At 28.9% G+C, this 121896-nt stretch overlaps 6 protein-coding genes, 1 long non-coding RNA gene and 1 other non-coding gene across 13 annotated transcripts; 5 read left to right on the forward strand and 3 right to left on the reverse strand.

Annotated features, from left to right (window-relative positions):
- Positions 1–13990: 13990 nt before the first annotated feature.
- LOC107166662 (uncharacterized) lies at positions 13991–20631 on the forward strand. The gene is made up of 4 exons (XM_015515421.2): positions 13991–14174; positions 15615–15989; positions 17654–17980; positions 19391–20631. The coding sequence occupies exons 1-4, from the start codon at positions 14123–14125 to the stop codon at positions 19858–19860; spliced, it is 1224 nt and encodes a 407-aa protein (XP_015370907.1). The 5' UTR covers positions 13991–14122; the 3' UTR covers positions 19861–20631.
- Positions 20632–49496: 28865 nt separating this feature from the next.
- Positions 49497–49619, forward strand: LOC149058695 (U5 spliceosomal RNA). The gene has a single exon (XR_016190655.1). It is a non-coding gene; the product is annotated as a U5 spliceosomal RNA (small nuclear RNA).
- A 5529-nt stretch (positions 49620–55148) lies between these two features.
- On the reverse strand, positions 55149–62073 carry LOC149058696 (uncharacterized). The gene is made up of 3 exons (XR_016190287.1): positions 61646–62073; positions 55708–56271; positions 55149–55267 (listed from the first exon to the last, which is right to left on the reverse strand). It is a non-coding gene; the product is annotated as an uncharacterized LOC149058696 (long non-coding RNA).
- Positions 58396–67814, forward strand: LOC107166667 (thiamine pyrophosphokinase 1). 4 transcript variants are annotated; one of them, XM_015515430.2, is made up of 5 exons: positions 58396–58412; positions 62775–62921; positions 63004–63234; positions 63312–63605; positions 67351–67814. In XM_015515430.2, exons 2-5 carry the CDS (start codon positions 62786–62788, stop codon positions 67479–67481), a joined length of 792 nt encoding a protein of 263 aa, XP_015370916.2. In that variant the 5' UTR covers positions 58396–58412; positions 62775–62785; the 3' UTR covers positions 67482–67814. The 4 variants fall into 4 exon arrangements, with proteins under 4 accessions (XP_015370916.2, XP_015370913.2, XP_015370915.2 ...); XM_015515427.2 differs by lacking the exon at positions 58396–58412 and adding an exon at positions 62309–62587; XM_015515429.2 differs by lacking the exon at positions 58396–58412 and adding an exon at positions 62310–62705.
- A 4915-nt stretch (positions 67815–72729) lies between these two features.
- On the forward strand, positions 72730–76610 carry LOC107166666 (talin-B-like). The gene is made up of 2 exons (XM_015515426.2): positions 72730–75756; positions 75815–76610. The coding sequence occupies exons 1-2, from the start codon at positions 73044–73046 to the stop codon at positions 76039–76041; spliced, it is 2940 nt and encodes a 979-aa protein (XP_015370912.1). The 5' UTR covers positions 72730–73043; the 3' UTR covers positions 76042–76610.
- Positions 76611–77979: 1369 nt separating this feature from the next.
- Positions 77980–116740, forward strand: LOC107166664 (actin-histidine N-methyltransferase-like). Its single transcript, XM_089221442.1, has 9 exons — positions 77980–78423; positions 78495–78818; positions 78892–79089; positions 79375–79439; positions 80001–80059; positions 106632–106749; positions 110312–110639; positions 112285–112445; positions 116465–116740. The coding sequence occupies exons 1-9, from the start codon at positions 78309–78311 to the stop codon at positions 116579–116581; spliced, it is 1485 nt and encodes a 494-aa protein (XP_089077568.1). The 5' UTR covers positions 77980–78308; the 3' UTR covers positions 116582–116740.
- On the reverse strand, positions 81123–100978 carry LOC107166663 (uncharacterized). Its single transcript, XM_015515422.2, has 3 exons — positions 100661–100978; positions 83549–83690; positions 81123–83472 (listed from the first exon to the last, which is right to left on the reverse strand). The coding sequence occupies exons 2-3, from the start codon at positions 83684–83686 to the stop codon at positions 81226–81228; spliced, it is 2385 nt and encodes a 794-aa protein (XP_015370908.2). The 5' UTR covers positions 83687–83690; positions 100661–100978; the 3' UTR covers positions 81123–81225.
- Positions 116741–117642: 902 nt separating the features above from the next.
- Positions 117643–121677, reverse strand: LOC107166661 (uncharacterized). 3 transcript variants are annotated; one of them, XM_015515419.2, is made up of 6 exons: positions 121377–121677; positions 121153–121307; positions 120469–120760; positions 120265–120341; positions 119099–119359; positions 117643–119031 (listed from the first exon to the last, which is right to left on the reverse strand). In XM_015515419.2, the coding sequence occupies exons 3-6, from the start codon at positions 120725–120727 to the stop codon at positions 117895–117897; spliced, it is 1734 nt and encodes a 577-aa protein (XP_015370905.2). In that variant the 5' UTR covers positions 120728–120760; positions 121153–121307; positions 121377–121677; the 3' UTR covers positions 117643–117894. The 3 variants fall into 3 exon arrangements, with proteins under 3 accessions (XP_015370905.2, XP_089077567.1, XP_015370906.2); XM_089221441.1 differs by having other exon boundaries at positions 121230–121307; positions 121377–121676; XM_015515420.2 differs by lacking the exon at positions 121153–121307.
- Positions 121678–121896: the final 219 nt, after the last annotated feature.

The following is a 121896-nucleotide window of genomic DNA, read 5'->3' on the forward strand; positions in this document are numbered from 1 at the left end:
AGCTCATATAGGTCATAAATACATTATTTTTAAATATGTTTAGGACATTAAAATCAGCGAACTATAATGTTTAATATTCGATTTCACTTTTTTGGCATGTACCTTCACTTTCCAGCAAAACGAAATAATTATAATTTGGTGAGAATTATAAAATAATAATTAATATATAATATAATAATATAATAATTAATATATAATATAATAATATAATATAGGTAATATAATATAATATAATATAATAATATAAAATATAATAATAATTAATAATTAATAAAAAAAAAAACAATTTTCGTTTCCGACAAAATTATAACAAAATTACCAGGTTTTTTAAATGTTTTACCAATATCATATTAATCGATTTCAAATCTATGAATTCAAAATCAAAACATTTATTTTATTTTATTATAGAGGCCCGTATAAATGGTGTACACAAATTTCGTCACACTGATGCATATTGTCAGGTAATAAAATTTTTTTTTTGTTTTTAAAGGTTCTTTGCAGCGGTGTATTTACAAGTAGAAGGGGTCTTGAGCACAGGTATTATGTCGTGACTGCGAAATATTTTATCATGCAACATAAAAAATTACGTAGATGGATTTAATATTCAGCTTTGAGTAAAAAATTACCAAACCTGGCTATGAATCAGATTGAAATAATTTTTTCAAGAATATTTAAATAATAACTAATAAACTCTTTTTACCTTGACTGAGATATGTTCGATGAACTTAAGTTTAAGTTTAAAAAAAACTATAACATTGGTAGCTCATTCTTATCACGATACCATTTTTATGTGAAAAATAATCCTGTTTTAGTTAATATTATTAACTTCAAATTAACATTATTTTAATCATTGAACAATATTTACGTGACGACGGTAAACTTATCAAGCTGTAATAGTATTATCCGCAGCTGGTGAGTATTAAGACCAAACTACAAAAGTATTTTAAAAATATCATTGTATACATTATTATTATTATAGAAGATGGTAAAACTTATTAGTTTTAAGCATCAAATAAAATATTATTTTTAGCGGAAACAAAAATCAAACCTTTTTTAAATTTGGCGGAAACGACATGATAAAAGAAGCGGAAACGAATGGTTTTTTTTCGCGGAAACAAATAGGATCACAACTTTTCAGCAGTCAACCTTAACTCGTTAAAAATAACGTCCCAATGTCGTTTTTAATAGGTATTTTTATTAAATAATTAGGTATTTTTTTATATAAATGTACCAGATAGGTAAATGGGGTATACGAATAATTCGTATAAAAGGTGTACGAATGGCTAATTAACCATAATATTTACTGTTTTTTATTGCGTAACATTAAAGGTTAACGTTAGCGATAATAATATGTTAAAATCTGCACTGCACAAGCCTGCAGTTCAATAATAAACAAAAAAACAAGTTTGCAAATTGCCACTTACAAGTTATACAAGTTAGTATAATATGGTATAATATGTGAAAACAAACAAATCAAATTTATTTTTGTCTCATTAGATTATACATAATTTGTTGTATTATAGATGCATGGTTACCTTACACCATCGACCTTAACTCAACAATAACAACGATTTACTATAATATTACTAATGATTCACCGATTACAACGATACTATTATAATAAGAGTAAAATACGATTATTGATTAACAACTAAAGCGTTAATTTGATGGCTGTACCATCAATAACTTCCTTCATGTGTATAGTTATATTTCAATACTATATATGTGGTACATTAAATCCGCAACAGACGTTTCAGCATACACAATAATAATATAAATAAAAATCGATTATCGAGGAACCATAATGAATAACCGCGAATATAATTTTTCGCATAGTTCTTACATTTGAATTCGAAGATTCGTGCGCCTATAGATTGTTTTTCTACTACCTTTCCATTCTTTTTTGTAGATGCCATTAGAGATCGGATGATTTCGCATAAAATGTATTTTATATTATCGCACCCACGAGAATCTGGCTATTTTTTCGGCCGATACGCGTTTATTAAACCTTTAAAAATAATAATTATCGTAAACAATAAGAGTCGTGTGATGTTTTTGTTTAGACGTAATAATATTATATATAGGTACGCAAGCAGTTTGGGACGGTATTTGCGGTTGTTATTATGGTAGAAATAGTTAACTATTTTTCTCACCTTCGAATAACAAAACCGACGGTTCGTAATACCTTTATACATTACCTATATCTATATAGAATATATATTCTATATTCTATATAGTTCTATATGGACTATGAAGGTAGTATAGGTATTATAAAATATATGTGTACGTTGGACTGTGTTTCGCAAAAACGTGTTAGAATTACGTAATGATAGAATGTTTGGAAAACACTCAAATTTTACTTATTTTCAATTTCTCACGCGGCATGTAATATTTTCGTCCCGTCGTACAAATCACCTCGAGCGACGAGCGACTTTCAATATATCACCCTATAAAACATCAGAACACAATGTGATATTATTATATGTGTACGATCTCCACGCCGTGGTCAAACATATACGGCAATAAATTATTTGTCGTCAAGACGAAATAATAATATTTTGAGTGTGGTCTTCGGCAAAACGCTGCGACTGCAGGTGTATTGTATATCTATACAAACCACTATAATATAATATATTTTTAATTTAAACTATACAATATATGAGGTGTGTGTATTCTATATATATATACGTTTAAAAAAACCTATCACTATTATTTATAATTTGTGTTAGTATACACCAAATATATTATGGTGTTCAGAAACACAATACAATAAAATAACAGATCGTTAAACTAATGGGGCAACATTAGAGATGTAAATCGATAAAAATACTGACCTAATTGTATACCTGCATATTGTATTGATGATATAGTGATTAGTGTAAATAAAACCTTTTTATATTAAAATTATTAACATTCTATCACTTCAATTATTCTTAAAACGATGGACCTTTTCATACTATAATAACGTATTTGTTTAATAGTTTGCTTACAATATTAATAGCTGTTATTTAAATGGGTTTTAAAACTAGCATGCGCATGTCTTAGCGATGTATATAGAACACTTTAGTATTTTACCTTTCAACAAACCGACAATAATGTCGGTATAAATGTATCGTGGTTATTAGCGGACTTAAATAATAATAATAACAATAGCTGGAATGAATTGGTATTATTAAAATTGGAATTTTGAATACATTTATATTTTCAACAATAAATACTTTTATTTCGGCAAAAAATTATGATCGTGGCAAACATACAGCAGCTGTTTCTTTTTTGTATCATTATAACATTTTAATTACATTTTTAAGTAATCGCCACTTTATTTACTCTTCGGTCTCTCTGACCTCGCATATATCATATTACATTATTGTTTATTATGATTGAAGTTTTTGAACATTTTATATGTTAGACGTTTGCCTTTAAAAATGTGTTATTGAAATATTTTTTTTATTATTCCACAAACATTAAAACAGTATTATTAAAAATATTTATGCATGACTAATCTAAACTAGTTTTTTTTTTTTATCTAAAACCATGTATTTGTATATCTGTTTTATTTAAAGAGGACGACATTGGAATTTAAAAAAACTAATATCTTAATTATAACGCCTTATCTATAGATTTCTCCTCCGAAATCAAAAAATTATAATTCAGTTAATCAGTTTTATCTTAATCTTAAGCATAACAATACGATTTAATTAATATCATATTATCTCAGAATTGTTCACATAATTCAATTTTATTATAATAAATGCCTAATGACTAATCCATATTTTCTGAAAACTTTTTAATCGATAGCCGTTACATGAGAAATAAGTAATAAGCACTAATAAATTATTAGTGCTTATTTAAATTACTATTTAAATTATTAGTAATAATAATTAAGAAATTTAATAGAAGGTGCGTAAAACGGTAATACACCACGACTGCGGTGTTACGCGAAAAGGACGCAAAAAGAGAATCATCCTTTTTATCTAGGCTCTTATTTTTTATTATTTTCAACTCTCCTTTAAATAGTACGTACACAAAATTAAAATGTTTTTAATTGATAAATTATTTAATTTTACCAAAAGCCAAACAATATTTTTATTTAATATAGTAATATGTTATTGTAATATTGTTTGTTCAAAATCATAAGGATAGTACATTTGTAACATTTGAATACTATCTTAAGGTTATAACGTTGTATTTACTTTTTAGTGCAACTCTTGTATAATAAATATTATACGTCATAGGATGAATCATAATATGTCTATATGGCTTGTGATAGCTGATTATTCATATTGAATTAAATCACAAATAAAAACCATACATTTTGATCAATCTAATCGATTGGTATACATATTTATGTATATAAAACATTTAATTGAGCGTAATTATATATATAATATGTGTGTGTGTACAATTTGCTTTCCGATAAACTAAAAATAAAAATAGAAGGATAATATATAGAGAAATAATTGTAAAAATACATACCTAACACAAATTACACAATACAGACGCATATTATGTTATATTAATATGTAGCTTGAGCGAGAAGACTGTATAGAGGTTTTTCATACGATAATTAATATTATTATTTAGAAAGACTATAGGTATGGACCGTGAAGTCGAAATGTAGTGTGATTTCGAGAGAGGTTATAGCCCAAAGAAGAAAGACATGAATAAAAAAACGCATTGAAATAGAAAGGGGACGTCGACGACGATACAATTTTATACTTAAGTATCGTGCGTAGGTAATATAGGTACAGATGCTCAGCTGTCGAGTATTATTGCACCGAACGATCTGTATAGATATCTCAAAAGCGAGAGAAGTAGTTTATATATACAGTTTAGATTCGTGCATATTATAGTATATTATATTATATTATCATATAGATACATACGCCTGCCTGCCGGCAGTCCACCGCCGTGTGACATGTATATACCTTATACAATTCGATGCATAGCAACGTTATAATAATATGTAGGTATAATATGTGTATTGTATAATGTCTGCGCTGAACAACCATTATGATGATTATTGTACACGCCACATTATTATAGTATTGTATTATTGGAAAAGCCATGATCGGCGACCTACCCATCTACGTTATTATATTGTGTGTTATATAGTAAGGTTGGGACACCGCACTAATTGAGTAGTTGTCGTTATGTTCCCGTGCAGTTGACGTGGACCTTTCGAAAGGCAAATCGTCGGTGTCATATTATAATAATTTATATTTTTAGTATAAATATAGTGCGTGCGTCGGTTGTGCGACGACGGTGTTTCGAATCGTGCGTAATATGTAATGCACGTATACACGGTGATAGGTAAGCGGCCCAAACGTCTGGGTGGGAATTTCGCGGAAATCGCATATACTTAATAATATTGTACATGATTGCACATTACGTACGTATATATATACATACGAGCGTGTATAATATATTAATATCTAATACAATGTTTGAGTTTATGTGTGTGTGTGTGTTTAGGATCGCTTTGAAGACTTAACGAGCGCCGAACGGTCGTTCCGCGTAAGTACGCAATATTCAACATTTCAACATAATTATTATTATTATTCGTTACCGACCGTTGTTACAATACATATATAAATTCTTAATATTATATGTATTATAATAATTCAAGTAAAATTTCATGTTTTCGGAAATTTGTAGTTAATAACAATAATAACTCTTACGTCGTTCAATCGTATGACTTGCGAAGCCGTTCATCGTTTTGTTGGGAACGCAACTTTAGTCAACGAGTTTCCCACGAGCATGACGGTGTATGTAATATTACGACGATGCACGGCAATATCTATATAATATCTAAATATATGTGATTATTTTTCAACTCAATGTATATCGTATTATGTATGTATAATATATATAATATAATATAATATATATATAATATATATATATAATATCCAAAGATTTGATACATTTTTTGCAGATGAATGAAAAAAAATACAAAAATGTTAATATTAGACCAAAGTATACGTCATATATAATATATTATACAATGCATAGACGCAGGGTCGCTTGTAAATTTGAATTTTGTCATCATAATATTATTACGTACAACCACGATCGTCGGTCAGGTTTGACATTAAAAACAGAATATAAGACGTGCGTATAATGGGCAGGCCTCGAAATTGAAATGTTCAAAACGAAAATGGGAATGTCGAAATACACGAATTTAAAAACATGTAGTCTATATAAATGTGTTCAAATTTCCCCAAAAGTGTTATTATAACATCGCCCCTTCCGGCCATCCCAATTCATAAGTTTGACTTATGTACGAAAAAAATGTGCTGCAGTACCAGTACGTAAACAATTGTACCTGTCAAAATGAGAACAAAAATAGCAGGTAGGTATAGTATAATATGTGTTAATTCCAAATGTATAAAATTTATTTACATTACAATTAAATAATTATATATACCTATATATACGTATATTATGTAGGTGTGTAAACATATACTATAATAGATGATAAGAATCGTGTTTGACAGCGAATGAAGACACCACGATGAGGCGATTCCTATTATCCTTCTGAATGTGTGCAGATTCGATTATTATTCTCAAATTTTGTAATGTCCGGATACAGCGGATGCACCTTTTATGAAACCGTCAATGGTATTTTTTGGTACCAGTTTCCTTTTAATTGTGTTTCTATATATTATAGTGTAACAAACTGATATATTATACCCGGTTCGGTATTCAAAGTTCGCTGACAAATACACAGACCTGTGCGGGAGTTTACGTACGATGCGCATGTGACTATAATAATATGTGGGATTCACAACCACCCGCTTGTATACAGAGACTGCTAGCTATTTCTGCAGGTGTGATGTTTCCAACACACAATGTTATACATCTGTGTCTCGATTAAATGTGTCTCAATTATTGTTTCCGACGGTTTGTCTGCACGAGATGTATTTTGACTAACCATCACCACTGTGCTTTGTATAGATGCTACAATGCGATTGCCCCCAAAACTGACCTGGACATTATAATAATATTATTGAAAAACACTCGAAATGCATTTTTAACTACACGCTTATACATAAAAATCGCAGATAATATTTATATATTTAATACATTAAAACCGTGAAAATTATAAATTCTGTTCAATGAATATTAATATATTATATATTAGTTAGGTATAGACAAGTACCGAAGTATATTTAAAAATGCTTATAAAACTCATGAATTAATAAAATGAAATATTTAAAAGTAGTATAGATTAAAATAATTTTCAAGTTTAATGCAGTTATATTCGATGTATATTTTTCATGTTAGATGTGCAGTACTTATACATATGTATGCAGTACTATTATATACTTTTTACACACGATGTTTTTTTTTTACCAATTATTCAACTATATACACATTAAAAATGTTTAATTAGTACCTGCTATGTGTAATTGGGTAATAAAATTGGACGTATAAATATATAATAGACAATATATAGTAAATTCAAGTTAAAAGAAGTTAGCGGATCTCATCTAACAACATATAAACGTTAGTACTAGAATTTCAACATTTTTTTCAACTATTTTCATGCCTTTTATTCACGAGTTCATTGGCTTTGAAAAATAAGCTTTAATTTGATTTGCATTGACTTAAGACCGAGTTCTGTTTTAAAACAACTATATATTTAATAACACGTGATGTTAAAGTCCACAGTACTCGAAAAGTGTATAATATAAAAAGAGGGGGGATTTTTAACCGTTTTCACTTAAGCTATTAGCACGGGAAAACACAATGATGACGCGCTCTGCAGCATTTAATATTTACCGGTAGTAGCAGTTGACCTGCGGGGCTAAACAAAACTTGTCCACCTGACCAGGCTCACAGTCACTCGTTCCTACCAAGTGCATTATACATTTATGTTATTATGCATATTATATTAGGTAGATACGTCCTGTTTGTTTTGAAACTACGATTTATATTTTATATTAGTACAACGATGATATAATATTGTGTACCAATAAACAAGCGTGCAGATGTTATTATATAATCTAATATTATAATGTCTAAACTCCATATATTTTTCTGTACTCATAAGGTACGTATTGTTGTTTCGTATATTTTATCAAATACAGAACTGTGAACCACGCGTACTTGTACGATATCCCGATGTATAAATGATAAGAATAGTGATTGATGAATCATGATTCATCATACCCTAAAATATTGTGTTATTTATTTTATTAGATCATCGCTTATGAATTATGATTATTGTTTTTTTCCGTACTAAGGTGGGCGGTGGCCAAGGGCGCAGTTTAAAATAATCGCGCTAGGGGCGCAATTTTTATTTCATATAAATACTAAAAATGTATTATTAATTTAAAACATTGGTTGCCAAGGGTGCACATAAAGCTAGTTACGGCACTGATGATGTATACTTGCTGTGAAACGCTATACGTCGATATTATAGTAATATCATAGACATCATTCTTTGGGATTCAAATACCACAACAGAAGCGTACCAACATATTATAATATATGATATATACGAGAAGCACTAAATCCTACCACTTCTTGGCTCCTATAAAATTCGAGTGCTCTTCCCTCGAGAACAATATTCTGTCGATGATTTAAAATAAATAATACATTAATACGTAGTGAGGAACAAGAAACGTGAAAGCCGCGGACTTGTAGAGATTTAGAAAATCGCCCTGCCACGATAGCGATGGAAACAGCGAAAACAACTCTGTTTGGTGTCTAGTGTTCGGTTGTAGTATATATATAGAAAAAACTTTCGGCCGGCACAGCCTTTTATACACATACACATTATACAGTAGTATTCTGAGTGAGTGCGTGTGTGCAACTGACGACGTCATTGTTGTGTGTGTGTGTGTGTGTGTGTGTGTGTGTACACGAGTGGCAGTCATTGTTGGCGTATATTATATTATATACACAGCGCGTCGTCAATAGAGGTTAGGCCATTGTGCGGCGGCGATTACGTATAGGCCAAATCCTTATGCTTTTCGCGCACATTCGGTCCTGTAGTTTTCCCATTGTGATGCGTCCAAGGGATTTTCCGCCGACGCATTGTGCAGTTCGTGTACGGGTGTAAATTATGAAAATTTGCAACTATCCCGCAAATAATATAATGTATATCAGAAAAAATACATATATACATAATATAAGCACGAGACTTTGAGAGGATATTGTAGGAGCACATATGAATGCAATATAATATATATATATATATATACACACACACGTCCATTCTATGTGCCCGGAATCGAACCATCGTGCTTCGAGCTATATTACTATACGTCTATACGCACGTCGATAACGGGTATAAATGTATAATATGATTTAAATTATACAATATAAAGGTTGTAAACTGGGTTTTATATGCTATAAATTCGAACTGAAAATGATGAGAGTACACTTGACTTAAATACCACCGTTATTAGTATATAGTCTTATATAATATTATATTTTATATACTATTATATTAGGTATTATATTGCGCATGTATTAAAAATATTATTTATAATCATCGTTTTTTTTTTAAAACAACTTTCTAGTTCCCATAAAAAAATCTCATCGAAAATTCCTAAGAACGCCTTTAAATATATGCGAATAGTAGTTATATTGACTGCATTGAAAACCAAATTTTATCTATTTCAAATTTCCCTCGACGAGTATTAATAATAATAATAATAATAATAATATATAGGTAGTTTGAAAAGCCGTAGGATATTATATGTATATGTTATAGACATTATACATACAGTCTCAATCAGTGAGCTTTGACGGTTCATCTCATACAATTATAGATATGCATCATGCAAGCCGTTTGATCTCTGCAGTTAGAAACAAAACTCATTCACATGTAGTTTTCCGAGCTAGCGAAAATCCCAAGACTGGGGACACACACACATCGCTCTATTACAGTTGTGAATCGTAAACATGTGTAAATATGTAGGGGGTATAAATAAACTGCTCCAGAATTTCGTACTTTTATACCAATCGACAATAATAATCGATATCGACTGGAGTAACCTCTCTTAACTGAAGAGAAAGGTAACTGACTCCGCCTTGGCTAAACCCATCTTACACACGTCACACGGCTACATCTTGGCAAAGGAAGAAAAATCATAATTATTGTGAAACTGAACTCTTAGTGAACGACATAATTACAAAATGATGCTTCCAGATCCAACACGTATAAACGAACTCAGCAGCCTTAACATATCCAACACCTGAGATGCAGAACTTGGTCCTGAAGCGAACACCAAAATTTAAAATTCTTAAACAAAACCAAATTTTGTAATTTAATTTAACGAAAAAAAAATACATATAACTATAATTCGGTATATGGTTATGGTATGGTATGGTATGAAATGGTAATTTGTTACCGTTGAACGTTGGTAATTAAGAACAACAAAAAGAATAATTATTATCAATATATCTGAGTTTTTCGAAATTTCTGCACAAACAATATAATATACCTACAACGGCTACAACTGCTACAACCTTCTCGTTCCAATGACATCCTGACATCGTTCGCCGAAGTATTAAACTGCATCATGCAGTCCGGTCGCCGGTCGGCTAATTATAATATCATTTTCGTACAACAACCGTAATTGGATAACACGACGTATAATATGCATATGCATTATGCATACGTGTAGGTACCTATATATATATTATGTGTAACGACTACCGATAATACCTACGATCTATACGTATATAATAATAATAATTAATAACCGCGTAGGTATATACAAACGAGGACGTGTCATTAGTGCGCATAGTGCAGCGCAAAGGGGTCAACGGAATTATGTACCTCTAACAAAGTCGTGATAAATAAAACGTAGATCAAGAACCTACATGACCAACGTGACAATGTAGTGATAACATATTAATATGGATCTCAGAATCTGTGATACGTGCGTCCATATAATATGTATATAATTATTTTACAGGTACCTACTCGAACAATATTTTTGTGCAAAGGTCGGAATTTGTAATGGAAAGAAAAGAGTTTAAGACGAGCTGTCGTCGTGCCTTGATATTTCCCATTAGCTTTTGTATTTTCAACCCCTCCTATACTATAATTTTTCTCATGAAATACTATACCCCTTTATTATAGTCACCTATGTATTGTAATTAATTAATAGACGTATATTTTATTTTATTAAATTTACGGATATGTAGCTATTTAAAACAATATATTATGATTTATGTGGTATTATGATAAAAAAAATTAAAATAATGTTCAAACGAAGTAAAACAAATCTGTCAATAGTTTTTGTTGAACCACTATCATAATTATGAATTATGAACGATGTTTTCAATTTACAATTATATCATATAAACATCGCGTAAAGAATATATAATGTATATATATTATATTAAATATATAATATTATACAAAATAATGCTACACATAATTAAAAAAAATTACTATACTCTAAACATATTTAGAAGATTTATCTTAAAAAGAAAAGTGTAAAGTCCAAAGTTATAGAACTATAACACAGTTGTGGCGAATATAAATATTCGAAATCCTAAGTAATATATCAAAAACAAACATTTGAACTTCTTCGTTTATAATTTGTTTTTATAGCAGTCTACATGTTGCTTTCGTATTGTTTATTTGTAAGAAATAATGTTTTATCTGAATCCATAGACCATTTATCAGATAAGACTTATATTATTATAATTTGAAACACTGCAACAGCAATAAACAAAACGGCCCCCATTTGGTCATTTTATCATTTCGCATTTAAAATCTGAAGAAAAAACGGATTTGGCACGGTTTTAATTGAAAATCAAATCAATGATCTTAATACATGCCGATTAAATAAGACATAGCTACAACACCTATACATAATAATATATATTATATACAATAAATAGTCATGTGTTGTGCATTATAGCACGAGTATTACACTTTATTCACGATTCAACATTGCTCGCCGCTCGACGTCGATTCAATCAATACCGACTAATGTGTGCAATTAATTAAATAAATTGTATATTTTAATAATCGATGCGGTGATGTAATATATTGTTTCTCGTCTTATTATTTTTAAGCAATCAAATTAAAAACGACAAGAAAATGTGATTAGTCGTTTGAGTTTTGTACGATCAATATTTAATACTATACATATATAATATAATATACAACTATTATTTTTGTTATTATTATGTGGTAAAGTATTGAAACAGACGAAAAATAATATGAAATGTTTACAGCTCCATCATTGTCGACCTTGGCTTAGGCTAAAGATATCCATTTCCAGGGTGACATTAACCATATCGTATCGCCGAGTATTTTCGATACTTCTCGTATAGTATGTACAATTTTTCTCTCCTCTGCCGTTAAATATATACATATACATATTCCCTCCCTCCCCACCAACCCACCCTTTCTACCATTCACCCCCGCCGTCAAATCACAATACTATATAGCTCGCTGTCACACTTGACTCATCGCCTACCTGCCATCCTCTCGACATAATATGTTATACCTATATATATAGTCCGTGTGTTATACAAGGTCGATGGTTAATGATGTTAGATTATCATTTACACGCACTACCGTGTTACACACTCACACACACAGCCCAGACTGGTCTCTGATATGGTTTTCGAAGAATGATGTTTTCAACGAAAACATGGGAGCTAAGCCGACAAAAACAATACACAATATACGCGATACGAAATTAATATTATAATGTAACAAAACAAAAAAAAAATCAGGCGTCGTTGTCCGATACTGTGCGACGGCGGCGCGTGTCAAAATAATAATAATATTTTACGCTATTATATATATGTACCATGTACACTATACATTTACCTACACGTCCACGTTTCTATATAAATATATATATTTCCATATTGATGTATAATCGAAGAGAAGACGCCAACGGTTTATCATCATCACCATCGTAGACAGGTAGACATAATATACGACGCGCGACGTTAACCAAGCATCAGCAGAAGTCAAAACGATGATGATAATATTACAACTAAAATATATCAAAGTATCGTCGCTTTAAATGGTCCGAAACGAAAACTGAAAACTTTAACGGTGGTACACGACATTCGTCAAATGAGCGCTCGTCCTAGAGCAACGGAAAAACCCGTTACCGGCGTAACGAGCCGAAAGTTATGTCCTGTAAAGAAAATGTTCGAAATGTTTTTGCACACAAACTGATTTATAAAAAGATGACTAAGACATGGTAATTAATATACCTATTACTAAACTATAAGTATACATCGATGGACACACTGTACCACGCATCCGCAATACCCTCACCCACTACCTATATAGATATTTCTATCAAAAATGTCCATGTACTTACCCAACCACTACGTACACCTCTATCTACATTCTACATATTATTGTAAATTTTGTATGTGTTTACAATGCCCGAATGCTTTTCTTTTTTGCATAATATTATTTTGGTAGTTTAAGTTCACGATCGAATGTCAAGATAAACGTTTACACATTACAAAAATATGCGATTTTTGAATAACGATAACTACTATGGTCTTAAAACTAAAAATATGATAGTCGGCATTAATTACTAAAAATATTAAGGTAATACAGAAAAAATAAATAATACTGGCGTGCTGGACAATCAAATCGTCAAATGGCGTACAGTACCTGCATGTGTATTCTAAATTAGGAATATATAATAATTATTAAAAGCGGTGTAAAGGACCAACATGATTTTATATGGTTAATCTTTTGGTATCTATAAAGCCCCACCACAGGATTTGGTCGAGTTATGAATATATCTTGCGAATAATATTCGTATAACATATATAGAGGTATATGAAACAGGACGGACGTGTATACTACCTATATATTCGCGACCGGTGATCGACCAATAGAAACGGTGGACGGCGATAGTCCTCCCCCCCCCTCAACAAACGTTGTCCGGTGCCGCGTCGATGTGGTCCTCGAGTAGCGCGTGGACACCACGACATCGTCAATCGTCAGTCTTACAGGACACGTCGCCGACGCTAAGACACTAAGACAGTCAAACGCCGTCACACCCGCCGGACACCTCCGAACCAACGACATCTCAACGGACTTCGATTGTTTTCATTATAACGACAACGATATCAGCTGCAATACACACTTACGATCATGGAAATGAATTTTGGAACACTGTTGGACTTGGACCGCGGTCAACACGACGGTAAGCATATCGAAATTTATTATTATTATTATATCAATATCGTAGAGCTTTATAAACAATTTTGGATTTTTTTTTTTTTTTTGCAAAAAATTAAAGCACCTTCCCGAGTATAACTGGGTGGCGTATTTGAATAGCTAATGTAGTCGATCTTGATCTACATGCATGATGATTTAACAATAAATAGTTAATTAATAAATTGTATTATTATAATATATAATCAGTGTCGGATTTAGCATCATGAAAAATAGGCAGCCGCAAAACTGTTGAGGGTGGACATTTTTTATTAAAATTATTTTTTTTATTATTGTATGTGTTGGCATGTTTTTTTTTAAACGTTTTCGCCAATAATATTTGTTTATTATAGTACCTATAGTATTGATAATTTTTTTCGTAATTATAGAACGGTTTATATAGTATAAACTTTAACAATAATAGTTATTATTCAGTGTTTTTTTTTCATACGTATGTTATGTAGTTAAAAAATATAGACCTAAAAATAAATACTCGTGGATATAAAAACAATTACTTATGGTCAAAGGTGTAAATCAGTCTCTGTTTATATTATTATTGTTGTTCCATAATGCTAATACCTACTTTGTCACTGTTTTTTTATGATATATACGTGCGTAGAAAATCTGTCCGTGAACATATTCAATTTTCTGACCAAAAACGTATTTCAGAACTTTCTTTACACGGTGCTATTTCTTGCCATTCTATCTATGATATTAGTAAATTTTTGATTGTCAACAATTCATTTGATACGCGTTACATGAATCTAACTGGCAAAATAAATTCACCAGAGAAATTATACAATTACAAATTACTTATCAACGAAATTTCAAAAAGTTATAGTAATATACGAAAATACGAAAAACGTGGAGGGTAGTAAAAACCAATTTTTAATGATAAAAAAATAAGTTCGATTTAAATTAAGGATAAATATTTAACGATTATATTAAAATATTTATAAATTATTTTAAACTCAAAAACTACGACCCTTTAACAAAGTACCACCTAGCCCCCTAGCCCCCTTAAATTCGCGTCTCTCTGTAGGATGAGGTCCCAACTGATGTGAAGCGGACTAGCTTCCAGGTAGATGTAGGTATGTATAGACTCGTTAGCGTACCACCTCTCCTAATCGACGATATCGTCTGTCCCCCTACTTCCCTGGGCATCCGTGATTGGCATCGCACATTAAAATATTATAATAAGTTATAGAAGTAATAATAATAATAATAATAACAATAATAATAATAACACAATCATTATCGCCGTCGTACCCAAACGATCTTAATAATTCGCGTACGATTGCATTATTTTCTATCGGCAATAATGACGATGATAAAGAGTAATGATGATAATAATAATATAACGCTCGCACGTGAATTTTTGAGATAAATATCGAGCTAAATTTAAATGGGATTTCGTGTGCTTATCCAGACTTGGAGCCCACCTCCATCGCCACCGCGTCGTCGGTCACCGTGATCGTGTCGAGCAGCAACAACAACAGCAGCAACAGCAGCAGTAGCGGCAGCTGTCGCAGTACTCCGTCAAGCTTTCCGCCGGTCACCGACTACCACCATCAGCACCGCCGCTTGCAGCACGTTCAGCCCGTCGTCGGCCACCTACACGACCACGACGACCGCCTTGACGGCGTGGACATGCACGCGACCCAATTATCCTCGTCGGCCGTCAACGGATACGACACCATGATGATCGCTGGTTACAACAACTATTGCAGCAGCAGCGCCTCCGTGTACGACCCGTACAACAACGGTTACACGCAGACGTTCGCCTCGCTGCCGCCGTACGACGGTAAGTGTTGTTGTGTAACTTGACCTCACCTAAGTATACATTTTTCCGCTACGGCGAACGACAAACCCGACTCCCAACTCGCGTCACGTAAACCTTAAACGTGGTCGTAGGTACCTCCTACCTTTAGGCCCGTGGTTATCGTCCACCATCATCGCGACATCATTAAAATACATATACATCGTGCGCGCGCGCATGGCTTTTTCGGGAGTTAGGTTTTTTCATATTTTAAATACCACCCACGTTCGCCTGCCGTAATCTGGTAACTCGCGCGAATTACAAATTGTTCAAAGGCCGCGACGATCTGTTCGTAATGGCGTACGATTTGGTCCTTTTTGTTTTGTCGTACGTACAATACGCATACAATAAGCCATTGTCGTCGTTTACATTCAAAAACATTACAATAATAATATGACAGCCGTTATCGACTGATTCCACCTAACCTAAAACCCTAACCGAGCCTATCGCCAACATCTCAAACGCGCGGTAGTTTTATTTTAATATTTAATTTCGACATACCTATACGTGTTTCATAGAAATCGTAGTATTTCTATTATCATTTCGTTGAATATTATCGAACACTTTTAACAGTTTTTATTTATAATGATTATTATAAATAATATGATATTTTTTTTCAAACCTACAATATTAATACACGTGTTTACGTAAGATTCACGGTCAATGACCGGCATTTACCTACGCGTAAATCGAATCCTAAATACGGGACCGAAATAACATGTATATAAATACCTGCGAATGGCATTGAATCGATTTGTATATTTATATATTAAAAATAATAACGAGCGGTCCTATAATTATTGTACAATACCTACAACAATATGGTTGTCAACAAGTTGGACGGTTCGAATTCGTCCGTGTATGAGGTCCGCAGTTTTCGTTTGTATTATTATACATTTATACACATACCTAACCTACTCTATCACTTGGGGGTAGGGGGGAATACTATTGGATTCGTGTAATCTCACAATTGTTTCTGTCCGGCGCTGTTCAAATTTTGATATTGAAATATTTGCGTTTCCCGCTATACTTGTGTACAGAATTAATATTATTGTTTTAATTAATTACTCTAACCAATAATAATCCCACCACTGAAGATACCGTCGCTGAATGGTCGCTTCTAACATGTCTGCATGCCCATAACAATAAATAAACAATAAAAAATATATAAATAATAATACTGTGGTCAAAGCACGAACAATATTATACTAGATCTAATCCTTCCACCAGTTCTTCTGATTATCCGTTGAATGTTTTTGCATAATGAGGAAGCTGTAATAATACATTTTTAATATTTGAAAATTATTATGCACAATTTATGACATTTAGAGGATTAATTATTTTTATTTTTAAGTCATACGCCGTTGTCTTGTGATAAATTCGAATCAATATTTTATAATTCAGATCACCATTTACCGGAAAAATAGATAATGACAAATTATTATTGTAATATTATATCTGTTGATGATAATATCGCATGGCGTTTAGTGGTTAAAATTGTCGATTTGTCGATTTGTCTACCATTCCATAGTGATTTTAGCGGTGTAGAAGTATAAAATTATAATTCGAGTAGCCGCGCGCTTGTTAATTAGTATTGTAACAATCGACAATAATAATCGCATAATATTAATATTCATGTCTTTCGGCAGACATTCGAAACTCTGCTCCACTGTTGCCTCTTCTGCACTCACAGCAGCACATGCCACAACAACACAATCCAGTGTTACACGGCAACGATGAGATGCAGACCGCCGCCGCGGTAAACGTGCAGCGCAAAAGGGAGAAGCAAAAGCGTCAGCGGACCGCTTACTCGAGCGAGCAGCTGATGCACCTCGAAGAGTCGTTTACGGCCAACCAGTACTTGAACAGGGCCAGGCGCATTGATCTGGCTCGGACGCTGCGACTCACGGAAAGACAGATCAAGATTTGGTTTCAAAACAGGCGCATGAAAGAGAAGAAGTCCAAGAGGGATTCCGGTTAGTATTTTGTTGTATAATCGCTTTCTGTGTGTATTGGGGGGGGGGGGGTAGCTAACCCGGTAAAATGTACAAAAGTCGTTGTATAAATCACGTGATAAGACGTTTCTTGCTCCTTACACTTTTTTAGGAGCGAATACTGAAAGCGCGTCCACTCTCCGCCCCTGGTGCAAAAAGCCACGATTGTCCGCGCGTCTCACATTTAAATAATTATGTCGAGATAAACTCGTCAATCATCACATTTTCTTGAGTCAATAATAATTATAAATAAAACTAATAATAATAATAGCTCGGGTTGGGTTGTTTTCTACACTTCCACGTGTTTAGAAATAAGTCTGGTTGCGAGCTAAATGTGCGATAGAATTCTGAGAAGATCCGCCCGCGTGACGGCTATAGACACTGGTGTCTGGTACATCTAATTATAACGACAGTATACATCTAAAATATATCGTATTGCACGTGCTGCCTTCCCGTGTAATTAAGGTATATATATAATATTATATTTTCAAATTCGTGTATGAAATAATAATACAAGAATATTGACAATGATTTATTTCCGTTTTTCGTTCGCGAAATATTTGTTTTCTAACTGTTTGTCCGATAATCTAACACTACGTTTAATGTGTCCCAGGACGTAGTGACTAGCCAGCGTGCCAGCGTCTTAAAAATAACATACTCAAGTTACGTGAAAAACCATTTAAATGAAAGGTCAACTCTAATTTAATTTCTTAGGGGAAATTAATTTTTTTCTAATAAATTTTGACCTACTTGGTGTACCTACTTATTGCATAAAGGAATATTTGTGAGATTAATATTTTGATGAAATTCATATTTTATCTGCCAGATTTTCAAATCACCGAACCGGAACAAAGTTTTCTTTTACACATTAAGACGTGTTTTAACATAAAATGGTATGCCATCTATTATGAGAGATATACAACGAAATAACATAATAATTTGTTGTACCGATTAGATAAAATATGTAATTATTTTACTTTCAATACTAATATATAATAATTTTAGGGGCATCTTGAAGTTTTATCATTTAAATTGTTTATGTTCCTGTTATTCGTCGTAATTTTAAAATCCTCAATAATTATTGTTTTATTTTATTGAATATTTTAAATTAAAAGTTATTTTCTCGCCATATCTCTAATAACCGGGACATTCGGAAAGCCTAATTATTCTTATGATCGTGTGTGGTGTTTAATAATACAGTGCGATTACTGCGATTCTTACTTTCTTAATATACTTTTGTCGTACCTGCTGACTGGAATGACTTGGTCGTCGACACGCCAATAACGTCGCTCAATCTAACTCATCGTGTCCAGACCTGCGCATTCTATACCTATAGACTATACAGTGTGATATTTTTAATAATATAATAATTTCATTTTCTCGTCCCTGCAGGCCAAGTAGAATCTACTAGCGGTGGAGTGACGACCATGACGCCGGCGGCCTTGGCTGCAATCAGCGGTCCGCCGCCCGCGCCTGTGGTGCCGGTAACCGTGGCCAACTGCGGTTACGGCGCCGGTCATTACTCGGACAACGGCTGCTCGCCGCCGATCGCAAACATGGCGATGAAGTACAGTCCGTCGAGCACGTACTCGACACCGTCGCCGCCCATCATCCAGGCCCGTCGTCATCAGCTCGCCGAACATCAGCGCCCGGGACCGTCCACCACGATGCACCACTATTCGTCGTACGGGCCCAACATGTACAACGGAAACTCTTGCGCGATGCCGCCGCACCCGCCCACGTACGAGGAAACCGTCAACGGGCAGCATCAGTCTGTGCCAATGCCGCCGCAAGTACACTTGCACTGGTATCCGACCTCGGTTATAGCGTCGCACGACTCGGCCACTGACGGGTTGCAGTAACTCGAAGTCTTGATGATGACGGGTGATAGTGAAGAGTACAGGGAGGAGCGGGCCCGCCTCGTGCTTCCGATGCGATCTTAATCCGGGATCGAATCGGAAGTTCGACGGGTCTTACGAATCCGGGGGGTTTTTTTTTCTAAACTTTTTATTATTTTCATTTCTTTTGTTTTCATTTTATTATCTTAATTATCAGTATTGGCCGTCTGGACGACGAGACACGCTCGTGGTTTTTAAATATTATGTCATTACTTGGGAAATGACTATTTTATTTTTTCATCATTATTATTAGTTACTATTTTTTCTCCATTACAATTATACTTTATACATATATTATATACTACGGGATATGCCTATATACTCTTACGTGAAAATATCTAAAAAAAAATACTCGATATAATATCCTTACTCACTATTGTTATTCTAAAAAGACGACTAATGGTCTTGACTTAACCATCAACGTTCATATTATATTATATTATCATTAGTCATTACACTATTTGCACTATTATTCAATGCACACTCGCATACTCGCACGATATCACACACAACTATATAATATTGTAATCTTCGAAATAAAATAGAAAAATGAAAAAATAACTAACATTATTATATATAAATATATATATATACTCATCATAAGATACAACTTTATTATATTTATATTTTTATTATAGCCCAGACTGTTTTAGTGTACTAATATTATCAATTTTAGTACTTTACATAAAATTGTTAATCACCGAATTAATACCATCTTATTATTAAATAGGTATATATTGTTTTATTATTATTAATAATATTAATTATATCATTATCTTGTAAAAAGAAAAGTCCAAATATTTTTTATTATTATTATTTTTATTTAATTAGTATTTCTACAACCACACACACGAGTTATGGATTTTATTAAAATTAGATTATATTGGTAGATAACGCGTGAAAAACGTTTCATTTAAGTTATTATTTCCGATGCGTTTTTTGTTTTATAAAAATTTGGCATTCACATCGAAAGTATTGTATTGTAATTTTACTTTGTTTTGTTAACAACAATCTTACTTTTATACTTTTTTACTGTGTAAAGCGTTATTACGATGTCGTGCGTATACATTATACACTCGTCAACGTTTTATAAAAGCAAAAATTATGTTAAAAAAATTATAATAATTTTATATTTATTAGGTAAATTATTCGAATGTTGTACAAATAAATTTAATACTGTAATATTAGTAAATTAGCTATATTATTATAATCATACACTTTAGTGTTGGCTATCTCTAACAATATAGTAGAAAACATATACTCGTCGTGTATCATTATTTTAATTCCTACATGTATTTAAGACTCATTATAAAATTATGTCTGTAATAATTAACTTTGTAAATGTATATATTCAAACAATATTATAAAAGCTTACACGTTTACATGAGTTGATTATTTTAATTTATTTTGTTTTTTTGTGGCTTAAGATTTGTCTATCTTTGATAATACCAACAATTCATCGTTCCAGAGAACGAATACGAGTAATAGCGGTGTATAATTATTTATATTTTATAATGGTTATAATATTATATATACATTATATGTATATATTGAATAGTGGTGAAATATTTAAACTTTTGAAAGTCATTCTATGACTTAAAATGTTAAAATAATGTTTCTACGTTGTTTCACTATATTATTACAAATATCACTGTTTTATTATGTTTAAATCGTCTGGCTAAACTACATTGTTAAATATTTTGGTTTTTAGGGTATTTTCCATTTATTACACATTTATTTTAGACTTAAAAGGTATTTATTTTTTACAGTCATAAAGGCAAACTGCAAAATGTTATCTAAACAAAAAATTATGTTTTAGATTTAGGTTTTAAAACAACACTATTCACATAGGCGGCACTTGGTAGAAACTTATGTGGGTGCAAACGTTTATGGTAATAACATTCACAAATCCATAGGAATGTTGCCGCCCCCTACCCCCTAATATATAATAATTGCTACAACAAATGTAGTTAGAAAAAAATGTCTTTATTAATAACTATTAATTAAGTCTCTGACACTCTCTGTATTTTAAATATGTACATGAATATGTAAAAATATTATTAAAAAACAACTTTTTATTTTGACATAAACAATATGATCTTTTTTGAACCATATCGGTATTTAGTGACGAATTAGCTTCCTGCATTATTTAATAAATTATTATCATATTATTATTATTATTATTTTAACATTTAATCACGGACTAAGATTTTAGTCCGTACAATTAATTGAGTAATCAGATATAAAATATTAAAATGATCCATGATTATTTTTTATTATCAAAATTACATTATATCAGTATAATTGTTAACAATAAAATAATCAAAATATTTTTTACTGTTGTGATTGTGTGTGTGTGGGTGAAAAATGATACTTTTGCCACCCCAGAAAAATTGTGGGTGCAACTGCACCCTCATGCCCCCCCTTAGATGCCGCCTATGACTATTCGTGTTGTGTTTGGTGTAAATCGTAAATGAATGAGAGGATTATTTTGAGTACCTAATATCATAATCCTTAATGAAAAAAAAAATGTTTAAGAATTTGTGATGATTATTGATTTTTCTTGTTAAAGTATTAACTATTTTTTGCTGTTCGATTGTTATAGTAATATATAGTGTATACAATATACATTGTAATCATTGTATACTGTATAATAATATTATGTACATATTATGTACAGTACCACCTTCTTTGAATTTTCAAATTATACGAAAATGTTTTGTTCTTTGAAAAATGATAAGACAAAGTTAATGAATGTTAAATTTTCTATTTTACTTGGCAGTGGGTGGAGACAATTTCTTTTATAACTTTTATATTAAATTTAAATACGATTGCGGTGGCATGAAAAATTGTCCTTCCGGCACAGTATTAACTACATATAGACATTATTGAAATTGAATATTGAGTGTATAAAATGAAAAATACATTACAGATCGTGTTTGTCGACGACTGTCTCCTTGCAGATAGGCGTTATATATTTAAAGGCGTCTTCCACGACATCAGTACGAACCAAGTTAATAAATACATGTTGATAAATACTTACCTAATGATAATTCTGCATTTTTTGGTCTTCGTTGATCCAAATAGAATATAAAATGCTCCTCTCGCCCATTTTTGCATATCCTATTATTCTAATCATCATGAATTTACCCCTGCAGTAACGTCCTTAGCTTGGTCGTAGTTTTAATTGATGAATTTCAAAATATTATAGATTTATTCAAATTAAAATATGAATTTTTTCAATTTGTAAATGAAATTAATAAAACGCGTAAAAACATCACGAAATACTACGTGTTATTTTGGCGTCATATTATCTATACTTTATTACGGTATAAATTAATTTTAATAGTTCAATATACAGACAATTACAGTGGCACTTTGGCCGAGCTTCTATTACCGTCGTGGCTTCCGACAAAATATTATAGTTTTATACCGTGGTTGCTGCAGTACCGCATCGACCGACTAACACTGTATAAGTTCAATAGATTGGAATGGAACCTCCGGCCACCCAAATTTTAGTCCGCCATATTGAAAGAGCTCAATGAGTTTTCCAGAAAAAAATTAATCTATTCTGTGGATCATATACTGATCCATCGATCAGTCTTCAAACAACGGTCGCTGTTGAACTTATTCTCCACGATCCATCGCGTAATTTCACATTTGATTCTCAATCGAACCATTTTGCTCATCGCCGACAACGAGTGCATCGTAATGTTTGATTATTATTTAAATTTCATTGTATGCAGTTCGACGGAAATTTCGGCAAAACAAGTCTTGAGCGAGCCGCCATCACCATCAACCGGTCCGACGAAAAGCGTCGCATGTTTTCTGAGAATATTATGTGCCTGGCGGCGGGTTAAGGTGAGCCGTACACAACACCTATAGCTGTAAATTAAAGAGGTGATATTATTTTAGCAGTAAACATTAATTACCTCTAAAAATTTCTTTTGAAAATATTTTGTTTACATAATTTGTATTTATTACAAAACAATATTTTCAGTCGATTAGTGTTTAAAAGAATGTATCAAATCAAATAATCAAGCAGCTAAGCTATGAATATTATTTACTATTTAGGATTGATTAACATATTCTCAGACATGTATATTTATTTATCTTGGGTTCATTGGCTCGAAGGGTTCTAAGTCTCCTAGCCACCTCCCCTAAAGTTGCCTGACAAATATAAGAAATAATAACTTTTTTAAGGTTAAGAATTATCTTTCATAGGCAAGGAGAAGTTCAGGAAAAAATCTAGGAAGTCATTAATTTGATTGAATCACACAAATATATATATCTTATACATTTTAAAATATTTTGTACATTAACACATTACATAAATACCGAATCTTGGACTTGCGTGAATTGTTAAATAATAATTTATAGATTATATAGTGCATATAAATAATATTTATAACGTTAATTAAAATTAAAATAAATGAAAAGCTAAAAGTATTACTTAAGTTTTAACTAGGCCTTGTTTTTATAATCTATTTAAGTATTGATTTATTATAAATGTCCAAAATGCATAGGCACCCAAAGTCCATTGCCCCCTGACATTTTTTATTTTTTTTATTTTTTTATTTTTTTTTCAAATCCTAACATTGCCCAACCCTCTCTAGAAATATTTTTGCGAGCGTTTATTCCAAGATTCAAGTAATTTGTTAAATTATCAAATCTAAACGCCTCGCCATTTAATAGTTGGTTACCTATATTATTAACAATAATAAATTTCCCGAAATCGAATACAATATTTGAGCAATCAATATTGATATATATATCAATAATATAATATGTAACCAGACTTAATCTGGAAAAAAATGTTCAATGTTCATCGAAAATCTCAAAATCCTTGTGTGAGCATTTCTTTAAAATTCAAATGTTGTATGATTCTTTCTTAGTGCAACCCTACATAGTGTACCATTAGAAATCCATATCTATTGCTATCATAATAAAGTTTAAGTTCAATGCGATCTGCCAGTCGGTTAGAACATGTTTTATTATAGATAGATAGTATACTTTTAATTAGTTATTCTTTATATCATCGCTATTAAATACAAACTCCATATATTATATTATAATTACTTACATTTTTTAAATGAATTTAATCAGGTACCAATTGTATAATTAAACTATAATAGATTAATACGTGTGTAATATGATCAGGGGGAGCTTAATGCCTCGCTAATCACCCTGCAAGATCCATCACGGCTCCCTCGTAATTTTAAGTAGTTTATAAGTAGAAGAAAAATAAGTGGGTTAAATATTAATCTATTATTATAATTATTTGGCCATGTGCAATAAAACAATGTTTTTTTTTTTAAATTGCGACCCCTTTATTTTTGAATTTGAGTTACAATATTTCTTTGAACAACCAATTTATATAATTTTTTCTATCAAAAAAAAAAAAGAGTGATAAAGAGTAGGTATATGTTAAAAATGATACAAAATTACATAATTAGTTCGCGACAAAAATTCCTAGCAATACAAAATATATAAAACTTATAGTGCAAACAATAATAAAAATGCAATGTTTTTTTATTGCAATTCATATGATCTATTCATATATTTTTTTTTATCAAATAATAGAATATAGTTTATAGAATTTCAATCAGAAAAAATGTTTAAACGATTATAACCTAAATAATTATACTATACAGTTACTAATTGATTATTTTATAACAAACAAAAACCTGATCATTTATCATATGATAATAATTTTATGGTAACCAGTTTTTTTTATTTGTGATATCTAATAAGGACATTGAAATTGAGTTTCCCCCACTTTAAAAATATCCCGAGTTGCAAATATATAATATCTACGTCGATATATAGATTTGTTATACAATTTAAGTACTATAACCTCGGTAAAAATATAAAACAATATATCAATATTGAGCACTTAACATAATGTAGTTTAACTAAGTTCTATACTATAGTCTGTTTACTGGTATTTGCCGCCATTTATATATTCATGCGCCTCTGAAAAGTTGCCACTGATATAGAATTAATAATACTAGGATTTCAGTGCCTTATTTGTTTTCTTTTTATCTTTGACCCACCTGAAAAATTGACAAAACACATTTAAGCAGAATCATTTTTATTTTTATGTTTTTGATTTATTTTAGAATTACCTAATAAAAAAAGATAGAGAAAAATATTTATTTATGTCACATATTGGTCTAACAGAAGGAACAAGTAGGTACTGCACAGACACTCTCTTAACCGTGAATAATACCTGTACATACCCTATCTATTCAATTCTACAGTAGTTGTAGTCGAAAATACATATAATTTTTGGGAGGACGCGTTCAAATGTATACCTATTAATATTATCTACCTATAAATATTTTAATGTACTAATGTTTAGTAATCGTTGTTTTTTCTTTTTGTAATATAATATAAAAGTCACTGCATTAATATGATTTATTTTTAAATTATATTTAATATTAATCTTTGGTACCTACCTATTTAATTATAAAAATATTTATTTACTATTTAATATATTAAACCCAATGAAAAACATTAAAATGAATTAAACTACAATATACACAATGTATATTAGCTATAGGTAGGTATAATGCGAGCGTAATGTAATTAAATGTTCCTATAGGTCAATAATTATCAGTGATACTTAATTACACATTAACACTAATTACATTATTAAAATTATATTTTAGTAATCGACGAACTGAATATATATTTATTTATTAAAAATGAAATGTACTTAACGATTTTTACAATATACAGGTATATATGTATTATGTATAGTACAATAGTACTAAACATTAAGTGTCACATAGCATAGAAAATTAATCTACCAGACGAAATTTTCGTCAAAAATTTTTGATTTTTTTCTGCATTATTAACATTACAAAATATAAAAGATATTGAACTAATTTACATTAAGAGCAATTAAAATTTCATTTTTGATAAAATACAATTAAAACTTATTTACTTACCTGACAGTAAAGTTACAACAGTTGTCAGTTGGCTTGTTGGCTAGTTCAATAGCTATTCTCTATAGCGACTAATATAATAGTCAAAAGACGCATCGTGCCTATATTCATATAATTTCATCTTGTTTTTCATTGTAAATTAAAATATAACACATTGACTTGAATAGGTTCCTTATGTATATTATATAAAATAAATGTTCTTATATGATATTGTCAAACTTGCAGAGTTGATAAAAATTTGTAAGCAAACTTACTTGTCCACATTGACCATTTGTCATGGATAACTTGGAAAATTTATTGCAAGGTTCACGATAAAAAATTAAGACATCCTCTTTATCAGCCAACGAAATGCTCTGCGAATAACATAGTATAATATACTTTTTATTGATAATGTGAAAAGTATAAAGAATAAGATACACATTATTCTCCAACTCTACAATATCAATGGACTGCTTGTCCTACATTATTGTTAACTCACGACGACTATTTTAGCAAAAAGGAAGTGATGGGCAATATCACTAACTATACGTGTAGCAATATCCTCTCACCGCTTTTGTTGTTGGTTTACAGGTGTGCGTAAACTTATTGAATTATAGAATAGCCACCCTCGCAGGATCTCTTTTAGAATGCCACGAGTTCCGACCTGCACGTTTAATACCAAAAACGCTGCACTAATATATAATACAAAGGATATTTTTGGTGTTTAGAATATCATTGTTCATTTTATTATACGTATATATACTACACGTATGATGTATACATTGGCCTTAACGAGTAATAATGTTATGATATTAGTTATTATAATGCACCCTTAATTCTTTTATCATTTAATAATACATTTATTGAAATTCCTGTTTTCAAAATTTGTTAAGTAGACCTTTTATATTAAAGTATATTAACTATACACATTTATATTATGCTATTGTTGCTAAGATTCGTTCCTCGGTTGTTTTTTGTTACTGTCTTAGTGACACCGATATACACTATTCCTTGTGCTTTTGATTTTGTCTAAGCAATACCTAAGTTCTATACTTGATACTGGTCCCCAAATAGAATATTTTATAGCTTTTATAGCTCTTGCTTCTTAATTTTGTTATGAGAATGCAGACTAAAGACTTTATTCAGTTAAGTATAGGTATACCCATATCTGTTTAAATGTTGGGCATTTTAATTAAAAACACAAGACCTTGTTCATTTGGTTCTTGAATATGGAGTTGTCTGCAGTGATTTCAATATTGCTAATAATTATAACATCTATTAAAAGAATTCGGGAACATTTTAACATAATATACTTAACAAGTTGACTGCCTTTTCACCTTTTGCATCATATATTTTATACGTAAAACTTTAAATTATTATCATTAATATTTGACTTATATTTGACAATTTCATCTAAGTATCATTATCATATATTATATATAGTACCTACTAACAATTTTTCGAGATAATTGATATATTTTTATCTACAGAATTTCTCATGATGCCAGAAAAAAATGAAATGAGTAATATATACATGATACTTAGCCTGGATTCAAATAACTGCTGCAGATTGCACATAAAATGATATTCAATGCGTCAGTGGCAAGTTCAGTAAAGTTATTGGGGCAGTAAACTTTTTTAATTACGCACTACATGATTATGCCACAGATGCTATTTGTTTGGTCCATCTTCTCTAAGGGTTGTGAAGTAGTAAAATTGATTCATATCTGCCCTATCAGTGTTTTTTTTTATGTCCAGCGAGTCTTTATAATACTGGTGATGTCAAACGCCAATGCCGACCCAATTTTTTGATGAATTTAAATGAACATAGTTAAAGAAATAGTTATATAGGTAATATGTTTTTGGTAAATTTACTTTTTACATTATTGCACTTATGTAGTCGTGTATTAAAGGTTTATTCGGTATATATTAATAAAATATTATTCAGTATTATACAGCATACATATATACGTTATATTAATTATTATTTATAGATAGGTATTTTACTCATTATTTTACATTATTTATATATAAATTAAATTGTCGTTAAACATCATATATATTGTCGTCGTATTTACGTTATAATAGATCATACATGTATAGTTTATATTCGCATATATCAAAAAATATCTAATGACTACTTAAACATTTTTTTTTACAAGTACCTATATTATAATATAATAGATATAAGATAAATTAAAATGTGTTACCTACGTATATATATTTTTTAGCATGCGTTATATGCGTTAAAATATATGAATATTAGGTACCTATAAATTATATACATGCTCGTATATAATCCCACTGCAAGATTACTGGGAATAAAAAGTACCTACTAGAAAATATTATTTACAATATATATGAGCATAGAGTGTTAGTATAATAATCGGACGAGATGCAGCAGTTACGCGAGTTTTCGTCGGAAATATCTATCTGCCCGTCGGTCGATCGGTTGCTCCGCCTCCAGTCCATTTCCTGTTTGCGTTTCCGGTTGAATCCAACATACATATCGTTAACGCACGATCGTTATAATAATAATAATAGTAATAATAATATGTGAGAGTAAATTAATAATATATATAATGCATGGTATATGTAGTATTATATCACATAATGTTACTCGACCCCTCGAAGACCTGAAGAGGCTGTGGCGCAGATTGGGTTCCGTTTGACGTGAAAGCCCACCGCGAGCTTGTGGATTACGTGCCCGTGCCGCGAGTAATATAGCTATTAGTGTATGATTATCTTTCTCTCTCTCTGTGGTTAGAACATTAAGGACTTAAGCCCCTCACGAGTGTGTGTACTTATCTTAACCGCTTGTTTATAATATATAATATTGCATATTATTATAGAATATGATCACGGTCGCCATCCTGCAGCGACGTCGTAAATAATATTCATTTTAGCCGATTTTCTTTGAGTTTTTTACACTTAAAACAATAACATAAAAATAATAGCTATAATTATGTCAAGACAAATTAGATACGTTATCATCACAGTTTTTTGATACGCATCCTCTGCTTTTTAATTCACCCATATAGTAGTTAATACTTCTGGCTGTCAATCATACATATATACATATTAAATAATCTAGAAATAAATCAACCAATCTGGAATTGAGAACTACGAAATGGGCTGGAGGTGAAGGAGATGCGCATACTGAAAAATAAACTATATTACTGTGATGATATACCCATCTATTTTGTCATGTACTCATGTATTATATACTTATACCTATAAATCAGTGTATGATGTACAGTATACATATATTTACCAAATCGACCTAAATATAACTTAAACTGCTATTCCACCAGTGGTCTAACTGGAGCCTGAGGGGGGGGGGGGGTATAACCCACAATATGTTTTCAAAAGTCAAATTTGAAAATTATTTTTTTTTTTAAATATATAATAAACTATATAATTATTACAATCCATTGTTATAGCTAGTCTGTCGAAAAAAAAGTAAATTGCAATTCGGTAAACCTAAACATAATATAATGGATTGTTAGTAAATATTTGAACCTCAAGACACCGATTGCATTGTAGTTGGTTATAATATACAATAAGTTTTTCTAAAATAAAATATTACCTATTATTGTATAATATACATTGTATCATATAACTATGTGTATATTATACACAGAAATATAATAATTTACTAAAACGTCTAAAACCGTATAATTAATAACTATACATTAGTAGGTAGATATAATATTATATACGTATATGTATATATTAAGTCGAACCTATTGGTCTATCTGTACCTACAATTTAAGAGAATATTTGCTAATTGACATTATACAAACGACCCGTAATTATATCCGAGTACAGATATACGACACTATGGAAATCGTTTTTTTTTCGAATTATCTTAAATAAACTTAGTTTCTTTAATAATCTTTTAATTTGAAAATTAAGGGTAATAATTCTATCAATTTTCGTTCGTTCGTAAATTGGTTTTTGAAATAGTTAAATTTTTAAGTGAGTTATGAGAATTTTTAAATTTCACTATTTTATACTCTCAAAAACTTGCTGAAAAATTTCACTATCATACAAAAACCAGTGCACAAAGATACAAAGATAGATAATGTTATTTCCATTAAGCTCGTAAATTTATAATTGGTGAACTCACTCAATATTTTAAAAACAAACGCAGCTAAACTTGAACTGCGCTGAGCGTATACGCGTATACGCTATTTATAAATATATACTATATTGCACACTCTAAGACGCGGAACAACTGTGTGTGCAGTATTAAATTGAATTATATTGCCAAACACTCTAACACGGCTACACCATTACATTGTATGTCTATATGACATCGTATATCTAGGTATTGTAATAATATACGGTACATATCTGCAGTACATGTCACACTATCTATGCGAATTGGAAATAAAATAACCACACACGACACACTGTGTCAATTTAACGAACTGGCCAAATGTCTATAATACATATACACACGTCATAACACTCATAACCATATTACCTAGGTAATTTATTTAATAATGTACTTTATCATGAATTGGTGCTGGCGTATTTTGTTAGAAAGTCAGTCTGAAATACTCGACTGCGGACTATACAGTATAATATTTTATGCGTTCAAATTTACATCCCGAGTATCATAAAACCAAGTCAGTTTACACGAGAACATAAAAACCCTCCCAAAGGGCAATCAGTGGTGGTTAAACAATAACATTAAGCTCTTTATTGTTAGACCATCTATTTTGTGACCATTGGAAACGAGACGGTCTTTACAATATGGTCTTAATAAAAACTAAAAAGTGGCATTATTATGTCATTAAATGTAAGTACATACCTAATATACGATACAACAATGTACATCACATACGTCGAATAATTCACTAATGTGTATAAACTGATTTTATTATTCTCTGCTATATGTATTAGTATATTATACAGTATTTAATAAAAAATATTTTTACGTTTAAAAAACATATATTTTATTGTATTTTAAGTACGGAAAATATTATTTAAAATACAAGCGTACAAAATAACCTAAATAATGTTTTTATATAGTATCATTCTTTTTTGCAAATCATATATTAGGTATATAATATAAATTAATTGTAGGTATATATACATAATAAGCAGTATGTAAACTAGGTACCTAGGTATACAAATTTTTGATATGTAAATGTATAATAATATTTTTATAAACATTTTTAACTTCTTAGTAATAGCTCAATTCTGCAGAAAATTATTTTTAAATAAAATGTTTTTATTATATACTTATTTAGAATATCACACAATTGACCACGTTATTTTATAAATCGATTACTTGTATTTTTAAACGAGCATACATAATCTAAGTACCATAATTAATCCACATTGTTATAAAACTAAGAGCATATCAAGCATATCATTATATACTTGAAATATTGGATATATTAATACAATATCATAATGATAAATTACATTTTTTTTTCAAATATCTAAAAATTAACCTGAGAATTATTATGATCCTACTTCACAATCCTTGGCTGTTTTTATTTTTTTGATATTTATTTTGTGTTGTTTTTTTAACGTTAAGAAGGTCTCTGAAAATATAATAAAAAAGATGTTTAACATTCTAAAAATGTAATTTGTACAATTCAAATAACGTATAATTCACATAAATGAAAATAGTTAACCCTGGCCTTTAAATTAATAAGATTATCTAAATATTCTGTACTAGCAGAAACAGTATTTAATTGTATTTTACGTAAATATTTTTCTATTTGATGACTTAATTTGCGAGAAATTGAAAAATTAGAAAATATATTTAATATGTTAAAAAAAGTTGTGAATTCTTAAAATGTGATAGTAAATACTAACAATTTTTTTAATTTTCACGATCTAGTGATCACTAATCATAAAAGTCAGATTTTAAGCATCTGCATGTAAAGTAGGTACATACATACATCCTATTAAAATAACAATTTATAGTAATAACTCTCATTACTAATACTGTGAGTAAAATAATTATAGTACCTACCTAGTCCGCTATATAGTTAATACCTAAAGAAACAACCATCAATGCATAAATATTTTTATTAATTTACTTGAAATTGCATATCTGATATAATACCTATGTCCTATATAAATAAAAAGTACCTATATACTAAACTCAGAACTCCTAACTAGTATAGTCACACACACCACACAAAATATATAAATGTATAGGTATTGTTGTCAGTCGTATATATTTGTGATCGTTCATTTCGTTTGTTCAAATATAAAAAAAAAACAATATTGTGCTTTATGCACTATTGCACCAATATACAAATTTTCATATTATGTATAGATATATATATATTATATACAAACATATTATCATGGTTAAGCAAGTTCAGTATGTCGTTTACCCGCGCGTATAAGTCATGCACAAAAAAATAAAAGCTAGAAAATCAAAATTCCAAGAAAAAAAACATGGTCGGGGGGTGAGTGATTGGCGTGTGTGAGAAAAGGTGTTGATAACAGGTGGGACGAGAGTATAGAATCCGATTTCGCTAGTAACTGCTGTAGAACTGACGATGGCGTCAGCTGCAGCAGATATATATGTATTAGGTATACATAATATACGAGGAAAACTGTAGGAGCTATAGACGCGGTTATCGCGATTCGTGAGACAGATTTCCTATTCCAATTCTCGTCAGCGGGGACGTTATTTTTATTTGCCAAACAAAAAACGTGTACAATAACCTAGTATGCCCGCATGTTGTACATGTAATCTCTAAATATGATACCATAGGTTCAAGATGGGAGGCATTTGTATCCATGTCAGCCATAACAAAATCAGGCATGAGACATAAAGTTATATTTTGATATTTTCTGTATAATAATATAATATATTACCTAATATGTAGTAGGAATAAATATTGAAGCTTCTCCCAAAACAGCTAAAAAAATTTACTCTGTGTAGTGTGTACCAGGTACCTATATAATATGTATTATAGTATTATACGATACAATAGTTTGACGATTTAAGTACTTATAAACCTTATAGTGATTAAAAAATTATAAGAATACAAAGGTATAATTTTTTTTTATTAGCATTTGAAGTTCAAATATTGACAAAAATTCGTCAAAACCATGAATATTTTTTTTTTGGGTCTGTCATCACGTTTTAGGGAAGTAAAAGTGTTTTGATTTTTGACTTCAGTACCTTATTCGATCAGAAAGTGATTCTAGTTGGAACTTTAGGGGTCAAAACTAAAAAAAATTTTCTAAATAATCGGGATAAACAAACTAAAAATTAAGGGAAAAATGGGACATTTTACGCACAATCGATTTTCGACATAATCGATTTTGATTTTTGATGTAACTTTAAAACAAATGACCATTGATACATGAAATTTTCACCAAATGTTTATATACCTAATTGAATTATATTCACCACGAAATTTTCAAAATTTTTTGACTTAAGTTGAACTATTCATAGGTATATGCAATTTTCGATCATTATTAGTTTTTTTTAAATTAATATCGATAAAAATTTATTTTTTGGGTAAAAAATCTTGAAAATTTAATACAAGGCTTTTAACATTTTATAACAATAGCATTTGAAAAATAAAATAAATTAATAGTCACAATTTTTTTTTATAAGCATTCAAATTTTGAATTTTGACAAAATACGTAAAAATCACAAAAATTCGCAAATTGTTTTAAGCTAGAAATTCATAAAAATATTTCTTTTTAAATCTAAGATTTAAAAATTTAATACAAGATTCCTTACAAATTTGTCAAACTTTATCACAAAAAAAAATGTTCACCGGAAATTCAAATTAAATTGTTATTAGCATTTGAATTTCAAATATTGACAAAAATTCGTCAAAACCATGAATATTTGCAAATTATTTTGTAGTTCAAAATTCAATTGAAAAATAAAATATTTGTTTCAAAATAGAATATATGACAATATTTAAATATAATATATCCTAGACTAACAAATCATCTCCGTTCAGAATCGTTTTTCGTATACAATGATACCTATCATTGCATTCAAATCTAACCTACCCTAGTCAGAGGTCCACCCCATCACCTAATGTACAGCAGAGCGACATCCACTTACCCGCTTTTTTGAGATGTACCTTTTACACCAATAAGCGGGCAGGTTGATTGATATTATTAATGCAATATTAGACCCTATAATACATTAACCTCGCTTTGTAGTAAATATTTGAGTAAAAATGAAGTAATATATTTTAATGTTGAATGAACAACTATGCATACCTAATCTATTTGAATTTTCAAGTTACAAAATTATTACAAAAATTATTCAATATTATAACAAATTTGGTTGTTATCTATTCAATTTTTGCATATATTTTCTCATAGATATTGCATTATAAATAACTGTGACATACTATACTGCAGGAATATATTTTATGTAAAAATTAAAATTATTTTAATTAATATGAATATATTTTTGTATTTTGTTAGTTTGAGAATTTATATTTTAAGAAAACATTAACTTTTTAATTCCACATACTATTTTAAACAATATTTAAATGTATACAATGTACATTGCATTAGTCGAAAGACATTTTAAATTGTTATATGATTAGACTTACCGATTTGTTCACAATAAAATAATTACTATCTATACATCAAATTAATTTTTCTTGTGGTTAACAAATCAAAACAGAAATTATAAACCAAAAATTATTTGGATTTTATCTTTGTATCCAATAATTGTTAAATGCTCTATCTATTATCATCATATAACATTAGTACGTATTGTTAAAATCTTTATTTAACTGGTTTGTTCCACTAGAGTGCGCTCAATATTTCGCAACTAATACATTTTTCCCCACGATTCTCTTGCCAATATTTAATCAACCTATTTTTTATTGAAAAATATTTATATAATCCTTACAAATGTAAATATTCGATTAATCATTGATTAATTTTTTCTGCTCTTACATTTACAGTGGGGAATGAGAAGATGACAATATGAAGAATAAATAACATGTTGTCAATGGTAATCGGTAATAAATCCTGCTTGACTAATATTATAGGTAATGTATTGATGTATTATTGTATATTGTATAATGTATAGTGTAGATATATTATATACTTACTTAAGTACCTAACTACTTAACTACAATCTATAGCTATAAATAATTGTAATACATGTGAAATATAGGTTAATAAAACAGATTTATACATGAGTATTTTACTACAATAATACTGGTTCACATTTTACCTTATTATGGTTGGTATCTATATAAATATTTTAATTGATGATTTATTGATGTGTAGTATTTGAACTAAATAATTAATGATGAACATATCAAAAAAAAATATAATAAATTTTACTCTAAATAATACACTACATACGCCATCAAAATATTATAAGTACCTACATGTTATTAAAATACATTAAATTTAACATAAATTACCTGTTAAATGTTTATTATATTAAATTTTACAACTGAACGAAAACAAACTAAATGAAAAAATAATATTGAACAGGTTCATATTATAAGTCCTATACTATGTATTTCAACATTTTCAACAGAAACGTGACAAATATAAAATTTCGTGTTCGTCAATACTGTACAATGCCTAGATTTTGTTGTGAACAGTAAAATTTTCAAATTTAAATAATTATATAACAAAAATAATGTACATACTAAAAAGCAAACCTACTCATGTTTAAATACGAATTCGTTATTCACAAAAAAAATATTCTCTGTTTAAATCACACTTAAACTTCAGCTATAGCCTATAATATAGGTACTCAATTACATATATTGATATAATTCATTAATATATACCTAGGCAATTCAGACCAAAGATAGTATTTTTTCACCAAATTGTTACTCTCCTTTATCACGTCTTATGTAATTCAAAAATGAAGACTTCCGTTGGACTTGTCATTATTTATATTTTTAAATAACTACCCATAACTAATTAAGGAATTTCAGAAAACTAACGGTTCCTTTTCAATATGTAAGAAAAATCTTTCAACTTACAATAAATATTGCTGTGGAGGAGAGCATTCCAATTTTCTAATTCCCAAGCAAGTGAATTTTTAAATTTTCATGATTTCAATCGGGAAAAATTTAAAATACCTAAAAAAATCTATAGTTTTGTTTTTATTAATGATACTTGGGTGTATGCTGAACCGTAAGTCTCGTTTCAGACTTACAAGCGTACAATCTGTATTCAACACAACTATTTTTGTGTTTATAGCTTTTATGTCATAGTTAGAGTAAATTGAACTATTAGGTATTAAACTTAAAGGTGAGATTATTATTAAGAGCCTCAAAAGTCTGTAATAGTGTTTTATTAGAATTTTAATTTTAAAGCAAGTTGTAAACAAAAAAGAGATTTCCAGTTTTTTGTTTTTAAATAAAATCTTAAAAACGAATTTAAACCAGTAATTTTCATTTAAATTAGATAAATTGTGATACTTGTAAACATTAAATTTTGTTTTCAATTGCTACAGTTAAAATCTAAAAACTTGATATAAATTAGATTTCTTTATAGTTTTATCTTTTACACTAATTTTACACCAAGACTTGAGTAAAAGGTTAATTATTCAGATAACCAATGTAATTTATTTGCGATACTTTTTAGTTTTTATTTACAAAATACATTTTTTTATAAAAATTGTATGCCACACATATTATAATAGAAATTTATCATTTATAACTCCCATTATTCCCGTTGTACTAATACTACAGTCAGCTAAATGGGAAAAGGCCCCGTCGCAGTAAATAAACTAAATCTTAAACTAATACCCAAACACTAATTCGATATATACACGTAATATTGTTTTTTCAAATGTGAATACTTTATATAAAACTCTTAATTAAAATAATAAACAGATCATTAATAAATATTTAATGTATATTAAAGGAAATCAATTTTATTATTATTAAAATCCGCATAGTTATCAGATTATAATAATTAATATTTATTATTTTATTTAAATTATTAGATTTATCATAATATATTTTATTGTACAGTATAGGTAGTTGAATTGTTTCGAAAATGGTCTTACTCTTGGAATGTATGCCGATAATCCGAAATAAAACTTATACAGCTATTTATGAATAGATGATTCCAGTGATCCGATAAACCACTTCACTGAAATATCTATAACTTTAAAGTTAAAATAAATACTGTGTAAAGAAATTAATGGTGCCAGAAAATAGTAAATAATATTCTGGGTTAAAATATTATTCATTATGAGTAATTCGTTCGACTCGCACACCCATTGTAACTGACAGATATAAGTATATAACATACGTCGATGGCAATTACCTATATTTCCGCTACATTTTAAAATTTCTGTGTCGATTAACGATTGATATTATAAAAGCAATTATAACCCTCGATTAAGAAGTACCTATTTAGTTCTGATTATTGGATATGATTTCATTCCAAATTCTTTTTGGTCATTAACCGTCATAGGCTAACTTCCTCCCATAACAGAATTACAAATGCATTCGATTTTTTTTTATTATTATTTAAGAATGTATAAACTTTTAGTTTTTGAGTAAAAATATTGAAAACTAAATACAAGGTCTATCGTTTTCTGTACACGATCTATATAAAAAAAATCTAATAATCGTCACATTTCTTTTTTAAACTTTAAAAATCAATTTTACAAAATCCATTAACATTTGTAGGTATAAAAAGAAGTAAGAAGGTATAACTGCTCTGCTGTGCAGTAGCCTACAGTAGGTGTTGAGTGTACCTAATTTGTAATAATTAGAGCTCGGAAGTTGATACAACTCGCATTTTTTTAAACTTCTTAGATTATACTTCCCTAGCTTAAAAAGTATGTCATATGTCAATGGCATGCAAATCTAAATAACTAATTTTTATTTTGCATTTTTTGTATATAATAAATGATTTTGAGTGAAGACATTCTATCAGCATATATTTTTAAGTAAATTTTATGGTATATTTATATTTTACTACCTATTAGTAATACGGTAAGTTAAATTAATTTCAAATCCAAAATGACGTTCAACCTCTCTCATTTTTTTTATTTGGAAATATATAACTATAATCGATACCAAAATACAAATAATATACACCTATTAAAAATGTTATTGAAAATAGTATTACAATAACAAAAGTATTATTAAAAAACAGTATTACAGTCTGTAATACACGAATACAAGATGCAAGAACTAAGATACTAGTATACTACGCGTAAGGCATAAACAACCATAATTATGACTATCAAACACGGCCATATATATTACTATCTTGAATCGTACTATCAGACCGTTGAGTGATACAATGATACTCATAGGCGTGCGCAGACTTTGACCGCAGGGGGGCCCCTTAAAAAGGTCCGAACTAAAGATTCTTGTGTAATGATAATTGATTAATTAATAAAATAATAACTTAATCACATTTATATTTTATTCATACTATTAGATTAAAAAACTGGCTTCACTTTTTTTTTTGTAAAATCTTAAAATTTCGCTGTCTAGTATAATATACATATCTATACATTTATTAAAGAAAAAGTCAGAGGCCGCAGAGGGGGCCGCGGCCCACCTGCCCCCCCTGTGCGCAAGCCCTTGATGATACTCTATATCATGTGTTGCATATAGTATAGTTTAAACGATGTATATCATAAGTCTTAAATACTAAATATATGATGTAACTGCCGTTAATTTGGATCAATTTTATAAATCGTATACAATACTCGCGTAGGTATGTATTAAAAATTAAAAATATCCTGAAAATGTTCTATTTAATTTCCCCTTAATAGGTAGGAGTATTATAATTATTAATTTAATAACTTTGTTTTTTGTCGTAGGTGTATGCAAAAATATTATAATATTATAATTTTGTTTTTGTTTTTGTGGTGATAAAAGATCTTTTTAATGATGTATATAAGAAACATGATTTAATATTGTGTTTTAATTTTCGACATAATATTTTGTTCTTGTCTCAACTAAACATCTAACGGTATCTGGCGTACCGTGCCGGAAACAAACTTACTATAATATGTTCAGTGCTATCTACAGTTGAAAAATAACATACTTACCTAGTATAAAAAATACGTGTTTCCAAAAACCACATTAGTGATGGTATTTTTTAATTGAATTAAAACCCCACACTTTTAGAGGTAAAAACAGTAACCATGGTCATACTTAAAATTTTGATTATTCTATATAACGAATTTATACATTTTTTTCTCGATGGTACAAAATCTAGTGCATATTTAGTAACTATAAACGAAATTGTATAGTAATAAATACGTTAGTATATCTCATGTAATGAATACGAAATTCAATTAGCCTAATTTTTTTTTATTAAGAACTTTCAGTATTACTATTATAGTTCAACAATTAGTTCAGCAATTGATTGATACAATAGTAAAAATAGCCTATTAATTTACATTATAGTAGATTTTTTAATATTATATTCAGGCATATACATATACATATTATAACGATAATCGATAATCTGTATAATTGAGAATGAATTGCTTGCAAATTATCTACAAAATACTACCAATACAACAAAATTAAAAATATGTTCTAAAATCCATGCATTATTGCTAATTATAACAAAATTGATGATCTATATAGCTATATGGCAAAGGTTGTAGTACATATATAGAATGCCGTATATCACTAGAGTTTAGTGGCATAAAACTAAAACAATATCGAATAAAATATGTTACACTATATTCTTTCACTAGTATATACATACACATTCTTGTGTTAGTGTGTGTGTGTGTGTATCTTGATCACGTCGATGGTTCGAAATCCAAAAACGTTGCAGATGTCTTGGCCTGAAGGGAAGTGGGGCGTTGAGTCACACTTCGTAGTGTGTGATGTTCTTTCGTCTATATAATATGTGTCCCCCTCTGACAGTGCCCTCCGCCCACCAGGGGATGATTGATGATATCGTATTTTCTTTATAAGAAGAGTGAAAAAATATATGTACGCACGCTGGCGCACTGTGCGTTACGACGAGTCGTTGCAAACGACTAAGACCCATCGCGCGCCGTTACAGCTATTATATGTTCAAATATATACAGGGTGATCCATTTAAATAGTTACAGTGACGTTTTTAGGGGGTGGGCCCGGTGGGCATGTGCCCACCCACATTTTTATATAAGTACTAGACTTATATAGAATAAAAATACTAAAACTTATAAATAGATCAAATTTTAGTATGAGGAGGGGGTAAAACCATTCTGAACTAAATTTTTGTGGCCCATCCACAAAAAAAGTTCTGGAAACGTCACTGAATAGTTGCACTAATAATTTCGAAAAGTATTAACTTTTTTTATTTTTATTTTTAAACTTTTAGATTTATGTTTTTCAGTCATATTTTTTTTTGGTGAAACCCCTGTCAACTTTTGATTTTCAAATGGCAGCATATAATAAAAAGATCATGAATTAATAGAACCATTTTTTTTTTTCATGAATGTACGCTTTAACATTTTTATTATTCGTTGATCGGTTCTGTGAGATATGCAGCTCCTCAAAGTATTAGTGAATGAAGAAGTTGTTATATAGTCGGTACCGCTGCAAATATCGTTTTTATAAGTACCTATACGGCTATACATGTCACAAAGGAGATTAAACTTCTCAAATAAATACAAAAGTATGTTGATCTTAAATTTTTAAATATAATTTTTCATGTGGGGGTCACCTCTTTCGCCCTAAAAGGTAGATGACGCAGCGTTGTATAAACTATTTTTTCATTTGTAAAAACCAGGAGCTATAACTGATAAATTCGATATAGCTCGATCTAAGGTAACAATGTCGATAGTTGTTGTACTTTGTTCTTGATTAATTGAAAGTCTTATTACACCTATATGCTAATTTGACCATCAAAGCAGCGTCTTATTGACATTGGCTGTCATCGCATCGGATCCCATCCATTTCGATGATTTAAAGAAGGTGTTGATAATAGATTGAAATAGAAATTAATTTATGATAGCGTACCAGCTATTAATAATAATAAAAATATAACAGTTGCAACTACATATTAGTCTATTTATGTTTACAATTGATTGTACGTATAAGAAAAAAAATATATACCTACTCGTTATCTATCCCACGAACGGCGTAGGTCCGAAGGCGGATTACTTGTTTCGGTTTTATTTAACCACTGGAAATGTCTAGTAATACAGCTATAACTTTTAAGTAAATCCTTGATACATATTAATATATATATATATATATATTAACTTAATTTGTTTGAATTTTAAACATAAAAGTTAAAATTATGCTGACACAGAATGTGTAACCATTATCTTCGTTGTGAGGTGTGCTCGGTGATACTGCTGTGAAACGATAATCAACTTTCATAGTCACAGCGAACGGTGCGAGTAGTAGAAGACGCGATACCGGGTGCACATCATGATGTGTAGAAATGAGCAATGCATTCGATGATCTGATCGAACGGTTGATCCAGGTGTATCAATCGAACTGCGCAAAACGCTATACTGTCGAACAAGAGGTCGAGTGGTTTTTTTCTACCTATTTTTCCGAGGCAAACAGTTAATAAGGGCCGAAGCCCCACGCCCTTAGTCGAAGTTATCCAGACAAACTAACGCTATGTGGAGATATGTGACAGGTTATACGTAATTCGACGTTCGGTAGTAAGACGCTTATCACTCGCTTTCTTCACCGCCGACCGACAGTATGCAGAGCGAAAACCATCATAAGACAGTATCATATAGTGACATGAGTATCAGTTCCACGCGGTACCACTTCAGTCTTCGATCAACGTTTTGTTATTTTTTTTTTTTTTTTTTGTCATCATGTCATCGTCACCGCTGCTGTAGTTGCCGTCACATAAAACACGGACTAACCACTGGTCGGATATCGTCGTTCTCGAAGCCGCGTCATCACGGCACCGTTTTTGATACGTTTGTTTGCCGGAACGGTCATCGATAATGTTTTAAAGTGGTGAGACATGGCCAGTGGCCCACAACGGCACAATATTGATTGTATCAACATATCTATACCAACTGTGTCGTCGCATAAGCGCTGTTGTTTATTGTGTACTATTTAAATATGTCTTGTTCATTGTTTTTTAATGTGTTTTTCATTAATTTAAAATTTTATAATTATTTTATTAAACATTTATTGAAGCGGCCACTCTGAACCACGTACCGGCGGCCGGTGATAGCCCGCTGCAGTCGACAGTTGTGAGTGCACAATTAAAACAAAATTAGCGACGTCGCGACGAAGACGGCTAACCTGTTGCGACGGTGCGGCGCTGCGTAACGCAGTAGCCGTAACCTCGTGACCAATTTAAACGGCGACGACTATGTGGTACAGAAGATGACTTGGAAGACACGGACGAGACTACTAGCTATAGAGTATTGTTATGCTTATTGCAGTTTGCTGGTCACCAAGATCTGGCATGGCGTATTTCCACTAAAAAACCGGTTCCCAGATGTACGCATCATAGCCCTTTTCCGCCAAAAACGAAAAAAGCACCATTCCCTTTTCCGCTAAAATGTATTTTCGTGAAAAGACGTTTCCGCCAAATATTGATTGAGAAGTTCAACATATAAAAAAGTAATATTCATGCGTGATGTATCTACACTAAAATAAGAATATATTCTAATCATTATTTAACTGTAAATCACATTATAACTTTTATATTTTTTAAAGAGTTTAAAATATTAAAAAAATGATTGAGCAAATAATAATTATACCATGGTCAAATAATGTTATATTAAATTAATGTTTTAATAAATTCACATATCCGCATTATATTTAAATATAATGTACATTATAAAAAATGTCTTAAGAATATAAATTATAATACAAGCGGGTAATAATAATACTTTAGTCAAAAAATGTGTATGTATAAATTATAATTGTAAAAAATCCTTTAATTAAAAGAAACAATTTATACCAAAGTGTACCTATTACACTATTACCTAACCAACATAATATTGTTTCTTTTTTTTCGAATTGTATAATAATATGTAAAATATAATGTGTCAAAATATGTTTCAGAATAATTAACGACATATAAAATCGTTGAAATATATCATTTAAATAAAGGACTCATGTGAGTTTAATGAGAATATATCTATATTTGATAAGAATATAGTAGGTATATGTACAAAAAATACCAAATTCACTAATACACACAAAAACGATAGTTTCTGTCTAAAATGTTGGATACAATTAAAATCCAATAATAATTACAGCCACATACATTTTCTATAATATTTAAAATCGACGAGTATGTAATTTTGAACTCAAAAAAATGTTTGTTTAATAAATACCTTAATGTATTATGAAAATTATGTTTATTGTAATCATGTACAATTTTAAGTCCTTAACCACTCCCAACAAATGTTTGTTCTGTGTAATCGTCCTGGTCCCGAAGGATACCATTTCTGATTTAACTCTTCTTAAGACCTTACTGGATTCCTAACCTAACACGAATGAATCGGGATTGAACCAACACGTATACCTTTATGCTAGACGTACAAGCATCGTAAAGCTAATGATAATGATCAAAACAAGACCAAGACTTTCAAAATCTTACTCATTCAGACTTAGTCATGGTATTAGTCTATAATAGGTCTTGCGCAAGAGTCTTGTTATTTTCACAAAATGTATATTATGTATAAAAAAAATACCTGTTTTAGCTGTGCATGTGTGTAGGATTTTTGTTATGAACTCGATAATAGATGAAACTTTAGTCTGATTATATATATATATATATATAATAATTATAATATCTAACTGTTTATCGGAACTCAAGGTATGATATCGTGTAAGCTTTAATAAACTACAAAATGGCACGGTTTTAAAGTAAATATATATATATATGTGTAGATTGTAGGTACTAACTTGCTGGTAGTCAACAATAATCAAATATGGTTATAAACTTATAGTGGGTAATCAGTGTCCTTTTTTCTATAAATGTGACGCACGACCATAAATCGTTACTAAACAATACAACCGACGACGGGGTGATAGCGTAGTAATGTAGTATAAATAACGCCATAATAACGACATAACGTGACAACAGCAAACAACGGTGGATTTTGCGACGTAAAGAGTACGAGGAACGTAGTCGCACTACACGAACAAAATAAGGTAACGGCAGACGAGTCGATTTCCGGTATGCGGTATAGGCGATGGAACAGTAACGCACGACGAACAGTCTACGAAGGTCGACGAAAAATTATGAACCTACTGGGCTCGCGATTAATTTCCGGGACGGTGAATTAGACGCGAGTTGCGGATGGCACGTAGGTAAACAGACGTACAACAAAATAACGTCTAACCCGAAATGGGTCTTTTCGTCCCAGTGCCCGGGACAGGTATCTTGAAGTCCCGTACAAAATAATTACGGCGTACGTTCAAATGGTATTTGGCAATCGCGTGAACAGCGAGCAAACATATAAAATTGTTATGTTCCTAGCGAAGACGGACAGCTTTCGGACAGTGCAATAGTAATGATAATAAACATTTAATCGATAATAATAAACAAAAATAACAAAATATGTTGTCATACGGCATACAGGTAAACAGAAAGTTAGAAACAATGGCTAATTCCTAAAGGCTCAAGGTGCTTCGACACTAATATATTTGCCTCAGGCTGAATATTATGTCGATTAACTAAGAGATGAAGTTACACTACGGAAGTGGAATATATTGATATCTATGTATAATAACTGTATACGATGGCAATATGGCATGACACACTGTTTATAAAATGTATTTATTATTTATGTTCTATTAGCTGCCTCGCCGGGCATTGCTCTTGCTAAATATTATTTTATTTTAATAACTGAAAAAAAATACGCGTGTGATGAACTAAACTTAACTAAATTCCATCGTTTTATCGCTATATTGTTCTCGCGGTAAACTCGTTGGTATGCTTGCCAAAATTATGATAAATCGATTATTAAATAATAATTTGGTTTATTATTGCTTTAATAATATATAATTTAGACATAGGTAGTCGAGCAAAAATAAAAACCAGCTTCATCTTGATAAATTAAGTTAGTTAATTTTTAATTTTAGCACACCACGTCAAGCCACACGAGTATAAATTATAAATTATAATTATTTTATTCAGAAATATTTTCACAATTTTAAAACGTGTTTACATAAACTATTATATTTTCAGGCGACAGACGTAATGTAATTATGAAGATACAGCTAGCCATACAGAACAATATATTATGTGTTAAAACTTTAAAAGTTAATAAAAGGAAATCGGAACTGAGTAAAATCACGTCGAATCCTGCTAGATCATTATAGGAGCTTAATTTAATAATAATAATGATAAACAGAAATATTCTTTTTTTGGAATTGTAGTATTGTACTGTCAATAATTATAGTCATTCGCTAAATTGTAATATCATAATAAGAAATAAGTCATTTTACATTTTGTTCTCGAAAGGTATAAGTATTGAAATCAATACGCTATACATTTTTTTATGTTTTATGTTTTACTTAATCGGACTCCATATAGCATTGATTGACATGCGCGAACGATCCTATTCTCTTTGAATGACGCATATAATTAGATATAGTTTTTATTAAATTATCTTTCTTGGTAACCTTATGGTAGTCTACCTAACCTAACCAAATTGACAAACGTGCAAACAAATAACAACTAGGTATGCGTCTATGCGAATGAACAATATTATTATTTATTAATATGGTATCAAAATCAAACCATCGATGTATAATGATACACAAAAGTTGTTTAATAAAACATAATTTTCTAGAATTCCTGATAAATCTAACCCGTGTCCAGTATCGAGCCGATAATAATGCACAAAATCATTTTCCCAATAATTCTATTTTTAGTTGCAAAGATAACAAGAAATCAAATATTGACATTTATCAAATCGCAACACACATCTATACTGTTAACCGACAACAATAACAAAGTACTAACAGCATTATCATTAAATATTTATATTACTAATATTATATTGTTATGATCCTATTTAAAACATTATGAATTATTATTTATTATAGGTTCTTAATTCTTATATTATTTTATTTAAGTATGGGCCCCATATTAGAAATTGAAACATGGGGCCCCGGTGCATTGAACCGCTCGCACCGCGGTTTCTACGGCACTGATGGTAGAGATTAGTGGCCTTCAATTTTATTTTACAAACAACTGGCAGCGTAAAGTTAATTATATATCTACTAACATTTCATATTTTACTAAAATATTTTAATTTTAAATAAGCGAAGATTTTTAAATTCATGTAAATTATAGGGCATACTTGATTTAAAAAAAATAATATAATTTTGTGGTGACCACTGTAAACTCACTCGGTATGGGTATTATAGACACTGGCATTCTATTGCAGCAGTGTCGTCTTGGCGTACTCGCACTTATTTGGTATCCATGTAGAACGCAAACACCAAGAATGCCAGGTTCACGTCATACCGATGATGTCCAGCGCCTACAGCTCGCCGCCGCCGCACTTGTACAAGTGCACGTATACCACGTTGACCAGAGCCCAGTCACCGGTACCAGGAGTCGGGCCGTGTGGCGTTCCGGTAGACGGCCGCGCACAGGTTACAGCGACACGGGTAGATCGGTGGCGCTTGTCACGGCCAAGCAGATGGCGCCGTCTCGTCGCTATCTGGGCAGAGTCACCACGTTGTGGGACACGTACTCGCCCGACTCGCAGGGCCTTGTCCACTTTGCGTGCGTCCCGCTCATAATAATGTATACGTCAACCGTTGCTACGGCCATAACCAGTATAGTATATAATATATAATATAATACGCGCGAGATAATAATACATAGATGATGTTGAAAACCACAAATGATATTAATCATATTTTACAATATTTAAAAACTAATTTCCCTAAATAATAAACTAGTTAAATCTAACATTTAAGCAATTTTTTGCTTTTGCAAAAATTGTAGCTAACACTCCCTTAAACTATCTAGAATATTTTTGAAGTCATTTCGGAAATATTTTCACCTGAAAATTTGAATACGTGAAATTTGTATTGAAATTGACAGTAACAAGTTTCGCTGTGTGACAGCGTGAAACCGCATAGTTCAAAAAATGATTATCAATTTCAAATTATTTTTGAATTAATACATTGTACTTCGAACACTTGAAAGGCAATACTCTGTTTAAACGGTCAAAATATGCCTACTGTCATAGTGTCATTACTCATAATAGTCATGACTCATAAGTATTACGAAATTATAACTTTACAATGAGATGGTCTCTTAAATCAATGGCAACTTAGTACCTACTCAGACAGTTGAACTATAATATTTTGATACTTACCAAATACCAGTTACCACTCACCAAACACATATCATATACTTGACTAAACATATTGCAATTTTTATGCGTGTAAAAAAATAATTAATCCAAACAAATTGCGGTCTTGAGATTAGTTGTTAATTAATTATTCAATTGATTAAAGTACTAATAAATAATAATAATTAAAATGGTAAAAAACAATTTAGATAACGACATAACTAATTCATATTAATAAATTAGTAGAGAGTAGTAGAGTAACATTGTTCTTTCTATATTTTATCGATAGGTTAATACAAAATATAATTAGACCATACAATAATAATTAATAATACATAAATAATAATATCTAGTTATAAATATAAAATATTATAATCATTATAATCATTTATAGTACTACAGTAGTAAAGGACTTCAACGTGCTTATAACTCAATAACTATATTATAATCTTACATATTTCGTTATTAGTATTATCACTTACTATAATTAGGTATTATTTATTGTTTACGTCTTACACGTAACTTTAATCGTATTGGAGCATTGGACACGGGATTCGAAAGTGTTTATATTTAAATAATAGGCTTTTACAGTTGCTGAGCTGCATAATAATAATTAATGTTTTACAATAATTATTATGAGTATAATCAGGATTTACAATTACTTTTTTCATTAATAGGTGATAGACTAATAACATAAAAAAGTCAAGTGCCAACGCTGTAAAAAAAAAACCATCTTTATAGTGTCGCTGTGTTACGTTATTATAGTGATACATATTTTACTAATTCTTTATTATACTCTTGCAACAACCAAAAATTTGTTTTACTAAAAGTACTATTTTGTTTTTGGTGTTTTTATATCGGTATTATTCTGCTTGTTGGGGGTGCTAAATTCTATATAATTTTACATTCTTATGAAGGTATGCATAATATTATTGGCTTATTGCACATTAGCATTTCCCAACATTTAATACCATTGATACGTAATCATCCCCGCTTTCAATCGATCAGAAAACCGATGATTCAGCCATACAGGAAATCCGAAATTCGTTAAAGAATTGAGTTTCTCATCCGATTTGGTTATTTCGATTGTCCACCACCAGACTATGTATCCGCGCGTGTCGTCGTCCACGACACTTGTGCTCCGACATACAGCCAATAGATGGCGTTTGTGGGCAAAGTCGTTTTTCGACGTCGTTTTGACGCTTTCGCGTGGCGTTTCGGGCACGCCGCGACAAGTGGTTTTCGCAATAGTGTGACTCGGCGATTACAAAAGTTAGCTCTGGTCATGGTCTAGACGCGCACTGGCCCGACAGATTTGCGTCCGTAAAAGAGAAAACGGTGTAATGTGAACATCAGCCCACTACATGGCATCGTGACCAGCCCTATGATATATAGGGAACCGAATACTTAGTCAACGACAACTCCGGTTCCCCTTCAAATCGAAAAAATCTTTCGCCTTTTACTAAAGATTTCCGTGGAGGGGAGCATTCAAAGGAGTCTAGAATGTAATTTTTCAAAATGCCCGACCTTCAGGTTGGGCTCAGACTAAAACAACGACCTTCAATTTAGTAATACATCATCTCGATTTCTCTATCAAAATTTAGAGGTTATGATAAATTTATTGTTCATGACGTACAACGTTCGTGAAATCTGGATATATTATATCTGCCGCTTCCGTCTGCAGTTTCTGCCCGATGAATTTACGTAGTGAGTCAACGTAGGTGACTCTAAGGTGGGAAGAAAGAGGAAGAAGTTAGAACCCACGATGTAGTGAAGAGAATAATTATGAATTACCAATCTGCCGCGATTTTCGCGTCTACATCTATAGATTATAAAAAATATTAGTATTTATAATCAATGACAATACCTATGATATTAATGTTTGTATAATTTGTTGATCACTATTTTGCGAACAATGGTATCATGTAGATAATTAATAAATAATAGAGCAACAGAAGAAAGTTGTCACTACTATGGTGGTAATTAGTATTACTAATAAGTAATAAGTAATAACTATATATAAGGTAGAGGACTTGTAGCTCTAAAAATCTCTAAATATGCAAGCACAAATGCACTTAAAATTTTTTTTAACACGGATGTACATTCCGCAGAACTGACCGAGACTAAAATAAATACTAAAATATTGATTATTGTCATGTCTAGAAACGTTTTATAAATAAATCCTAATAGAATAAAAGCCCGCGTAGTGCGCACAAAGCTGTGGTGGTGATGTATTATAGTGTACGGCGTTAGATCGTTATCGCTTCTACGAAAACTGTGTGCCCGTGCACACTCAAAAACCATATTATTACACGACAAAAATTAAAAATAAATAAATTTTTATCCAGACTTTTTGGACTGTATTGTTTGGAATAAAAATGACACTGTGGAAAAATCGATTTAAGTTAAATATGTCTCAAAAAGTATAAAAGTGTAAAATATGCCTTAAAAATCAAAAAATCGTAAAATATGCATTTATATGCACAATTAAATTTGAAAACTAGCTTTGTGAAAGCGTGAAATGTATTTGCATCATACTCTGCTATTTTTGTGACTGTACAAAACAAATATGCAAATGCTTCAAGTTCTCTGCCCTATAGTAATGATTATAGATTATCAATAATTATGAACTTGTGATAATATTATTACGTGAAGTCGGTTGATTTCATTGTATGACAATAGATGGCGCTGCGTGTTTCGTTTTGTCACGGTCATCATCATAATATTTTGTTTCATCCGCCGTCGCATCATAATGTTGTTTAATATTATTTTATGCTCTTTGCCCTTCAATTTTGCGTAGACGCGTAGTGGATATTTGAGACACTGGTGTTATTAAATTTGAAAGTAAATTACATTTTTATTTTTTTGGTGGAGATTTATTGCACAACTACTGAAGTTATCTGTTGTTAATAATAATATTATCTAATAATTATCCATCATTATAGCTTTATCATTACCTATTTAAACGCATACGTTTTATTCATCGTTCCGAACTGAACACTTCAAACCGCTACGTCGAGGTCAGTGATTTTACAGTATTACATGTTTCGCAAACATTTTGATTTTCAAACAAAATGCGTTTATACCCTGACCTGACCTGACCAGTGTTCGGATTTATACGCGTCATAGGTTCGACGGAAGTAATATTAATAATAATAACAATATTACTTAGGTACCCTAGTGTAAGAGTATATATATGTACCCAGCCGTTTAATGCTGGTCAATTAAAATAAAAAAAAATGTTAAATATTGAGTTATAGACATTGAACGCGAGTCGATCAATAATTTCCGATGATATTATTAATTGCCGGATTACATTGATAGGCGCTAGCACAGTTTCAATTTTCAAACGAATTTTTTGGTCATTAGCTATTAATTAATATTATTTTATTCATCTTGTTAATTAGTTCCAGATTTTAAAGACATAATTGTAGAACCACGAAACACCAAACATTTTTATCTGGATATTTACCAGTCCTTTTAAGTTTTTTTAGCGTTAAAGGACTGCCATATTTATTTTTATTTTTTTTTATTTGAAAGAAATATGGTTTTAACAACTTGGGTTATTAGCTTGTACCATATTTTATTAAACCTATTTAATTTATAAAATAAAATTATATATTGGAAATAACTATTGATAAATGGACTGGATATCATCATAACATAATAAATTAACCGCTTTGCTATACAGTTATTATCGATATCGAATATATACATTCGTGGTATACCACGCCATTATGGAGTAACTCACTGTAATGTATATATTAAATTTGTTCAATTCAATGCATATAAAAAATAATTTTGAACGATGACAGTCTATTGGTCTGTCAGCCTATGTTATGTATGATTTATGAAATATTATAGATATTAAAGTCATTTATTTTATTACAAGTAATACACAGTCACACAGATTATATACAGTTGGTTGAATAATTTTAGCTCAAAACATTGCATTTGAAAATGTAATTGTGTGTCTGAAATCGAATAATATACTTGAAAAAATTCAAGTTCCCTCCAATAATATTTTTAAATACAACAAAATAACTAAAATTATTATACTTCGTTTAAATATCTATCTTCTTTAAATTTCTAGGTACTTAAAATGTCTGTATAAAAATAACTGTGATTATAAATTTTTAGACTTTTTACTTAAAGTATGAACTACTTGGAAACCTTGTTTTCAATTTTAAAACCTTAACTATAAAAATATTATTTATAAAATTATTTAAAAATATTGGAGATTTTGACGAAATTTGTCGAAATATGAACTTCATATGGGTTATAAAAAAAATCATGCTTATGTGTCTTTAAGATTTGTATGTAGGTACTAGGTTGCTACAATTTTATGTATGAGAAATTTATTGCATTCAATTTTAAAATTGTTTAATTTTGAGAAAATGTTTATGTATATTAATAGTTTAAAAAAATCAAAATATTTTGAAAATTTCCTCTTTATACCTACTGAAAATGCTACAAAAAAATTTGATGAACATTTTTAACATTGAAAAATTTTTCCTATTCTTCCTAATTTTTATTTTTGTTTTTACGATCGTTAAAAAAATACTAATAACTGTGATTTTTACTTTTAACTCTCTCCTAACTTAAAAAAAAATGTGTATAAACTAGATCCAATAAGCTACAAAAAACTACCTTCACAATTACTGCAATTGGATGCATTTTCACTGCTTCATAGATGAGAATGACTGACATGACAAAAACACACACACAACATTATTGTAAAATATGATGCAATTATCATTTTGCTCGTATTTAAAACAAATTGAACATAATATAATTTACAGTTTAAAAATGGTCATAACATACTTATAAATAATAATATCAATAAAATCTTCCGAGATCCCTTAGATAATATTCTCACTTTTAAATTTTATTAGAAGTAAATTCACTGTATTTTAGAAATTACAGATTAAAACATATTATTGTGAACGTAAAATTTGTTATCTTGTAAATTTGTATGACAGAAACAACAAATGCCCGTGTCCTCTTAGTAATATATTCCAATACAGAATATTACCTACCTAATTTCTTACTTAAAAAAATGCTGTTTAATTTCTATTTAATTTGACACTATATATTATGTAATAGTTAATTATATTTTATTAATAAGACCGTGACCATGATTCATACTTAAAATAATTATAATTTGTACCTAGTTTAATTATATTTGTTGTTCTATATATTTATATAATTGAGCATATTATACTATTATGTGACCGAAGTTATCGATTGCACATACTATTCCTATAATAATATTATTTAAATGTAAAGTAGAATAGTAGATTTTAAAATGTGACAATTACGGACGTAGATATTTTATAACTCATTATTAATCATTTTTTTTTTTAGTCCTCTAAATCCAGTAGTTAAACATAGTTTATATTAAAAATATTACGTATCTTTTGTGTTTGACATCCTATAACAATTTCTAATGTTAGCATATACCTAATTTTATACTATAGAATATGTATTGTGAAGGTATTGTGTTTTTATAGCATGCCATTCATCATTACTCAGCCGTTTGAGGATTTCGTCAGATTTCCGCCAATTTATCCGTATTTATAGAGTTTTGTCGTAAAGTAATTGACAAGATGTATGAAAATCATTTAAACGTATTCCCCGACAGTGCCTAAATTTTTGTCGGGACTCTTGGTTGAGTATGTTAATAGACAATGGTGCATTGAAGCCTGGATATGCTTGTTTAGGTATTCTTCACACAGCATTATAGCTGTTACTATTTACTACTCAGTTAATAGCGACAACCCGACCTGACCCGACTCGATGTGTTATATAGTTTTACTGAACTTTCTCGCCCTGTAGTTGTATAATTTTCGAATTTGCAATACCCATTGTCACAACTGTTACTGTACCGGACAGTAACAAAGTATGTTGGCCGTGAAATAAAACAAGAAAAAATAAACCGGTAGCCGGCCGAACCTTGAACGTACCCTCCGGTAACAACAACACACATTTTTCTAACGGTCTCGCGTACATTTTGTTTATAATATAATATTTATTGTACAATGCCGACAACCCCTTTTACGAATTTTTTCTACACATATTATCTTCGTGAGTGCTTTTATAATGTCGTGTTATTATTCTTATATAAATGATTACGCGCACGTCGCTCCCTCGCACGCCATGCACATTGTACAATACGCGCATTGTATATATTTATAATACGGTATATTTAATTTACCATATATTACATAGGTAGGTACTAGGTACGCGAACATACATAGTATTCCGCCAATTAAAGCGTCACCGAAAATCAATATGATTTTCCGACATAAATATTAAAAATTAAATCAACAAAATTCGTATAACGCCAACCGTATTGGTTATTTCTCTCCCTCTCACTGTATGTCATTGAAACAGATTTCCTACTTTCTTATTGTAGCTGCTGATGTGTACATACTATATAATAAAGTAAATTTTATTATAATATTCGGTGAGTTTTTTTTTTTGAAAAAATGTTCTACTATACTACTACATTTTCTATAATAATCAATAGTTTTTATTTTTTTAACATTATTGACAGCGTATATATGTGTAGGTATATATCTATAATACTCGTACTCCAGAAATATAGGTACATACGTCGTTAACTAAATTAATTATATATGTATATTATATACAATTACATTAGAATATATTGGATAGGCCGTTGATACTAAAGCAAATATTTTATAAACTCTACGTAAACAATAAACAATTTAATAAAAAGCAATTTTTTCTTTTTATATGACATTTATAATTAATAATTTTTTTCTCCTTTGGATACATTTTTATGCACCTTTTTTTTAAACGCTTATAGGTATGACGTGTAAATGTTTTTGATTTTTAACAGCTAAACTTTTCGATACTCCGACTCGAACATATATACACATATACATGTACAAGAGGAGACGAATCCACCGCGACGATGGCGTTTCACCGCGTCCGGACTTTTGCATTTTATAGATTAAATCGACTGCGGCGTGTGTGCGTGCGCCTGGCCGAGGGTGGCGTCGTGCCCCTCCCGCACATTATTAGCAGCCGTAGCAGCAGCCCTTCGCGGCGGTGCGCACAGCATCATCGGAGTCCCGGCAGAAGGACCACGTCTCTCGGAGCACCCTCACGTCGGCAGTGGACCGCACACTGTACGTATCGTATCCGCTCGTCCGCTGAGCTAGTAAGTATAATATTTAAATAAAATATTAAGTCTATATTATAGTTAACTATTGTAAAATATCTTTTTTCCCGAGTTGATATGAACCTATGTCTTAATTATTATTCTTTTATGCATATCTGTGTATCTATATATATTTTAATTGTGTTTTATCAGAGATATTGAAATCTCATTACGGACACGAATATTATAGGCACATGCATGCATGCATGTATTATTATTTAAAAAAAAAATAATATATCATTATGTTTTTCGACGTGGTCGTATTTATTTGCGTCGTTTATACCTTGTCCGTGTGCACTACATCGAGCATCCACGGTGCACAGTGCACACGCGAGTATATCTGCACTCTACCGATTTTCGTAAATGTTAGACGTGTTTGAGATTAGCTTTAAGCAGATATTTTCATTGGATCTTTATTACTATAAAAACATAATTACCTCTTCCCGATTCAAGCATTACAGCGTATTTGTAGGCTTGTAGCCTTATATGTCTATTTATACGGTCGCATTCCGTTTTTCGTTTATGCAGACAAATATCTTTACCAGTTTTTTCCTCGATTCTTGTTTTTTACACACATATGAACATATTTGATTTTTGATTTTCACATCGCATATTTACTAAGCAGCCGCCACCGTCGCTGAGTTCCGGTCTCGTCACACACCGCGACGCGCCCTCTCCGCAGCTCTCGCCCTTTGCCCACGCCCCGGGCTCAGCAGCAGCATCAGCATGATCAATACACGTCGTCCGCCGCACCGAGATTCGCAGTCGCCGCCGCCACCACTACCCTGCTAGCTACCCCTAATCAGGCGGCCACCCTTCGGCCAAGGTCAGAGGTGCGTTCACTTTACATCCCTCGTCGCGTCCGGACGCCACCAGCGCGCCGATTCGTTTCCGGCGGGCAAACGAACGATCGCAAACTTGTCGCAATATAATATTTATACAAGCCGGCTTACGCACCACGAACGAAGATACAATTTTGATTTTTTTCCGTCAATACTCTTCTATAAATGTTTATACAGGCACAGATTATTAATAATATTACCATATTATTATTATTATTATTACTAATATCGTATTTTTTGGTAGTTTACAGCTCATTCGCCGCTGCCCGCCGTGGTCCATCTGCACGTCAACGGTCACGTCAGCAATGTAACGCATCCGTGATCTACCCTGTAGATCCGGGCTTTTGTAGAATAATCGATACGTTCAGAAGCTCGTCTCTACAGGTATCTTACGGATGGAAGTTTACCCCGACCCGCGGCGGCACCACGTTAGACGGACGGGAGCAACGGCGCCTGAGCTCTATAGTATATAGTACGAGTACCTAAGAGTATACAATATTTTATCAATAATATAATAGTTGATTCAAAAACACATTTTGAGCCATAATCATCATCGCATCCTAGTATTCTACGACGACGTAAATGGCAGTGCCTGATTTGGTGATGAGGGGACGTGGAAGCGCAGATTCCTCTTTCCTACTTTTACTTTTGTTAAGCGTATACAACCCTTATATATATATATATTTTTTTTTTGAAACTGAACGCTGGGTACGCAACATTTACTAGTAAATTAGTAAATTATCAGTTTTTTTGATCCAAAATATAATAAGCATAATATTTTTACTTTGTACTAACAAAAAAAATTAAATTCCTTATAACTATAAAATACAGTAAGAAATTTTATTATGCAAAATAATTCATATCAAAATGTATTGACTTTGTTTAATGCACAATTTATTAATAAATTACCAATCATATGTTTTTTTAAATACTATTATATTATGTTTTTTATTTTTTAACATATATTTATTGAACAAATTTAAGATTCTTTTAATATGATTGTTGGTAAAATGGGAGTGGTAATGAAGTGTGGTAACATGTCGCTTAATATTTTGTGTGGAACGCTCTTTCGTCCATTGAATTACCCTTCTAATTTTTTTTTCCAAATCAAGCACTGGTCAACAATATGAAGTTTTTAAAATGCATATGGTTCAGCTGTTACGGCATCTCCTCTTCGCTCAAAGTATGTACGAATGTACGATAGTTTTCTGTTCGAAATTATAATACTGAATATTATCCTTTTTACGGGATAACGTTTTGACTAATCCCCGTGTGATTTTTCTATTTATAATAAAATATAGTGTTAATCCATCCAATCACGTTCAAACTCACCGCTTTAATTTGTTCCTATAACCCATACTGCAGCTTATCAAAATATTAATGTATTGGAATATGAACAAAATTATAAATCTATTACACTATAAATTATTGTATACTTGGTTATTAAAAATAATTGTGTAATATACATATAAAAATGTGTATTGAACAAAAAATACAATAAATAATAAATATTATATTGAGCACTGTTTTTTTTTTTTATATTGATCTGAAATATACATCGACAACTAGGCCATTAGTACACGAATTTTTGATTACATTGTTAGTATTTTAGTATTTACATGATTACATTAAATTAATTTATACAATTTAGCACTGTTTAAAGCATATTATTATGATATTTTATATACTTTGTCAACGTTAAATTGTTATCTATATTGTCTTTGTAACAAAATATATTATTAACTCTATAAATAAATAATATTTAAATTAAAAATGTATAACATGGTAAATATATCTGATGTCTAGCTGGTTTTATAAAGATCGTATTACCACGTATGTTAATATAATTTAAATGTATGAACAGCAATGTATTACTGCAGATAACAATAAAACTTTGTTGGCATGTCGCAAGTATTTTTACCATGATATATTGAAGGTACACTAGGTACAGTCATAATTAAACATAGCTAAAATTATCAAATATCAATATTTAGATATTTTTCAATCTCCAATGATAAATCGTTCAAGGTTTACTGAAGTATTTATTCTGTAACACACCTAGGGTTTTGGCAATATTTTATTTAATCCGGTACAAAGTGTACGACGTTTTAAATAAATTATACACATTAGGTGTATTAATTATCGAATGAACAAAAAAGGCTCTTTACCAGCATAAGGTTAATGAAACTCGGTTAGTCGTCGGTGGAGCTAGCAGAAGTGCCAATTCAAACAATTCGGTCAAAACGTCAATTATTCTTTTTACATCAATTCACAATATTCGTAAGACAAATTACCAATAGGTAAGCTATATTGCACGGTAATGAGTGTATGATAGAATAACTATAGGAATTGCAACTGAATAATTTTTTGTGGTTAAACAAAATAATCTTCGAATACACTTGAATAATCAAAGAGGTAACTATAGTTAATAACTGTATTATATAATCGAAACAATATAATAATAAATTGTGTCCTCTGGCTCTCTGCAGGCTACTTTGTACTTCCGTGTCTATATCAAATACTATAGATATAAATCTAGGAATAATATATTCCCCATAAATGGATTTACGGGACAATGGAGAAAACCCTTAACCTTTCCCCTGGTTACACGGTACGCCCCTGGCTGTATTACTAAAAATAAATTACTTTAGTCTTTAAGTATAGATATATTTAATAATATATTAGTTAATCTGTTATAAAAATATTAAAAATCCTTATAAATAGAGTCTGACACATCACCCATAGTCTCCTCTTAGAATCGTAGTTTTTCGTATGTAATTACGTAATAATGTATGTGATTAAATTTATTTAAAACCTATAGTTTTATTGATTTATATATTATAAGATATTATAAGTACCTGTACAATTTATTTTAAGATTAGGTAGGTACCTATATACTTAAACTGACGAATTCGAAGATAATTTATTTATAGTTATCCATAACATATTTTTTTTATTTGCCAAACATAAGTACTAACGGTTCTGTATTGATATAAATTATAAATATACAAGTTAATAAACTTCATAAATTTAGCAACTCTCTCTGTTTTGAATGTTTTGATGTTACGTGTTACGTCTTCGATGTAGCAAATATAGGTCTGAATTATTTCATTTTTAAAATGTAAACGAGATGTAATTTTATAAAAAGATAAAATTTGATAATATTTTGGTCTTATAATATAATAATATAATATATTATATAAGTATATACCATATATACCTAATAACCTAATGTTCAGGCCGTTCAGGGACAGCCACAGGTGATGGCAGGGGGCATGCCCCACGCTATTTTAATTGTTATAAATCGTTTTATCATTTTTAAAAACAAAAAATGTATGTGTTGTGTTTTCAGGGAATTTTGACTTTCCTCCCCTCGGGTTATATTATGCAGACGCCCTTGCTAATGTTATGATTATTTAAATTGTTCATTTTTATTTTCTTCTTGTTTTAATTTTAGTCATGTTACTTCAATTATATGATGACCTAATTATTAAATTATAGTTACTTCCTTGATCACATATGTAGGTATAGGAATCATGCCAAATTTTTTTGATGATTTTATTTACCAATTGTGTAGGTATACATACATTAATATATCTATACTTTATACTTAAATATAATAAACTAATATAATACTTTATACTTAATTATTATCAACTATTTTTATTTCATGCAGTTGACTTAACTGTTTTAACTTTTAACTTAATCTTAACAATTTGAACCTAAAAATTATCATTGAAAATATGTAGCCCTGTACCAATATGTAAATATGTTTCCATGAAAATTATGAATGATTTCTTTGGTTTAAAAATGTTCATTCATACAATCATACTCGCTCTATAATAAACTATAGTATGTATTTCAGAATATAATATTATCGTAGGCAATTAATCTACATTATAGATATTATAAATAATAATATGTAGGTAACTACCTATTTATACTTTCAAAATTAACACTCAAATTTTAAAATATCTGCCAGGAAATTATTTATCAACAACAATAGTACAAGATATGTTCCTACTACCATATACATAGTTTGGCGTGCGATTAAATATAAATGGCCTCAATTTGATATTAATGTGAATGTGTTATGTGTGTTTTAATTACAATTAAAATCAGGTATGCAATTTATTACAAAATTTCGATTACTTCGATCGTTATAATTTATTTATGCAAAGTATTATTAGTTATTAAATTGCATTTGTAAGCTTCCATAAATATTTCACTTTTAGAATCATAGGCGTAAATTGGGGGGGGGGCTTAGCACCCCTAAAAAATAGTATAGCCTTGTTATAAATTTCTAATGTTATAAATTATAAATTATAATCTTAGCGTTAGCCCTCCCTTCTAGCAAGCCAAATTTACGCCTATGTTTAGAATTAAAAAAAAAAAAAATAATTAAAATAATATTTAACTAAACAACAGCACAAAGCCTGGTCGATCTTAATCTGTTATAGTGTTTTCTGAAATAGTGAAATTTAATTATCTCGACAATTATTGTAATTATCTAAAATTTAAGCTTTGAAAGAATCATTTCGTATACCTACTGCCTACTGTTCGTATTAAGTTCTTCATATAAGCTATATACCGTTAAGGTGGTTAAAAATAAGACATTGAAAAGGGGCCTGAAATTCGACCAACTAGAATGATAAAAAACGTCACCAAATTTCAATAGGTAGGCGATTTTGTTTAAAATTCATCTTTAAAGATTGTTTTTCTTATCGTCCCATACTCCTATATAATATATATATATATTACAATTTCATATTCGATAATTATTAACGAGCGTTAGATTATAAGCACCAGTAATTTGAGGCAAATTTATAGGCAGTAGCATTTTTATTTTTATTTTTCTTATTGTTACAGCATCAACAACAAGGTTATTAGCTTACAATTAAGGTTTAAATTAAAATTATAATGTAAATATTAATAATGTGTAATATTTATAATGTACATAGAGTGATTTTTACAGTGGTCCAATATTAAGTTGTATAATTTGATCTTGTTTAAAAATTAATATTTTTGTTACAAGATTAAAAATGAACATTTTAATGAAATTTATCGTAATCTTGGAAATTTGAAAATTATTTTGAAGTCAAAATTCATTGGTACTATTTTTTTTATATTCATACCCCTAAGGTTTGAAAATTTTAATTCACGAAACCTACCATACATGCAGAGGTTAAAAGTGGAAAAAAATTCCAGAGGGGACTAATGTCTCCAAATACATAGTTTTAAGCGTTCCATATATAATTTTATATATAATAATGTCTAATGTATATAATCCAAATTTGTTAAAGGGGACGCTTTTTAACCGCCGTCAGAGGTAAGGAGACTGAGTCCTCCTGATTTAAATTTAGACGAACTCGGTCACTAAGGAACTTAGATATTCAAGCGTAAAATAAAGATTTCTTATGAAACGATTTTTCTAAATCTAATTCAAAAAGTATAAGTCGTAGAAACTTTAAGCATTCCACTGTTACTTAAATTATCTGATTATCATTAATTTTATTATAAATTTATAACTTACATACGAGGACACAGACACCCATTGTACAGCAGAGCGATTCAGCGATACCTATACTTTTTCAAATAAAATCGTATACAATTTTTTAGTGCTTTTCTAGGACATCTTCAATCACCAAAAGGGCTGACAGGGAAATCCCAAATCTGCATAGGTCTATCTGCCACTCGGTGATTTTTAATAATAATTTTACAAGTTTATGACCGGATTGTTATCGTATCACATAACTACATAAGTAGAATTATAAATTTGGCGGGTTGTTTGATTCTACATAATGACAATTATAATAGCGGTTCGAATTTCGAACCGATTCTTGTCACTTGTATAGTTGTATCTGAATATCAGAATAAAGGTCAAAGTTGAACGCGTGACGTCATACGACCATGATTAAAGAATTAATATTAAAAATAATATTATTTTCAGTGAAAGGTAAATAATATATTTATGTTTCGAAATATAGGTAGCAACATTCGCTTTAAACAGTGAGTAGTACAACTCTGCTACACTGTACATATAGATACACTGTATGTTTGTACTCACTACTCATGTGTATAATCACAGATTATATAATCTATGGTATAATCATGTGTAATATAATATTATAATATTAACCATGTGTCGTATTCTACTATCTATGAGTGACATCATCTGCTTATCAGTTATTACTTATTTCATTATAAATAATTATAAAAATAATATCATAAATATTAAATTACAATAATTAATGCTCTGATTTGGAAATCCATTAATAAATTAAAAAGAGTTTGTATGACGCTAATGGCCGTTAGAAGTGACTGTGGCCGTCTGTGGCCTGCGACCGGTTATGCGTAGTGCGTGAAAGACACTTAATCGAGACGGACGCTATTCGTTCTATTTACTGGTTCGTAAGTCGTATGGAAACGCCGCGTGCCATTTCCATTTGGCTAGCAAAAATTTGTTATTTACGAGGTTAGTTCGCGTAGTGCTCGGTTGCTCGGTAGTTAGTTCGAAATTGTATGCTCCGCATAATTATTTCGACGTAGTGACGGCGATAACTGATAAGTGCTTGTTTGAGTAGGTACCTCTAGTAGGTATATCTATTCTACTACCTAGTGAGGAGATTTCGTTACACGTTGGTGGACGGCATATTTTGCAGGTCGGTTGGCTATGATCTCTGATCCTCCTAAAACCCGGGACTGGTGGCCGGCCCTGGAGGACTTTCAACTAGCGGATACAGCCGTGGTTGTCTTGAACACCAGCATTGAAAATCCACCGAAGCTAGTGCGGAACCTGTGGAACAAATGTGAGTTTTTCTGTCACTGAAATAGCATGTTAGCATTGAGCACTAATTTTATCAAGGTTTTTTGTCTTTTTTTCGTTTCCAGCCTGGCTCCGAGTAACTGTCGACGGTGGCACTAACCAATGGCACAATTTTGTCAAACAGAACTCATTTGATGACTTGAAATTCCCTGATCTTATTACTGGTGATTTGGATTCAGCCAACCCTGCTGTTGTCGAGCAATTTGTGTCAATGGGTTCAAAAATTATTCCTACGCCTAACCAGGATGAGACTGATTTCACCAAAGCTCTTAAAGAGGTTAAGAAATACTCAGCAAGTAATTATACGTAATTATATATGCGCTTGTGAGCTACTTGTAATTCTCTCATACTCAAAGTTGGTTTTTTTTTTTAGTGAATTGTAAGTCAATAGATTCTATTATTGTCATGGTAAACATGTGTCATAGGGTTGATCATTTCTTGTCTAATTTAAATACGCTGTATAAGTCAAAGACCAAAGATCTTTACTTTGACGAAGACATATATCTGCTGGGAAGAAATTCTTTAACCTGGTTGCTTCAGGCCGGTACACATCGTATTCATGTTCCTCAGTCTCTTAGGTTGAACCCAAAGAACAATTATGTAGGCTTTTTTCCAATGGGTTCGGCTTGCAACGAATGCACAACTACAGGACTCAAGTGGAATTTAAGTAAGTTATTTTGCTTTTGTTGCCACGATTTAATCATTTTCAATTTTTTTACTAAACTAATGGTATATTTGACACTCTTTGAGATCGATAGTTTGGTTTATTAGCAGTATCAAAAAATTTAATTTTAATATTTAGGTGTTTTATACTATTTTTATAGTTGATTTACTTTCTATTTAGCTATTATTTTGCGCTGTATTTTGTCAGTAAAATTAATGTTAGTAGAATAGTCAGTATACTGTATTTGATTCAATTTTCATTTCTTATGATCAAATAAGTTTCAAATTTGTTAAATGGATTGGCAGTTCACTATAATTTCTCTTTTTATTTCAAAAAGAGGAATTATTTGATCCAATTTATTGAACTATGACTTAGAAGAATCTAGGACAATACCCCCCCCCCCCTCTAGGTATTTGTGCTGTAGTAGGAAATAAAATTTACAAATATTTCATATATTAGGTATATAATGTAAATATTATCATGTATATATATATTTTTGATTGAACATCTCGTTTAGTATTTTTATATGGTGGTGCTATAAAAATTTGAAATCTATGGATTCTCACTTTCTTATTGATAGTTTGATTTATTTTTTCATTTACTAGTAAAATTATAAGTATCTAATCAATAGTGATCACTGATCATGCATTTAAAACCGTCTTAATGCTATCATATTGTAAACATACTAATGAATACATTAAAATATAGTTTAAACTTTTAAATTTTACTATAATAATAATAATAATAATAATAATAATAAAAATAATGAATAATGTTTAGACCAAAATAAATATAAATATAACTTAGAAAGTTTGTTATGGGCTCTGAGATCTTATACATTATAATTATTTAATGTGGAACAAATATCCGTTAATATTTATGGTAGAATAGATTAGGTTGTTCTACATTAATATTTTAATATAATATGTCATAGGATTATGGTTTAATTGAATAAACGATACAGGAACAGGTGGTAGTATAGTGATGAACAGTTCTCACCCGTTCCTTGTTTTTGAACAGGAAAAAAAATGGATTATGGTTTGTATATCATAATATCTTGTAATCATCAAATAATTTGGCTAATTAAAAAATCGCTTTACACTTGTCACATAAAAAATTCAGCATTTTGTAAAAATTTTTATGATTCCTGTTCTTTTATTATCCCTAAGTAGTAGTATTAAGTCTTTTTTAAATCAAACTTGTTGTTTAGATATTTATCAATTTAATTAAAATTTATGAATATAAACTTTGTATTGCTTAGAAAATTCAAATATTTAGACGCCAAGTTCTCATCAATTTAACATAAATTATAAGTAATACTTATCAGTACTTAAATATTTTAAATATGTAATCTTTATAATATTATTCTTTCTTATATCATGATTAAGAGGACATTATACCTGTATGAGTTATCTCCATCTTACAAAAAACCGTTTATTTAAAAATTGACCTCTTATAAAATTTAGGTAAGAGTATTATTTAGATGACTTCATGAGCTTCTTACTAAACTTTAATTTTGAAGTGAGTTATAAGTGTTTTAGGCATTCGTCTAGCAGGTAATCTACCGGGGGGGTGAGTGATCTGCGAATTCAGGATGAGTGATCTATACGTTTTAATAGTATAAAAACACATTATATTTTTCACTACGAATGCATCATATCATACAAATATTTGTCAAATATAAAAATTAAAAATAATTAACCAAATATAATAATAATTTCAATTACAGTGAACATTTTTATTATCATTTAAAAATTGTAAAAAAGTATTTTGTTCACCAAAAGCCAGTCGTTTTTTCTGATTACAATGTTTGTTTCAGAATCACATTTTTTACTATTTGGCGGTTCACTGTCATTTGGAAGTAAATTGTGTAGTTGTAAAAAATTTACTGTTGATTTTTCATCAACAATTATTTTATAAAATTCAGACGCACGCATTATAGACAAACTCCGACCAACGAACAATTTGAAACTAACCTATCCAGCAACATTGCTAATGACTCGTAGTTATATTATTACAAAAAATGTCATTAATTGTTGTCGCAATATTGTCCCACTGCGATCTGCGATAATGTACGTATAATAATAGGTAATAATAATCGTAAATGACCAACTACACCTTATATAATATAGTAGATCACCTGATACACCTAAAAAGAGGCCGTAGAACACCTGCTACACAAATGCCGTGTTTTAAAATTGTAGATGTTTTGTACATCTACAATTACTCATACGTGATATGCTGAACGTAAAATTTGCTATGTTACATACTTGTAAGACAGAGACAATATAATATGCAGGTATCACATCCTCTTAATTGTGAATTAATCACTCAGCAGCGGTTGAATAATGTATAATACGGTATTTGGATTATACAACCCCCAAGCCTACCTTTTACAGTTGTACCAATAACTACTATCATGGCCAAAGAAGGAAAGTAAAAAAAATGTTTATACACCTATATAGTTTGGTATAATCATTATTTTAGGTACAAAAAGTGTAATTAAAAGAAATATTGTATTTTTTTGCAAGACAGCCTCCCTCATACAAAATTCCTGGCCATTGTTTATAAGTATGGAAATAAAAATTAGAAAGTAAATTTGTGTTCTATAGAACAGTTTTTCAATTTTGAATGATTTTTCTTTATAATTTTTATTAATAAATCACTAACTTTAACTTTCCAAAAAAAGGGCAGTGGTCTTCACTATATAAAAGTAATTAGTATTTAGTACATTAATAATGATTTTATAATATTTCGTGAAACAATGCATAATTTTGTAGCTTAACGCATACCTATTCTAAAACTGTGCTTCAAAATCAATAATGACTATTTAAAAATTAAAGCTAAACTCAGGAATGATTTAAATTTATAATTTTTCATTACTACCTATTCCTTTGGTAAGGTCAAACCTAATACAATCATATTACTTATTAGTTATTTTTATAGCTACACTGTTAAGCATAAAATACACTGATTTTATTATTATTTTTATAGTAGTCAGGCCAAGATTGAGACCTACAGTTCCCACTGGCTGTGTAAATTTTGGTTCTCTTATTTTAGTAGTCTAATAATTATATTTTTAATTTAATATACAAAAACTTATCATTATTCAACCTGAGCAAGTAATAAAATAATATTTTTTATTTTATGAACAGATATGAATAAAAAGTATCACAATCAAAAATAAATAGGTAGGTAGGTACCTACAATTAAAAAGATTTATTTTATTTTAAATGATAATATAACAACTTTATGGTTTTTAGTCTAGTTTTTGATCTATTTATATTATAAATTCTTGTACTTCAGTAAAAAAAGATAACTTGTATTTTGTATTGAAAAATATGTTATGGATGGTGCCCATAAATTAGAATTCAATTATAGTTCTGCTGTAGTAGCCTATTTTGCTTATGCCTTAATCTGAGCCTTATTTGTAATGTTAGTAGGTACTTTCAATTATAAGTTGTGATGAAAAGTAAGTCATAAAAATCACTTTTTTTTTCATTAAAAAGAAAAAGGGTTTTTAAAAGTATTTTATGTTGATTGTGTTTTTTTTTAATGATCGTTTTGTTATAAGTCAAGCTATTATTTATTAAGGTCTATGCATGAACAACATTAAAATAGTTGCTTTTATTTGGAAATGCTTCAAGACCATTATGACTTATTTTTAATTGTACTGTTTGTAAAAGAATTATGTTGGCTAATCAACTTTTTATTTTCAATAAAGACTAAGTTTTACTATTTATTTTAGGTGGAAAATTGATGGAAATGGGAGGACTTACCAGTAGTAGTAATACATTTAATGGAGAGCCAATCGTCACAATCGCCAACAGTTCTCCACTATTGTGGACGATGACTATGGGTTATGAAGATAGTTTCTAAACTAAGAAGAACATTGTTAGATCGTTGTATTTTATTCCAAAGTAAATTTTTCCCTTTTCTACTTATCTGTCTACTTGTTATTTACTCGCACAAGGATCTTTATTTATCTTATCATCTGTACTACCAGTATGATTGCAATAAAATTTATTATATAATTTGATCATTGTATCTGTGCGCTTGATTTGTATAAAGTAATGTTTTAGAAATTTATATTTATTTTTTAGAATGTATTTGTTGTTAGGCCTCAAGAGGTCCTTGGTATCATGAAATAGTCTATGCAATAATGTAAATTATTATTTGTTTTCAGTCAAATATATTTATACACGTGTATAATATTGTGATGATGTTTCATTGTTATTTTAAGCATTTGACAAGCTTTATTTATTAGGTTAGTGATTCAGAACAATTTATTATATTTTATTATTAAATCAATTTTTAATACATATCACAAATTGGTTATTGGTACTCCAAACTATTCTATTTTAAAATAATACTAATTTAAGAGTATGATCTTGACTTAACTCTATTATATATTTTTGTAATTCCATTAAAATATTGTGTCTCTTATCACTTTTTAAATTAGTACTACAATTATTTTCTTATCAAGTTTATAATTCAATATTTAAATATTTTAGCAAGCTAATTAAATAAATAAATCCACTATATTATAACGTATAAGAGATAAAAAAGTTAAAAATAAGATAATAGTCCAATATTCCCATGACCTAACAATACTAAAGTTGTTAATTTATATTGAGCTTATTTGTACATATTCAACTATTTTTTTTTATATCTCACTACTAAGGAAATATGTATAGTGATTCACCGAGCATGCTTGCCTTCATTTTTTCCTTTAATAATGAAATTATTAAAATCCTGATATTTAGAATATTCAATATTTAAACATACTAATATAAGACAAATTTTTTCTAATTCTTAAATTTTTTTTGTACTACTGGAGATACTTGAATGATTTTTTGGTTGTTAAAATTTTTATACCAAGCTTAAAAATGGTTTTACAAAAATATAAAATAGATGTAACATATTAACTAGTATTTATTATACATTTATACTTGTTCCATTTTTACAAATTATTGATAAACAAAAATTTTTCAATTATGGTAACTCACATATCTTATCAACCCATTACCATGGGATTTAAAAGTGAAATTTGTGTTATTTAAGTATATTAAATATTTAAATATAATAACTTATGTCTCACGTTAATTCTTGTATTAATTTGGCAGTGATAAAAAAAATTACAGGTAGCAGTGTTATAAAATAAATTACGGTTAATAACAAACCTTTTTTTCTCTTGCAATATTGCCACATGTGTAGGAAAGGGGGGGGGGTGAACAGTGGGCGTTGGCACAATACTTGCCTCATGTGACATCGTTTATTGATCAAGAAACAAATTCTAATTATGAACCTAACAAATAATAATACAATTAGCTTTTTAGAAGGGGTGGATAACATACCTAAAATTAATAATCAGATTTTAAAGAACTGTTATATTGGGGGATAAAAAAGAGATAATTATGTTTGGTAAATCACCCTGAATATTACACAATACTATAATCTGAATGCAGGCCCGGATTGAACCGGCAAGCTACCGAGAAAATCTCGGTGGGCTGCGTAAAAATTGAAGATCAGTATTATATCAAACATTGATATAAACTAGAGTAATTTAAAATAATAATATAATGTATTTTATCTATATACAATATATGTCATATAATTATATAAATATATTATATATATAAAAGAAAATCAAATTTTAAACTTATAGTTATAAAAAATTGATTTAAAATTGTCATACTACTCATACTTAGGCCATGACTCATGAGTATAAAATGAAATATTTACAAATTGCATAAATCCAGGCGATCTATATTATATTTAGCGTTTTTTTAAATAATATAACTGAAGTATACTAAATAACTTAATGTAATGCACCTATTGAATAGGTAATTTGTAAATGTGCTTTAGAGAAACAATTTTTATTTGAAGCACACATACTAAAAGAGTAGTCATAAAAAATGTTTTTTGAATGGGCCGATACTTTGTTGAGGGCCGGTAGAAATTTAAAATCTCGGTGGGCCGAAAAGTCTCTATCCGGCGCTGTCTGAATTAATAGAATACAGAATCATGTTATTATAATACTTTGATAATAGTTTATGAACACTGTACCACATTATTAAACTACTGTAGTGACATGTGTCTTTATTATTCCTTTAGTATTTTAAATTATAAAAATCTGATTTTTCCCTATTATAATGACTTAAATCCATGTTGAATTTGAAAATAAATAACAACATATTATTTTAATACTGTACATTTTCCTGTTAATCAAAATTTAAATAACTAATATTTTACAAGCCTGTTTTGTTCATACATATTATAATATCAAAATATGATTTAACATTAAGTAATTTAAAAATATTTAAAAATTACAATTTATTTACTAATTTAAACAAGTTTTTAAAATATTGTAGCTTCACTTATTTATTTAATCTGTCCAAATATATTGATGATGGATTTAGTTTAGTTTACTTCTTGTCCATTCTACAGTTAGCTAATATAAATCATGGCATTTGTCTTCAACTGTTGAGTAACATTGTTTTATGTGCAATAACACTTTTACTTATCTAATATCAATAATAAATCAATTAGAAGAATAAATTAAAATAATTAGGTACTATACAAAATAATTTTTGTAATTATTGATATTTAAGAAAAAATGATCAATAATAATAATAGATTTATTTAATAATGAGTAGTGAATCCAAATATACATTTTACATTTTTAATTAACTTATCCATAACTGTAAGATTTAGTAAAGAATTTGATATAATTTTTACAATAAATACAGCTTTGAAAATAATCGTTAATAATTCAGATTACAATTAATTACAACAATCAATTAAATTGTACAATATTATACTGCTCATATTTTATAATCAAATATATCTGAACAAAATAAAACGAATGTGACTAAGACATTTATACTCATATCCAATAAATTATTTCTTAGAACCGTATAACTTCGATTTTTAATTGTTTTCAGTACATAACATTAGTAATTATTATGATAATTGTCTATAGTTTATAATTATAATTTATAATTATTTCATAGATGTGTTTTTATATTTTTTTAAAACATTATTTATATTATGCTTAGTTCTGTTGTTATAGTTATTAATTTACAACTATTTATTGAAATATCATACAAAGGAATAGGTAGGTATACATTTTTTATTTATTGGTGGCTCATAATAAGAGTAATGATGGGTACAACCCTGATTTTTGACATCAAACTAAACTTATTTTTTTATTTTATATAATTAAGTAATTTACAATCTATACAACTATGTACAATGGGCAAATTTGATAATTAATATAATATGAAATAGCAGAATTTAGCATTTAGGGGCAGGCACTCAGCAGCACCACCCGACCGAGAATATTTTAGATGTCGTGGGTTTTTATTTTTTTGTTTTTTTTATTTTTTTTATTTTAGCAGGTCTCTAGGCCACTGCCTTTTTAGTCTTCTGCGTACACTGCCAGGAAGAGAGGTGGAAGAAAGTTGCTTTATTAATGGATTACTGTAAGAGTTTAAGTTGGAGTGAAATTTAGAGTAATGTGCTTTTGCTAAATGATTAAGTGTAGGAATTTTTAGGTCTTTGTGAAAATACCAAGGAGAAGACGCTATTAAAACTAAACTTAAATATTTTTTTCAAACTGATAATTTCAGTCAAAGTTGAACTTGTACTAAACATTTTCCATGTTAAATATAATAAACCAACTATAATTAAAACTATTTTTTCTATGTTAAGCTTATATAGCTAGTTTTACTAGGTAATTTGTAATTTTATATATTCCATATTGTGGTTATAATACCCTTTATCATCATCAAATAAATACAAATCAAGGTTTATATACTTATGGACCTAAAAAGTAAAAATTAAACTTAGGTTATATGTTTCTAATTCTTTCCTTAGATTTTTTTTATCCTGATAATAATCATACAATGAGTCCATTAAGACGGATGATACTAAGTGATCTATACTATATCACGTGTCTATTAAACAATGGACATAAATATTGGCACTAATCGTAAGGGGTTTAAGGGAGATTTTCTGCTTCCAATATCCCACCTACTAAAAAAATAATATGGTATTTAAGTTGTGTAGGATGGAATCCCCTCGCTGACAATGATGTAAAAAATGTTAACCACCCTAAAATTTTAATGGATTTATGCCTGTTGGCATAATATAGTATGTTTATGCCCTATGCCATAGGTTCTTAACCGGGTGTCCATGGGTACCATTGATGGTAACTCAGGAGTCCACGGAGTAGCTGTGAATTTTTTTTAAATAACCCAAAAATAAATTTGTTTCGATTTTTAGATAACAATAATGTCTTGCCCACATTCGGCCACATGGAGGGGGGGTCGTGATTATATAAGATTCTTTATTAATTATGCATAGAATCATAGACAATATAATCTATATTGTATCTATTCTGTAATATAATTAAAAATATATATCATCTATGCATAGAATATTATAATTATTAATAGATATCAATCAATGGATATCACTCATTCACTCATAGTCCATAGCTTAGATCATATACAATGGATGGAACCATGTCCTATCTTGCCCATGTTAGCTGCAGGTTGAAGCACATATTAGCGACGAGTCGCGAGATGAGATGAGCGATCTGCGCATGCGTGCATGTATACTCTTTGCATGTTTATTTTATAAATAAAAACGCGGGATATTCAAAATAATAATATAGTTATTTATTTTATTAATTATTTATCACAGAACATACAATATTAGCATGGACTAAGATATATCTTAGTCCATGAATATTAGTTATTAGTTTATTACTACTTACTGATTTTTAAATAATATTAATTTTGTTATAATAGATGAATAATAGATTTGTATAATATGAGATTTGATGAATTTTTAGTATGAATTCCCAAGGAGGATGCAATTTTTTTAATAAATATGCGACGAGTATATATGCGCATGCGCAGATCGTGCATCTCATCTCGCGACTCGTCGCTAATATGTGCTTCAACAAATCGGGACATGGCTCCATCCATTGTATATGATCTAAGGTCCATAGAGTATGATATCACCACAGAATATTCTTTTATATCACAAATGAAAGATAACGATATAGAGAATAACAACAAGACTGATAATACATATTTTTGATGTGTTTTGCTGTTATGTACTTTTCCCTAAAAAAACAAATACAAATCAAATTAAAATTGTATTTACTATTTTATTGAAATATTATTCAACATGCATCTTCACGAAAACCCAATCGTTATAACTGTTCATCGTGATTTATTGACCTTAGGAAAATTTTCATATTTAATTATCACATTTACTAAACGAAAAGTAGGTGCACACATATCGATGCCCATAAAAGGCAATGTTCACCTGTTGTTTCTTGTTTCAACATGTTTGAAACCCACGGTGCGAAAGTACGTTTTTGTTGAATGTTTAATAGTGATTTAGTCGTGACGTTCGACGACAATGGCCATGCTTTCTTTACGTATTCGGTTTGTGGACGACGGGGTGACAAAGACGATACAATTTGATCCGTCGACATCTGTGTTCGAAGCTTGCTGCCAGATCAGCGGAAAAGTATCATCTGACCATCTGTCAGAGTACACATTGTTCTTAGCTGACGATGACTCAAAAAAAGGCATTTATCTAGAACCTGGACGTAATTTCGAGTATTATATACTGCGAAATGGAGACTTGCTTGAATACCGCAAAAAAGTTCGTCCATTAAAGGTTAGCACACTTGACGGGACTTTAAAAACATTAATGATAGACGATACTCAGCCTGTTGCCAACCTTATGGCTGTAGTTTGTGCTAAACTGGGTATAACTAATCATGACGAATATAGTTTGGTACGTGCATTTCCCGAAGGCGATGAAAATAATGTCAACGCAGGAAATTCAATTAAACGCGATCATAAGATGGAGCATTTGCGCAAAAAGTTAAAGACAGATGAAGAAACTAATTGGATCAATCCAGGAGCGAGTTTACGAGAACAGGGCATTGATGAGAATGAAGGGGTTTTATTAAAACGAAAATTTTTCTTTTCAGATGGTAACATAGATTCACACGATCCGATTCAATTAAATTTATTATATGTTGAAACAAGGGATGCTATTTTAAAAGGCACTCATCCTGTTACTGAAAATCTTGCCATTCAGTTAGCTGGCTTACAAACACATATTCAGTTTGGTAACCATGATGAAACTAAACATAAACCTCCGTTAGTGGATTTAAAAGAATTCCTGCCTCAGTCTTATATGAAAAATAAAGGTATTGAAAAAAAAATACTCAATGAACACAAGAAATATATTGATTTACCTGAGCTTGAAGCTAAAGTTTTATATACTAAAACAGTTCGTGCTCTTCCAACATATGGTGTTACATTTTTCTTAGTTAAAGAGGAAATGAAAGGAAAAAATAAACTTGTACCTAGAATTCTTGGAGTTACTAAAGATTCTGTGTTGCGCTTGGATGAACGAAGTAAAGAAATATTACAAAGTTGGCCTTTAACCAGTGTTCGGCGTTGGGGAGCTTCTCCTCATACATTTACCTTAGATTTTGGCGATTACTCTGATCGTTATTATTCTGTTCAAACGACCGAGGCTGAGCAAATATTACAATTAATATCTGGTTATATTGATATAATTTTGAAAAAAAAGGAAGCTAAGGATCATTTTGGAATTGATACAAATGAACATTCTACAGTGATGGAAGATACAGTAAGTCCATTAAAAGCAATTGTGATAGAAAGTAATGGTCTGAAGGTAAAAACTGAATCGGTTGCTAAACCTGCTATTCTTAGAGTTCCACAAGAGGCTACATCTTATACAACTGGGTACATTTCGGAGGAACAATATACTTCCATTGAATTTACTTGCACTGAAGCCATATCTGGTGTTTTAGAAGATCTTGATACTACTATGTCTGAATGTAATAATTTGGAACTAGAAATAAATGAACAGAAATTTTCTGACTATAGGGAAAATATCTTAAAAACTTCAAAAACATTGGTGGAAAATACCAAATCATTAGTAGCAGGTGTTGGAGTGTCTAAAGATCAATTAGATGATTCTTCTAAAAACGCAGTGTCGACGGTATTGAAACTTGTAGAACTTGTTAAGTCTGGTGCAGCTTCATTAGACGATCGTGAAGTTCAAATTCAATTGATAACAGCTGTAAAAGATGTTGCTAGTTCGCTTGGAGAATTAATTAAGGGTTGTTTTGAAACTCCTTCTATGGACGAACTAAAAGATAAAGCAAAAGTGTTGGTAACTAATGTTACTTCTTTATTGAAAACCGTGAAATCTGTTGATGATGAACGTACAAAAAATACTAATGTTATGGAATCAACAGTTGAATTGATTAAAAAAGATTTGCAAAGAAATCAAATTGTATCAAATTATGAAACAACAACAGAATCACTTATACAGTCTGCAAAATGTATTGATGAAACTACTAAAAATATGTTGGATATTGTCTATAGAGGAAAACCAAATGAAGTCAGAAATGCAGTGCAAGAAAGTCATAAATCAGTTAGCGAGTTGTTAACCGCATGTCAAGGAAAAAATTTAAATGAAAAAGTCTTGGATGCTGGACGTCAAGTTGCTGAAGAATTCAAAACTTTTTTGACTACAATTTTAGAAAATTCAAAAAGACCTAGTACTACTACAAAACGGGTTTTAGAAGAAGTATCACAGCGCTTGTCTTCGAAGGTGCATTATTTAATTACGATTGTGGAACACATTGAAACTATAGAGTATCATTTATTGGATTCAGCAACTTCAATTGATACAGCTGTGAAAAAACTTGACACAATTCAACCTAGGCCTTACGAATTCAAAGTTGATGAAACCTGTTGGAAATCTGATGAAGTAATCTTAGAAGCGGTAAAATCAATCGCAGCTGCTACTTGTGCTTTAGTCAAAACAGCTTCACTTGCACAACATGAAATCGGAGTTGATGAAGGAGTAGATGGATTAGTGTATGCAGCTAGAATGGTTGCTACAGCAACCCACAGTTTAGTAGAATGCGCTCGTGAAATCATTGAAGGTTTATCAAGCGAAGACAAACTTATATCTGCTGCTAATCAAGTGGCTTCTTGCACAACACAACTTTTGGTTGCATGCAAAGTCAAAGCAGATCCAAACAGTGATGCTACAAAACGTCTTCTAGCTTCTGGTAATAGTTTTAAATTTATTGTTTTTAATACAAATTTTTAATAATTTTTGTTTTTTAGGTAATGTAGTGAAACGTGCAACTGAAAATGTAGTTCGTGCAGCTCGCCAAGCCATGAAATCAGATGAAATCAAGAACCTAATATTAAATGAAAGAATGGTTGGTGGTATGGCCCAAGAAATAGATGCTAGATCTGATGTATTAAGAATTGAAAGAGAATTAGAAGAAGCAAGAAAAAGATTAGTGGTCATTAGACAAGCAAAAAATAAAAGCATTGATAGTTATTAGCATATTATAACAATTTGTTCAATATCGTTTTAAAAACATTTAATTAATGTAAATGTAACGTAATGTAATTATTGAAATTAATGCATTCCTTGTGTTAAATATTAACACAACTAAATAAATTAAATTTTATTTTATATAGCTAAAATTTAAAAGATATAGTCCTTAATCAATATAATAATAGGTATTTTGATTGTTCAATCCATTTAAAATTATAGATTTTGTTCTATCAAAGTTTATGAAACATTTTACATAATTGTTCATGTTAAATTTTAACATTAGGTCTCATTAAGTAAATATTTAAAAAAATAACTTACCACTTGGCTATCCATCTATCAAATTAATAAATATTAACAAAAATAACATACAAATTGTATTTTCATGTATTATTGATTTTTTATTATATAAAGTAAATATTATGTCTTAAGAAATTAAAATGTGTAAAAATTAAAATTAAAATTAAAACAAAAAAATTAGATTTACATTGTTTTTATTATCTATGTTTAATTTTAATTAATTTTTGTATTAACCATGTGCAGTAATAATATATTTTTTAATTTTTCTATTTTCAATTGTATGGTATGATAATATAATATCTTAAAATTTTAAGTATGTTATAAACTATTAATGTAGTGTTCAAAAGAAAAATTTCACCATCATTAATCATTTCAAACTAAGTTCCCGGTGCCAAAATTACACAAATTCCAATTATGTATACAGATTTTTCAGTATTAAACTGTTTTTTTTTTTATCATTGAAGTGTGGCTGACGTGTTATAATTATAGCCTTTGTCTTCAGCAGGGACCTGAGAAAAATATCTGTTTGTCCAGGTCTAATTTTTTTTGAATATCTTCAAGTTAACATTTATACAATTTGAGAGGGGGAAGTGATTTAAGAAACTAAGCTTTTCAAACATTTTTTAACAGAAATTATTTGCTATTAAAGATTTGATATTAGTTGAGAGTATTAAAATATTTAAGCGATTAAAACCAGTTAACTTTTAATGCAATATAAAGTTATAGCGTCTTAAATGAATACTGAATATTTTATACAAACAAATGTATTAGCAGACAGTTGTCCAGCTGTACAGGTAATTGGTAAAAAAGTTAACATTCTGGGTAATCAGGAATCTCACGATAGGCCAAGATGCCATCCCTGGTTATTTATATACAATTTTTGTGCAATCAATCATCAGTTGTAAAAATAGTTTTAGAATTTCACTTGAATATAATACAAAACCTTTATTACGATGAAAAAATCTTGTTTGAATATCAAAAAAAAATGTTGTTTCTTGATACCAAAGAGTTAATTTTATATTTGTAGTTTGTCTAGCCTTTATCAATATAATAATTTCTACTAAAATGTCGATTTTTTCATGAATATAATATACTCGGCCACTCGGGCAAAAAGCCAAAAATTAAATGAAATTTGATATCAATGGGATTCAAGCAGATTAACGTGTCGTAATCCGAAAAATGGCAGCAATGGTGGCGGTGTTAGTTTCATAGAATGGAGAAATAGATTTAAATAGACTTCATGAATTCTGTATTTCTATAGTCCGAGCGGCAAGCGGCGATCAAAGGCCAGTAGACAGTCTGCACGATTGTCTGTCGTTGGACATCGAAGATTGAACCACTGACCCATTCATTCATAGGAATATTGATAGTAATAAATAATAATAAATAGTAAAAATAATAATAATCATAATTTAAAATAATATTTATATTCTTAATACCTATGAAGCAATGACCTAACCATGGACCTAACCCATTGACCTAATAAAGTAATAATATCTATGCGTTTCGTTCTCCGATTAACAGTCAGTGTGTATTTTATTCGCTTGGAGCTCTAGTATACAGATATTAAATTAGATGTCTCTTATCAGTTATCACGGGCCATCATCGATGATGATAAGTTTCATAATAATATTATCATTATGATTTCACTCAATTTTACTTAAATACCCATTACCCGATGGCCGATACTGAATGTCGAATACTTTATTTTTAGTTGTTACAATGCTTAGCGGTTTATTAATTTAATAATATGCTTAAATTATAGCCTGTAGTTGTACTAGAGAACGCTAAGTCTTTGTTATATTTACTATTTTTTTTATTACTTTCTTCCATTCTGTTGTTTTGTTTACTTTGTTGTATTTATTTTATACTTGTATAATATACTAATATACTCCAACCTATTAAATACAATTCTAAAATTGTATTGTAGATCATTTTGTTTATTAATTAAGTTAAAAAGTCGCGCATTTAGATATGGAAAAGAAAGTCAAAAACACTAGTCAAAAGAAGAATCTTGCCAAAATGCATACTATGAAGTTAAACGATTGCAAAACAGTGATATTAAAGCTGGTGGATGAATTACTTGATGGTTTAAAAATTGATTTTTTAGTTAGGTAAACTTTAATAGTTTATGTATAACATGTATATTTTGTCCATTAGCAACAAGTATGATGTCCAATTCCCCTTCAATTAAAGAACAATGGTCCATACATTTGGTGATTGTCAACCTATTATCTAAGATTAATCAGTTAGAAGCTGAGTTTGAATTGAAACCCTTGTCTCAGAGAAATGACCAATCCATTGAAAAGTTGACAAAATGGGCCACTAAAAACGGTGCTATTCTTAATGGAGTAGAAATTCATCAATTTGAAAACTACGCATATGGTATGAAAGCTAATAAAAATATCACTGTTGGTGATAAGCTTGTGATCGTTCCTAGAGCATTGATGATGACTGAAGAAAATATACGATCATCTCCATTATGTAAGTGTTGAGTTCTTAAGAGATTGTATTTGATCACATCATTTTCTAAACTTACCTATACATTTACATTTAGGGAAATTACACTCCCAAGACATGATGCTGCGTAATATGCCGAACGTGGCTCTAGCAATATTTATTTTGGTTGAATCTTTGCGAAAAGACAAGAAAAGTTTTTGGCATTCATATTTAACCACCTTGCCTGTGACATATTCAACACCAGTATATTTTGATGTAGCTGATTTGGAAGCTTTGAAAGGATCACCTGCATTTGGTATTATATGCAGTTTTAATGCATTTTAGATTGCTTAAATACATATAGTACATAATCTATAGTATATTATGATGTTTACTTTTAACTACAAATAACTTTATAAGATTTAATTTGTTTAAGAATTTCTATTTATTTAAGACAATTTCGTATTTATTTTCATCATAATATAGTTTCATTCATTTATCATATTGCTCCAGATCTGTATGTTTGTATATTGGCAGATTAAATTTTACAAAACATTTTTTTGATCAGCACTTAGTTATTTACACATTTTTATGAATCTAGAAGCAGCACTGAAACTTAATAGAAATATAGCTCGACAATATGCATACTTCAAAAAATTGTTTCAGGTAATTATGGCAAGTTATTATTATTTTTAAATTATTATTGTGTTATCTATGGCTTATGGACATTTTTTTCTTATTGTAGTTGTATTGTAGCTTCAATATGTAAAACAAAATTTAAACATTAACTTTACTCTATTTTTACTCAAGACACAAATCCCATTACAATTTATGTACACCAGCACCTGTTTTTCTATTGCATAAAATATTTATTTAGTTATAAAATCATCCAACATTATTTAATTAAATAATATAACATAACACAAGTTTTAAATAGTGCTTGTAGCTTGTATTTGAAAATATGTATTATATAGAATGATAGTTTCAAGTTTTTAAAGTATTTGAATTTAAAAAAAAAAATCTATATTTTATATATTTTGAATATCATATTCAAACTGGTCTAAATCTTGAAAATTAGAAACATTTCTATCAGAGAGAAGCTGTTTGCTGGTTTTCTTTGTGCACTTTTATTTGTGGTATTAACTAGTTTATGTGAGAAATTAAAGAATAATATGAACAATAATATGTTATTTTGGATTAATAATAAATGTGTATTTATATTTTCAGCTGTCCAATGATCCAGCTAGTGTAATATTAAAAGATACGTTTACTTATGAGTATTATAGGTAAGTTAAATATATTTTGAGTTATAATTTATTTGTGAGTGTTTCTAAAATCTAATGAAGTAGAAGTAAAATTGCTAATAACTCTGAACAAAAAAATCACTCTTGTAAATTAAATGTTATTAGGTTTCCATTATTTTGTATTAATCTTTGTATCTTTGTTAATTGTTTTGTTACACTGTCTAAGATTTGAATGATATTTGTCATGAATATATTTTTTACCCTTTATATGTTTAGTATAAGTCAAATTCAAAAAATCAATTAAGATAAATGCGTCGGATACTTTTGCTGTTATAGTTTGGTTTTAATATTTTTTTTTTTTTATTAATAATTGAATTTTATTAAACTTTCAGTTAGGCTTTAAAGTAATTTATCAAATACAAGGTTCTAATTTTCTGTTAATTTTTGTGTTATCAAAATATGTTTTTGTAAAATTTAAAGTATTATATAGTTCTTTTAATATTTATTTTTAGTTACTAATTAATCAATAATTTAAAACCTTAATAATTACAGTGATTTTTTTCCTAAATTACAAATTACCAGGGTACTAGTTGTCAATATCATATATTATAAAATATAACTTTGTAGTTTATAATATTAATGATAATATGTGTAGAAACTAGAAATAGAACAGTAGAATTTTAGTAGTGGATTAATTTGATTTATGTAGAAATAGTTTCTTGTACTGCATCATCCTGTGATATAAAATTTTATTCTTTTAATTAATATTCATACCTTAAAGTCTGAATCAAAATTTAAGATCTCTATAGTCATAGTAAATAAGTTGTCAATTTTATAATAAAACTTTTATTTATGTATTATGATATATTATTCTTGTTTAATATGAATTTGCTTAATAAATTAGTGGTTGATACATATTAATAGATAAAGTATTACTAGCTGTACTTTTTAGTTATTCAGGTCTTGTGAAGCTTAGGATATGTATAGTTTCAGTTTAAAGTACCTACATAGAATTCAATTAATGTGATAAAATAATACAGGAACACATTTTTTTCTTACTATAAATAATATGATTATTTTTATTGATTAAAAACAATATGTATCATTTATTTTAAATTGCGTGTTCATTTTAGCAGTATAAATTTAACAATATAAAAAATAATTTAAATTTTGCCCAAGATATAAACATTGAACAACTGTAACATTGATCAGTCATAACGGAATGTTTTCCTTAGTGTTCTCCACAGGTAATATTGACGATTAGCTGTTGTGTGGTCATCAATGCGTCCACCATATCCCTCATAGTATTGATCTTGGCAATGTTTATCCATAACAGGACTTGTACTACGGGCGCTAGATCGAAGGTCTGGGTCATGGTGTATATTATGTTGGCAAAAGACAGATTTTTTTCTTAAAACCCGTTTTTTTTGCCTCATTCTACACGATATGAGCAATACAAAAAAGCCCAGAACTGCTATTGCCAATATTGCAGCACTAGCTATAATGGCTGATTTAACGGCTACTGGCAATTTCCTCATTTCAAAACGACGGTATTCCAAATTATTTTCCTCGTCTATGTCTTTATTTCTATCTGAATAACTCTGATATTTGTCTAAATGATTTGTATCTTGAATGAATAATACCTGCGAAGGAATAGTTGGTGTTATTAATGGTCTTTGGGTAGTTTTTATAGAGAAATCTGGCATGCTATCAAAAAGACGTGGTTCTCTTTCAGATGTTTCTATAACGATTCGAGTTTTTGGGGTTTTTGAAACAAATGAAGTTGCTTCATTTTCTTGGTGGTTAACTGCTGTTGTATAGGTAGTCGTTGTCGGAAAACTAAATACTTTTTTCTCTTCAAAAATTGTATCCAAATTGATTTTACCTATTTCAGCTTCTTGTTCAACTTTCAAAATATTTAAATGCTCAGTGTTTACTGGTGGTTTAGAAAAGTTTGTGATTTCGTGATCTTGCGTTTTTTCCTTAGAAATTTGAATTGGCGACTGAATATCATCAATTTGTACTTCTTGTGTCATCTTCGATACTTGTTCATTAGTCGTATTTTTATATTCATTGTTATGATTTTCTTCATCTGAATTTGTAGATTTCGTTGACGTCTGGGTTGTAATATTTTTATTGTTATCTTTAAAATGTTTTAAGTCATTTCTTTCTTTCGTTTGTAATGTAACTTTGTTCTCTTGTGCTAACCGTTTTGTTTCAATTAAATAGTTAGTGAAATTTTTAGTATTTTCTGTTATTATTGGTTCATCGGCACTTGCGTCAATTGATTCTTCTTTTGTGTTTATTAATTCTTGATGGCGCTGACTAGATCCCCGTTCTCTGTGTTGTAAAAGTTCTTCTAAAGACATGTTTCTAAGATTCAATACATTTAATAATAACGATGATCCAGTTTTTGTTTTTAATAAACTTAATATTTCGTCTTTGACCTTTGGTATACTATCAGATTTGAATTTGAATTCGTCATTGTCATTGCTCGGTTGCTCTTTCATCATTTTTGTCAGTGCTTCATCGTTAATTTGATAATCGTTCGTGCTATTATTAGATTCTTTAAGTTCTTTAGGTGCGTTTTCTGTCATTTTGAAGTCTGGGGGAAGTAACGATAAAGGTAGTTCTTCTTTAATCACTGTAATTTTCGGTTTAATTGTTGTTATTTCTTCCAATGACGTATTTTGTGGTTTCAAACGACGTCGTATCACTGCAGACGTTGGCGGCAAGTTACTATTTATCGGCCTTTTATGCAATACTATTATGTCGGCACGTGATGAATTTGATTTTTTCAATGATCCATCTCTATGGTTAATTTTGGTATTATCTTCTGTAAATTTATGTGTTGAAGATGTCGGTGAAATCGTAGTCGTTTTTGGTGTGCTGGTTGTTGTAGTTGCAATAGTAGTAGATTTAGGCGTTATTGACGAAACAGTGTTTGTGGTTTCTGTTGTTGTCTTAACTTTTTTCCATTTTCCTTCTTCGGTTGAGGTCATTGGTTCCCATCGCTTCACATCTTCGATACTTGTTTTATTACCAAAATCAGCTGGTCTGCGAATAAGTTTTCTTCGTGGTAAAATATTTTCTTCGTCTGCGGTGCCATCCCCCTCGATTAATGGCCTCCTTTGTAATGGTCGCCTTCGTCTCTTTATTGGTCGTCGTCGAACATATCCTTCTGCATAATCTGATTCCAGTGGTTCTTGATTCCATATTACAGGATGGTTTATATCTTCCTCGTACGTGTGTGTTGATGTCCTTGGACGTTTGCGCCGACGACGTCGTTTACGTCGGGGCTTTCTTACTAGGACTTCTGATTCATTTTCAGAAGGTTGGTCTGTAGGAAATGGCACTTGACTTTCAACTATTTCAGATGAAGCTTCGTCAATATTATCTTCAAGTTCGAAATCATCATTATCGTTAATTGTCTGATCGGAATCAAGTGTTTGGGTCTAAAATACAAGTAGAAAATAATTTTTAAAACAAATGATTAAATTTAAATTTATAATGGAAATAGTAGGTACTTACATCAGATGTTCCGTGAATTGAAGAGTTAGACAATTTTAGATTAACAGTTAATTCTTCTTTATTTTTAATACTATAAGTAACTGTGTTTATATTTAGTATGAAAGTGTAGATCAAAAATATCCAAATTACATTCTTCATTTTTCTGAAAAAAAAAATATATGTATATATTTATACAGGTATTTACATATATATTATATTAGGTATTTCAAAAATATAAGTAATTTTAATCAGTTTAATACAATCCATTTGGCGAATACATGCATGTAGATATTCGCAATTAATTGTTTTTATACATAAACTATTAATTTTGATAGACTGAATTAATTTGAGTTTATGAATAATATTAAATAATATTTTATCGTTATTTTAAGTGCATGAATATATACCTAATATCAATTGGCCAACAACCACTATAATATCGTTTCAATGATTTAATGTCTTTTAAATTAAATTTCAGTACGCTCTAGTAACTATACGTCAAATAACTTACAAAAATGATTGATGGTCAGTTGAATAATAATTGTGAACTTGAAAGAATACTTTCTCTGTCTAAATCGTGTGCATTCGAAAATCAAATAAAATGAAACTCATCTAGCTACTTAATGTTAGTTCATTGTCATCGTGTGTTAACCACGCGAGACATGTTTAAGGTTCATGGTACACTGGATTTTATCGTATCGAAATAATATTCACAATAATAAGAATATTACCAAAATAAATTGCTAAAAAAAAAGAAGTTTTTGCGGTTTTTCTGTAATCATTAGGTGTTGAATATTAATGAAAATCTCGCAAAAATCATACACCACTAATTTCGTTAAATTGACTTCTTTTTTTTGGCAATTAGTCTTCATAAATACCTACATGATAAAAGAAGTGAAACTAATCTCTGTATGTCCATCTCTATAACATATGTATATCAAAGTATTTGTAAAGTATTTACAGTTGTATATATAAAATATATTTGTCGAATTTGTAGTTTTCACGGTGGATTAGAATCGGATTGAAAACTGAAAAACGTCTATTATCCTTAAACACTATAATGTTATCCTCGATCATTGCAGTGTGTTTTTCTTATTTTCATTTGTCAGTAGAAAATTTGAAAGATTTATAATTTCACTCGACATTCTAAACAATAATGGTTATTATACCTTTTTGAACTTATGTCTTTTTTATCGTAAACCTTGAAGACATAATAGTATTTATCTACTGTAGTTATGCTACCTATACATAATGTCATAAGACTTGTAACCTATATATTGGTTTATTTCTAATTAATATTTACGAACATAAATTAAAATTGTTCGAATATATTATAATTTTTCTAAATGATTTGTAGAACAAATATATTAATATGTCTATGAATATTGATGTTGTTATTAAGGGATGTTTTAGATGTAGTAACACTTCACATGTATTATTATGATCTTTAAAAGTATAGAATATAGTACCTACTACCTATTATAGACCTAAGTATTTACCTACGCTATTCGTAATGCTAAACGCTGAGAAATGTGACAAAATTAAGTACCTACGCGTGTATCGAATTAAAAATAAATCCCTGCAAGTTATACATATATAATGTTTGACGCATAGCATAATAATTATTAGTATTTGATGACAAGAGAATTGGTGTTTACAGAAATATTTAATATTAACATGCACAAAACCTGGGCATTTTCCTTTCTATCTAAATAATAGTTTTACAAATTTCATTCATTTTTAGAAGAATAAGATTCACAGCATTATAGATATCAATGATGACGCATATCTTAGTATATAATTTCTTATTGAATATTTAAAACTGGTATTCGGTAGAACACTCAGTAAGAAAATTAGAATAATTATACATTTATACTTAATGATCATAATAATAATTGCGATAAATAAATTAAATAAAACCCGATGAAAAACCTATCCAGTTCCAATACAACTATATCCAATATAACTACTATTAGTTTTAATTGGAAATTATTATTAAATTATAAATTAAATTAATATATGGATTATGAAATTGTACAACATTTTTTGAAAGTTTTTTAAAAGCATATAGATTGTAAACTACAAGATGCGATATTCATAAAAGTTTAAGAGGAAAAATTTTAAATAATTTTTTATAGGTATCTAAATTGCATACCCTTCTTTTAAAATTTTTTATAAAATAGTCTCAAATATTACGATTTTCGTACGTTTTTTTTGGTATTGTTATGATACTTATAATAATAGATTAAACACTTCGCGAAGATAATAATTTTCACTATTGAAGCGTGTACACATGCAATTTGTTACATAATGAATACTTAACTCATGAATGTTACGGTCGGAATAAAATAAAACAATTCAAGATTGAAAAAACTCTAGATCACACGTGATAGGGAGATAATCCAGTTAAAAAATTAAAATACAATGGATAGTAAGAACAGTGCAGAAAGAGAAAGTAATTGTGAGTTGGTATTTAGAAGCAGATACAAAAATGAATACAACACTTGCACCAGGAAATGGTCCAATTCGTATAATTGTGATTAAACGGAGCTATTGTTTTGTATTTTGTATTTTTTTGTTGCCATTGATAACAAAACACACCTTTTATGTTATTACGAATGAATTAATAAATTATAGGTTATTAAGTAATAATGTCCATGCTATACATATTACACATGTACTTACGTATAGATACGTATAAACGCATAGTAGGTATAATATATATATAGCAGGTTATAGTAGTTATACACCTTTATATGTAACTATGCGTTTTGATTTCTACGGTTGACACTGAAATTTTTGGCGAATGGGTAAAATAATATGTAAAAATAAAACGAACTATTGGCACTATAAACACCTATCAATAATATGCCAAGCAAAACATCCTGTAGAAAGTTGTTCGTTTTTAAATTAAAATCTTGGTTATTGTATTTGTATGTCATTTCTTTAACATGTTAAAATTTGGCAGACTCAATTATTATGCATTTGTAATGTAGGTATATATCTAATATTAATACAATATGCCTATTTTTTCACATTCGAAAATTACGTGAGGACAATAATTATTTGTATAGTAAAAAATAAAATACGTAATAAGTACTATTATAACATTTTAAAACAGATCCAATAATTCGTCAAGATTAAAATAACGAGAATAGGTAAATTGTTTTTATATTTAAACTTTAAATTACGAGTGTCTAATATCTTTTATCTATACTAAAAACATATTGCTCCACCCCCGAAATTCGTTTCCTACCTAATTAAGGAGTTTTCTGTAAAGATACAAACTTTTGTTTTTCAAATTAGAATCCCTTTTATTTTTTATTATTAATGTCAATTTTTCCGTAAAATTTGATGTATCAGAATAAAAATTTTGTTTTTGAGTTATCTAAATTTGTGCTCCAAGAATAAAAGGTCGATGGTAATGACTAATGACCAATAGATATGTAAAATCTGAAGATAATGGTGATTTGAAAATTTTAATAATTCATATCTATGAATATAAACATTTACATTTTCTGTAAAATTATAGGAATATTAGAAATAGATAAATATACATCAAAATGTCCACTATTAATATTTCCGGTTAGACGTAATATATTTACTGCGAATGCATCTACACCAAATTTGGCATAAAGATTATTATTATAATAAATTTCAAATACATATGGGAAAATATTGCCAGCTGCAAACAATTCGCAGTAACCACCATAAATAGTAGGATTTTCCATATCACGAACATAATCCTCAGCAGTGGAAAAGTTGTCACCATATGAATTGTAAGACATATTAACAAAGGTATTCCAATTATCAGAGACATATGCAACAATTATATTTCGGACTCCTGGCATCTTTCTTGAGTCTTATATACATGAAAGGAAATTGAACGGAAAAGGCAGGCACATCACCGATAATTGGTTCAACTATATTTGATATTTCAACATTCCACTCACAGTAATTACTTCAATAGACATTTTTTATAAATAAAAGCGAAAAAATAAGATACAGAAAAAAATGGGGGTGAGCATGCTTGGCGGATCGCCATGTGTGCCACGTGTGTAGTGTGATGTTGTGAATAAGATTTAATTCCAATGTTTAATGTCCATTAAGAGCAAAAACTAGGTTGAGATCTTTAATAAGTTATTATTATTAATATAATTTGCACTATTAATCCGTGAACGTATATAATATTTCATGTTGTATAGTGATTCTAATAGATAATAGTAAACTTTAAATTTATAGTATTTATATTTTACGTTCAACAATGTGGGTATTTTATTAGATTTTTTAATTTATTTCAAAAAGTTTTGTAACACAAATTAATACTAACTGTAAAACTATTTCACAAATTAACGAAACTAACGGTTATTATCTGTGAATTGCATAAATATGTGATTAAGTAATAATTGTTAACGACTACATGAAATAAAACATTAAAAATAAAAATAAATTTCAAAAAACGGAAATCTTAAAACTGTAAGAGTTTTAAAATGTTGCTGAATATTTTTTTTAAATACGATTTAAAAATATTAAATATAAATTATTATTAAGATTACAAACTGAAGTATAATTATATAAATCTGTATTAATATTTTATTATAGTTATTTTTGCATAATAATTGTACTGTTTTTAATATACTATTAGTATTTTTATTCTATATTAAAGGTATCGATAAAAATCTATAACCTACTGAATATTTTTACTAGAATTTTTATCCCCAGAATAAATGGTATAATTTTCCATGATAGCCTAAAGGTTAAATGTGTCCGGAGTAAAATTACCTTTTGCTAGAAATCATGTTTACCTATAGTAAAAATGTAATTTATCCTACATATTAACTTATATTTATGTAAAATGTTATTTTCAACTATAGATACTGGGTACTTTTTGATATCTTTTTTAACTTGTATCTTTTGAGTTTAAACATAGAATGTATTAATAATTTAGAGAATATTTTACATAATTCATGACTTTTGAGTTACGTAGGGGAATATTAGTAACTATAATAATAATTAGTATATTGGTTAAATGAGCTGTTTTATTGCGATATGAAATTATTTCTATTATTTTTATCAAAAACGTCTATTTAATCGTAATATTTCGTGTACACTAGTACACTTTAGAGAAAGCAAGAGTATCGTTCATTTCATTAAACTAAATACAACAGAGTCACGATGATAAAACAAGAGCTAAAGAACCGGTCTTAACTGGATTAGTATTAATCGTTGCACTTAAAACTACTTTCCTCGTCATTTAAACATCTTCTTCGAAATGCATAACCTATTTAATAAATTACTGCTTCCTATTGAGTTTTTATAGAATTTTTTTTTTAAATCTAGAGATATGAATTATCATTATTTTTTTTATGTTATAAAAAGTAAGAAACTGGAGTTAGGAGCAGAGCTATTTCTGGGAAAGGTGTTTTAAAATATAAAAGTAATTAGTTTAAAGCTCGGAATGATAGGTAAAATTAATGAATGTAAAATATGATGGAAATATTCGAAGGATTAATGACTAAATATGTAGCTGTATGCATATTATTTACAACTTGATATACTCGATAAAAAATGGTTTAAATTAAAAAATTACGTTTACACCAAGAATTAGTACTAAATTTACTATCAGTCGAAATAAGAAACACTTAGGTAACCAAAATGAAAATAAACTTTTCATAGATTAAAATATAAAATGCAAGATTTTTTTCTAACTTTAATAACAAAGTATATCAACAGTATATTAGCAACGCAAATAATGTCAGCTTTTTTTGATTTATTTTAAATTTAATCCTTCAAATATAAAAAATGGAATGTTAAGTTTGAATTTGATATAATATGAATCATTTCTATTTTGTACTATAATCATAGTGTATAGTACACTATAAATATCAACAAGAATGCAAAATAAAAATTTTAAATTCATATAATTCCCGGCTATAGACTTATTACAAATTAACATACTCATTTTTTATATTTATACAGACTGATTCATCAAGCATGCTCACCCCATTCTCCCCTCAATAATACAGTTTTTAAAAACCTAATTTTTGAAATTTTCAAATATAATTAAAAACTATACTATTTTCGAATTTTTGATATTTTTTGTACTACATACTTATAGAATGTCATGTAGAGACAAAAATTTAATATTTTTTATTTGAGAACCCAACTTTTTATAAGTGTAAATTATTTTGTTGATAGTTTTTTTTTAAATGTTGACATTTCAAAATTAAAATTTGAGAACGAGTAATCATTGTAATGACTGAACAACTACTCCTTTAAATTCTGAATTATATAGGTAGGTTTAAGTACATCAATATTTTAAATAAAAATTATTTACCATCTACTTTAAAAGGTGGGGGGGGGGATTCTCATTTAAAAAAATAGAATTTTTTACTACACAGAATATTCTAGTACAAAAAATATCAAGAATTTTAAAATATGATCTTAAAGTAGTTTTAAAAATTCCGAAATTTGGAATTTAGATATAAATTCATCATTTAATGAAAAAATCAGGGTGAGCAGGCTTGGTGAATCGTCCTGTATATATTATTAACTACTATATATAAACTGCTATATATTACTGTCGATTAAATAAATAATTAAATGTATAAAAGTAGATCAAGAAAAAAAAATGCAAGATACTTGCGAAGATTACTTATATCATCAAGATTTTGATTAACAATTATGATTGAAACTTATTATCGGTTCTAAGCTAATATAATGTACCGCATTTAACATGATAGTTATATTTTCTAAGATACTGCTGATATTTTAAACTATTATCGTCATTAAATGTTACTATTTTCAAATTATTTTTAATCCTCTTCGTTTAAATTACTATTTTAATAAATTCTAATGCGATTGCTTCGTGTATAAATTACTATAATGAAAGTATATTAGGTATTTCATGTTCATTAGGTATATTAGGTACTATAATTTTTGAATTAAAAATAAATGTTTTAGATTCTGGTCAGACGATGAATGTACCTATCGGTTTTACAATAATACATGCTTTTTATAATACGATATATAGATCTATGAAAATTGTTTTATTTTAACTTTTTATACTCCTAACATCTTTGAATGAACGAACAAATGAAATATTATAATAAAATACTATTTTGTTCTTAAAAATGCATTCTCTTTTATACATGTATATGTACTTATTTTGTTTCAAAATTGAATAAGAGGTTTCTTTACAAGTTCACTACGAGACAAAAAATGATTTAAAAAATAAATATTTTAAATCTTAGCATATACTAGTCTTTTTTACATTTTCTACTTTGTTAAAGGGGAGGTTTGAGACCCCTAAAATCTTCGTAGCTTCGGCTCGTAGCAAGACTAAAAGTATAATATTGTACGATCAATTTTTCTCATTCAACAAAATCGTCAAAATCGTGAATTATTTTGTTAATTGGCTGATCGCCTCTGCTCAAAAAACACTCAACATTCAATATTCACCATACTGCTGAACAGAAACGACTTCTCTGATTTTCTATTACTTACACACAAAAATTTAAATGCATAAATAAAAAATGTACTTCTATGAATAAATTACCGAACAATTTATTAAATCAACCTTCAATATTATAGTATACGATATTTGCTTGGAATATCTTAATTTAAATTGAATATAACAGTTTTTCGTGAGAACGAATTAGCTTTCCAGTAACATTGTTTATAATAATACACATATTTAATTTTAATGCATACCCATAGAAAGTCTCGGTATTATATATTTTGTTTATGCGAAATCCACTCATTGCCAACAATCAACATAGAAAATATATTCAAATCATGATATAACGTGACGAATAAGAATGGTGAATAGAATATAATAAAACGCATAATTTTTATTTCATTTTTTACGTATGCGTTGTTTACTAATATGATTGAATTATTAACTTTATATCGGAGTAAACTAGTATTTGAGAGAAAGCCAAAGAATGGCATCTCGAAAATGTCAATTTTACACTTCTATACTCTTACGGTTACGATATTCGGAACTCGGAAGCGAGCTCGGGTGATTTATTAGACACGTGAACTTGATAGTAATTGCGTAATCGTATTTTTCTCAAACGAAGCGTGATCAAACGAATGAGCTAATTAGTACGAAAATAATGAACCCCTTTAATCATATAAAATTATCACCTTTCTAAATTCCGCCTAGTTGGATTCTATATAATACATAGTACAGGTACACTGTATTATAGTGATCAAATTGAAATTGAATTCTAGAAGGTTTTTCGTATTGAGAAACTAAAGTCTATTTTGGACCTGAAAATAACAGGGCATAGGTCGTGCAGTAGACTTCATGGTGTGTCGGACCTCGCTCTCTTTTTTTAGTTATATTTTATTTATTTTTCTATTTATTTCTGCAGCGGCGAAAACGAAATTATTGCTCTTAGCAAATAGTATCATAACGAAAATGCATTTGCTCTCAAGTAGGTAGTAGCGGGTGACTAGATGAAAAGTCGATTGTTATCAAAATGTAACAAAATGTAATACCTATAAGTATAACATAATAAAATAGTTTCAACAAAAAAAATGATTACTTATAATACCTCAAGGTAAATAATCATAACAATAAGTTATAATTTCTAACTCATACCTATAGTTGAATAGGTACTTAAATGTATCTATACCTAATGTACAATCAAAATCAACCTCAATTATAACAATACGATTTATAAATTATACACTTCAAGTGTTATGATATATTTTTTTTGTAAATTATATTTAAATATTTAGTTCTTACATTTATTGGAGCATTATGGTTTTAAATTCATATTTATAATGATTTTAATAATTTAAGTTACTCTTCGATATAATATAGGTTGTAGTTGTTTAATATTTATAATTACACTTCATTATTTGGTGTATTTTAATGCATACAATTTTTATTTCGCTAAGTGAAATACTAATTAGTTACGTTAGGTTAGGTGATTAATTTTGTAGATCGGGTACAAAATCATAAAACTATCTAAATTTTTTGTAAAATAGATTTTAGATTCCCATTAATAATTTTTAGTAAATCAAAATTGATTTCAGGCTTAAAATGTTTCATAACATCTATACCATGTCTATCAATTTCCAATAAATACCGATTATATAATATTATACTTATTATAGGTATAACCAAAAACCTGAAATATCAATAATACTTGTACGACTTTACTCTCTAATATGTATTACACTGTAAAGTGTTGTACTGTGTTGTATACTTTACTATCACAAAAATATTGTATTTTTGGTACAATTATTTTACTTGTGTTATAGTTTCGTATTTTGTTTAGTGAAAATGAGTGTCTTACAACATAATATTATGTAAATGGAGCCACGTAACATTGAAGATATTCTCATGTTGAAATATTCTATATTGTTTATTAAAGACTTATATTATTATTATTATTATATCTTGATTTTATTGTTCTAAAGATTTATTTTATTTTTTTAATTTGTTTAGGTTTATTATTTTTATTATCAATGCAATAAAGTTCAAGTTTCATAACTATAACTGTACCTAGGTTATAAAATAATTTGAAAAAAATATTAACAATAGTTATTACTGTAGATCGTATTTTATTCTGCAACTTCTACATGTACAACTATACCATAAGTCACAGATAATCTAAATATTGTGATTAAAAATATAACACACATCACAACTTTTACCAAAAACATTACAAGTTCACAACTCGTCTCCTTAAAAATCTTATTTATATGTCGTTTTTCAAATGTCTATTTTTCCTCATCATATAAAATACATTTTGGAACTTTTAACAATTATTTAGAATTGTTGTTACGTTTAAATTTGTTTTATGATGAATAGAAATAATTTTACTTTCGAATAATTTAGACTTGGTGAATTTGAGATGTTTTTATTTTATGAGAAATTGTTTTTTTGTTAACATATATTGTTAACATATATTTTCGTAATATAATATTTTATATTTTTTACTATTTGCGTTTATTATATTACATTTAAAAACACGTTTGTTTATTAACATTCGAATCCTTGACATTTTTATTTTTATTTTACAAATTAATAACAATATAATTGTTATTATTTTTTTTTTTAATAGCACGTGATGTTTATTGTTATTTAACTTGAAAAATTTTTCCTAAGAAAAAAATATGAAACTGAAACATTATAATTATTAAACTATCTGAAAGAAATAACAAATTCTATCGCGTTACAACATAACATGGTTTTAAGTTAGAATATTTAATATTCATATAATCCATCTCATTAAACACAATTTTGCTAAAATAACTCTTTTTAGAAATCTAATTATTTTTAAATATTTACACTTCTGTGTTTAATTATATCTGGTGCAATAAAATATACCGAGCTATACTCAATTGTAGGATCCAAGACTATATAATTCTGATTTTTTTATTATTATTATAGATCCCAGATATATCATTTTTTATTTCTATTTAATTTCGTTGTTTGTTGTTTAATTTTTTTTCCTTTAATAATTAATATGTGATTATCACATTTGTTTTTCATTACGTTTTTGTTTACTCGTAGTTGCCTATCGATAGGTACCTACCGATTGGATATAGATTGGATAGGTATCGATAACATATATTTTATTGTAGTTTCATATTGCAAATGTTACCAAAATTATGTATTATAGTGGCTATGTCTAAAATAATCTAGATACCTTACATACTTATCTGGAATAGGTATATAATTATTTCATATCGGGTCCGTAAAGTAAATTATTTGTGGTCACAGGTTTATTGTTGTGTAACTTTTTACATATAATAATACATATATACATATAGGTACTTTAATATATTTTTTTTTCAATACGTTTTTTTATCAATGTACCTATTCATAATAATCCAATGGTATTCTATATTTTCTATGCTTTATAACGAATTTATTGTACGAGTATGATAATATATTAATATTATGAAGAATAGTAAACATCAGTTCAAAATATTCAAGTTATCGCACCCGTTTATATATAGGTAGGTAATTGCTATAATACTATATTATCTATTTTGTAGCTTGTAAGTGCCTATATGCTATTACCTTTAATATAATATGTATGTACCACATATACGATATACCTATTATGTTCACGTTGCTAGATTCCGTTTTTGTAGATATTATAATAAGTGAAACGATGACCACGCAGCCCATTTTTTTTTTCGATAATAGCGAGACAACAACCGTTTATGAGTGTGTAGTAATTTATGCAATTCTCTCGACAATATAAATATGCGTGTATAAGACGTATATCTAATTACTTTCATGACATTGTTAAAAAAATATATACATATGTAATGTGTATACGAGTTGATGTGGGCATGAGAGAATATACACACTATTATACATAATCATATAATATGTGTTTGGGTATATATATTTATATTTTTTTTTCTCAAAGCCATGCGAATTCATAACAAATATGTAATTCCAGTGTGCAAGTATACATGAATAGTTTCCACTATGTATTATCATGGGTAGGAATAATTGCTCAACAAACAACATGATAATATAATGTCTACTTAAGTGGCATATATTATAATAAATAAAAATAAAAATCGTATATGTGAAAAGATTTAATACGTGAAATAGTGCGTTCGTATAGGTACTATGGATACCCAGTTGTTTTTCTTTCTGAAATTCTATAATAGTGGATTACATACTATATGGTATATCTAAAGGTACATCGCAGCACTTTCACCCGCGGGTTTCCTCGAGAAACTGGTCATGATCGAAAGCAAAATACTCGTTTTTCTTACATTTTAATTCAATTTCCGAATCCCGTCAAAACCAAACATCCATCATCAATTATAAGAGGCGTCTTTAGAGAATAAACGCGACGGTGCTAAAATCGGAAATCCGCATTTAGGACGGATTCAAATACCATGAACAAACGGATGAGGCGCCGCGTCGTGGTTATGCGTATTTGTTCCACGTGGGAAAATGTTTGCAGAATTCGAAAAGAAAAATACTTAACACCACATTACAACCTGTTGTTGTGATGTTGTATAGAAGACTTGGTATATCATCCAGTCGGATAGATTAACGTAAGTGGGCGTTTTAAAAACTCGTCACTATTTTATTCGAACACCACGAGTCTCTAAGTCTATATACGACCATTATGATATAACACTATAATACGGTTTTATTATTATACAATTATATAGAAACACTGCACGGTTTTCATTCAAAGAGTACTCATCGCTTGCATTGATCAGATCTGTATACGTGTCTTGTACCTCTCAAACGTACTCAGTGTAATTAATTTCAAACTCGTTGTATGATAAATGTTCGTTACTTTGTTAGTTGTCATGATTGTGAATTTAGATTTTTTTTCTTTCTAAAATGTTAATGATACTATAAAAAACGAATTATAACAATTATAAATTCTCTTTTTGATTATGAATGATATAGAAGAAAATAATATCTATAAATTACTCCTAATATATAGCCACCGATGTCGAGTATAATTTAAAAAAAAATCAGTAGATAAATTATTTTTGTTGATGATTATGTATATTTACAGGTGTACTGATATGAGACACTATGTGTTAAATTTATTTACTATCAAACACACATAAAATTAAATTCTTTATCCAGTTTTAACTATTTGTAAAAAATTAACTGGGACTGTTCACAAATAGTTACACGTTATTATTGTTTTTAGTTATAGAAAGTGGTTTTATTTATCCGTCTTGTGCTCAACACCAGAAAATGTTTTGTATACAATTTTAATTGGGTCTCATTATAAAGTTAATGATAGTTTTAACATTTTTACTTTCATACTAATTAATAATCAAGAAAGTTTTATCCTTATTATGTAACTTCAATTGTTTGTATAAAATTGAATAAAATATGGTTTAATCATAAAACTATATGTTGAACTTTAAAAAAACATATAATTCTAAAAATATATACAGAATGATTCCCCAAGATTGCTCACCTCCATATTTTCCTTTAATAATGAAATTATTCAAATTATAATTTTTGAAATTATCAAATTTACTCAAAAACCATATTTTCAAATTCTTGAGATTTTTCATACTACTTAAGGAGTATCATGTGGCGATACAAACATTTTTTTTCAATTGAGAACTCCCCATTATACTGTAAATTATTTAGCGGATAATTTTTGAGAATTCTGATATATTGAAATCAAAATTCTAATTAGTAGTTTTTGAGTTATTTAACTGTATGTTCTAAGGATATAAGGTTTAGGTTTATAAGATATGTGGTCTATGGTGGATTTGAAAATATTGGTCATTAATATTAATCTATCAAAATAAATAATTTGTTAGAACGATCTAAGTATCATAAATACTAAACTCCTATTAGAGTATAGTAAGTGTATTTTTTAATTTTGTAAAACGATTTTTAAGAAGTATTATCCTTAGTACAAACAATTTAATAACTAAGAAACTACTCTCCGATTTTTAATTAGGTACATCAAAATTTAAAAAAATTTATTTACTAAATAATTTACAGTAAAAAAAGGGGTTTTCATTTGAAAAATAGAAGTTTGTATCACTACAGGACACTTTTTAAGTAGGTAGTACGAAAAATCTCAAGAATTTGAAAATATGGTCTTTGAGTAAATTTGATAATTTAAAAAATTTTATTATTGTAACACTTTAAATATAATAATAAATAAATATTAATGATTACTAATCATAGAAAAGCTTTTTTTGGTTTAATTGCCTTACTTATTATTCGTTTATTTATGTAAGTACCCATACATTTTTTTTATTCACATGAATCTTGAAGTAGGTAACTCAATCAGAGAAAATCTTTATCTGTGTCTTATGAACAGAAATACTAGTTATATACTGCTATTACTATTAATTGTCACATATATATAGGTAGTTAATTGTTTGATGTTTAATGTATCTATACGTATGTATATACATATGAAAGTTGTTTTATTATAGTTGTCAGTATTTTTATGTAGGATACATTTTATGTGAGGTAGTATTTAACATCAATACGAAACCGGATTTAAAAGAGAAATAACATAATAATAGTTTACTAAACAAAAATGTATCTTTATATTGTTTACGATTTTAGACACATTTATTTTGTAAAGTAAAAAAGTATTTGACTTGGAATTTATGCGCTTGTTAAAAAAGTACGATTAAGCGTGCATTAAATATGTATGTCCACCTATTATATTGTGCGTCGAAATAATAAGTTTTGTTAAATTTCTTACGATGATGTGTCTGTAACTGAATTATGTTGACGGTTATTTTATAACCATAAAAAATAAAACTGTAATTTGTAATGATTAATTTCGAATATTTTGATAGAAAATATTATCGATTTGTATCTGTTTTCAAGGAATTATTCGAAATAATTTAGAATATATACTATAGGTATAATAAACATAATTTTATACTGTTTTTAGACTTCGATTCACATCCACTAGAAATATATTCTATTATATGCTCTACTGATGCGCAAGTATTCGACATTGTAGTATTATGTTATTCATATGTCTAATGGTGTTGGAATTGAGCTAGATGCTAGAATGATAGAAAGCCAATACCGTACAATCACAATGTATCTCCAATTCATAAGTAATTTTGATTTTTTTTAAACATAATTTTTTTCTGGGAACTAGTTTATTTGTGATAAATATATCCACGTTAATTATTATGCGTTGTAATTTATATTTACCTATAATTACAATATGATTCAATATAATTCAATATACAATTCAATATAATTGAAAATTATTGTGTCTATAATGATCAAATGATGTCAAAAGGAATAATAATTTAAAAACATGCTTATACAAATGTATTATCTCTTTTAACTTTTAAACTTTATGTTCTAAACAATTTTGAGTGGACATTTTTTATGTATACTATAACATAATAAGACATTTTCATAAATTTTAAGTTATTCATTTAAACAATTAGGTATCTATTGAATATAATAACAAAATCGAGTAACCATGTACTAGAATTTCAAAACTTATCCATCTATGTGTCATCTATATGTAAAAATTAACATTTCTTAATTCTATATTATATAGGACAAAGACAATCAAAAACAAATGGACTTATATCAATAGATTATCTGAAACTTGTGGGGTGTATATAGCTTATTTTTTACAACCACTAATGCTTGCTCACAAAAATCGAATGTTTTATTGTTCATTTCAATGATTGTCAATGGTTACCAATTATATTACTATAAAAAGAAAAAGAAATTCTATAAATCGTATTACTATTATTATTACTATTATAATTATTAGTAAAAATAGGTTATATAAAAATATTCATAAATTATCTTAAAATCAGATTATTTGAACACAGTAACTATAATGGTTAGTTTTGTAATTAGTTTTCTTAATTTTGGATATATTTTGGACCTAAACTCATAAAGATGAATACCAATTATATAACGATATTGGATTTATATTGGATTTTGAGTAGTAGTTGAACCTGTCTCCCAGTTTCTTGTGTTGGTATCAAAAATATGTGTTAAATTAAGAATTGAAAAATCATAAAAATAATCATTGTAATTGTGTTTGTATTACATATTTCAATTGAAGCAAAACGGAATACTATAAGAAATATATTACTTTTAATCCGGGCAAAGTAGGGTAGAACAGCTAGTTTACTTATAATAGGTAGTTAAAACTTTAAAAATTCAGTTAAAATTATACTAAAAATAAAATAATTCCAAATTTAATATGTGAAAAAGTATTTAAGTATAATATAAATTATATATTCTATTGTATTACTTTATTATTATGCTATTTAATTGGTTGTAAAAATCTAAAATCACTATTTATTCAAATCTGTGACATTTTATTAAATTCTTAGAAAGTAAATCGTTCATCATTTCGCACTTAAAATACATTTAATTGGGTAATAACATCAGAATTTCAACAAATTCTTCTCTAAAATAAGGTGTTCGTTCATTATGTTTTGATTAATCACATAACGCGGAACTCTCTTAGCGCTGTTAATAGTTTGTTCCGCCAACCGCGTCCGTCGTAAAATACATACTTCCTCATTTTTCCGACTATTCGTTACAGAATCAAGTTTAAAGATGAACAATTTCATTAAATTAAAAAATAACTATCTGTTCACGTTTTTTTTTCTTTTTGATTATTATTCAATTTAATTTTAGAAATTATTTTACAAACAAAAATGTAACTACAAAACGCAGAGTTATTTTCTATCAATAATAATGTATTTTAAAATTTATAAATAAAAATAAAATAATTATTTTTTAAAATAATTCCATTCAAACTATAATATTGCATAACTAAACTGAATATTTTGTATTTTTAATATATTTTCTTTTGGAAATACTTATTAAGTTCTTAACATCTTAACATAAGTGAAGATGCCAAAAAAAAAAACATATATTATTGATGCGTGTATGTATAATGATAAGAGATAACATTTAACTCATTAAACTGTGAGATAATAAGAAAATAATATTATTTTTGTTTAACTTAAATTCTCATGCATTAATGTGGTTAACATTCGAATATAGTTTTTATGATTTTTTTTCTTATTTATTTAGATATTATAATTAAATATATCTGTTAGGTAAGTGTTTAATTTATAGTTGTAATGATTAAAACACGATACCTAGAATTTTTCATCATAGGACCTATATTTCGCTTAAATATTTTTATCACCTTGTAATTTATAGGGTAAAAAAGCAATATTTTATATGTTAATTGTAATAACTTCTTTACATCTATAGGTATATAATTATTTTATAGTTAAAACGAATTTATTATATTACATATCTATTTATTCAATATTTTTTTTTTTTTTTTTTGGTTGAGATTTGACTAAATTTTACATTTTGTTTATTTATAAATTTATAAAGAGTGCACTCATAAATACACTCACAATTTAAAATGTTTGATTTTTATTTATTAAGTAATTAAGCTAACTTGTTACCAATCACGTATTGTCATATTATCATTTCGTTTGAAAAAAATTAAATCGACCATTATTATATTATATCTACAGTCAAAACTAAAATCACACGAGCCATGACAAAGCTTACCCGATTCGACAATCAAACTCCAAAGATAGATAAAAAATAATATAATTAGTATATAATTGCGTATTACAGTGATTTAGTCAACGAACCTGTAATTATTGCATCTGCAGTTTTTCTTTCATTAGAATTTTTCCGACGAGCTTCCCGGTATATCCATAACGATGATTTCGTTCACTGCGGTGGTGTTCGTGTGCCCACCTAAATATTTTATTATCAAGCCGGCGTTTACGACAGTAATTATTATCCGTTAGTTATAAAATTATCACACCTATGGTGTATAGTGCTCACAGGTAGCTGTACTACTATTAACACCATGAACCATTAAACGAAAAACGCGCACTGTGGCACATGCCCGCGATAGTTTGCGGCGCGAACAAACACCGAACACGAGACACGAGTAAATAACCTTTCACTGAAGAATTATATTTCAGTATTCCTATGACAGGATGTATATATAAACGTCCGTACCACTTCCAGTCTGCCTCACACTCCTTCCGTCTACAACAATAATATTTATATTCGATCGCGTGCCACCGAATGCCGTTATTTATTATATTTATGACCATTCTACGTGTCTACATATAGGTACGAACGTTTCAACCCTTTAAGCTATTTATCGTCGGTTCGTCCGTGAGACACACTTTTGATGTATATTTACGTCTACATTGAAATATTATATTATGTTAAATATTTGCATTCATTAAGTAAATTCGTAAAGAAATAGTCAACTTATGCAATTAGGGATGAAATATATAGGAGAGGTTACTAGAAATAATAACTTTATTAGAGAGCCGTTGTTTCAAGAAATAAAAATTGGATATGTTAATTGGGCCTACAGATTTTCTCATTTTCAGTGTTTATATACATAGATATTTATGTAAAATTATTTACTGAGCAATGATCGTTTAAATTTTTATGAATCGTTTAACATTATTCACGATGAGAAGACAACTACAATTACCATTCTAAAGAATATGGTTTTTAATTTTATTAAATAATTCATGAATATTCTCAGTTAGATAAATATAATACATAAACATAAGAATAAGGTATCTTAATAATTATTAATATAATCACTAAAATATGTTTTACATCAAAATATTAGTTATAATATAACATAATATCAAATTATTTGTTCATAATAGTGAACTATGTTTACTCTACGAAAACGTTCAATAATTTATAGTACTTACCTACAACATTTTTGTAATTTTTAAGTATATTGATACTAGGTTAATTCTTTAGTGTTTATTACACAATATTTTCTATAATCCACATTTTTATTACCTATACCTGCTATTACCGATCTGAGAAATCAACACTCATTGTAATCTTCATTTATATATGTATATATAAATAGATTTCTGTCTCAGACAGACAGAAGAACAAAGATAGACTTCTTTATGCATTTCTAAATGGCTATACCAATTGCGACGAAATTTGGTAAAGAGAGATATATTAGACTTATGGGTAGAAAAATAGGCTATGTTAAAAATAGTGATCGGCCCAAATATTATTCAATTGAATATTTGAACTGTCAGACTTTTCTCGATTAAACGAAAGAAATTACATAATGATAAACTAAATTGAATATCGTTTTAAGATTATTACTTATATCTGTATGTATAAAAATAATATATGCTAGCATAATCACAGGAAACGAATTTAACACACAATTTGAGACATATAAGAGGTTGAGGTAGCTATAGGATTTTAAACGGACTACAAATTCCACGGGTTTAACTAGTTGAATTAATATATTTTAATTAATATTTTATGTTATTTGAAATCATTATAAACCAATATTTTTAGATTCACATTCTAAAGCAGAACATTTTTCTAAAAACTGTATAAAAATATAATTTTTAACGATTAGTTAATTTAACTATTCTAAAAGTAACTATCTATTTTTAAAATTTAGTTGAGTGGATTAATATGACATACAGAAAGATCCCCCCCTACTACCTATGTCAGAATACTTAAAATTATCCGAACATTTTAAATTATGCAATAAATTAACTACCTATACTCGTTTAAAATTCGTTTTTTATGTATAAACAATTTAATTTTAAAAATAAAAAAGGCGGGTAAGTCGTGGATGTCGCTCTACTGTACAGTAGGTTACTGTAATGGGTGGGATTAAATTTGAATGCAATGATAGGTATCATTGTATACGAAAAACGATTCTGAACGGAGATGATTTGTTAGTCTAGGTTATATTATATTTAAATATTGTCATATATTCTATTTTGAAACAAATATTTTATTTTTCAATTAAGACGCATTTTGCATAAGGCGTGTTTAATCAATTTTTCCAAAAACATTGCATGTAGTTATCATAATTCATAATACCTTATATTATCATAGATATACATATACCTGGTTTGAGGATAAATCGTTGTTGTTTCGCTATTTTGAAAAAATTTAAAATTCAAACGCACTTAAAATTTTTCCTATAATGACTATAATTTTCTCTATAACTATTTGAAGCAAAACTTATGGAAAACTTAGTGTTAAATTTTATAACCTTAGATATAAATACAAACAATATTATGAATTTTGAGCTACAAAATAATTTGCAAATAGTCATGGTTTTGACGAATTTTTGTCAATATTTGAAATTCAAATGCTAATAAAAATTTAATTTGAATTTCCGGTGGACATTTTTTTTTGTGATAAAGATTGATAAATTTGTAAGGAATCTTGTATTAAATTTTCAAATCTAAGATTTGAAAAGAAAATTTTTTATGAATTTCTAGCTTAAAACAATTTGCGAATTTTTGTGATTATTGCGTATTTTGTCAAAATTCAAAATTTGAATGCTTATAAAAAAAAATTGTGACTATAAATTTCTTTTATTTTTCAACTGCTATTGTAACAATATGTTAAGAGCCTTGTATTAAATCTTCAATATTTTCTACCCAAAAAATAAATTTGTATGGATATTAATTTTAAAAAAAACTAATAATGATCGAAAATTGCATATACCTATGAATAGTACAACATAAGTCAAACATTTTTGAAAATTTCATGGCGGATAGAATATATTTATAAAAACATTCGGTGAAAATTTCATATATCACTGGTTGTTTTAAAGTTACATCAATAATCAAAACAGATTTTGTCGAAAACTGATTGTGCGTAAAATTTCCCGTTTTTCCCTTAATTTTTAGTTTGTTTATCCCAATTATTTAGAAAAATATTAAGAATTTTTTACTTTTGACTACCAAAATACCAACTAGTTTCACTTTCTGATCGAATAAGGTACTGAAGTCAAAAATCGAAGCACTTTTACTGCCCCAAAACGAGATGACAGGCATAAAAAAAAATATTCAAATATTCTTGGTTTTGACGAATTTTTGTCAATATTTGAACTTCAAATGCTAATAAAAAAAAATTGCGGCTATGAATTCTTATAATTTTTTAATCACTATAAGAATAACTTATGAGAAACTTTGTATTAAATTTTCAAGTATTTTGATATGGCCAAAAAAATTTTATCGACACTTCAAAAAAAAATTTTCAGAAAAATTGAAAATTTCAGTTGTCTATAAATATCTCAAAAAGTCAAAATATTTTGCAAATTAAATCATGTAAAGAAAATGCCAATCTAAATACCTGATAAAATTTTCAAGTATCTACGACTTATACTTTTTGAATAATAACAAATATTTAAAATCGTTTGAGGATAAATCGTTATCGTTACGCTATTTCGTAAAAATTTAAAATTCAAACGTACTTAAGATTTTTCTTATTAAAACTTATTAAAAAAAATTGTGACTTACGATTTTTAATTTTTTTTAGCTACAATAAGAACAACTCATAAGGAACCATGTATTAAATTTTCAAGTTTTTTTGGTCGTCCAACATTTTTTTACCGGCACTTCAACAAAAAATTCTCAAAAAAATTGAAAATTTCAGTGGTCTATAAATAACTCAAAAAAAGTCAAATTTTTTTTTAAATTAAACTGTATATAGATATCACTAACATAAACATTTGGTAAAAATTTCAAGTATTTACAGTGATTAGTGTTTGAATTACAACCATATAAAAAAATCGATTTGGTCGAAAACTGGTTTTGCGTAAAAATTCCCGTTTTTCTGTCATTTTTTTTTTGTATTTCTCGATTTTTTTGAAAACTGTTAGGAAATGTTTACTTTTTACCTCTATAATGCACCGAGGATATTCGATTTCCCATCGGAAACCACCCCCAAAGTTTGAAATTGAAGCATTATTTCGACTAGTTATGCTGTACACAGACACAAGAAAAAACACACAGCATTGTAAAATCAACTTCGTTCAGAATCTAAAACTTAAATACTTCTGGAGATAATAACAGATTACTGTTAAAATATTCATCCAGTGTATAATATTTATATTACATGTGACAATAGATATTTATATAATGGTTTATACAACTGATAATGAATCTTAGAAGTATTTTAATTTAAATTCTTTAGGCGAATTTACAGTTATCCCTAACGTTTTATGATATACGGTAGCCAGTAGGAATACACAAAAGACATAGGTAAGTGGAGTAGATTTGTATTAATATTTTGTAGTAGATTTGATCTACTTACCAACTCTATACGGGTTCATTGTTAACGCGTATGTCTTAATGCTCGAACAAAGTGTGTTTTAATTAACATTTTCATCATAAATAAAAATATTGCTTTGTAGTTCAACGATTATCATTTGACCTAACACTTATGGCATTATTTTAAATGTTTTATATTTTATGTGTCATGACTCAAGTAAGGTTACCCAGAAATGGTAGCTTTTTCCTCCAGTTGGTCCGTAATATTAGTTAATTTATTTATTTTTATTTTTGTATAATATATGTGCAATTATATTATTTTGGAGGATATTATTATTTATCTTCCATACAACACTTTGCGCGTGTTATGAATTATAATGTTACGTCATACTTTTTATATGAATGAAAAAAATAGCAGATCAAATAGAAATACTTATTAATATTCTAGTACAGTACTAGTCACTCGATAATTCGAAAAACTCCTTAAATCGAACTAAATTTTATTCCACGAACCTCTATAATTCGAATCAAAATCTTGCTATCAGTAAGTTAGAGTAGTTAGACAACGCTATACCAGTTTGTGGCCAGCAGTTTATTATATAAAAAAAAAATAAAAAATTTCTTTAATATGTAATGTATAATAATATGTATCTATAATAAATTAATGTAATATATGTACAATGTACATACATACAATTTTTCACCTCTTTTTTATTTGAATTAATTCGAACACTCGGTAAATCGAAAGCCTCTATAAATCAAATTTTTACCTCGATCCTTTGAATTTTGAATTCTCGAGTGACTACTTTATGAATTATTAGTTTATATTTTCTTATTAAAATATTCAACAACGATTATTACCAAGTTATAAATGTATATAATTTTTTTCCATTATTCACTCCAAAATTACATGAGCTCATCTGAAAAATATTTTTTAGTACACAGTTAGGATCTAAGCTCGCTGAGCCTGCTGTTTCCGCTCACTCTGTCGCACTTTACGTGAAGTAGGAACTAGACCAGAAAAGACTAGTTACCTATATAGGCAGTTTAATAGATTTCCGCTATAACTCCTGTTACTTTTATTAATTTATTATTATACATAGCATTATGTGTAGAAATGTAGATGTGGGTATTGGGTATAGATGGTTTATCGTGTGAACCTAAAATATCGTTTCTCTAGACTTGCCGGGCTATGGAAAATTGGGTGACAGATAACAAATAATATCCATCGATCATAGGATTTATATTGTGATTGGACAGTTTTATATTTTTTTATATTAGATCTGCAAACAAATCACCATAATCGCAATAATCATCACTTACTTGTTGTATAAACTGTGTTATTTTTATAGAGACTGTTTCAGAAAAAATTTTCAATTTAAATCGAAATATTACACGTCTCTCCTTGTATATAGTAATTTAATATAATATATAATATAATTTTATAGTTAATTTTTTTATTCTGAAATATAAAGATTAAAAATTAGTAGTCTGCAATTGTATTTTATGCTTATTGTTCTAGGTGGGCAGTATCAACGCTAATGTCACGCCAAAATACAGTTCCCAGCTCTGATAACCCGTCCGAAAATGTCAGTGCACTCATACCACTTTGGGACATGTTCAACCACCGCAGCGGAAGAGTAAGTAACTGTATTATTATTTGTGGTTGTGTAAATTTTAAAATTTTAATTAAGAGGACGTCGCACTCGCATGTGTTGCTTCCGTCTTACACACGTATGGCATTGGAAATGTTCGTTCGCTAGTTTCAATAGGGTATTGTCAGTTTTGATATTAGAGTGAATCCACCTATCATCAAACTTTTAGGTAGCAACATTATCTGTGTTCTCTCGTTGGTTTTGTTCGATATTTTAATTTTTAAGTGAGTTATGGGTATGTAAATTATGAATATTTTAATATGTTCATAACTCACTTAAAAATTAAAATATCGTAAAAAACCAACGAGAGAACACAGATAATGTTGCTACCTATAAGTTTGATAATAGGTGGGATTCACTCTTATATCAAAACTGACAATACCCTATTTGCTACTTTGCTAGGTGGTACGTGTGTAAGACGGAGACAACACATGCGGGTTAGACGTCCTCAAGATATCAATACCTTTACCACTTCGGGGCGAACAGTAAAAATCTTTTTGATTTGGGATTAACCTCCAAAATGTTTTTAAAGTATGTGATTGCATCCTAACTCAGCACGTTTTTTAAATTTAAAATTCGACCGAGGACGTGTGTTTGTTTTTGTCTCATATTCATATTCATTTAATGTTAAACAATACCTACCTATTTTTTTTATAATATAATATAAATACGGTTGACTGATTTATAATGACAAGTATAAGACAATGTATTTTTTTTTCAAACCACAAACTTCAATTCAAAGTCGAACTGATTTTTTACTATTTATTCGTATATACCTATTATACATATAAAAATGGTTTTATTGTGAAATAAATTTGTTTTTTTTTTTTGTGACGAGGTATATGGCTATTTCATGGCGAGCAAGCAGTGTATACGTTATGGCTTTACTCGCGGCTATCATAACCGCGACGAGGTCAATTTTCATACAAATCATCATTATATATTAAGTCATTTTGTACTCGTTATAGACATAACTCGATCTTTGGGTTTGAGGGAATTGAGTCGCCCGGCTACTATTTTCGGTGGAAATTTGGAAGCCAAAAACGAGTGACAATGTACTGAATACACAACAAATTAACGTACTTGCGTCTTTAAATCACAAAAATTTGCAAATTTATTGTCATTAAAGAATTTATCTCGTTTAGCAAAATATTTAAGTATGTGTACATTGTACATACGTGTTTGGTATTATTATTATGGGACATAGTGTTGAGTACCTGAGTAGAATGAAATTCAAACTATTTATATGTATATATATATATATAGCCATATAGGTCTAACCCAAGTTATAACCTACCCGATTCAAAATTAAGTACCTTAGATTTTCTGTGCTATTTTATGTATTTTACGCAGTAGTGGCGTGATGCAATGGCGGTGACCACATTCAGATGTATTTTGAGGTTATTTTTTAGTATCACAACATAACAACTCTTCCGGCCTGTATACTTAGTATTTACCTTTTTTTAAGTTTATGGCACATGTATACCTGTTACGGTGGGACTTATTTTTTTCGTATTTACCCGTATGGCTATGGGTCATTCGGTTATAAAATTCATCTTGTACAATGTACTATGTACATGGTACCTACACGTAATGCATTAATACAAGGTGATGTCTTATATTATGTAAGCATACTAATGTTAATCCTGTCACTTATTTAATTTTTGATTTACAGAATTTCTAAAAAGGTTCCTTAAAGACCATATTTTCAAATATTTATACGGCATTCAGAGACTTGTGGTGATACAATTTTTTTTTTTTTGAATGTTAATGTTTCTAGTCATTCTACTTTATGTAACTGTTAACGACAATAATAGATTTAACTTTCAAATTAATAAGATAAATGTTGAGAGGACTCTGGCATTTGTTGTATCCGTCTTTTAAGTGCAAAACATAGCAAATTACGATATTTCAATCTTTTTTATGAAGTTTTGCGTACAGGGTGATTTTTTTATCATGAACCACTCATTATTTCAAAAAGTATCAATGTTTTTGAAAATTTTTTTTTAGAAAGTTTCATGTTATTAAAAAAACATCGTTTTTATTTAAAAATGATGTTTTTAAATATTTTTTATCCTTATAATTTTTTAAGTTTCTTACTTTTTTGAATGACAACCTAGAGTTTTAATTTCATATTCCAAAGCAGAATATTTTTCCAAGTATTTTGATACGTAAAAATCGAATTTTGGACGAGTAGTTGATGAGTTATAAGTATTTTAAGTTTAGACAAGCGGAGTAGTGAACAAACATTTTGCGGGGTAACCCCGTACCACCTCACTCCGCCAATCAAAACTTTAAATACTTATAACTTATAACTCATAAACTACTCGTCCAAAATTCGATTTTTACGTATCAAAATACTTAGAAAAATATTCTGCTTTGGAATATGAAATTAAAACTCTAGGTTGTCATTCAAAAAAGTAAGAAACTTAAAAAATTATAAGGATAAAAAATATTTTCAAAAACATTGATACTTTTTGAAATAATGAGTGGTTCATGATAAAAAAAATCACCCTGTATAATATAACGTACATTAAAAATAATCATAACTCACTTAAAAACTGAAACATCATAAAAATCTACATACTAACACAAATAATGTTCTTACCATAAAGTTTCATTATCAATCGATTCACTCCAATTCTTAAACTAACAAAGGTAAACATGTTGAATGTAAATTTGCAGCTATTTACGCACTTGTGAGACAGAGAGAAGAAATTAAATTGTTACATCCTCTTAATCGATTAAATAATAATAATATGTATAATAATATTATCATCTAATCAAGTTAATTTTTTTCAATTATGTTTGAATCATGTATTCAAACCAATAATGTACCACATTTAAAAAAATATTATATTTAAATGGTAAACAGAGCAACAGACTCTAGTAAGTTATCATTAGTCATCCGAAAATCATGGCCCAGATTATCCTTAGTAGGTACCTAACCCAGGTTAGGTATCTACATAAAATATAATAAGTGTATAAAATAATAGGTATACCTACTATATCAAATATGCGAATTGAGATTTTCAAAAATAAATCAACATCAGTCGGGCTTAATAGTTTTTATAAAAAGGGATGTATGTAATAATGCATGAATTGAAGGAAAAAGGTTTGTGTCGTCACAGTCTACATATTGTATATTATGTCGAATATTTGAAAGTATGGTCTTAATAATTATATTATACTAATTATATAGGCATAATGCATCATATACACATTCATATGTATAGAATAGGTACGCCCAAAGGCGCAATTTGGGAGGGCCTATAAACACTCCAATATTAAAACTAGCCCTTTGCCTCTTTCATTTAAACATGTAAAGCTCCTCCAAGTAAAAAACTCATACTGCGCCTATGGGTATCTAATATACTTATATATGTTTTATTATGAAGTAAAAAATTCTAAAAATCGGTGTATTCGAACGAAATCAGTTACCAGAGAGCGCTTATAAAAACACGGAGTGGTTAACTTGGCTAACGATAATAATACTGCACCGTGTAATAATATGATTTTTTCATTGGTGGTGCTTGATATACTACAGCTGTCGACCGATTATGTCAAGTCAAGCAACATGTGCGTGTGCTACGCTGACGGAGACTACTCGGCCGACGACCAAGTGTACATATTCTACGGAGTGCGCACAAACGCCGACTTTTTGGTGCACAACGGGTTCGTGTACCCGGACAACGAACACGACGCCGTCAAGATACGGTTAGGCGTCTCCCGGTCTGACCCGCTCTACTCGCTCCGGTACCGCCTGCTCCAGACGCTCTCATTGCCCGCCCTCGCCGAGTTCTACATCACGCCCGGCCCGTTTCCCGTCGACGGAAAGCTCCTCGCGTTCGTCCGCATCTTCAACATGGACCAAAGTACGTATACCACGCATGCGCACAGGCTTAGGTTTTCGGTATGATCAGAGGTGTATTGGTACGGGGACGCGGGTATATGCCGTAGGTATACCCATCAGCAGATTTTCGATTTTCGGCGTATACCCAATGTAAAATCTTATTTTGCGTGTATACGCTCCTAAAATAACCAGAAAACCAAATAAGATTTAAATGTATTTAATAAAGTTCATAGAAAAAAAAAACTTTACTCGTTATGACCATAGACCTGATAAGGTCTATGGTTATCATGTATTATTATTTATCTATTAAAGTAGATATTTAAAAATATTGAACACCGATGAACCCAATGTTGAATACTAAAAATCTTTGTGGGAAATTCTATAGATTGTATAATATTAATGTTATTATTTAACATAATATTTTTATTTTTTATATTCGAGTTGATTTTGTTTTATTTTATATTGTTATATTATTAATAAAATTAATAAAATAATGTTAAAAACTATTATGGACTAATTCAATTGTAATAGCACGTTATATACGATGATATAATTTGATCGTAATATTAGTTACCTATAAATTCTAAACGTATTAAGGACTAATTAATTTTGTTCGAGCAGTGGGAGATAAAATTGTCGAGGGAGAAATATTTTTAGGTTACATCCCTATATTGTTAGTGCGTATACCCATATATATATTTACCAAAACACCACTGCGGGTAAATTATTATTAATACAAGTTTTAGATTCTGCGAACAAAATGGAAAAATGTCATGTGCATTTTTTTTTTTATACATATTTTTTATTCATTAACCACAGTAGTGTATAAATCATGCGTAAATCACATATATAGTGGTTATCGCAGTATTTGACTACTTCTTTGGTGGACGAGTTTTATTCCCTTTTATGTTGATATTAAAATTTCTGTTTTAAAATACCTATTAGTTAATAGAGTTCTATAAATTCTCCATTTTTTTTTTTTTTTTTTTTTTTGGATAAACAATACATTAAATATATTTATTAACATACAGTTTGGTCCAAAACTTTCTTCACCAAAGTATCTTAATAAAGCAAATCAATATATTTAATTATTTGGTGATTACAACTGCAGTTTTAGTAGGTCATTTGTAAGAAAATTTAATGTAAAAGATAGACTAAAAATATATACGAGTACTTATATATAGATATATTTTAATACTTTGATATTGAAATAATAATTATTAGCTGAACTATTACAGATCTAAATTATTGTTTTTCAAAAATTGAAATAATTTTTGGAAATTGCAATAAAAGCTCCAATTATATGTAAATATATTTTTATAAAAAAATCCTACTTGATTTTAGTGTATGTATTTTTCAATGTTTTAATTAATATGATAAAAAATATTTTGGCTATTTTGCCAAATTATTCTAAAATTGAACTGTGAAAAACCATTTTTTTTTTTTTTTTTTTTGGAATTAGTGTTATTTTTATTATTTTATTTGAATTTTCTTATAGATTAATGTTGATTATGTGATTTAATATTTAAATATAATGATTTTCCATGATGGAGACAGTTAGCGTGATACGAGATGCTTATGTTTCCCGTTTATAACACTCGAGTTAACGACTTTTGGCCATGTGTTACAATATAATAACGACGTGTTTACAATTTTTTGTTCGTCAGAAACCTTGGACAATTGGATACAAATGGAAGAGAAACATTGCCTGAACTTAACACTACTAGACGGAACTCTTGATCCTGCCCTTGAGATTAAGTGCTGGGAATTCCTGCAAGTGAGGATAAATTTGCTGATAAAGCAGTATCCAGCACCACCGGAAAATACGGTTAGTCTTATTAATTTTAATTAATATCATTGATATTATAATATGTTCAGTGTTCAAACAATACGAAATTTAGATTTCAATATGTATCTGTATATATATTGTGCTTAGAGTCGATTTACTGGCTATATTCTATACATAGGATGTATATACTTAGTACTTACTACGTAGATGGATTTAGCCTATTTACCAATTTATAGTTTATACATGAAAAACCTTGTGTTAAGTAGTACATGTATTACATGTACCTATTACTGTTATAGTCAATGAATAATGATTATTATATAGATATATTAATACTAAATCAAGTAACTACCTAAATAATTATGTAATTTAAAAAAATTTTTTCCCTCTTAAATAACTTTTCTTTTATCATTAAGTAAACGTATCAAATTAATTATACTAAAATTAATTTGTACTCCTAATAATAGCAATTGACAAATAACGAGCTACTATAAATTGATATTCCATCGTATTTAAATTTCTTAATACACATTTTTCGGAAGAAAATTTGTAAATTTATTACTTTTATTCAATTAGTACGCAATCGTGTCGTGTTTTTTCAGGTACTAAAAAGGTTAAATTGTGCAACCGAGCGCTCCGTTCAAATCTATTACGCCCGCTAAATATATGAATTATGATAAATATATAGGCAGGTACTGCACTTACCTATGAATAATGCCACCGAAGGTTTAATTATCAAAAACCGGAGCCGTATTTAATTTTAAACGCTCAATAAGTTCACTAGCTCGATTAATTACATAATACAGGTACCTATACCAACTTACTACTATACTACTGATAGTGTTACGTGTTAATGGGGCGTATAGTATACCGTGCGAATGTACTTTTGACGAAAACGTCGAAAACCTTAAACCATAACTAAAATGTTGATAGCTCGTGCGGTTTTGGAACCAATTATTCTATACCACCGTATATATTTACTTGTAATAGGTACCTTACATTGTAACCGACTTGAGTAACCCAATACAATCAATAAAAATCATTACGAGATGTAGGTATTGGGTTGGTAATTGTTGCGATTGTATGGGACTGTATGCGATTGTAAGTATTATTGCCAATAAAATCGACTTTTTAATACTCGTATAGTGGGCAATAGCTGGTATAACTTTCCAATATGTAGGCTACATATCCGAGGATAAGTACCTTTTACCTAGCTAGGTACTTAATATCGATAATTACGCGTTGCATTGATTATATATTTTACAAATGAATGTGTACTATCAAGTATCAGCGCGACAGTGCTTGGAAAGTTCCTTTAAAAAGGCGATTATTTCACATAGGTACACGTTCATCTGGTTAAAAATGAACTAAATCATCTTCCCTCGTCCCTAGCTTAAAGAAACTAGCTAGTTCCTTTCGTTGTTCCTAAATAAAAGGCATTTTTCGTTCCTCGATGGTTTTAAGATAATTTTAATACAATTTTAAGTAATAAACTTTTAATTTTTTAATTATTTTAATTACCTGTATAATGATTCATTTGTTTTAAAAATGTTTAATTTGTTTATTTTATACACGACCAATATAAGACCTCCGTGACTTACTGAACATTTTGTAAACATTGTCATTATGATCGTATGTTTTCATGTCTTGGTTTAATTGTATACCTCATTATTATATTGGCTAAATTAAAAATAGAAAAATTATAAAAACTTTTTCTCTTAAAATTAATTAAATTCCCTATATTTAAGACGGTAAATTTATTATGCGAAAAAAGAAACAAATAAAACAGTTCGTGTTCCTTTAAGAAATGAACGAAATTCAAATAGGTTTTTTCCACGATAAGGAAGCTACCTACCCGTTAAGTTTCTGAAAATCAAACAAAATCATTTGAACGAGACTCGTTATACTGCGTATATTACATTATGTAGGACATATAGGTTATAGGCAGGTAGGTACTTAAGTGCGAGTCCGATATATTATAATAGTATAATATACTGCTTTCGTCACCATAAAATGTATCATGTAGGCATTAAAACGATGTTTTAGAAAAAAAAAAAAATTATTATTCATCATATAGGTTTAACTGTTGCAATATTGTGAATATTCAGTATGCAGGTGAGTACAGGACCGTATTTAGGGGGGAGCTACAGGGTACTGTTGCCCCGGGTGGCTGAGTAGGAGAGGGCGGCTAATTTTTTAATAATTTAAATTTCTATTTCGTATAATGATTAATGAGGCGTATTTCATTTTTGTTGCCCCTTGGTGTCAAATTCCTCAATACGGTCCTGGGTGAGTAGATGTAGATCGCATATTATATAGGTACGAGAACTAAATATGACATGTTTGCATTTTGTATATTTCCTATACGTCCTACAGTGTTTAATGCATACGTTAAGTGATTTTGAACGTGTACACGGTTCGACGGTTCTGATTTGTTATATATTATGGTTTAAGTAAAGACACTCCATCATTTTTATATTTCATAAGGTTGTGGCCTGCCACGCAATTACCGTTGGTATATTATTTATTGCTTGAGGGAGGAGGTAGGCTTAACAACTTTATGGGCCGTAAAACTATCTCGAAATGGTTATTCATTTTTTACCCAAAAATCAAAATCAACATTAAAAATTTAAATACAAACAAAAAACCGAGAAGCAAAGTTACTATTCGATAATTTAAAATACCTATAGTAAATAGCTTTAAACTAGTCTGAATATTTAGAACATTTAACTTCAAGTTTCTACGAATATTACGAAAATAATATCAACTGAACAAAAACTGTTAATTAATAGTTCGTTATTGTTTACTACACGTCGGAATTTTGATGATCGTCAAATTTTGATGATCAAAACGCTCATAAAAAAATTAATAGAATTTCTTATCACTTTTCAAGCTTTTTGAAGAAAATAAAACTTAATGTTTCTCCGTTGCTCGGAAAAACAATTAGCCTTAGATATGTTTTTGCTAGTCCTTGTAGTACATAATATTCATTATTTAACATTGCATACTAATTTTCTTGCTTTAAATCATTCGTTCATAAACTGAATGGCTTGCCGGTCATAAACTCATCGAATTCTCAATGCGATATGTTTTCTGGCGTTCAGAATTCAAAGTTAATATAAGTTTCAAACAATTTTATTTATAAAGAAGGGTTTTTAATTTATCTGCTATACCAAAAAAAAATATAAAAAAATACGAATGAGTTGATATTACATAACAATAAATGAGTTTGCTTTGGTCACGTTTAATTATTTTTCTATACATAGGTTGGACAACATAGGTAAGTACTGACAGACTAACGCATAATTGGTCAGAAAAATTAACTCTTATTCAGCCTAAAGACATGTTTATAAACGAGATATGAGCATTTAATTTGTATTATTTTACACACTTGATCGAAAATTGAAACACGAAAAAATTTCCAATGCATAAGCAAAAATAATTAACGTCCTTACCTAATAGTTTAAAAACAGATCAATTAATTTTAATATTAAAACTAACAGCTCACTATATTAAAACTTGCATGCGAACAAAAATTTACTATTTCGTAGGTTTGTAGATAAACGAAGACAACAAACGAAAGCGTAGGCGCTTACCTAAAAACTTTAAATATTCCATATAGGTATCTATAAATAGTTCGAATAGAGTTAAAATATTTTAAAATGTATATCAAGAATAGAAAATTATAAGTATTATAAGTATGTTCAATTTAATAAAAATTAACATTAATCGTTATTGTTGACAATTCGTATTAACTGTTAAGTTCATTTATATTATATTTGTTTTTCCAGATGAGGGCTAAGAAAATTACTTATGTTGAATTTTCGACATTCATTACCAAATTAATACTTCAATAGTAATTTAAAAATATTTATAGATTACCTTTTTGTAATTTTGTCCCTCAGATACCGATATCTTAGCTAAAAGGTATTTGTCATTTATTTTAGTTATCAATTAGTGAAAATTACTCATATCATATTAATATAAATATAACTTGAAATTATTTCCAAATTTCATCGTAAATATTTTTAATTAACTATAAACAATTTTATTTTTAGGACAATCTGTCAACATTTCAACAGCTGGCTCATACTCAGATTCAACTGGAATTGGAAATATTGAAAAATGCCTTGGCGTATGTTAAACAACACTTGGACGTTGTGTTAAAGTCATAATTACATTTTAAAATATTATATTATTATTATTATATTTAGATATAATATAATAAAATCAATACGGACTTTCAAGTGAAATATTATACTTAACATAAATTCAATAAATGATTGTTTAAAAAAATATTCATGATTTAATAATATACATAACACACATCTCTATATTGTTTTATTTTTATGTGGATTTCTGTGAATTTATTGTTATAGTTTTACCTAATACTTTTAAAAATTCAACAATTGAAATATCATTAGTTATACTACCTACTAATTGTTTTTGAATTTTGGTTAAAGGTTAGATACCTCTACAATTATAATAGGGATAATTAAAAAAGACAATTATCAATTAAGGGTTGTAAGCAGGGCTAAATAAATCCTGGCAAAATAAAATTTGCGCTCCCCTCCTCCCTAGATTTTCAAATTTAATTATATCAAATTTTACGCCCCCAATTCTACTCCATATTTTTCGCCCCTGGCATGCGCCCACCTTGTCAGGCCCTCGGCCCAGCTCTGGTTGTAAGTTAATCAAATAAGTACTGAAATACTAGATGTCATACATATAAAGTAATGAAGTATGTACTTGCTCTTTTCATTTCAAAATGATAATTGTTTTTCAAACATATGAATTAAGTTAAACAGACTATGACACATTATGTAACTGATAGAACTAACTGTAATATTTTTTTTCTAATCAATATATAAATTTTTCTTTTATATAGGACAGTAGAACTGTTCATAATATTAGCCAGGGCCATATCTAGGGGGGGAGCTACAGAGTACTGTTTCCCCGGGCAGCTAATTTTTTATAATTTAAATTTGTATTTTGTATAATGATTAATGAGGCGTATTTTATTTTTGTTGTCCCTTGGTGTCAAATTCCTAAATACGGTACTGATATTAGCTATTTATATTTATTGATTTTTTTCTATTATACCTTGTACATTTTAAACACTTAAAAATTAACACAGATTCAATAGTTTTTATTCATTACATAATTAATCATTAATAGCAAAGGATTTGTATTTCATTAGATAAAACACAATTAATTATAGTATCTAACTAACACATCTAAATAATAAAATATATTTTTAATGGAAAATATAAAAATAATTACATATTTTTTTCACCATATTATGCATACTTCAGTAATTGAATAGGAAATTATTTGTATACATTAACAATTATCATTATTACCCTGCAATCAAATATAATTATAAGATTTGCATTGCAAACTAACCAAATAATTAACTTGTCTAGTAAACACTATACATAAATTAAATTAAAGTTAAAGATCAATTTATCATAAGATACATTTTGCATTATATTTCATTAATCACTTCAAACCTTCTCGCAAATTCGTCATAAGCATTAATACTCAAGGCTTGACATAGTGTTTCCGATGTATCTTGCATTGACCATCCGCGATCAATTCTCTCAATAGAATCTTGCACTAAATCTACGCGTATAGATGGAGCCTTTTTACCATTTCTTTCGCCAACACACTGCAACAATAGTAAGGACAAAACACCATTCATTCTTTTTAAGGTGTTTATCTCATCTGGATCCTTCCATGTACTATTTTGATTAAGATCTTTTAATAATCTTGTTCTCTCTCTTAAAAGTTTATTGATTTTAAGACTTCTATTTTCACAACCATAGCATGGAATTGTTACTTGACATCCCTTATCTACAGTTAGTGGAACTTTAGTTGTATTCAAAGGTGTACATAAACTTTCATTTTTTCCCAATAATTTGTGCACATTACACTTATTATTACTACTATCAGAAACGTTATTTGATAAACACTTTTTAGGTATACTTTTTACTTGCTTAAGGGTGTTTTCGGTTTCTTTCGGATCTGTGACTATGATCACTTCGGTGTTATTTCCTTTATCTTCTTCACATGAAGATAGATCTATGAGGCTAGCTTCATCTTCTGTTACAATGATGATTTCTTCTTCATCATCAGTAACAGTCTTTTCCAAATGGAGACTTGATACATTATTAGCAGTTTGTGGTAGTGCATGTAACATAAGTCCACCTTCAACGGCTGTTACTTGAACCATTTGATTTATTTTTTCTGTTAATTTGTTAATATTATATGATGGCTCTAAATGTTCTGTATTTAACTTTGTTGTTGTAGATATTTTCCTTTTTTTAGAAGGAGGATACGTTATTGGATTATCCATTGACTTTAATAATTTTAATTTGTCACCAAGCTTAGCATTTGGATTAATTTTTGGAGAAAAAAAACCTGGGTACTTTGTTACCATGCCATTCAGATGATTCTTTTCATTTTTTTGTTCCTCTTCATAATCTGCCAACAATTTATCTACAAGTTTTTTACGCTCTCTCTTTGATAACTCATCTTCAATATTTTTAATGTCTGTAATTTTAATTCCACCATTTAATGTTGGTACTGCATCTTTTTTCAATACTGTTATTGGATGCAATGACTTCAAAAAAATATTAAGAGGTTACATTTTAGATAAGAAATTGATACCAGATCATAATATACTTTACCTCATCAGTATATTTGTTTTCATAATTGTCTTTGTTGAAATGCTCTGAACATATTTGAGCATTTTGATATTCATGTGAAATTGAATCATAAATATTACAGAACTTCAACCATTTCTCTAACATTACAGTATCGCTTGGAAATTTGTGAAACACAATTTCACCGTTGCTATTTGGCTTATCTGAGCCAGAATACACAATACTGTTGTTGCAAATGGGAACAGCACAATATTTTTGTCTCTCTGATTGATTTAAATTTTTTAACTGTAAAAAAAAAACAAATGAAATTAAATCATAAGTATTTAACAATTGTATTTTTTAAATTTGGGGAGAATAATTTACATAATATTAGATGTTTTACATTTTTAAGTCAAAAATGATCAACTACAATTAAAAATAACTATAATTAATTTAAAAGATTAATTATGAGAATATAGTTATAGTTACTAAATGGATTATTAGGTTCTTTAAAATTTAAAATATACACTCTAAAAAACCTTAAAATATTTTCTTAATAAACCTCAAATTGGTATGTATGTTTTTTTACTTCAAATAATTTAAAAAATTGTATACCCGACTAGCGACAATAGAAATAGGATATGTTAAATATATACTATAATTTAGCAAATTAAAATGTTTTAACAATTATAAAAATATCATTGAACCACTTAATTTTTAAATTAAAATTTTTTTTCATGAGACATAATATTTCAAGTCGGGAAATGAAAAAATAATACAATAATATATTCTTGAACATGAAATATAGGCTGAAAATTCTACGATCTTTAAAATAAACTATAACACAAAAAATACATTTTGTTTTCTATGAATTATATTCTGAATTAGTTGTCCATATTTACCCCAGTTGAGCTATATTAAACTAAAAATATTTGTAAGAACCTAAAAATTCACTCTCTAGTTATAGGGAACATAACTTTCCTGCACATATAAATGAAAGATCTTAACTATCTTGAAACCAAATATTCTCTAACATGTATGTTTTGTGTCTTGTGGGTTAATCTAAGTGCTCTGACATATTCAAAAAGAATGTTCTAGTTTTCTGGTGTGAATGCCAAAAATTGACATTTTGTAGTAGCTACAATGTTACGTTTTCTCATAGAGAATTGTAATAACTAATAATATATATTTTGATATTTTATTAAACCTACACTTGTATCTGGTTTATCGGCTTCATTTGTAAATTTTTCTCCTTCTGAAGTATTAGACATATTAATAGATGGAATAGCTGAAAAAATTTTGCATACTTGAGTCTAATTTATATTAAATTGATGAAATAGGTTATTGTGTTTAAAGTATTAGTAGTACAAAATAAATAAATAATATACATATAAATTATAAATACTCATATTTACCAGTTCTTTTAAGTTGTCTCTTAACTTTGATGTTAAGTAATTGTTCTTTTAAACTGTTACATTCAAAGTCATCAGGAGCAAAATGTTTAGAGCAGACATAAGATGAATCTGCATTAAACTTAATTGGTTGTTTAATACTTTTCATCCAAGCATTACGTCGTTGTGGATTTTTTGGAAATATGTGATATGACACATCTTTTTCATGAAGCTTTGTAGATTTTAAATTGTTACTACAGCCGATTACAACACACCAAGGCATAATGATTACAATTTATATGCAACATAAAATTATCTGAAACAAAAATATTAACATAAATTATTATTAATATCTTATTTGTTATTAATCAATATAAATTAAAATATAATATCTTAAAGAATAAATTGTTCTCAGAAATAATACAATTTATTGAGTAAAAACATTTTTTTTAAAGCTGATTAAACATATAATAAACTAATTATTTAAATAATAACAAAGTTAAAAATTAACAAGTTTATAACATAGGTATGTCAAATAATTATCTTTTGCATGTACAGTAAAATACTGAAATCTCAATATTTCGTTATTTTATATCAAGCTAAATTAAACTTTATAAATCGATTAAGCTTAGAATTTAGAATAGAAATTGCATGGCAATAGTATAATTGATACCATATTACTGATTACTGTTTAGTGACATAGCATACCTCCTATTTAGTAGCGTACATTACAATTTGATTAATATGATATATGATTTAATGATGTCGTTATTGAATATATTTACCTATTACGGACACATGATATTATATGGACAATACACGAAATACGTAAACCGTGGCCAATAACACTGAAAACGGTTAACCTAGATAACAATGGACACATTAATAATAGTTGTGCGTGAATCTGTTCATTCTAGAAGATCTGAACTTACCACTTACGAAGTGTGGCGGGCAGCGACAGTGATTTCACGGAAACGGCAACAATATATTTTGATGGAGGTAAATCTCAGTCGATACGGTTTATGAAGTTGGTGCAATAACAATATAATAATATTATTTGATTATAAATTATTATGATTATTGTATTGTAAAAAGTAGTAAATACGATGTTTAAAAATGTACAGAATTAACGACAATAAAATTATTAATTCGGATTTCAGCGTTCGATAAGACATTAACGTCGTCAGAAAACGAAATCAACATACGATACACGACTGACGTCACAAAATGTCCGAACTTAGCTGATGTTAAGTGCTAAAGATTCAACATTCAGTGATAACAAAGTGATAATATCATAATTTCTCAATGGTTACTGGTTACCATGGTCTAAGATTATTCGCGTGAATCCTTTGCTGTGATTGGTTGGATAAGTAAAATTACCAAGTTACCATGTTATGGACAATTTACGTGTACAGTGTGTACACGACACACGCGTATAGTGATAGTGAAAAC

Source organism: Diuraphis noxia, unplaced genomic scaffold, assembly GCF_037042655.1.
Source record: "Diuraphis noxia isolate RWA-SAM2 unplaced genomic scaffold, SU_Dnox_SAM2 contig0002, whole genome shotgun sequence".
Classification (NCBI taxonomy): Eukaryota; Metazoa; Arthropoda; class Insecta; order Hemiptera; family Aphididae; genus Diuraphis; species Diuraphis noxia.

Bases quoted from the DNA above. Each gene is read 5' to 3' on its own strand.
- LOC107166664 (XM_089221442.1), top strand. From the start codon at position 78,309: ATGGAAAAGAAAGTCAAAAACACTAGTCAAAAGAAGAATCTTGCCAAA. The intron at 79,440-80,000 runs GTAATTATGGCA...TTATATTTTCAG, and splicing joins ACTTCAAAAAATTGTTTCAG to CTGTCCAATGATCCAGCTAG. The intron at 106,750-110,311 runs GTAAGTAACTGT...GATATACTACAG, and splicing joins TCAACCACCGCAGCGGAAGA to CTGTCGACCGATTATGTCAA.
- LOC107166662 (XM_015515421.2), top strand. From the start codon at position 14,123: ATGGAAATGAATTTTGGAACACTGTTGGACTTGGACCGCGGTCAACAC. The intron at 15,990-17,653 runs GTAAGTGTTGTT...GTCTTTCGGCAG, and splicing joins CTCGCTGCCGCCGTACGACG to ACATTCGAAACTCTGCTCCA. The intron at 17,981-19,390 runs GTTAGTATTTTG...TCGTCCCTGCAG, and splicing joins GAAGTCCAAGAGGGATTCCG to GCCAAGTAGAATCTACTAGC.
- LOC107166666 (XM_015515426.2), top strand. From the start codon at position 73,044: ATGGCCATGCTTTCTTTACGTATTCGGTTTGTGGACGACGGGGTGACA. The intron at 75,757-75,814 runs GTAATAGTTTTA...TTTGTTTTTTAG, and splicing joins AAAACGTCTTCTAGCTTCTG to GTAATGTAGTGAAACGTGCA.
- LOC107166667 (XM_015515427.2), top strand. From the start codon at position 62,533: ATGGAAACGCCGCGTGCCATTTCCATTTGGCTAGCAAAAATTTGTTAT. The intron at 62,588-62,774 runs GTTAGTTCGCGT...CATATTTTGCAG, and splicing joins AAAAATTTGTTATTTACGAG to GTCGGTTGGCTATGATCTCT. The intron at 63,235-63,311 runs GTAATTATACGT...TTTTTTTTTTAG, and splicing joins GGTTAAGAAATACTCAGCAA to TGAATTGTAAGTCAATAGAT.
- LOC107166661 (XM_015515420.2), bottom strand. From the start codon at position 120,727: ATGCCTTGGTGTGTTGTAATCGGCTGTAGTAACAATTTAAAATCTACA. The intron at 119,360-120,264 runs GTAGGTTTAATA...TTTTTTTTACAG, and splicing joins CCGATAAACCAGATACAAGT to TTAAAAAATTTAAATCAATC. The intron at 119,032-119,098 runs GTAAAGTATATT...ATTTTTTTGAAG, and splicing joins AAAACAAATATACTGATGAG to TCATTGCATCCAATAACAGT.
- LOC107166663 (XM_015515422.2), bottom strand. From the start codon at position 83,686: ATGAAGAATGTAATTTGGATATTTTTGATCTACACTTTCATACTAAAT. The intron at 83,473-83,548 runs GTAAGTACCTAC...CTTGTATTTTAG, and splicing joins CAATTCACGGAACATCTGAT to ACCCAAACACTTGATTCCGA.